A 144,179-nucleotide genomic window follows, 5' to 3' on the forward strand; every position below is an offset into this window, starting at 1 on the left:
CAATAAGTCTCAAATACTTTAAATTGGTATGTACTTTTAAATTTAAGGTTATAAATATCTATTTCAGGTTAACAAAAGCTAACATTCTCAAACATAAATCTAACCTAGAGATTTCCTATAAGCTGTTTTGCTTATAGGAAATTGTCAGTTTTTACTCTTAAGCTTCCATTGTTAAAAAAGAAAAAGAAACTTTACTTCTTTGTTCTTCGCAAACATAAATCTGACCTGTTACATTAAAACCGGTTACAATCAAGCTGGAAGACTCTGGGTAAAACATTCTTCCACAACCTCTCAGCTTGGATCCAGCTCTCCAGGCAGATTCTATACTGTAGACATAACTCAGATATACCTACTAGAAATTCATCAAATTCTCAGAGATCTAGAGAACATGTTAATTTTAATGTTTAATTATTATTTTTTGTGGATTTTCGAGACAGGGTTTCTCTGTAGTTTTTGGTGCCTGTCCTGGAACTAGCTCTTGTAGACCAGGCTGGCCTCAAACTCACAGAGATCCACCTGCCTCTGCCTTGGGATTAAAGATGTGCGCCACCACTGCCTGGTAAATGTTAAATTATTAAAAAAGGCTTTTCGTAACAGAAAAACAGGTTAGCTCCTGGCACCACCCCCATTCCCTCCAAAGAAGATGGATAGGCACCGTGGAAATTCCACCCAGAGTTTGCATCAGAAGTGGCAGCATGAGCCACAAACCAAAAACTGCCTTTCACCTCAACTACTGCAAAGACCTCTTCAAACCATTGATGACGGGACACTGGAATTGACTGCCTCATTGCCCAGGAAACGTAGACTGGTCTTCTTACAAACTCCTAATACGCAAGATCTTCCAAAGCCTATTTTGCCAGCCATAAGGCAGACGTTGCCCTAAGACCTGGCCTCAATAACCATGGAGGCCCCTAGGGTAGATGTCTAGGTAGCCAATCAAGTAAGTCTCTGTAATTTTTTTAAACTAATAACTCAGGTAAAATTTAACTCTTCTCAAAATCTCTGATACAGTTTAGTGACTGGTAGGTTTGACATCTGCCTTCTCAGTTGTCTGTGTAAAATTCAGGTCACAGGACTCACTCACCTAGAGCCAATGCTAAGTCTAGACACAATTTACCACATTACCAGGCTCAGATAATAAATAAACTCACAAAGCAGATTTCTCTTGATTGTTAAAGTGGTGTCATAATGATGGGAAAGGAACAGGTGACTTAAGTAAAGACATGAGAGCTTAAAATGTGAGAATCTAAGAATATTCCTGGGTATAAGAAAGCAGAAAGTGTTTTAAGGTGTACAAATAAAAATGATCAAATATCTCTCTCATTTTTCTACTGTTCATAGTCTTAGCATTAATCAATAAATTCCTAATAAGCTATTAATCCAACTCTGTCAGACTACTGACCACCATACTATACCACTATCATAACAGCCACAAGCTCAAGATTTTAAATTCCCTTTGGTGGTTTCCTAACTATAGATCTCAAAGATACTTTTCATTGTGCAAAAAATAATCTGTCACATCTGACATAAATATAATGCCGTTTATACAATGCAACTTTCAGTACAAATTATAAACAATGGAAATGCTAATGTGTTTAAAACTTATGTTTTGACAAACTCAAAGAATTCTTGTAAGCTCCAGGTAGTTGAGTTGGAGGATTCACCTCAAACAGGTCAGATGCAACCTCTCTCAATTAGGCCCTAAGAACCTAAGCTTCCCCACCTTTCCCTGGTCCTGATACCCTCCTTCTCTAGCACCAGGACCTAAAGAATTTACATTCTCACTGTTCAACGGCACATGCTCCTTTCTCTAATGGCACTTCAACTGTGTGAGCTGTCACTAGCTCCTGCATCATACCTGAACTAACAGCAAATTATCCTTTTTGGAGAAATGCTTTAGCCCAAGGCATATTTAAGTATCTCTGCAATGTCTCTGATCCTAAGCATACTTTCTCACTTTATAGATTATAAATTTTTGTGCAAAATGTTTATATAGATTTTACAAATAGCTCCTGCCAAAATTCTGAAGGAAATATTGTTAGTAAGAGCCTATAGTTCGTGATCCTAGAGAAGCTAATTAAGAAGGTGAACCCAAAGAATAACATATAGTTATCCTCCTGGATATTGGAAGTAGACAAGATCGTCAGGCAAAAGTTGGGAGCAGGGGATGAGGGTGGATTGGGGAGAAGAGGAGATTGGGAGAAAGAAGGGAGAAGGGGAGGATTGGGGGGATTTTGGGGGAATGGGATGTTTGAGATGGAGGAAGAGTCGATATGGGAGTAAGGAAGAAGATATCTTAACTAAGTGAGCCATTTTAGGGTTGGCAAGAGTCTTGGCTCGAGGGGTTCCTAGGTAGGTGTCCAAGGGGATTTCCCCAGCTAGGTCCGTGGGAAGCAGAGGAGAGGGTGCCTGAACTGGTCTTCTCCCATAGCCACACTGATGAATATCTTGCATATCACCAGAGAACCTTCATTTGGCGAGGGATGGAGGTAGAGAGAGACACCCACATTGGAGCACTGAACTGAGCTCCCAAAGCCCAGATGAAGAGCAGAAGGAGGGAGAACATGAGCAAGGAAGTCAGGACTGCGAGAGGTGCGTCCACCCACGGAGATGGTGTGACTGATTTAATGGGAGCTCACCAAGACCAGCTGGACTAGGTCTGAACGAGGTTGCGATCAAACCGGACTCTCTGAATGTGGCTGACAATAAGGACGGACTGAGAAGCCAATTATAATGACACTGGATTTTGATTCTACTGCATGTACTGGCTTTTTGGGAGCCTGGTCTGTTTGGATGCACACCTTCCTAGACCAGGATGGAAAGGGGGGCTTGGACTTCCCACAAGGCAGGGCACCCTGACTTCTCTTATGTCTGGAGAGCGAGGGGGAGGGGCATGGGGGAGGGGGAGGGAAATGGGAGGATGGGAGGAGGTGGAAATTTTAAATAAATAAAAAAATTAAAAAATAAATAAAAAATTAACATAGAAATGGTCAAAATCTAGAATAATTCTTTTTTTTTTTTTTTCGAGACAGGGTTTCTCCGTAGCTTTTGGTTCCTGCCCTGGAACTATCTCTTGTAGACCAGGCTGGCCTCGAACTCACAGAGATCCGCCTGCCTCTGCCTCCCGAGTGCTGGGATTAAAGGCGTGCGCCACCACTGCCCGTCCGAAATAATTCTTAAGACTTGAAAAAAAAAAAGAAAACGATACATGCTTAGGAAAATAAACAGTGTTTTCACAAATTACAAGTCATTTTCTGTCTATATAAAAGGATTCACATGTGTCTAATCTCCCTATGCATGGAAAGATGAAACCCAAGTGAATATTGGAGTACGTGGTCTCAGTTTTGTTTTCTACTAAGCAGAACAGTAGCATGAATCACTGGATCTTGCCAAATTTCTTTTAGTAAAGCTTAATTTTGTTTTACAGAATACCATAGATACTTCTTGGCCTTTAGCTCCAGTTTGAGCAAAATCATATAGTCTTATAGATTGCATTGTTCTTGTATCCTAATAATTTTGTAAATAATAGCTCAACTTTTCCTAAGCTATAAAGAATCTCTAAGTATTTTTTTTATTGTTTTGCAATTCCAGTTGTAGTATGACATCAGTGTTAGGAGACATCTCAGCGAACACTTCAGTCAGTGTGAGACGAAGTAATGATATAGGGTTGTAGAATATTAAACCTCTGTGTTTTCTAGTCTTTCATAAATGTGTCTATACAATTCATATTAAATACTGGCCATTGTTATGTACAGTATCTTTCTATTGCTGCCCTGAGTGTTCTCTTTGAACCCAATTTGCTATCTACTCACTATTTAAAAGTGCTATGGAATTAAAAAATTAACAGGGAATTTGCAGAAAACATTAACATTGACCAAAAACTGAAGAACAATGTTATAGATGATTGAGATGGTTTCTTACTCTATTTTAAACAAGTTCTTGGCAAATGCACAATCATTTAGTTTATGAATGTAACTTATGTTAATATTTTTCAGGTGTTTGCAAAGGTAACATGACTGATATCAAGCTAGTATAAAATACTTTTCTCTCTTGCCCTGTTTTCTAACACATACACTTAAGATAATTTATGAAATAAATTACTTGAAATTGAAATCAAATAGCTCCGTTGTTGGAAAGAAAGAAACCAGCATGGAGGTGGTATACATCTGGAATGCTTGCATTTGAGAGACAAGGGCAAGAAAATTTTCCATTGCGAGGTTCGGTTTCAAATGGGAGAGAGAAAAATAGAGAAAGAGAGAGAGAGAGAGAGAGAGAGAGAGAGAGAGAGAGAGAGAGAGTGTGTGTGTTTTAAGTATAGCTCAGTGTTACAGTTCCTGGGCTCCATCTCAAACATCTCAATCCCCATCTAAAGAATAAAAGCAATATAGTTCATAACGATTTTTGTAATGACTTAAAGAATGCCGTCTTCTACAAACACTCTTGTTCAAAGAATCTGACCTCATGTTACATGGGTTTAATTTAAAATATAAATAGATAAATACTTTGTTCAATTTTTAGGAGGCAGAGCACATAGATAGGCAGATAAACAAAAATTTCTTTTGTAATATAGAGAAGACACTGGGGACTAAATAGAGTCGATGCAACATTTTCACGTGTATCCACTTTTGTTCTCTCTTTGTGTTTTCTTAGAATTGGATTCTATTGTATTTTATCTAGACCAATGTTTTGGTAATATAAGAACAATTTTATTTTCTAGGCATATTAATTGTTGATGATTGTGTAATATAATCTTGTTATTATTTTATCTGAATATAGAAAACATGCTTTTAAATGTTTTATGTGAAATGAAGTCACCACAATAGAGGCAATGATTTCATGGTTATGTTTTCATTAACAATAATGTTTTCCTTACTAAGAATCAATTCAAGTGAAAAAGCACAAAAGTACCAGGGTGTAAACATGGAGATAGGGGATAGAGAAATATGACAAAGAGAAAAATGGCAAAGAGATGTGAATGACACTTCTGCTCAAAGAAATTTGGTACAGTGTCAATTACTTTTAAAAACCAATTTGACAGAAACTCAGCTTCTATGTGCTTGCTGAGTGAAGATTGGTTAACCATTGCCAGACAGTCTCTATGCTCCTCTAGTCAAATCCTCCAGTGGAATTTGGTCATGGCCACAAAAATGTCTCAGGTAGCAGAAAATCAGAAACCAATTTTACTTAATGATTGGATGATTGATAGAACCTGCTTGTAACAGAAACTTAATTCTATTGTCAAGTGTAGTATCTATGAGGAGCCTTGACTACTTCCACGGTAGAATAGTAGGAGATATCTTATTCTGCCTTCTTGTCTCACTGTAAGCTTCATAATTAAGTGTGGACACAGGTGGCTTTTGTGCTTTTAGATTAACGAATAATGAAAAATGACCATTTCTAGATGACAGAAATTGCTATTCAGACAAATTTCTTGTATCTTTGCATATATCATTAATACTTGACTTTCAATGAAAACAGATTAAAATTATCTGTGTCTTTATACACATTTATGACATTTGTTACAATAAACAGTTTATGGTTTTAAAACTTCATAAAGGATAATATTTAAGCTAGTTTCTTACTACATTGCATTCGTGTGTTTGTGAGGGTAATGGTGTGTAATAAGTGTGGTGTATGTACTGGTTCATGTTTGTTTGTGTGATTATATGTATGTCTTTGCTGTGTGTGTGTGTGTGTGTGTGTGTGTGTGTGTGTGTGTATGTACATTTGAAGGAGAGAAATAAATGTCAGGCATTTTCCTCAGTAACCCTACTCTCTATTTTCTGAGAGAGAAAAGATCTATGCATGAATTTGAAGTTCATTGATTTGGCTTGGCCAGCTGATAAATGATCTCTAAGGACCATCCTGTCTCTGTCTCCCTATTGTGGAAATTACAGATATCTACTTCCATGACTGGCATTTTACATAGGTTCAGGTTTGTGGATTAAGTACTTTATGAATTAAGCTATTCCTGCCAGCCATAAATATACATATACATACATATATATATATATATATATATATCCTACTTAAAAAACTAAAACCACATTATTGTATTTATGTTTTCATAGTACTATACTACTCTCTTAAGTTTGCTTACTATTCTTAAATACATAATATCACAATTACAGCTGTAAAGCCGACAACACATGACAATGACTGCTATTGTACGATATCCCCAAGGGTATAATAGTAACTGGTACTTTTATCTTGGGGGGAAACCACAACTGGCTAATTGTACTACGGCCCCCTATATAGGAGCGAATCTATGCCTTTTACTGTAAAGCTAGCACTATGGAATGTAGGAATCATGAGGTACCTGTACTCAGCCAGAAATCCTAGGGAAAACGGACATTAAACACTCAGTGTTGCCTCTTCAAAAAAAGAGAGAGAGATACATCCTGGTTTCTACCCAGCAGGCTGGAATGGATGTGATTGATAGCCTGGTGACCTAGTGTTATCTGTATGGTCATGTCACAACTAGTTCTAATAGATTCTTATGTTTATCTCAGTCATTCTCCACAATCACTTATCTTGAAGATTAGTATCAGTCAATCTTTAGAAACTATCTTTATGGGCGATGTTATATGTACTTTACAAAGTGTTTCAATGTAATTATGCTTTAAAGCTTTGTGGTATACACAAGACTGAGTTAATCACCACCAGAAAGATTTTTAAAAATTGTGATATACTTAAAACTACTTGATATCCGACCAGAAGCTCAGAAGCTTCTACCAACATTGATTACTGAGTTGTGTTGCGCTAGACTTTGTTGTTACCTTTCACAGATCAACTCTGCTGACTGTGCTGTTTACAAAGACCCCCCCCCCCCACACACACACAATGTGGAAGAGTGAGCTGAACAATTATATGAACCATACAATCAAAGCATCTGCTACAAAAGAATAACTTCTGGTTTGGGATATTATTTTTAGTTGTCTTACTTTTGTTTTTTTCTGGGAAACACTTGCTTAGTGATGTAAGATGTGTTGCTTTTGTTCATGTGGCTCTGTGAAGCTGTGATTCTTTGCGTACATAAAACACCTATTAGTCTAAAAAAAGAATGGAGCAGCCAAAGGAAAGGCATAAGAAAGAATAGACAGGGCTGACAGAGAGTATAAAGAGGGAGCCAGGTAGGACAAGGAACGAAGGGAGTCAGGGTCTAGCCATTCAGCCGCCCAGCCTTCTACCAAGAAAGAGCAAAAGTAAGTTATAGAGAAGTAAGGAAAGGATAAATCCAAGAGGCAAACAATAGATGGGATAATATAATTTAAGAAAAGATGACTAGAAACAAGTCGATCTAAGTATGGCTTTCTATAAGTAATAATAAGACTCTATGTGTGTGGTTTATTTGGGAGCTGGGTGGCAGGCCCCCTAAAAGAGAAAAAAGTAAACAACAGCGATACCAGCAACCACAGAGTTATAAATAACGCAGATAGTCTACACTCATGAAAGCTCAAAACTATCATTGCTTAAAGACCAACACAATGACACTGGTTGACATGCCAATGCAGATCAGGAAAATTAGCAAATTCTTATCCCTAGATGAAGTGCAACCTTTCAAATATCCACTGAGAATAGGATCATTATTATCTCCTAGGGTTGAGGCCTGCCTTAATTTGTGTTTCTATTGCTGTGAAGAGACACCATGACCATAGCAATTCTTTTTTTTTTTAATTTATTTATTTATTAAGGATTTCTGCCTCGTCCCCACAACCGCTTCCCATTTCCCTCCCCCTCCCCCGATTAAGTCCCCCCCCCCCCCTCATCTGCTCGAAGAGCAATCAGGGTTCCCTGACCTGTGGGAAGCCCAAGGACTGCCCACCTCTATCCAGGTCTCATAAGGTGAGCATTCAAACTGCCTAGGCTCCCACAAAGCCAATACGTGCAGTAGTATCAAAAACCCACTGCAATTGTTCTTGAATTCTCAGTATTCCTCATTGTCCGCTATGTTCAGCTAGTCCGGATTTATCCCATGCTTTTTCAGACCTAGGCCAGCTGGCCTTGGTGAGATCCCAATAGAACATCCCCATTGTCTTAGTGTGTGGGTACATCTCCTCGCCATATAATAATCAAAACATAGCAATTCTTATAAGGGAGAACATTTATGGGATTGACTTACAGTTTTAGAGACTAATCCATGCTTTCACAGCTGCAAACATGGCAGCATACACCCAAACTTAGTGCTGGGAAAGAAGTTGAGAGTTCCACATCTGGATTGGTAGACAGCAGGAAGTAAACTGTGAGTCACTATATGTGGTTTGAGATTCTTAGACCTCAAAGCCCAATCCCTAGAAACACATTTCTTCCAACAAAGCAACTCTACTCCAACAAGGCCACACTTGCTAATAGTGTCTCTTCCTGTGTCCGAAACATTCAAACTCATGAGTCTATGAGGTCCATTCCTATTCAAACCACCACAAGCCCCGTGACACATTATTAAATTCCAAATTGTCAGACATAAACACATGTTTTTAAATATAGCACTGAATCAACTTAGCAAGTTTTAAATATTCATATATGCGTGCAAAAGTAATAACTTTAAAAGTACTAATTAATTTAAGAGAGAGTAAGGTTGACGGGAGAGGACTTGCATAGCAAGGACGGATGCATGAAGATGTTAAACTGAGTCCTCTTGTGCAACTGATTTTGATAATTAGTTTCTCTTGGTCTATGGTTATCACATCTACTTAAAATCCTTAGTTTCCTTTTATCTTAAAGTATCATCTTCACAATTTAAAACAATACCTTGTGCTACCACACTGACAGTACTCTGCCAGTCTACCTGGCAGTGGAAAGGGTATGAACTTTAGAAAACCAATTTATGTTCTGAATTCAGTAATAGTAAATTGGGATTCTTGTGCATAAATAGAGGGTAGGTAGTGCAGGAACTGTTAAAATCAGGTGCTGCTTAATTTTGTAGCTTTCAATCTTACAGTCACTGAAAGTTACTACGATAACCAGAATTACTTCATTTAAGACATTAATAGTCTCATAATTGTTATCAGAAATGCACTGATTTTTTTTCATATACTCATTTACTTCTCCCAAATCAATATATAAATCATTCCTACAAATATGTATAAGAGTAGAGGAGATATGCCTACTAAAGTATAGAGAATAGAATCCTGAAAACAATGTTAAATTTAAAAATACGAACTGAATTTTGCTTAAATTTATTGGAGGAAGAAGTAGACATTTATATTTTTCTTGATTAAAGAGAATAGGATGAGAGCTAAATCTTAGTAGTTGAATATGTATTATTCCATGAGATGAATCTAGAGGGGAAATGTTACACAGAGAGAAATGCAAATGACTAGGAAAGTTTCTGGGTAAAGTGAACAAATTATAAGGTAAAACAGAAAGAGACATATTTAGTTACATGAAAGTTAGATCAAGTGACTCAGACTCAGCCATATGCAGAATCAAGGGAATTCTCTAGCATAACAAATCACAGAGGCTATCCATAAAGAATTGAAATAGTAGAATAATCAAGATTTGCAAATTTGAATGAAAATATCCTCTTAGGCTCACATTTGAATACCTAATCCCTAGTTGGTGAAACTGCATTCAGAATGATTGAGAGCTGTGCCTTTTTTATGTGTGTCACTGTGGCTGGGAATTGTGATTCAAAATACATGCTACACGCATACTCTTTCTGCCGCCATTTTGTGGATCATATATGTAAGATGTGTTTGCGTGTACATGGGGAGCTGTTGTGTATGGTTATGTGTGTACTTTTGTGTGTGTGTGTCTGTGTATGATTATGAATATGTTTGTGTTTATGTGTATGTACAAACTTAACTGTTCAGCTGGGGGCTTCACCCCAGCTCCTGGCATAAGCCCCCTCCCCTAGGAGTTGTCTTAGTCCAAACTCCACCTCCAAGAAAGCCCAGCAGTTGGTGACCCCTCCCCAGGGTCCAGACCACTTCCAGGCTATTTAAACTGCCCTCCAGAAAATAAAAATGTGTCCCAGTCCCAGTTTTCCATGGTCTTTCAGTTCTCTGTTCCCCTATCCATGTTTTCCTGGGGGCCATCCAGGATTGTTGCCATCCATTAAACCTGAACCTCTTCTAATTCAGTCTGATCTGGTTTCATTTGGATTATTGTGTCGGCAAAAAAGGTTTGTTGGTCAAAAAATACTTAACACCACCCATGTAATGTGATTATTATATTCTGGTTATTGGCACTGCAAATGGCTGTTTACCATACATTTAAAATTTAGGGATTAAAACTAAGCTCCACATGTTCTAATTTTTGCCTCTGTATCATTTGCTAAAAAAACATTTAAAAAAAACTCAATTTGCAGCATAGATGAAACACAATTTGGAACCCAAAACAATGGGGTATGCAGGTTGTAAATTCTAAACAGCAAAGTAGCATCTCTGAGGAAGAAAATACTTACATTTCCTGTTAAATAGCATGAGTTTTTTAAAGGCAAAATTTGTGGTAACTAAGAGCAGAGATTCAGGCATGAAGTTGACAGTTACGTGTTCTAGGGTGCATGGCATAGAACATTTTTTGTTGTATGTACCCAGATATATCTGATAACATACACTCACAATGAAAATACAGCAAAAATTTTAATTGTTCACTGAGCTTTGGAAAGTCAGTAGAAAGAGAACAAAAATACGTGATCTGCCCTCAAGACCTTAAAACCAAGTATCCACAAAGTCAAGAAGTAAGTGCAAACAAACAAGACACATATCAGCACTATTTATAAATAGTCTAAATTGAGAAAAAATGCTCTTCACATATCTAGTATATAAATAGTATGAAATGAAATTATTTGGGCATGTTGAGAAATAAACCTCAAAGATGACAAGCTGAAGGTAATACTGTCAAAATCAAAACAATGTATATATTACTATATCATATATTTATATTAATATATGTATATATTTAATATCTATTTATACTATGTAAAGTTTATATATTTACTATATTATATAATACATGTTATTCTATGTGTAGTAATTTTACTAAGTGAAGTTTAAAAGAATAGATGGATATAAATCATATATTACATATATTTAACAAACATCAAAATTTTTAAAAATTAAAATCAAATTATTTAGTAAACTATATGTATATGCTATATAGGGTCAATGTATAAGATGTATGAGATAGAGGTGAAAGTATAATGTATAATTTTACATATATTACAACATTTTGGTCTTGTTTTATATTATAAATTCTAAATTGCATGTAATATAGCACAAGTGTATATTCTTTCTCAAAATATACTGAAGTTTATGTTCATTCTCTCTGCAAATGATCAGAAATCTTGTATAGAAACCACAACTAAAACAAATCTAAGTGAGGAAATGAAATAATGAAAACAGAAAACAAAGGATGGCAGGAAAAAGGGAAAAAAAGAGAAAATGGCATAGAAAACTAAAGAGTGAGAAAGAAGATTTAAAACCAGCTAGATCAGCGATTAGGTTAAAACTAAATGGTCTAATTATTGCAATTCAACACAATCATTCTTAGATAGTGGTGGCTTGGTGACCTATTTATAGCTGACACTTCATATCTATTTTTTGTAGTGCTTTGAGGAATCCTGAGTCTCAGCATAGACCACTCACTACTTACTGAAAGAAGAATCACCTCTGATGGAGGCAGAGAGCAACACAAGTCTGCTGATTTCAATGTAAATATTTAGGATGTAGACGCTAAGAGTATGACTTCTTAGCAAAAATGCAGTAGCTTCTCCTCTAATGCCTATTGCCCCTCCAGCCATAAGATCTTGCCCAGGTAATGGAAACATGAACAGCATCTTATCTAACTAAAACCCCCATAAACCTCACACCGGCAGTATACCTGCACCATTCAAATCTCAGAGAACTTGGTACTTTAGGGATCAGAAAGCATAAAAGAAATATGGCGTGAAAAGTTCATCTGTGAAATGTTGGCTTCTGGAACTGGTGTGGTTATTGCACGCATCAGCTCACAACAGCTGCCATTAATCTGAACAAGTCCTGCATGAAATCAAACCAGTTAAGAAAATCCCAGCACAGATTAGAGACTGAGGCCACACTGCTTTGAAGAGAGCTATTGCAGTTGTGGGCTTCTGAGGGAGGGCAAGTCACTCTCCTTTGAGGTTGCAGCAGCTGGCAACTTGATCATATTCCAGTGAATGACTACACAGCCATATGTACACTGGTAGTACTAATTGGACTCAGGTGATTGTTCTTGATAGAAAACAAACAAAGAGGACATGAATATGGGGAACAAATGGGGCCAGAGGTGCTAAGGGAAGTTTGAGGGTAAGGTTTTTGGGTATGATAAGTATATAATATATATTAGATAAATATATGGGAATTTTAAAGACTTAAAGCTATTATTTAACTTTTTAGATTAATTTCCACAGTGATTCTTGGAATAAGATTGATAGTCTCAGTTATTCTAAATATAGACACAATAGATAAAGTGAACATAACCATGTTTAAAGTCGAAAGCACCAAGAATTACATTCCATTGTAAAACTACATAACATATAACGGTCTTGAATGATTAATACAGTTTAAGATAAAATAATATGAATGAAATAAAATGCAAAACTAATGCTGATAGATGACATTGCTGTTAGGTTTTCTTTCTGAATCTTAATTCTATACAAGCAAGACATAATGCTTTCATGTTGTTCTGTTCAGAGTCTGAGCAAATGAAATCTGAATTACTTCTCTTGGTTTCTCGGAAAACAATTTTCTAAGAACCTGTTCCCTCAATGCAGACTAATGATTTTCTGAATTATACATACCTTCATTCATATTATGTTATTGAATTCATATATCATGCAAAGTATTAACTAACATTGCCTTTTGTCCTGGTTAATTTTATTGTTGAATTGATACAACCAAGAGTCACATTGCCTATAGAAGAATGGCCTACGATCAGATCCATTGGATATTTCTTTGTTTGTTAACTGATGTAAGAGGGATTTGTCAGGTGCATCTTGTCTATATAAGATAGCTAGCTAGCACGAGCTGGAAAGAGCAAGCTCGGGAGAAGCATTTCTCTATAGTTTCTGTTTCAATTCATGCCAGACTTCCCTTAGTGATGGATTGTGACTTAGGTATGTTCAAGCTAAAATAAACCCTCTCCTCCCTCAGTTTGCTTTTAGACGGGATATTTATCACAGCAAAAGAAAAAAAAAACAGTACACTGTTTTATGCAATCCCAAATTTAAATGAACTATAACATGGTATTTTAATTTGGTGTGAGCAGCCCCTAATCCTTGTGAGGGGACAAACCATAACTATACATAATAAAATATAGAATGGCATAAACAGATTAATGGAACTAAATTAAATTTTGATGTAGTTTGAGACTTTGTCCTTTTTCGAGGTACATCTATTTGTTTAAAAGAATTTTCCTGCATTAATCATTATTTAATGCAGCACAGTGTATCAAATAAATACATGTAAATATGTATGTCAACCAAAGCAAACAGATACTGAAAATAATAAAATGTAAGTATTTTAAATTTGTATCTAGTTACTTACATCCAGATGCTCAACTGAACTCGGTAGTACACACCATACATCCCCTAAACTCTGGAGTCAGAAGCAGGTGGATCTCTGGGAGTTATAGGTCAGTATGTTCTGTATAGTTTGACCTTGCAGTGTGGTAGAGATCTGGGGGTTGATAAGAGAAAAGTTGGGAGAATAAGTCTGGAGGGAATTCAATAAAAATACATTACTCGACATTCTCAGTGCACTTAAGAAACGATATTACTATAATAGCAATTAAGTAGAAAACATTAAAAGAACAGATTTTCTGTAAGAACAATGGCATTTCCTCATCATGATTGAAAGAAACAAGGTGTAATCTTAGTGTTGTGCACACATATAAAACACACAGGAATAAAGTGAAAGTCATTCAGCTAGAAAATTCTTTCGCAAGGATGGTATTCCAAACTAGGTGAGGGAGCACACAGGGGAGAAAAGCTCAGAGGCTTTTATTCTAATTCAGGTTGACTATGTCTTTCCCCCCTTTAGCTATGGGCTGACCTCAGTCTTTCATGATTAGCTAATTCTAGTGGAAAAATCAGGGAAAAGAAAATGAAGTAAAGTAGAAAGCTGTTGGCCACTTAAATCATTCAAGTTTCAGAACGTGAAAGAACTATTGTTTAAACATGTTTTACTGGGTTTGTACAGGGGAATTAAAGCACTGGCCTAAAAGTTTTATTGAATGGGAGAAATAAAAAGATTTTCAGAAAAGCTATAAAAGTTGGAGGAGATAAGAACAATTGAATACTTTGTTCTAAACAGACATTTTGAAAAAAAGTGATATTTGATGTTTCTGACATTTTTCCTTCTCTGTTGTGTGAAACTACAGGTTGTGAAACATTAGTTAACAGCCTGGGACAACACAGCTTATAAGTAATGTAATTTGAAATTACTTAAGTTATTAGTTGTAATTCTTCTCCAGTTTACAATTCAGTAGCAAAATCAAATATGTGAGCCTGGAAGATGAAATGTGATAGTCTGTATGTAACATACAGATACATAGAAATAATACATAGAAATAATACATTGCTAGGCTTAATCACTTTTGTGTTATAGCAATAATAATTTAGACCATGTATAAATTGCCATTCAAAATCTAATTCTTGACCTGTAGGGCCAGAAAATTTGTCTATAACATTATGTTTATTGTGGGTCTAATCAACGTTAAATTTATATATAATGTAGTTAATATCATATTTGGGTATTAAAAGTTGATAGGGTCGTATGTGTGTCTATATGTGTGTGTGTGTTTATTATAAGATACAGATGTATATGAATGTATTTCTCTGTGTATGCACATGCATGTCTATAGGTCCTCCTTACACTAGCATTACAGGTGGGCCAAACATGTTCCCAGTTTTTAGATGGGTGATGTTACCTGAACTTTAATTCTAATATGGATTCTTTTTCCTAGTATGCAAAATTACTATTATCTTACTTAAAAAGAGTACATAAATTGTATTTAAAATATTACAACATAAGTCTGTTTGAATTTCTTTCTGCATTTTTAGGATCTGAAATTAATATGCACATATTAGCATTTTGATGTAATATACACATACCTGAATCTGTGAAACAAAGTTTTGACCAGTAATATATTTCCTTGTTAAATGTGTTGGTGATATTTGTTAGATTAACTTTCCTGCTAATCTTTGATATTGCACAGATACAGTTAGTTTTTAATTAACAGATAATTAGATAGTTATAAATAGCCGATCTTTTAGAATGAAACAGCTTGCAACAATTTTTATAAACCGCAGGACTTATTGAAAATTAGAAGTCTCTGTGTCTGAGCCCTGGTGTATAACGTGTATGTAATTTTTGTGCTGCTAATATTGTAATGAGTGCCGTGGACCATTCAACAACAAAGACACAAAAGATAGAATGTTCAGCATGCCCATTTGAGTAGCCTGAAAAAAAAAAAAAAAAAAAAAAAAAGCAAAGTTGGCTCTTGGGAGGAAAAGATGATAGAGACAATGAGCTTGTCCTGAAGAATGAAAATGCAAAACAAAACAAAATCAAATAAACAAAAAAGTAGTGAACTGAAATTTTTGACCAAAAAAAGTTTGTAAAATGTATGATGCCAGAAAAAGTAACAATAATCACAAAATTATGAAAACTGTGAAAAATACATGTAAAGAGTGGAACTATGGAATGCCTAGATCACATGGTTCCTCTCTCCTGACCCAAGAAGAGCTGAAATTGTGACCCATTAGATTAAGCCTATCACCTACCTGCGGTTGTTATTTGTGTAAATTAATTTTAATCTCCTTGTTTGCTGGTTACAGATATGTTATAAATACTTTGAAAGACACAATTTCCCACAATCTGTGACTTACCATAAAAATCAGGTTTAGAGCTTCTGAATAACTAGACTCAGGCAACATTTTAATGTGTCATCAAGACTAGGAGGCCAAGAACCACTGACCTTGTCATTTGCAGAATGGCTTGTTTTGATATGTGAACTAGACAGGCAACATGATCCAATAGTTTGTTCTGTTAGTTAGTTTGAAATAAAATCCTCAGGGTCACTTTTACTTACAGTCTAAGGCTACAAATTACACTTTTAGTGTCTTAAAGAAACACACTCAACCTATCTAGTCCTCTCTGTCAGTGATTTTCACTGTGTTCTGTATGCATAAAGCTAATATTTGTGTGTCCTATAATATTAGCCAATATTTAAGTCAAAACTCAGATATGTTTACCTCCCATAAATATCTAGCTGTGTGTCTATTCAACTTTTAAAATATATTTGTCATAGCTATGTACAATATCTTAATATATTTCACATATTTAACAAATTAAAATAAAGTTAAAATATGAAAACTTTTTAAAATCAATAATGTGGCTCTTGTTTCTTATCCCAGAAATTTAAGATTGAGGCAGGAAGATTAATATAAACTTGAGATCAGTTTGGACTATGTATTGTGCCTCTATCTAAAACAAAACAAAACAAAACACATTTATTTAAACTCAGAGAGTAAAAGTAATGGACAAATAAGACAAATTTCATCTTTAAAAGACACGGAAAGCTAAACTCAAAGAGGATCTTTGGCTGAAATCTTTGCCATGTGAGGATCAAACAAATGTAATGTACTACTTCAGTGTGTTATACTATCCAGTGCCATTGAATAAATCAAATCACCACACTAACACAAAAGTAAATGCTAACTTATTTGAAGGGCATCAATTCTCATTTTTCTACCTGTGTTCCTAGTGGGCATGGGAGGCTCCTATGGAGGCTGTGAGTTAATGTCCCTACCTATTTTAAGAACTTAATCGTTAAATTTACAAACTTACTCTTGAAATGCAACCAATAAATGCAACATGAATCAATCAGTAGATTAAATCAAAACATTAGATTTTCTCATTCTTTACAACTAAATTTTCCTACCAGAAAAAAAAAATAAATAAACAGCAAAAGCAAATTAGAAAGTGTTGTATCAAGGAAAATGGATACTGAATTTGAGTTAGAGGAGATAATAATGAATTGCTATTTCTTTAACAAATGACTTTTAAATAACCAAGAAGCTATATATTATGAGCAACACTTAATCATTGATGGTAATGCTCAACTTAATTTGAACACAGATAGTCATTATATTAATAATATTCTAAATTATTGTTCATTGTATTGTTGTTAAGATATTGAAGAAAGACACTAGAGCCTCCTGCTACCTGAACTGTTTCTTAGCCTTCATTCTCACAGTCAGTTGTCATTTAAAAATGCTAACCTTATAGCTATACTATGTACACAGAGGACCTATTCAGACCTATGTAGGCCCTGTACTTGCTACTTCAGTCTCTGTGAACTCTTATGTGCCTTGCTTAGTTGAGCAGAGGGCCTTGTCCTCATAGTATCTTCGAGTCATAGACTCTTTCTGCCCCATATTCCATCAAATTCCCTGAGCTCTGAGGGAAGGAATTTGATGGAGTGCTCTAATTTAGACTCTCTCTCTCTGAATAGTGTTCTCTGTCCCTTACTGTTTCCAGATGAAGCTTCTCTGACGATGACAGGATAAAGCCCTAATTTATATTTTGTTATGTTTGGTTGTTGTCCCTTAGATGCCTGTTCTTTTCTAATGAAAGACAGAAAGCAAATAGATCTGGAGGGGAGGGCAAGTGGAGAGAAACTGGGAGTAGAGGGAGGGGAAACTAGAACCAGGATATACTGTGTGAGAAAAGAATCTATTTTCAATAAAGGAAAAAAGAATAAAATTTCTATTGATTTATCAAGTTGACCTTAAGTAAACAATTGACTAGCTAACAAAAGAAAACATATACAATTATCATCTTGATACCATTAAGTGTAGACTTTCTGCTGCATTGTCACAAACCTGACTTTAACAAAAGTTCATTTACGAAATTTTCACTTTAGCTTGTAGTTTCAAGAGTGTGAAAGAGTGTGAAGGAAAAGGAAACAGAGACAGGATATGAAGGAGAAAATGCGAAGGGTGTTGTGTGCCATTGGTACCAATGGTGGTTTCATCTGTGGAATTTTCTTCAGAGAAGTCAGAAGTCCTGTAATGACTGCCCAATAAGCATCCAATTAATGCTGGTCTTGAAGAGTAAAAGTGAATAAATAAATAAATAAATAAATAAAATCAAAAAGAAAGAAAGCTCAACCCAGAGTTAAGTATTTTGCATTTCTACTAATGAATTTTGAATTGTAAATACCCAGAAGAAATATAATTTCTGCAGACACAAATTGTGGTGAAAATAATACCTCTGTGCATACCTGATTCATATTTATGTTAATTTCTCCAAGCATTAAAAGTAGGTCTGAGGCCGAGCGGTGGTGGTGCACGCCTTTAATCCCAGCACTCGGGAGGCAGAGGCAGGTGGATCTCTGGGAGTTCGAGGCCAACCTGGTCTATAAGAGCTAGTTTCCGGACGGGCACCAAAGCTACAGAGAAACCCTGTCTCGAAAAACCAAAAAAAAAAAAGTAGGTTTGACAGGGCATGGTGGCACAAGTCTTTGGGAGGCAGATCTATGAGTTGGAGACCAGCCTAATCTACAGAGTTTAGGACAACTAGAGCTAAACAGAAATCCTGTCTTGAAAAAATAAAATGAAAAAAAAAAGGCAATCTAGAAGTGTGTTGTAGCTTAGATGCTAAGTATATCCTTAACAATGATAAGGCCCAAGATTTATTTGATTCTCAGTAACCTAAAATGAGAAAAACAACCAGAAAAGTTTAGTATGTGCTATACAAGATGCTTTGTGATGTTATTCTCTGTTGCAGGTGTGGCCATTAGTCTCTGAACTGTTTACAATGATGATTACCAAAAGAAGGATTGCACAAGCCTGGGCCAGTCAAAGTAACAATCTTAGGCACTGGCAAAGGGCTCACTAACCACTACCCCTTTTTAAGTACTAATGGACAGTTAGTTACCAGAAGAGAATAAGGATAGGACTTTGCCCCATCCCAAGATTTATAAAAAGTTTAAAGGTGTTAGGGGAGTGGCTTAAGATTTCACATCTCCTTAAGCGTAAACAGACGTTTAACCATTTCTAAGAGGTTTTTCATTTGTTTTGTTGTTTGTTTTCCTTCAGTGGTGAAGTTACCCACAGGTTGCCCATAGCCCTATAAGCAACTTCATTAAAATATACTGGCTTTCTGAACTAGACTTGCTAAGAACCATTTCTTTGTTCTTTGCCATGTTTGGGAAATGTAGGCGTTTGCTCACATCTCCTTAATATGAAATAGATTACTAATAATATTAGAAGAGACATAAAGAGTTATACATTTGAAACATATTTCCTAAGTGTTTGGATAATTTTAAGCTATACTCTCTTTCCAGGGTATTCCCACTAAGGAGTAAAAGCCAGAAACCTCCTGAGGCAGTTGCCAATTTTTTTTTAACCTGGTAACACATTCTTTCTATATTTTTTTGGATTAGTAAAAATAGCTTCAAATTAGGTTATAGAACACTCTGCTGGGTTGTACATTTCTCACAGAACAGTTTTTTCCTTACAGCAATGTTTCAGTAGGGAATTAAATGTGTACAACATAAGGGATTTAAAGCTTTTACCTGTGAATATTTAGTTTAAACTATGATGAAATATTTTGTTTAATGTATTTTCCTTTACACACAGTAGTTAATTTTTGTATTAGAAAACTGTTTTCTGTAAACTGATTTTATTTAAAGTAGCATGTAGATTGGTTGAAATAATTCTGAAGAAACTTCTGAGTTTTAAATCTTTTTTTTTTTTTTTCTCCAGAAGGTAGGGGACATCCATGAAGAATTCGTTAAGCTGTCATAGACACGTAGATCCATCAAACTCTGGGAATCTGTATCATATTTACCTGCTTTCATTTACAGACAAAAGATGCTAAACCTTACTTTGTTCCATAACTTCGGCATATTTATTTGTTATCATCCACCACACACTTGCAGTAATTGGGGACTTGTAGAGTTACCCTTCTCCAAGAATTAGTGTTGGTCTTTGAGACATACATTTTCATGTGGTACAAGTCATGGAAAGGCAGCTTCATCGTCGACACTCTACTGATGAGATGAGCTTCACTATTGGAAGAAAAATGTGGAAAGTTTTTGTTGCTGTTATCTGTTTCTCCGTGAAGCATCAAATGCGATATTGATATTTTTTGGCACTTAAGCTATTTACTTACTGTGGTTTAACGAGCTGTGAGAAAGGGAGACACGCTCCCACTGCGGACTTCATACAACTATTACCAGAACTTCTTTGTAGAAGGATTTATCGACTCGTCAATATTGTTCTCATTGTGCCATTTCCAGCAGCAGTAAAGGGACTTCCCTTCAGACACAGGTTTCCTCTGATGGCTTACCTTCTCTCAGAGGCCGGCAACATATCTCAAGGACTCCCACAGATAGCTCCTGCAGTTTTGTGAGGTGACTAGGGTTCAATTATTTTTTGAACATTCCCCAGGAAGTACAAACACTCTCAATTGTGTAATTAAGTAAAACAATGAGTATTCTAGAAATTTCAAACGATGTGAAATTGTTCCTTTTAAAGAAAAAGAACATGCCAAGTCGGCAATTATTAGGCAATTTAAAATTACCATTTTTGAGAGCAGATTTTATATAATAAGCTCAAGAGTCTGATGAAATTTCATGATTATCAACGTTGAATAAATTCCACATTCTTTCTCTTTCGTTTCTCAGACCGGATTTTGGCATTGCCTTGAAGTAGGGAGCAGGGCATTGTGCAGAGTACTCGCAGAATCCTTCTTGAACAGCAGTAAGCTCCACGTGATGTACATATTCGGCAGATGATTTACGGGTTACAGACATGCTGTGACCTTTCTTTCCCTACTGCAAACAGATTAAACAGAGCTGATTAACCGAGACTAAAAACACTGGGTTGTGTTCTCTTATGAGGGTCTTTGACAAATCCTCCCTCAGCCCTCCCACTTTTTTTCACTTGCAAATCGCCCTGCTCAGAGGGGTCTGCCACAGCCCAATCCTCAAACCTGGAGCCCTGCAGCGCCATCAGCTGCAATATCTTCTTATATGAGCGACGTTTCTTATTAATCAGAAACGCGGAATGGAAGCCAATCAGAGAGTTCCTTTGGTTTCAGATTCCTGCCTGTCTGAGTTAAAAGTGGTGCTGGAAGAGAGGCACAGTGAGACGCAGGAAGATTCGTCTGGGAAGACAGTATGAAAAGGGGAGGAATGAGACAGAAGCCAGGGCAGAATTGAATCGCCTGCTGAGCGAGGCTAACTCCGTTCCATTGCTAAATAAGGTAAGCGTTATTTATTTGCCGGAAAACAGAAGCAAAGCAGTTTTTCCTTTCTTAGAATGTAGTATAGATACTGCTTCTCTCCTCGCAAGTATTTTATCTGGGCTCTTCTGCTCTCTTCCAATATTTGGCAGCAGGTAATACGGTTTATATAATTAAAAAAAAATACATATTCAAATGAAAACATTTAGTGCTTTATTCTCATTTTACTTTTTAAAATTCCTGATACCCATCAAGTTATTTTTTATAGTCCTTAAATTTGCTTCTGGATTATTACTGTAAAAATAAAAGCAAAGTTCAAACTATATTGATTCACTGTACTGGCTTGGAATTTTCTTTTTATTTGGTTTTGTTTGCTTTTTGTTTCTGTTTTAATGTGGTCATTAATACTTTCATGTCTATGAACCTGAAATGGTTCTCTAGTTTTCTCATAACTTTTGTTAACTACTTTGAGTCAGAATTAGGAAAATGTAAAGGCACCAGCATTCATAATTTAATGTGAATTTCTTTTTACAGTTATAAAAAATGTGATAGTAGACCTGAAATATGTCTCACTTGTCAATTGGTTTCATGCGTTAGGATTAATATAATAATTTTTTGCCTGATAACAGACATTCCTGTAAACACATATGGTTCTCACTAATAGAAACATCCTATATGTATACATACCTGTTGGCTGTAATTGGACAACATAAAATAATGTTGAAACCTAATGAAAATGAGAAAGTCTGCCAAGAGCAGCATCTGACATTTTTGAGTTTGAAATCATAAGAAAATGCATTGACTTACTAGAACAATTTTTGTTTTGCCTTTCATTGCAGAATCAATATCACAATTTAGATTAAGCAATTTCTTATAAGCACCATGATATTAAAAATAAGCTTGTTTTTTTATAATGTTGTGTATAATGTCTCTAGAGTGATGTAAAATTTAGCCACTATAGATTGAGTGAACTCAGAGATTGTTATACATTAAAATAGTATAACGAAAGGCACACACTGTATCAAAAAAGTTGATAATAATTTGTCTGATGAATGTTTTGATGAAAATGTAATGAATAATAGATTTGTAAAACTTGGTTATTTTTCTGGAGATTTCTTGTCATTTCTTATGCTGTGTTATAAACACAAGAAGTTTCTAAGCATATTTTTCATGATACATCCAAATCATGTAGTCTGAAAAATATATGAATTTTATGATATCAAGAAAAAGAGGTAACTTTTATGAAGTAGGAGAGAATCTTCATTTGCTTTCTTTTCATGATTTCTATGAAGTCACAAGAATTAGCTAGCTTCCATGTTCTTAATATGATTAAAACACTCTCCTGCCTTTGGTAAAAGATGATTTATAGTCTCAGATTCTCAAAGTGATCTATTGCCTAGGCAGTGCTGTGTCAGGTGAGGAAGGAATAGGTGTAACTATGAGAATAGCGAGTGCCAGTTTCAGCAGATATTATGAAAGATACGGAAGATCAAATAGCAGGCTGCTCCGTCGCATGTCAGGAAAGAACCTGGACAGAAATGAGCAGCTAGTATTAACATTTTGTCATCAAATTTATCACCAGATCAACTGAAGTTTTCTGCATGTACATAAAATACCATATGTATTTAATAGAAAATATTCGAAATGCTAAAACGGTATCTCATATGATTACACACTTTCAAAAGTGAGAAGATTGAAGGTATAAATGATAAGCAAACTCCAGCCAGCAATAATGAATGAAGTAATGATTTAGAAAAAGCAGATGGTAATACCAACTTGAAAGTAATAGACCAGACTTCAAGGTAAAGAGAACTAGCAATACTAATAAGGAATTAATTAGTTCTATAAGGTGACAAAATTTTCTGAGGTAGAAATGCTGTTTTCTTGTATCACACCATGTAAGTACCCGGAACAGTATTTCAACTGGTTTATGTAACTGGATCACCATTATTAGGCTTATGTGCATAATTGCAATAAAAACCTATTGTGATAGCTGTGTGTAGCCAGATACTAACTCAAGTTAATAAGAAATTATGTTTCTAAACAGTGTGCAGCTTTGACTTGATAAATTTAAAATGGATCAGAACCTCTTCTGAATATCACCTTTCATGGGGTGGGTTAACCTTTGCATTTTATTTTCTTCTGTTCTTTTACATATACAGCCTATTCAATACAACATGCTTTCAAGCACCATGCGAGAGAGATTCACTGATGCTTTTTGCTGTATATCAGCCTTTTCTCTGGTAGCCTATGGGACATACATTGCTTTCTTCAATGGTTCTAGATGCATGAAAGAAGTCAGCCTCTATGTTTTAGATAATGCTAAAAGTTACATAATACAAGTTATATGAGTAACATGACAGTTTAGTGCTTGTAAGAAGAAAGAATAAATTGAAATCAAAGTTAATTTGAAGAATACATTCAAGTGTGTCATCAGCAATGGTGTCTGAGACTTGTTCTCTCTGGAAATATTCCTAGATTGTTATTGGATTTCAAGTAGATGCTTCAGTGTAACTGGCTGTTGGTTTGATCCTTTTTTGGTTCACACAAACACACATTTAAATATATTTTAGATTTAAATTTGCACTTGAAGAAATGCTGATTTTTTAATAGATGTAGAATATTTTGGATGTTTACACAACAAAGTTTATGTTTATGCTTTTAATTCTTAATTTCCTGATGTTTCTAAACAGGACCATTCTTAATTGTAGAACATGAGATAATTGCTTAGGATTAAACATGTTTCTCCTCTGTGTGTGCAAATTTGTTGAAAAGGTGTTTCTTCTTTTAAATACATCCCAAATTTCTTACAAATAACAGTGCTGCCTCAGTAGAAGTTTATATAAAACTTTAGAGCTTTAGATATAGAGCTGATATTTTAGTTGTATCCAGGAGAAAAAACAAAACTTTATGAGTATTGGTTTACATATAGAAAGGGGTTTGATTACCTACAAAAGCTGGTCAGCTATCTGTAAAAAATGTTAATGATGAAAATTTGGTTAGCAAGCTAGATAGCTATAGATATGTAGATAGGTAAGTAGGTAAGTTGAGGGTAGGTAGCAGTTGACTGATGACAGATAAGTAGATTCATGATAGATATTGCTGGACCAGGTAATGGTATGTAGGTGGGTGTTACTAGAAGTATGATAAGCAGATGTGTAATAGACGACAGATCAGAGACAGAGAACAAATGGAATGCAGTAACTCTTTTGTGGTTTTGAACATCCTGACAGAGATTTGACTTTCACAGTTACTTTAGTTCTCTTCCCGGAACCCCTATTACGCTCATCACTAAAGCATGGCAAGGGCAGTGAGGGGAGTCTCCTTTCACTCTTAAGCATTTCTATTGCAGCTCTAACAGGCTAATGTGCTTCTCCCTAAATTTAGCACTCACAGAGCAGGTCCGCTAGCCACAATACAAATGCAAAGTGGTGGACTCCATTGATTCTCTGGAGCTTTTCTATAGGAGGACTGTCATAAAACGCCTACGCCTGTGGCAATGTCACAGTCTGGATTCTTCCTATAATCTTGTTTATTCTTCAGAATATACATAAAGAAATATGATTGTATCTTCACTCATTTCTGCCTCCATTTCCATCCTCCAACACTCCCCATATCCTCCCATCTTACTCAATTCTCAACTTCATGTCTTTTTCCCCCCATGAAATTTCCCTATGCTGCATATACATAATGTATGGAAATTGTGTAGAAGATTAAAGTGCTTGTTTTGTGAAAATTTATGTATTGGGTGAGAATCAACAATGGAAGTCTCATGGTTCTTCTGTTTAGTGGGGGGGGATGTTATGGGTGTGTTTATTTTTATTTTATTTCACATTTAGAACAGCCAATGTGAAATAGTAGAAGTGCCCAATATTTGAATAATATTCACAGTTTGTACCTCTATCTTATTAATTCAGCAATTTACAAAACAGTCATACATGAATGAGTGCTCTCGTATCTTCTATTTGTCTCAATCAGAAATTTCTTGGTCCTTTTTGTTACAGAGCTTGAAGCTTGAAGCTATTCCATAAATATGGTTAAAAATCCTTCCTCATACAATTTAGGGACTGGTTCTACACTTATGAAAAGCATGGGTGACTTAATCTTGTCTTATTTTCTGTTTTACTTCAAACATGTATAACTTGTAATGGAAATATAAGTAACTAAGCACTGTTATTTGATTCACTTATTTGATTCATATGTCTTTAGCTACACTTAAAGAAAGAACTATGTCCCACAGAATTTATATTAAAATGTGAAGCCCCTACAGGTTCTCTATATGATTGTTATAACTTCTAATGCAGTTGGAACCTTTCTTCCCATTTTTGACAGTACCTCAGGAAAGTCATAGTAACCAAAAAACAAGTTTCTTGGGAAGGTGTTCTAAGCAAAGAGAGAGCCATTGCATGTTACATAATGTTCTCACAGCAAATGAACACCAGTAATTCACTCCTTGGTCTAATGTAAATGTGGAGCTACTTCAGCCTGTACAGTTCTTTCTGGAACTTGGCACTCATTACCCATATATTGGAGGTAAAGGTGCTATTCATGCATCTTGCCCTCTGTCCGACACACACACACACACACACACACACACACACACACACACACACTGTGACAAACATACGTTCACCTCTTCTGCTGTCAAATAAAAAATAATCATCAATTTTACAAAGTAATGACCATTTATACTGCTTTTGTAGAAGTGCAGTATTTAGGGTCATTCTTTAAGGGGTGTTTTTTTCTAGACTCCATTGTCAGGCATGTGTCTATCCTCCACATTCAGGATGTGGTAGAATTTCATGTAAGTTCCAGAAGTGGGTCACCAAATATTCACATTCATGTGTTTTATTATAACAGTCTTTAAGACATCAAATCATATTTTAAAAGGGAGATAAGCCATCTAGTTCAAATTACAAAGTAAAACCTTTATGGCTTCAAATGCTCATCTACATATACAGCTCTGTTTTTAATGGGAGAGTATAGATTTGCACATATTGCTACCTGTTATACGAGCATGTTTGTACAAACTCAATGTGTTTACTAAGTTAGAAAGAAATAAAAGAATTATTTTTATGAGTACATAAAAGTTAATCTGTAATAATTATTATATGATGACATATAAGGTAACTTAACTTTGTATCCAGTGTTTATAGGTAATATATCGTGTAAAATAAGAAAGCTAACATAAGAGTTTTTTATTTCTCAAAAAGTTAAACTGTGAGTTGTCATAGTTTTAGGTAATTTAGTGAAAAGGGTGAATTAGGCTCTTTGAAAAGCTGTGCCTAGAAATAATTGTTTCCACTTAATCTTCACAGTTTTGAGGACTGAACAAAATATAATCTCTTTGCCCACACAAATGGTGGGTGGAGAAGCTATTACATAAAATATGGATTATAATGAAATCAGAAATCCTATTTATATAATATTAGAGACTTAGCAAAAATACCTTAATAATTTTACATTTGTCAGTACAAAGCCTTCATATTACACTGTGGATTTCCAATTAATTATCTGACATCTTTATTTAATTCAGGGTCATCTCAAAAGACACTTGAGATTTTTTTTATTAGTAGAGGGAATTGATAATATTCTTAAGAACAGATTAGTTTTATAGTGAAAATGTTGTACAAACATTGAAAAAGCTTTGTTTTGTGTAAGCATGCATACACTAGTAGTAATAAAATTGCCAAGGATAATTATCTTAGTGGTATTATTTCTTGACAGTAACAGCTTATTTTCTTTTAAAAGTATATTGAATGAACATGTATTGGAAAACAAATATCTAATTGAAGGGATAGACGATAATTTTGTCTCTTTCAAATCTTGATCATTTGTTTCAAAATTGGTAAATTTAAATCATTTTTGTCCTCCTCTGCACCTGTATCTATGTCTCTCTATTCATATGTCTCTCTGTCTTTTTGTTTTAAAATAAATGTTTTGTGTTATTTTAACATGTATCCCTAACCCTGGAGGACTTTTTAAATAAGGCTTTGAACTTATTGCCTTTTCTTACACAAGAGTTCAAAACAGTTCAAAGACAGTTCAAAATATCCATATTTGAGTTTATATTTTTGATAGTAAGCCCCCATTTTAGGAATTAAATAAATAAATAACTCTCTAACATACTTATATAGATAATTATTTATAAAAGAGTATTCATCTATCTTGCATTATTTTATTCAGAAGTCACCTCTTTGATGTAATTTTTGACAATGAAGAGTTATTATATTTTCAAATCAGCATCACTTTGCTGTGTAATGGGCTATAGAAGATGCAAATAGTGAATCCCTGTAATGAAGTGTTGCTTATAAATATTCATGGGTTTTGTTAGTGTCAACCATTAAAGAAAAATTGCATTTGAGTGTCAGAGTAACATGTATACATTTATATATTTGTAGGTTAGAATATTTTTATTAGTAATACCTATGTCTATATTTATCCTATATCTAAAGATTAGACATATAAATATAAATGATACATTTTAAATTCACTATTCTGGTTTTACAGTATCTGTTGAACCTGATTTCTTATAGCAGCTATGTAATATAATTTTATTCAAATGAGAAATTTACAAGACTGGAAAAGTCTTATGATTATAGGAGATGAAGAATAAGGTAAAGCTTGATTATAATGTTATTCTCTTGAACTTTTTGCATGTCAGACAGCTACTTCAAGTTTACATACATTCATATTGAAGAATAAATATTGAGAGCTAGAGAGAAAAAGTGATTAGTAGCAATGAAGATGTATCTTTCCATAGTGGACTCAAAATAAGAATGATGCAAAGTTACAAATTTAACTGGGACTGACACAGACAAGTACACTTCTGCCCAATGTGAGGCAGCAATCTGAGATGTTCCATCATGAATGGACACCTTCGTGCTCTTTTTACACATGGATCTAGAAAAATGCCTTCATTGCCCAGCATTACATTCTTTCTACTCAGAACCATTCAGGGAGGGAAAAAAAATATGTCTTAGATATATGTTTTGGATGTTCTTTCATTGGCTCTACAAATTCATTTTCAAAAATTAGAAAAAATTTAAAGATAAAATAGTCAAAGAGAATCTGAGGAAACCCTATCCTAGGTTTAAAATTATTTTCAGGTAATAGTTTCAGAGAGACAGCTCTCCCTAATGTTGTATGAATAACATATTGCACCTTAATATACAGCTTAGAAAACTAACTTTGAGAAATAATACTGGTAAGTTGAAATTTTAACTATATATCTAAGTGCATATGTATGTATTATGTATGTATGTATCTATCTATCTATTATCTATCTATGTATATATCTATCATCTGTCATCTATCTACATATCTATCATCTATACCTATGTATCTAACTATTTCTGTCCTCTATCATTTACCTATGTATCAATCTACTATCTATTTATATTTATCTATCAGCTATTTGTCTATATCAATCATCTATCTCTATCATCTATCTATCCATCTATTCATCTATTCACCTATCTATTTATATCGATGCCCGATCTATCATCTGTCTCTATCTTTCTATTGCTACCATCTATATTTCTATTTATCAATCATCTATCTATCGATTTATCTATATCTATCTGTCATCTCTCTATGTCCGTATATCTATAGAATAGATTGCTTTCAACAAGTGTGGAATATTTGTGATGTCATTGTAATTAAATTTTAGTTTTTTGTTGTTTACCTTAAAACTTCTTTTGTCCATGTAAAAGTTTTTGTACTGTTTTTTAATAATAGGATTACCTAAGGCAGAATTCGTAAGAAAGAAGATCTTTACTTACTTATGAGGAAAAGAAAATCAATTTTACAAAAATTATTTTTAAGCAATTAAAACAAATAGTGTAGAAAACATGTAAAAATTACAACTTATTTTGTATGTTTTAACATTTGTTTCATAACACACACACACACACACACACCATTAAGATATATCAGTAACACATTAGTAAGTTCAGAGTTGCATACTGTTCTTTGAAATGCTCTTTGAGTTTCTCCTTTGATTGCTTGGGCTTTCCTTCCTCCACGTGTATGGGTATAGATGTTTTCTCTCCATATCAATTGTGTGGTATCTTTCCATTATCATTATTCCCACCCCTGACTTCCTTTACTTCAAAGACACAGACACGGTGCATTTAAGGGTAAGCATCTATGCTTTTTAACTTGGCTTTCCTTCTGGGAGATGATTCAATTGGTAACAGGAAGTGCCATTTCCAATATGAGAATTCATTACATGCCGGGAACTAATGTGATTTTGTCAATATGGTCCATCACCAATTTTAGAAACGCCTTTGCTCTCTCCACCTCCCTTGCTTTTACTGCCTGACTGGAAAAGGGCTTGGGAAGGAGGTGAGTTACCAAAGCCAGAGGATATGAGAAGACATTGCAGAACAAGTTTGCCACTTCGAGTGATAAGAACAAGTGCAGGCAAAAAGTCTAATACAAAAAACAGCAACCTATGGACTAAAAATTATAAAGCTAAATATAAAAAAATGTAAATCAAGGAATTAAAGTCACCCTTATAAACTTAATGCTCTTAAGGGAGATGGATTGGGAGAAATTAATTTTCAACATGTTCTTCTATTAGCTCTTTGCTCAAAATCACACTTCATAATTCCTGTTTAAAAAAAAAACCAATCTTTTCTTATTTTACATACCAACCCCAGTTTCCACTCCCTCCCCTCCTTCCTCTTTCCCCAACATCCCCCCACATCACTCTACCCACTCATCAGATGAGTGTAAGGCTTCCCATGGAGAGTCAACAAAATCTGACATATCAGTTTGGAGCAGGACCAAGACCTTATATCTAGGCTGAGCAAGGTATCCCTCCAAAGAGAATGGGCTTCAAAAAGTCAGTTCAAGCACTACGGAAAAGTCCTGGTTCTACTGCCTGGGCCCCACAGAACACTCCTGTCACACAATGTGTCACGCACATTGAGAAGGCCTAGTTTGGTCCTATACAGGTTCCACTGTTGCATGTGTACAAAACCTGGGCAGGAAGGGGCAAGACCTACAATTCATTGTTAATGTCCTTATATAGTTGGTATTTGTTATCCAAATTAATGGCCCTTAGTGGGAGGAGAAACTTACTACATTGTTCAGAGAAAGGTATGAATGAGGCACGTTGCAGGTGGGGTCTTAGGTTGCTGATGAGTTGCTAGGTGCACTGGCTAAGGTAAGGTCATCAAGTACATTCTTATATTAGGGGTGTATTCATATCTCAGATAAAGTATTCTGTCAGGTCGTTCAGTTTTTCTTTCTTGCTTTCATGTCAGCGTTTTCTCATTCTCTTATTGCCCCTAAAAGTGAAGTAAGTCATCTTCTTTTGAAATACAGACAAAAAATATTTAAATATCTGTTAAAAACTCCATTTCAACTTTTGTTGATACTCTACTGTATGATAATTCACAAATATTAAAAGAATTATAATAAAAATTATTATAGGTAGACATTTCTTATTGGCTAGATGTTGCAAATTAAAAGAAAAAACATGATATATATTTTTTCTGTACTTATTAATTCTTGGATCACTTTCTTATTTTGAAAATAAATGCATTGATTACTTGACTCTCATTTTATGTGCTCATATGGATAGTGATTCTTATTATCATTTTTTCTTTAAATTGCTGGTTTTAATATAATAGCATTCATTTCCCTTTATTTTTCCTCCCTCCAGAAGTTTCCTGTTTCACCCTTCGTTACTGTTTTTAAAATCTGTAGGCCATTTTCTCATTGTTTTATATATCTGCATATTTAAAACAATCCCAAGTCTGCTCAGTTTGTATACGCTTACTTGACTGCATGTTCCTAGGTTGACTGCTTAATATTGGATAACCAATTAGTGTGTTCTTCCCTTAGGAAGGCCATTTCTCTCATACTCAGCATTCCTTTGCTGCTTGTAGCTCTTTGTGTAGGGTTTAGGCCTCCAAAGCATTCCACCACCCACATTAGCATGTCTACTGTTGTTATCCTTGATGAGCTCACATTTAATCCGTCCTGTTAATGGGTGTAGCTTCTAACATTCCCAAAAGATCAATCTCACAACAATCTCTGATTCTCCAGCTCTTAGAATCTTTCTGCACCCTCTTCTGCAGTGATCCCAAGTCATGGGTGAGGGAGTTTTATTGTAGATGCAGTCACTGGAACTGAACTTCCCAACTCTGTATTCTGCCTTTAAGTGCTATACTGATATAATAAAATCGTGGTCATAGGTTCTCCAAAATCCATGACTACACTAATCTTGTGTAAATAATTAGGGTTTCCCTCTTGTTGAGCAGGTCTTATGTCCAATTAGAGTGATGTTGGTTGTAACTAAGATATGGATGCTAATACTGCCTTTTTAGGTTTATTTGCCATGTTAATCTTTGTTGTGTTTCATGAGTATTATTAGCTGGATAGGACTGTTGGTTTCTACTTTGTTTTTTTTTTTTGTTGTTGTTGTTTGTTTTATTTATTTGTTTGTTTGTGTTATTCATTTTGGTTACTTGCTTGGCACCTGAAATTAACCCTCAGAGAGGAGGCTTTCAAATCTTTTCTAGCAGGTCCCTGGGTAGTCTCCTGGACAACTCTGACCAAGAACTGAAAAGAGCATTTCTTATGACATTTTGGGTTTTAATAGATGTTTTTGGCCTTTGGAGGGAGAATTGTTGGCTCAGATGGAAAATTTATGTTTAAACTACATACATGTATTTTTATGCCAAATTACATTTATCATAGGTGGTTTTAGGTCATTAATTACCAGTATGGTTCCTTATGATTTTTGACACATACACATATGTAACAATAATGAACGAAAGGACCATGAATTTGAAAAACAGTAAGAAGGTTACATGGAAAGATTTGGGGGAAGTAGCAAGTGGAGAGAATGGCATAGGATTATGTTATAATCTGAGAAAAATAAACAAATTAGAAAACATTTTATAGTGCTTCTAATTTCCTTAGTTTGTGTTTCCTAATCTGCATTACTGTAGTAACAAAGTATTGGAGAACAATTTTAACTTACTGATAGTCTCGTAATGGTCTTGTAACTTTTGTTCCATTTTATTGGCAGGTGATTTTCCATTCTGACCACACGTTATTTCATTTGTAAAATAGAATAATCAAGAATTTATACTGGTAAGCACTATTTTCTTGTAGTAAGGACACAAAGAATATCAGAGTCAAAGGACAAAGTATGAAAATTTTGCTGTATATTTCAAGGATGAATTTTAGATAGCTTTTTAATATTTTGATGTTCCATGAAACTCCAGAGTGAAATTTCAAACATTACAATCACATTTTAGGACATCCTAAGAAGGAACAAGGTATCCAACACTGTCAACATAGTGATAAGGAATGCTTTATTAAGTTTTAATAAGAACTGGATAACCTATATTGGAACATCCACAAATAAAATGAAGAGCCATAACTTATAGCTAGGAATAAACCTATGGTTCTTGAAACTCTGTTGAAGAGAGATTTTTATATTATTAATCTCAACATTTTCACATTTTATTATATCTTAGGATGACAATTGAAATGATGAAAACATTTGCTTTCAATTTCAGTAGTATTTGTTTTGTAAGTTCCTGCAACTTGGAAACTAATTAAAAATATTTTAGACTACAGTGTATTAAGTTAATTGTTTAAACAAGTGCATCCAGAGATGATGCATACAGGTGAGCTAAGAAAGCCATTGAAGTTAATGGTGGAAAATATCCATGTTTCATATCATAAGCTTCAATGTCAGAATATTTACTCTTTTTTTCATCATTTTTATGATTTTAACCTTTTGTTCATTGAGTTTTGTTTTGACTAAAATAAATTGTATTCTTGACCTGAAGTTTTCTATTAATGGGGGTTTGTTTAATGAATATTTTGCTGGTCTTTTAAGCAAAAGATTAAATCATAGTTATACACATATAATCTTCAATAAAATTGGCTTAAATATATTTGCTAGTATGGTTATCTCTAAATTTTGTAAACTGTATATTGACATATATTTTAAATGAAGTGTTCAAATTATATTACAAATTAAATTTATAAAGAAGGATTAGTTCCTAATACTTATTCAATCTGACTGTGTGGTTGTGTACTATCCATTTTATAGACATGATTTATTAATACTTTTAATATCCTTTCCTCAAATAAGTGGCTCACCTGAAAGGATCATCCTTTGTGAATAGAATGTTAGATTTTTTTACTAAATATTTTTTCATTCAGAAATGGGCATTCCACAGATAGCAGAATATGTGAATGTACTAACAATTGTACAATTAGGTTTCCATTTCTTCCTTTAATCAAAGGCTCATTTCAGCTAAGAGAAGGAGAGACAGTTACCTAAGGACTAATATGTGTGCCTGGATCTGTGTCTATATCCAGATCTTTACGTATAATGCTAACATACAGGAAACTCGCCTTTCTCTAAAATACAGAAGTTGGTAAGAGATTAGTCCTCTCAAAGTTGAACTCTGGATAAGGTGTGACTTTCTTCAAAGCACAATGGAATGACGGATTTTTTTTTTTTCTAGAAGTCTCTCAAATGTCTCTTACTGAAAATTATCTTTCAAATAGATACAATTTTCACTTCGAATATCAGTTTAATATTTCTTGTCGTTCCCATAAGGAAAATTGAGATACGTAATCACGACTATTCCCTACTTCACAGAATAGGCTCTGAAAATGTCCACTCCTTTCACAGCCTCTGACACATATTCTCCTTAATTGTTTACCTTTTTCTACCCCACTTGGCTTTTCAAACTTTTCACTAGCTTTTCCTTGTTTGCAGAGTTTTGCTGTTTCAGCAGCCTCTTCCCAAATAACAATGAAAAGCCAATGTTGATTATAAATGTTCATCATAGCTGAGGTTTAATACTAATTAGTTCTTATATATTAAGTTAACCCATTTCCCTTATTTATGCTCTGCCACATGGTGGTGCCTTTATTACCAATTTCATCTTCTGCTTCCTCTGCTTCTAGCTGGTGACTCAAGACTTTGCCCTTCTTTCTCCCAGTATTCTCCTAGTCAGGCTCTCCTCCTTAACATAGTCTGTTGGCCAGTCAGCTTTTTTATTAAACCAGTCACAGTGACGAATTTTCATAGTGTACAAAGGAATTATTCTGCAGCATTTCCTTTTGATATCTTCTGTTAGTTTGAAGTATAAATGTAAATAATGTTGTAGTTAGGGATCGCCTCCACACGTGGAATTGTATTTAAGGGTTTCAGTGTTAGGAAGGTTGAGAACCACTGGTCTAGACTGTTAAATGAAGGAAGAAAATTAAATGTGATTCCTTCTCTAAACAACTGAGTTTATGCTTAGACTTTGTTTTTTAGGATAGTGTGTGTTCTAAAATGATTCAGGCTACTAAATACTGCAGCATCAATAACGGATGCTTAGAATGGGAGAAATCATGACAGCACACTTGAAAATTTGACAAAATTTTGCACAAAATTGTTTTCAAAGACAAAACATCATCCCCTATTATATTGTGAAACATAACTGAAGACTCATAAAGATAACTTTCTGAATTCAAGAAAATAGGTTCACATTATAGTTTTATAATGATACGTGCAATTTTAAAATAAAAAAAAGAAGTCAGCCCTATAACACCAGATTTTTTTTTTTATTAGAAGAATAGTTTTAAGCAGGAAGAATGATTCAATAAGTCAGGATTATTAGAGCAAGAAAAACCTGGCATTAAATTTAATTGCCTTATCTTAAAACCATGACAAATAGCTTGAAATGATCCTCATTCTAAAACATCAAGAGTGAATAAAAGTTTCTTTAGACTAGATCATGTGATTAATTATACCGTATCAATATGACTCTGTATATTCATATGGAATTATTTTAATTCATAACTATAAGTGCATGCAATGCAGGAAAATATTAATCATGAATAATTCAATTGAACAAATTCCTTCCATTTTAATCACTACTGCTATTAGACAGACTTTCTTTGAAAACACTGAGATAATAGGATGGCTAACACCCTTCCATTTGTAACAGGAGGGCCTGATTAGCTCAGAGCTTTCCTGTTGTTTGTTTGAATGTTTGTTAACTAACCGGTTCCTGAATTGAACAGAGAGAACTACAGCTCCAAGGTAGCTCATTAAAGAGAGTCGAAGGTGAGAGAATAAAATCCTAGCAGAAGCCGCTTCCTATCCCCACTCCATTGTTTAATTTCTTCATTGTAGAATGACCCAAAGAATAAATATTTCTCAAGAATTGCATAGTTTAAAATCCATTTCAGCGTTTGTAAAATGTATCCTAAATATTCCATTAGTTCTTAACGTAACATCTGTTTCCTAGGGGAAAAAAATGTTAAACAAGAAAAATAGATTCCAACAATGCTTGAAAACCCCTGATAGTCTGTACTAGAGGTGCACACCAAACCCCGAAAAGGCCTTACTGAGATGAAGGTTTCCGTATTGTAATTCACTGAAGTCCAGGTCCACTCTTTCGATTTGCTGACTCCTAGACAGCCGACGTTTCCACCATTGCTTTATAGAAAGCCAACATGACTTGGATTTCCATTACAGTAACACATGATCAAAAAATTATTAAATTATTCTTAATGAAAGTATCATACTGTCTTGAGTATTCTATCAGCAATTTTTTTATCTATTCTAACCTTTTTAAAAATTCGAATATCACTCATTTTAAAATGATACAGTTTTCAGAATTTATTTTAAATTGTGTTTTGATAATAACCACTTAAATGTGCATGATAAACTTATTTGATTGAGCTTTTTATAGGTTTCTGGAGCTATAAAATTTTCCTTGTTCCTATGATATAATCAAATTTACATAAGAATATCAGGATATTTAATGATACAATGAATTTATTAAAGGAAATGTTCATTTTTTCCTAAAATGTCAAAACTCATTTTAATGTTAAATGTTAATATTTACACAATTAAAACTAATCAATTCTAGTTTCCAGTGATTAAGTAATGATCCCACAGTTGATAACTGTAAAAATTTGCATGGAGTCTCTTATTTAAAGTATTGGCCTATTTTTATTTGACTGTTTGTTTTTGCATAAGTTTATGTCCTGAGTGAATGAAATAGACTCACAGGGTAAAACAGGATGTTGTTCTTGACCCTGTGTTACCTTGTGCATTTTGGGAAGAATGAAAACAAGAATATGGAAGATAAGTTTCTCCAAATCTCACAGTAGCCATATCCTTCTTCTTCAAGATTATCTTCAGGAAACAAAACAAAGTACCTGATAGTCAATTAAATATTTTGCCTCCATGGACTGTTTTTGTGAAAATTAATTATTTACAGGCAAATTATCTCCTGTCCTTGAGATTTCCTCCTGGAATTAAAGATATCTTTCTGATGGTCTAAAGAGGAAAATTAATCTATTCACTAATTATATTAATTCAATTGTATGATGTCATTTTGTAACAAAGCACTAAAATTCATTTTTATTATAAGTGGACTATTTTTTTTCTGAAAGTTTATATTGACTGAGTCTGTGGGGGAAAATCTTAGCACCCGTGTTAAGATCTCCTTTTAATTCATTTTTCTTTACTTATATGGTGTATTAATTATTTTTATCCCATGTTTTATATGTTTGGAAAATTTTGCATTTTTAAAACCACACATATCATAGAAATGACCTCACTGATATTACTTCTTGTAAATGTACAGAAATAATGTGATTGATTAAATTTACAAATTATGTTCTTACTCCTTACGTAAGACTTTGTTTTCTGAATAATTTTACTTCATATTCTTTCCAATGCTTGTAATTTGTTTACATTTTATGAGATTATGATTATTACTATTTCATGAGATGCCATTTCTTGCTAGTGGAGTAAAAATTTTTCGAACCTTAATTTAAGTACTGTCCATTAATATTTCAAGAGTAATAATTGGTTATTTGAGTCTCTAAATGTGAAGCTAAATACAATATTCATTCACTTATGAAGACATTTGAGCATCTGGATTTAAACAGCTAGGTTGCTTTAGCCCCTCTATTGGTTGGCTCAAAATACATTATGACAATAGAAGATGCTTTCTTGCACTTTTCTTTCTACACATATTACACAAAGTATAAAAAATGTTTCCTATTATCACAATTAACAAACATTGTTTTAGTGAAGCTTGAATCAGCCTAAACACTGGGCTTAAGTTTTACCTTCTGAATGTTATGTAAAATAAAAAAAACATTTTATTTTACAGCTGTCTATGCATGATTTATATATTTTAATATTTATTCTTTGAAATAAATTTATGTGTATTTGTGAATACTATTGCTTCAGATCAAGTATCTGAGCTTTCATATATACTTCTTTAATTACCACTTATCCTAAAAAATTCAATATAAAGAAAGTTATATATTTATGTTGTGAGATACTATACATTAGTATAATACACATTTTAAAATGCCAACTATTCTTATTTCTGTAATGACATAGAAGATAGCATATTTAAATGCAAAAACTCTAAATGAATTCTTAAGTATGTTCTTGTATATACTTTAAAAGTGAATTTTCTTCTCCTGTAGAACTACCACAATATAGTGGTATACTAGCAATGATATCATGCAATTCCCAAAAGATCATAATATCATTTTTGTTTTAAACATTTATAATTTTTTTTTGTAATTGAACTATTCTCACTAAACTGTTAATGTTTAATATTTAATGGCGATAAGTATACGTTGTGAAAAAATCATTGCAGTTGTGGGCATCATTATCAAAAAAATAAAATTTGGCTATTATTTTAAATTTCAAAAGTATGAATCAGAACCTTGGAGATGACTCTATGGGGAAAAAGCCTGCTGCATGAACACTTTCACAATCTGACAGCTGGTAGGCAGGAGGACCACCTGTCATCCAGTACACTGAAAGCAGAGGCACAAATCCCTGGAAGAAGCTAGCTACTCAGCCTACTAGTAAGGGTGAGCTCTAGGTTCAGGGGGAGACTCTGATCATATAGGGGGGATGTGATCAGGACCACATTCTGTGACATCCTGAGGCCTTCACATGCATGCACATATATACATTCACATGTACACACTCGCCCATATATCTGCAAACATATATTCATCTCTATATATGCAAACTCTTGCACACATATATTAACATAAATGTTTGTGTATGTGTGAAAGGCTAAATTTTATTGCCCTTTTCACACAAGTGAAGTTTTTGCCTTTCCTTTATTTGGTAAATAATTTTAAGATATAAATTATTTTAGATTGAATTGTAATGGTTACTTATATCTCAAAATAAAGTAAAAATTGAAAGAAAAAATTAAAAACAAGTCCCCAGTTCAAATTTTTTCTGACTTACATACTTAAGCACTAGACCAATTTCAAAATTGTATTAATAGTATTTAATGGCACTGTCAATATTACATGCTCAGCTTTGAATCATGCAGGATTCATTGTAGTTGTAAAATGTGTTAAAGGCCACATTATTTTTTTTTTATTGAGAAAAGGAAAAAAAAAAGTTTCCCCCTCCTCCCAGCCTCCCATTTCCCTCCCTCTCCTCCCACCCTTCTCCCCCTCCTCCCACTCCTCTTCCCCTCCCTCTCCAGTCCAAAGAGCAGTCAGGGTTCCCCCCCTGTGATAAGTCCTAGGTCCTCCCCCCTCTGTCTGTGTCTAGGAAGGTGAACATCCAAACTGGCTAGGCTCCCACAAAGCCAGAACTTGAAGTAGGATCAAAACCCCGTGCCATTGTCCTTGGCTTCTCATCAGCCCTCATTGTTCGCCATGTTCAGAGAGTCCGATTTTATCCCTTGCTTTTTCAGTCATAGTCCAGCTGGCCTTGGTGAGCTCCCAATAGATCAGCCCCACTGTCTCAGTGGGTGGGTGCACCCCTCGTGGTCCTGACATCTTCTCCCTCCTTCTGCTCCTCATTGGGACCTTGGGAGCTCAGTCCAGTGCTCCAGTGTGGGTCTCTGTCTCTATCTCCATCCATCACCAGATGAAGGTTCTATGGTGATATGCAAGATATTCGTCAGTATTGCTATAGGCCACATTATTTTTAATGTGAAAAGAAAATGTGTATGATTAACTGAAAACTTTAGACAACTAAGGAATCTAGTATTCTTACAAAGTGAAGACCCAGGGGTGAGGATAGAGAACCCATGAGTATATACATCACAGATTTCTGTTTCATCTCTGAAATTATCCATCTTCATATCTCTGGTCTCATTTATAATAACAGGTATAAGACTACACTTTGCAGGTTAGTTTTCCTTTCTCACACTTATGGAACCTGAATCCAGTGACCCAATCAATTATTACTTTAAAATTTCCAGAAATATTCCTAAAATTCTTAATTTTACCTGTTACATTTTCACAGGATCTCAGTGGCCCTCCAGGCTTAACACAAATTAATTTCCTTCTGTTTCACTTATTACTACTAATACTGGGAATGAATAATAGATCAATATTAAAATTTTCATAAGATAGTAATTTGATATTTACCTACTAGGCATAGGGTAAACTCTCAATCACATTTATAGTAAGAGATAACTATTTATTTGAATATTAACTTTCTTAAATCCTAAAAATTAACATTGTTAATTCATTAAAATAACCGTGAATTCATCCCCCAAATCCCTCAGTCTATCTTTCACAGTTGTTTTAGAAAGCAATCTTTATTCATAGGAGTTACTTAGTGATATATGTGTTCTGTTACAGATAGTTTTTTTGTGGTAGTGGTTGTTTTGCGACATCAAAGTATTCATCTCTGAGGAGGCTTATAATAAAAAAAAACCTATAATTCAAAATCATTGTTGTTGCCCATATTAAAGTCTGTGGAAGTCTTAAATTGCAAGTTATATTACTAAATTTTTCTTTGGAAGTCAGAACACACTCAAAAGTGTTTCATGTACTCAGTCATTTCTCCTACCTTCTTCAGCTGTGATGAGGGTGTTGATGATGAAGTCTTATTGGATTACGTTGACAAAATCATTAGCTAGAAATTGTTTTGCACTGATGTTATTACCAGTAGATCAGAGGATAATGGCAAGTGAGTGTTCTGGGTAGCACTGTTAACACATTAACTGTGTGTGCTTAGTAAGCATACTCTAAAAAGATTGCTGTACAAGGTTATGACTCATTTGCAAAAGCTTTTGTGTCAAGTGCTTGGCTGAATATGTGCTTAGAATACTACAATGGAGAAGAATGCTGAAATAATCCTGGAAATCCTTATTAATACTCACGATTCTGCAGCTTATATTGTAGAATTTGTATTTGCTAATAGACAACTTCCTAAGAGGAAAATATTTCAAACTGTCATTTATTTTATCCCCATGTATTTCATCATTTGGCTCTAATGCCTAATGAAGTTTCTTTAGCAGCATAAACTGTTGTTTGTGTAAATACGCACTATTCATGTCAGGTGGCTTCCCACATGGAAAGATACAGATGGAGCAAGAGAGGTAAGGGGTTTCTGAGAGGCATGGTTTTAGATTAGGTTTGCTGTGTTTCCACTACTTAGATTCCCTCTAACAGAGGAATCACTCTCACTATAAATCAAAGAAAACTTATAACAAAATAATGGCAGTTCTTTTAAAATACCTTTGGGTTTTGTAGTAGCTCTAATTATAGATTTTAAAATATCCTTTAAATAAAATCCATTTATGTTTAGTATATAAAAATGAAAGATAACGTGTTTAAATTGTTGAAAAGCTCCATGATAACTGTGTTCCATGGCTCCTCATTGAGTATTCACAAAGTCAACATACTAAGTCTTTCTGAATTTTGGTCCATTATCCCTATTACAAAACACATCATTTTTCTACCTTAATAACTCAAAATATTTTAATTATAACTATATATATTATAAATATTTTAGATTCACAGATTCCTATTAATTAAAAAATCCTCAGGGGTGTTTGAAGTCAGAAAGGAATAAAACTAAAACAGTGAAGCAAGAGAAGGTTTTCGTACGAGACAACACTATTAATAATCTATGAAATTAGTTTGAATTGGTATAGTCTCTGCAAAATGCATTACTGAGTAATCTTTCTTATAAAAATAAACCTCTTTATTTTATTATCTATATCTAAAATACATTTAAAAATATATACCTGTATATACATATATGTATACGTATTCAATTATATATGTGTGTATGTATATACATATATATATATATATCATATGTAGTCCCAATTCAGCTGATACTATCCTGCATTGAATATGTTGCTTTCATATTACTTATTTAGATAGTTTATTGTAAACAAACACATATACTCACATGCAAATGTACATGAAAGGAAATAGCTTATCAAAATAATATGATCACTCTCCAAACTAGCAATGCATTATTTCATTACAGCATGAATACCATTTCAGTGGTATTATTTTTAGGTACCTGAGTGTTTATAATTGGAAATGGAAGGGTTCCAATTTTCTTGTCTTATTTTTAAATTTCCTTTTACATTAAATTCAAGCCCCCCCCACACACACATCACCCTCTGTCCTCTGTCTCTGTTCAGCCCAACCATCATCCACTCCTCCCAAAAAGTAAGAGCTCCCAAGTGAAGTCAACAAAGTCTAACACGTTATGTTAGGTAGGACAAAGATTCCTTCTGCCCCCCTCCCTTGGCATAATTATAGTTCTTAGATTACAATAAACTAGCTTATGTATTAGGGTTAGATCCTGGGCCGAATGCCAGGGGTTCCTCAGATAGTCTATGCTTCACTATTGTCTCCATATATTGAGGGCCTAGTTCGGCTCCATGAAGAATCAATGGCTGTCAGTCTAGAAATCAAGAGTTTCCACAAGCTTGGTTCAGCTGTCTCTGTAGATTTCTCCATTATGATCTTGACCTCCTTTGCTCCTATATTCCCTCCTCCCTCTCGTTGATTGGATTCCCGGAGTTCAGCCTGGTGCCTGGTTGTGGATCTCTGCATCTGTTTCCATCAATTACTGGATAAAGGTTCTATGATAATAGCCGGGGTATTCAGCAATTTGATTACAGAGGGAGGCCATTTCGGGCTCCCTCTCCACTATTGCTATGAGTATTAGCTAGTGTCATCCATGTGGATTCTCAGGAATTTCCCTAGCACTGGGTTTCTCCCCAAACCTGGAGGGTTCTACTTTTCTTAAGATCACCAGAATCCTCAAATAAAGTGTGAACTAGAAGTTTCTGGCCATAGCAAGGCATCTGGATGTAGAAAGTCTGAAGTTTTTATTATGTGAAGTCCTAATGTCTGCATTATCTAGCTTGAGATTTCCCATTTGAGAAATACTTTAAAAATCAGGGCTTATCACTTGATTGAGAAGTAACAAAATGATTAAGGATTATTTGAAAACTAATTTCTAATATGAGTTTGGAGGAATAACATTTGAAAATGTTATTGCCAAGGATAACCAGCTAAAGGAAATAGCTGGTTTTCCTTTTGGTACACAGTGCACTTTATTTTGTCTTGTTCAACCACAACTGCTAAATAAGTTAATGTGTGCTACAAGCTGGAACATTTTACAGTAACTACTCAGCCATCATTTTGGGGGCAACTCATCAAAGTCTGGGGCTTGAATAGGATGATGGTGTTCTCCTATTTCCTTGATATTTGGGAAAAGAAGGCATAGCTTTCTTCATTAGGTCTACTAGTTTCTTTTAGCAAAACTACTGCCATTGTAATGAGGATAAGGGTGATAAAGTTATATTTTATTAGAATTAAAAAAATCATCAGCTATTTTTGTCCAGTAATTTATTTTCACATTCTCTTATTTATTAAAAATGCTTTGGGGAGATACTTTTTTTTTTGATCAGGTCAACTACCAGATATAGTTTATCAGACTGATTTTTCTGTCTTTCTTCAGGATGTGCTATTGTAATAGGAGGCTGCTTGTTCATTTCCCAGCCATCCATACTCCCATACAATATAAAGAAACTATATTAATCAAATCACTGCTTGGCCCATTAGCTCTAGCTTCTTATTTACTAACTCTTACATCTTAATTTTATCCATAATTATTAATCTGGGCATCACCACGAGGACACGGCCTATCAGTAAATCTTCAGCATGTCTGTGTTAGTAGCATTATGGCTTCACTCTGATTCTTCCTACTTTCTCCCAGCATTCAGTTTAGTTTTTACCACCTACCTAAATTCTCTGAAGAAAATCCCACTTCATGTTATCATGTCAGGATATTCAATTGCTGTGAACTTGTGGGTGCATGTGCACTCAGCTAAAAAAACAATGATTTATCAAGTAGCTTGGGAGAATAGCATGTGGTATAAGGTATGGTTCATTTTTAATGGAAATCTTAGTAATGTCAGTATAGATATTGGAATCTCAACCTCAAACAAATAAAAACTTGTGTCTTTGTATAATAATACCTGCTTCTCACGGGTGTGCTATTTGGGAGTTAGAGTGGGAAATGTTTTCTGGCAAAAGCATATTGAAAAAAATATGAGCCAGTTAAAAGCCTCTTTTGTAGAAATAATGTAACTCCCATGCAAATTTCATTGGTCACTAGCCTCTGCTTTGAAATCAATATGGCCTACAATCATGTATTTGTCGGTCTTTTACAGAGAAAATAATTATGTCATTATTGAGTGTGGTTCTCTTGTAGACTTCTGTTAGTACTCAAGTAAGGAAGGCTCATATAACACAAAACAAAACCAATAGAAAAACAAAAAAAATAGAGCAAAATAATAATCAAAAACAAGCAAGGAAAGATGCACAAATAGGACTATTGTATTTTTCTAGTATTGTCTAATTTTTCATGTGATTATTTTCTTGTGATGTCATGTTATTATTACATAAACTTTCATCTATTGTTCTCTATTGTTCTTATGCCATTGGTAGGCGTCCTTAAGAGGACAATTTACAGTCTAAAAATAGGAATAGATGTGATCTAGGGCTTGTGAGCTGCATCAGTCTTTTTTCATTGTAAATTCCCAACGTTAAGTATTTTGTTATGGCTGAAAGCCACATATTGAATCACAATTGTAATAGAGTTCAATCCTTGGAGGTAGGAAGAGATTTGCATAGGGTTGAAGTAAAAGAAATGATAAATGTTTGAGAAGCTAACTGTGTTTATACTGATTTGTGCGTTACAAAATCGATACAAATCAAATGAATACACTTAGATGTTCATTTACATGTACAGTGTTCGGTTACTAAAAGTCAGTTAAAATGAGCTTATGAAAAAAAGTGGTATAAAATATACTTCAGCATATTAAAATTTTTTAAAATGTTCATTTAATCAGACAGTGATTTATGTACTAGGCATCATCATACAGCAAGTATTTGTTTTCCAAATATGTACACGGAAGTAGAAGATACTTTTGACTATTTAAGAAAGAAAGATAGCACTTCCATTTGAAGTTACAGAGAAATTAAGGATAAGTTACTTATGTTTCACTTCTCTAGGATAAGACTGTTCAAGCTCAGTGCCACAGTTGCTACAACAATCATAAATTCTAGTCTACAATCAATTATATGAACAAAGAATGATGGTGACATTCCATGTGTTGCTTAGTAGATTAATGGCTATCAATGCTTAATTAATGTTAGTTATCGTCATAATAAACACTTTATTTACTACTATTGCCGATGATTTCCTCTTTTTCGCACTGGGATTTTAATAAGGACAGTCCCTATATCACCAGTGATTTGGTTCATTTTCAGAAAATCTTTCCAGCTGAAATAAACACTGTGTTTATATTTTTGTGTTGCTATTGAGACATTAAGAAGAAGAAATTTGGCTAACCTGTTTTCTAATAAAGGATTTGCTAAGAAATACGGGATATTTTGTTATTATTATTGTTTTGTTTTTACATAATTGCTTTCAAATTTATTTAGACTATTTTCAAGTCTAAGTTACTTTCTAATTTTTTCTACATGATTTAATGGTCGATTAAGAATGTACAATTAAATAATATGTACATCATTATGAAATTGCCAAATGGCATAGGAGATAATTATTATGCTGTGGAATGTGCAAACTATTTGAAAATATTTCCATGGCAATTGCTATAGTAACATTAAGATTGACTTTGAAGCCAAGAAATGTGTGTTATTGATCTACTAAGGCTTATCAAAAAATACAACTATAGAACACAAATGGAATTTTGTTGGTATTTTCATATGTGTGAGACTGAAGAAAAGGCAAATTATATCTTAATAGCTACATAATACATATGTGTATATAACTTAATACCATGAGACAAAATATTTGAAACCTATTTATAATTAATCCTGACAATTTTAGCAATATGAATTACCTCACATAGTACTTTTACATGTCACGTTATATTTTATTTTAAAATCATAATGCAATTATTAATATCATTATGTGTAAATCAATATACTGAATCCCTTTTTGATTGGATAAACCATTTGTCTCTTAAAATATATTTTAGAGAATGTGTTTTATGATTCTCAAGATGCCATCTATGGATCTGAAAATTTTCTGTACTGTTTGTGAAATTTGTCCTGGAAAAGAGCCACATTAACTTTCAAAATAGCTTTCTTTAACTGAGCAGTTTTCTCAATTTATGAGCGAATTAACTGTTAGCTCATGTATTTAAGATTAAGAATATTCTACTTTGTAAATGAGAGAGAATAAGAGACTGAGGCAACAGAGAAATTAATATTTAAATAAAAACATTGATTTACCAAATAACATAGTTATTTGTAACCACCACTAGTCCTACATATTAACAATACCAATGTGTTCTGTCAGCATATTGTGAACTCCGATACTGTCTCCTAGCTGAAGCATGTCTCCTCTTTCCTTAATGAAATTAAGGGGACATTCCAATGGACAATAAGTAAGGACACTTAATTAATAGTCTCTTGGCTTCCTGGAATGACCTTAGTAAAGCTTTATGAGCTATATGGTTTTAAACAATAAAACTATTATTCACTCATACAAGTGAACGCTAAAGTCTGTTTTCCAGGATTTTTTTGGATTTTCTGTCCTTATTGACAAAATGTAGATCTTTGCTATATTTAGTTTCTGGTTATTTGCCCCATGGTAGATTCTCTATCTTACTTTCACACAATTACTCCTTCTTTTGTGTGGGTCCACTTACAAAAAGACCAGTAACATTGCAGTACGTCTCATTTCAATGGAAAGTCACCTCACTTCAATAGGATTATGTTTATAAATATTTTACTTTCAAGTAAGTTCAGAAGCACAAGTATCAAAGTTGGCCTGAATTGTGATCTTTGGGTATACAATTCACATGTTTTTGGATCAGTTTTCAGAACTGTTGAGCAAATACTTTTGCTTACTTTAATCTTAAAAAGTTGAGACAGTGGTAACACAGCTCACACAGAAAGACTCGGTTAAAAAACCCAGCACTACATAAAAATGTTATCTGAAAATATTACAAGACAGGATTGTGAATACTCATGGTGTATTCTTTGTCCTCTGGGGTGAGCGCACGTGAGTATGTCTCTTCTGAGTCGAGTGTTAATGAGCCAGAAATTCTCCATGTTCCCAAGTCTTCCCTTGAAAATCATGAGATCTGGGTGACAAAACACTTTTTTTAAAAAAAACCTCAGATTCATTATAACAAAATTTCCCATAACCTCTAAGCAAGTCTAATATCGATTACCTGATTTAAACTTTTCTATACATTGGGTAAATAATATTAAAGAACAAAAAAGGATTTTGTTTTAAGCATTGCTCTTATGAACTGAAAAAAATTCTCTTTTAAAAGCACCATAATATGAAGGGACAGGGAGATGAGTGAGATTGGGATGGATGATGTGAAATCATCAAAAAAATCTGTATTTTTTAAAAAGAAAGAAACCCTTTCCTCACCTCCAAAGTAGAATAAAACAACCCCCACACCCACCCCAAGCCCACCACTGTTCAGTTAATATTTTTCTATGATCTCAACATTATTGATTGTCCTGAGAATGTCTCAGATGTAGGATACACTGTAAAAGAAATAATGAAAACAGAATATGGTCATATGGGTGGCTCAGCAAATGAATGGGCTTGCTGTCAAATGTGGTCTATGAAGCTGCACATCTCCATCACCCAAGTAAAGAAAGATGCAGACGCTCGAATGTGACATCCCAGAGTGCATACAACAGGATGGGACGTGTAGATGGGAGAACTGTCAGAAGCTCAAGGGGAACTACATTGTTTTATGTAGCAAAGAGCAACAGGAATCCAAGTCTTAAAGCAATTTGAAAAGCAAGAAACACCACTTGAGGCTGCGTTTTGACCTCTACACATGTGCTGTGACAAACATACACACACACACACATATCCATATCCATACATTGACATCCACAAACATGGACATGTGCAGTATACATACACATCACAGAGACACACATTAAAGATATGAAAAAAATAAATGCTTGGAATCAGTTACTTGCATGGCATTCTAGCTTTAAAAATATCCTGGACAGAGCATGAAGGACAAACATCTAAGTTTTGTAGGTCTCTCTATTTATAAAACTCTGGCTCAGAAGACAAATTTTGGGTGTAGTGAATATGGAAATGTATCGGAAAGCAGGTTGAGTTTTAAACTTTTTGATATTTTATAAGCATATAATTCATTAATTTAGATTTTAAAACCTTATTGTTGTCTTGATAAAAAGTAAAAGAATGATCAGGAATATGAAAGGGAATCTGAGAATGAGGCACTACTTTCTGACACTTTTATTGAAAGCTAGAAAGGAAAATAGCTTTGTGTGTAGTTGTTTAATTTCCCTTATCAGAAGGACAAATGATTTACTCATGGGCAGAATCTAGAGTGTCATGTTCATAAAACAATATTCTAATTGTGTTTCTGAAGGAAAAGTTGGAATGTGTTTGTGCAAAATTCTTTAAAGTCCTACAGTAAAGAACAGGAAGTTCTATTTCTCTATATATTATATAAATAGATTCATGTACATTAAATACTTTTAACTACAATTTTTTCTCATACTAAAATTATGGATATTCCAATAAAGTAAAGTAAGTTTCCAGAACACATAATTAAGCAGAACTATCAATGACTGAAGTCTGAGAGTATAAAAAAATATAGAAAACTTAAGTATGTGTTAACGGATCACATATCTGTGTTGCCTCCTGACACATAAAATTGACAGGTGACCAAAGGAGAATCTTTGGAGTTTTAAGAGAGTTCCCTTTCAAAATAAACCAGAATAGTGAATCTCCTTGAGGTTGAAAATATTATGGAACAACAACATTTGCAGTTAATGAGCTCTCAAAGGGAACATTTAAGCTCTCAAACGATGTGGGCTTTCCATCCTCTGCCTTCAGGTAAGTGCAATAGGTGAATGAATAGAGATTATTTGCAAAACTTCAAGAAACACAGACAACAAATAACAGGGAGTCCATCTCAGGAAACTCAATCCATGGGTTAAATGTTGTCTCCAGGTTCAGAAATACCTTTAATGGACTCACAAAAGTTCAAAATTACTGTAGCCATGGGAAAGTTAGGCATAGTTTGATCACTGGTTAGCAAATTATAGTTATTAATATGGGTAATGACTCACATAATAAAGAGCTTGAAATGCAACCACAAAGATTTGAGTTTGAGTCCCTAGAACCCATGAAAAATACAGTCAACGTAGCATGCAAGTAATATCCCTGCATTGTGGAAGTAGAGATATGAGGGTCCCTGGGACTTGGTGTACAGAAAGTCTGGATAAGTGTCTTTTCAGGTGTACTTAGAGACACTAGTTCATAAAATAGGCCATGAAGATTAAAAAAAATCTGATGTAAACGTGTGTACAAGTCATATACCCAAACATGTGTGTGAGCACACACAAACACACACACATATAAATAAACAAGTTATATCTAAATAGGAATAATCTCTTGTGCATTATTACACACAAATTGATTGGTAGTAATCACATTCTGCAAATTTTTACAAAGTATAAAAGTGCATATAGCATCTTTCACCATGAATATGTTTGTGTACAAAGAATTGTTTAACATAAAGAATATAACAAAATAATGGTACTTAAATTCATACAAACTCTACATTTTTATGTGTCATTGAAATAAGCTAACTTTTTTGACACTAAAATGTGAAGATATGGTTTCTCTTTTTGCACTTCCAGGTCCTCCCATAAATTGTTCCATGCTCTCCTAATGTGTGAGTCCCCTCTCTGTGCTACGATTACCATTAATGAATAAAGAAACTGCCTCGGCCTGTTGATAGGGCAGAACTGAGGTAGGCAGGGAAAAACAGGACTAAATGCTGAGAGAAAGAAGGGCAGAGTCAGGAAGATGCTATGGAGCTGCTACCAAAGTCAGACATCTCAAAACTGTGTTGATAGGCCACAGCCTTGTGGTGATATACAGATTAATAAAAATGGGTTAAACTAAGATGAAAGAGTTAGCCACTAAGAAGCTAGAGATAATGGGTCACGCAGTGATTTAATTAATACAGTTTCTGTGAGGTTATTTCTGGGCTAAGCTAGCAGGGCTGCTGAGACAAACAAGCAAGCCCTCCTGCTCCAGTCTCCAATTCACGACGGATATTTTTAATTAATTTGTTACATGCATGTATTTATGTGAATACACACATACTCACATTATATATGTATAATATATAACATGTATTATATAATATCTGTATATTATTTTATAAGTATATAGAGAAACAATTTATATCATGTAAATATAACACGCATAAATAAAACCTGATCAATCTGCATAATATAATTTGGATCTATTTTTTAAAATTATTTTATTTTTACTCTTTATTTTATTTTTTAAAAAAAAACAATCTTTTTTCATTTTACATGTCAAATCTATTTCCCGCTCCCTCCCCTTCTGCTCCTTCTACCGATCCCCTTCTTCTCCCCCATCCCACCCCTTCTCCACTTCTCAGAGAGGGTGAGGCTTCCCACGGGGTGTCAATAAAGTCTATCACATTGCTTTGAGACAGGACCAAGCCCCCCTATGTAGGCTAGCAAGGTATCCCTCCATAGAGAATTGGTTCCAAAAGTCCAGAACAAGAATTTCCATCATGGCTTAGAATGTTGAACATTTCCTTAAGTATTTTTTAGCCTTTTACTCTTTGAAAAAAGAAATTGAAGGAGATATCAGAAAATAGAAAGATCTCCCATGTTCTTGGATAGGTAAAAACAACATAATTAAAATAGCAACTCTACCAAAAGCAATCTACAGATTCAATGCAATCCCCATAAAAATCTCAACACAATTCTTCAAGACCTCAAAAGAAAAATATTCAGCTTCATATGGAAAAACAAAAATCGCAGGATAGCCAAAACAATTCTATATAATAAGGAACCTTCTGAAAATATCACCATCAATGACATCAACCTCCGTTATAGAGCTACAATAATGAAAACAGCTTGGTATTGGCATAAAAACAGATAGGCTGACCTATGGAATCGAATCAAAAACCAGATATTAATCCACACAACTATGAACACCTGATTTTTGACAAAAAGCTAAAATTATACAATGGAATAAAGAAAGCATCTTCAACCAATGGTGTTGGCATAAATGGATGTCATCATGTAGAAGAATGCCATACACTGAGAGAATGGGCATGTTCTATCGGGAACTCACCAAGGCCAGCTGGCCTAGGTCTGAAAAAGCATGGGATAAATCCGGACTAGCTGAACATAGCGGACAATGAGGAATACTGAGAATTCAAGAACAATCGCAGTGGCTTTTCGATCCTACTGCACGTACTGGCTTTGTGGGAGCCTAGGCAGTTTGGATGCTCACCTTATGAGACCTGGATAGAGGTGGGCAGTCCTTGGGCTTCCCACAGGTCAGGGAACCCTGATGTTCTTCGAGCAGATGAGGGAGGGGGACTTGATCGGGGGGGGGGGAGGGAAATGGGAAGCGGCTGCAGGGAGGAGGCAGAAATCCTAAATAAATAAATAAATAAATAAATAAATAGATAAATAAAAAAGAATGCCATAGATCCATATCTATCCCCATACACAAAACTCAAGTCCAAATGGATTAAAGACCTCAATATAAATCCAACCACACAGAGCATGGATGTTTATAAGTTGTTTATTCAAAAGCAAATACACTTAATTTTGGGGAAAAATGACAGTGTGGACAGAGGCAACTGGAGCAGTCAGTACACATGACATACAATATTAAACTATTTTGTTTATTTTAAGGTAATGATTTAATTACATTTCTCTCTTAACATTTCCTCTCTCTAAAATTCCTCATATATATTCTTCAATTCTGCTAATACCTATTTACTTATTTTTTAATTAATTATTATTGCAAGCATGTGTGTATAAACATGGATATTCCTAAATATAACATGTTGAGTCCATGTAATATTGCTTCTACTTATGTTTTCAGAACTGGCCATTTGGCAAAGTATAAACTACCTTTTTTCCTTTCATCTTAATTCAGTTGCCTATAGTTTTTTGTTTGAGGTTGAGTACTCATGGGTTTTCCCCCATCAAAGTTGTCGTGTTTATTGATGTTAAATAGAAAAAGAAGAGAAAAGAAAAGCATGGGTTCTCGTGGTTATGCTGTGTTTCGCTTCCCTTTTGGAGGACAAAGTATTTATCATGATTACTAGACCCCTGAGATTCTGCTGTTTATTGTGTGTGGAAAGAGCAATTCTCGTTTAAAATTTCAAGCCCTTTTTAATGTCAAATATAAGTGTGTGTGTGTGCACATACACATATGGAATTTAGTATCAACAAATGAGATAAAATAGGAAATATGTTTCTTTCTATGTCTAATAGGACAACCTTCAATTGTATCCATTCCCTTTTTTCTTTCTTTCTTTCTTTCTTTCTTGGCAAAGCAACATAACTTCATTCTTCTCATAAAAAAAAAACAGCTATGTGCATGTGGTTAATTACTGTTTTACTTTCCTTTCATTAGCAGCATTTAAGCTACTCATAGCCTGGCTGCCAAGACAATAGCCTGGGGGGATTCTGTTCCCCCAGACAATGGTTTCTTCCACTAATGTTAGTTCTAACCAAATCTCTCTCTTTCTACCAAGACTAGAGATTCACAGGCTAGGGTGAAAGGGCTAGGGTATAAACCTGTGAGCAGAGAGAGTAGAGAGTACTGGCTCACTATCTCTAATTGCTGGCATCCTGGAACCACTTCCTTTCACACTGCCTGCAACTCAAAACAAACAAACAAACAAAAAAATGAAGCCCTTCTAAGCTCTTCCCTTTTACTTCCTGTCAATTAGTTGCTAGGCAAATTAATTTTACTTAATTAAATGAATGCAACACATCTTTACATAGTTAACAAATACAACACAAACAAATGCAACATATTTACATCCTAAATAAAGGTAGTAGAAACACATGTAACACACCTTCAGACAGTTAAAGTAATATTCCACAGCATAAACAAATGTAACACATCTTTACCCAGTTAAAATAATATTCTACAACACCAGATTTTATTTATCTGTCCTTCTGTTGATTTTACCTAGGCTAATCCTTAATGTGAACATTGTGAATTGTGGTCTAGTAAACATGGACATGTTGCATTCTACATTGTTTAGGTAGACTATTTTGCAGAAAGTATTTAGCCACTCAATCCACAGTGTATTTTATATCTAAAGATTCTTTGTTGGCATCTATTTAATCTACATGTAGGCGAGAATGCAATATTGAAATCACCCATCGCTATTGTTTTGAAGTCGATCTGTATTTCTATTTCAAATAGTTCTGGCTTTTGGAAATTGGTCTTATTATGAGGATACGGTTAGAATTTTGCTGGTTGGCTTATTTTCTTATCAGTGTTAAGTGACAGTTGAAATCTACTTGATCAGAAACTCATAGACATGCCTGCTATACTTCTAGTTGTATTTGTATGATAATCTTTTTTCTTCCAGCTTTTCTTTTCAGTTATGAAAATGATTGTCTTTGGAAGTGAGAGGTATTTGTTGGAGGTAAAATATAATGATCCTCTTTCGTAATTAAATGGTCTTCTCTGTATCCTTTGATTGGAGAACAAATACCATTAACATTCAGTATTATTATTGAATGGTGCCTATTGATTCTATAGTATTTTGAATTTTATTGTGTTTTTTACTTTCTGAACCCTAAATAGATAAAATGTTTCTCTGGGATTCTGTAACATCATACATGTTATGTATATTTCTTTTCTTTAACATTATCTTGTAATACTGGATTAGTTGTTCTTGAATTCTTTAACTTCCGTTCATCTCACAAATTTACTTCTTCAGTGTGAAGGATAGCTTGCTGACTATTGTAACATTGTGTTAGAACTCTCTGTCTTTAAGAGCTTGAAATACAGAGTTTCACTTCACACTGGTTTTGAGAGTTTTTGTTGAGATATAAACTATTGATTGGGAGTCCCTCTGTGTGCTGTGATTACCATTAATGAATAAAGAAACTGCCTTGGCCTGTTGATGGGGCAGAACTTAGGTAGACGGGGCAGACTGGACTGAATGCTGGTAGAAAAAAGGGCAACCTTCATCAGGCGATGAAAGGAGACAGAGACAGAGACCCACATGGGAGCACCGGACAGAAATCTCAAGGTCCAAATCAGGAGCAGAAGGAGACGGAGCACGAGCAAGGAACTCAGGACCACGAGGGGTGCACCCACACACTAAGACAATGGGGATGTTCTATTGGGAACTCACCAAGGCCAGCTGGTCTAGGTCTGAAAAAGCATGGGATAAATCCGGACTAGCTGAACATAGCGGACAATGAGGAATACTGAGAATTCAAGAACAATTGCAGTGGGTTGGCTTTGTGGGAGCCTAGGCAGTTTGGATGCTCACCTTATGAGACCTGGATAGAGGTGGGCAGTCCTTGGGCTTCCCACAGGTCAGGGAACCCTGATTGCTCTTCGAGCAGATGAGGGAGGGGGACTTGATCGGGGGAGGGGGAGGGAAATGGGAAGTGGTTGTGGGGACGAGGCAGAAATCCTTAATAAATAAATAAATTAAAAAAAAAAAAGAAAAGAAAAAAGGGCAGAGTCAGGGGATGCCATGTGGCCTCTGCCAAAGGAGATAGGTGTGCTGAAACTTTGCCGGTAGGCCACGACCTTGTGGTGATATACAGATTAATAGAAATGGGTTAAATTAAGATGTAAAAGTTAGCCAATAAGAAGCTAGATCTAATGGGTCAAGCAGTAATTTAAATAATACATTTTTTGTGTGATTGTTTTGGTTCTGGGCAGTCGGGACGAACAAGCAGCTCCTTGCAACAAACTATTATTAAATTCATCCAGTCTTGCTTTCTTTCAGTTTTCAATATTTCTTATGTGTGTGTGCCTGTGAGAGTGTGGGCTCACACAGGTGTGAGTGGACTCTGTTTTACCCATATTCAGATTTGCAGAGATTCTTTGTCCCTTTTGCTTTGTCATTCTGCATGATTCCTGCATCAAAGTGACCACTATCTTTTCCCTAGATTTGTAAATGGTGTATACTTTGATTTCATTCGCATGTATGTTTTATACAGTTGACCATTTACTGTGTTTCAAAAGAGTCATATGCACAAAAAATAAGTAATAGCCAATTAACATAATTCTTAACTATTTTTTGTGAGAACAAAAGAACAATAACAGTGCTTTATGTATGAAAGTAATTTGAATAGCTTAAGGTGGTGTTACAGGTGATAAGTGTAGGAATGGAGATAAAATTAGATTATTAAGACAGTTAATTAGCATTAAAACAATAGAGAAGAAGTAGAAAAGGGAAATGATTAGAAGAGAGAAACAAAAGATGAGAGCAGACACAGTAGCTCCAGTGGAGGGAGAATGAAAAGAGAAATGAGAAAAAACAAGGGCTTTAGAAAACTTAACCCTATACCAACTCCACACTGTGCCATTTGTAAAATCTTTTCTGAAAATGGACAACTAAGGAAACAAGAGAATGTGAGGGATAGTACACTGTAGTCTAAAGAATCATTATCTGTGTGATCATTCTGAACATTAAGTGACAATCTGCCTCCATGCAAGTGCACACTGCATTTTCCGTGTGTCCCCTTAGCAGAGACGCTCACTCTTCATATCCCACCGCTTGCCAGAGTATTGAGAAGACTGTTTTTAAGCTACATTTCATTCCATTCTTTGGGAATCTCCCAATAAGAGCAGGACATTCGTGTTATTTAGTTTTCTGTGTTGTTCTTTGTGGTGGTTTTCTTGCAATTGTTGGGTGCTGTGGATGCCTAGACAGTGTATATGTGACTGGATATGATTTCAGTCTGAGTAGGCTGGAAAGGGTCATCAATAAGCAGTACATTGTTGTATCTTGGAACCCAACAATTTTCAGAAAATGCCACATTTCTCTCTTCTGAAGATCCAGTAAATCTTATTGTTTTCTATGGCACAGGCCAGTTTCCCATTATGTAAGGCACTGTCTGTGTGTCAATTTGTTTGTTTCTATTTTATCGTATTGTATTTTCTTTATTTTGTTATTATTTATTAGGTACGATTTTGTCTGCTAAGAAGAGATAGAAATGGAAAAAGGATGGAAGAGGAGGTGGGAAGATATAGGAAGAAGATTTTCAAACCATAACGAGACTATATTGTATTGAAAAAACATCCACTTTCAGCTAAAAAATAAATAATATTTCTTTAAAAACTAAAAATAAAAAGTTTCAAGGGCCACTGAATCAGATTTTATCTGCTCTACCAAGAGGTCTTCTGCAGGCCGAGACATAGAGAAAGGTGTTTAGGACTAGCCCTCTGTTGTCAGCCAGGTCTGAGTACAAAAGAAACTCCACAGTGTTAGCAAGAGAACTTTGAAAATGGCCTTTGCCTAAATTTAAGGCCAGTCTGATGCACATATTTAGTGCGTTCCAGACCAGACAGAGCTACACCGTGATGTAAACATACATACATACTTACACACATATATATTAAAAGTAAATAAAATAACCTCTTGCTGTTGCAATTGTCAGAATCAGAGGATAGATGACTTTAACTTCCCATGTCCAGTATCTGGACTGCATTTTGCCTTCCTAATTGGATTGTAAACCTGCTTGCTGACATATCCAGTATTGGGGGTCTTCCTGGAATCTCTGGATTTTTGTTGTTGCTCTTTGCTTTTTTTTTTCTTTTTTCCTCCATCTCCCTCTTTGAAAACCTGTAGTTGTGCTGGTCTTCTGACCCCCAGTTTTTTCTAACTATGGGTTATAACTTGTATGATGACTCTGACTCTTTTATGTCTAAAGCAATAGCCACAATCCTCCTTAGCTGCCCTTCCAGGGGGAAAGAATCCTTAATTGGGATTGAACTTTACTGGATACGAAGAAAAAAAAAAACGTTTCTTTTTCTAAAGGTTTCTTTCTTTCTTAGCTACTGAAATGAGTGGTTTTCCACCATCACCCCCCCTCCTAGCACAGCTCTTCTCCAACTACTCATGCTTTAGTCTCTGAAGATTCTTACTCTTGTCATGTGGCTGTCATCCCCCATCTTCTGTCTGGTGAGACTCAGTGAGAAGCAGATACGGGAGAATGACTCATATGGCACAGTCATTAACTTGCCTCTGACAGACTCTGATGTTCATTTCTGACACAGAAAGCTGACATGAAATCACAGACTGAAAATATATTTATAGCTTTTCTCTGCTGATTAAAACTTTGACACACAAATGCAAGTTCCGCTTACATTTGCCCAGCAGATGAAATACCATTGAGTAAATGACTTCTAATACTAGCCTTTTCTTCAGATATGATGCATAGATTGCCTCTGTATGGCTATACATGATTCTGTTAGAATTAATTTCCCATAGATGTCCAAAAATGCCTATAAAGCAAGCATCTCACTCTCATTTGTCAAAAGAATAACTATCCATAGTCCCTCACGGTTTTGTAAAATAATGTATTCCAAAGAGTTATCATAGGTCCTTCAACTTTCCACTTAGAAAGATTTAATCTACTTCCAATTCTTCTCCCTAGTGCCTCGCTGTCTTCAATTTTTAGGGACATTCATGTTCATTGTTAAATTACATTGAAAACAAAACAAGAACAAAACCCTCACAGACTCCATTCTTTTCTCTAAATCACTCAAATAATCAATTTGCTTATGGCTTTATGTCAAGCTATTCCCATTATGTTACTTCCCTGATAACACTGAGTATTTCCTTGAAAGTGATTTTTTAAAAACTAGACTGGCTGATGATTGTATCTGAAATAATTTCTCACTAATAATATACTGTAAACTCAAGTTGAATTTTAATATCTGTGTTTTCTCAACTTCCCTTGAACTGGACTTATTATTGAATGTATGATTTTAGTTATGCCCACTTGTTTAATGATGAATTATTCACCACATTGATGGAACAAAGCCTCTGCCTGATTTGGTTCACTATTGAGGTGGTTAGTGATAATTCTCAATGAGGAACGGTTGTAGAATAACACAGGAGATTGATTTGGAACGGGATAGGAGTAGGGGATTGCTGTGAGTTATTATGTAGGTAATAATGGCCTCTGGGTACATCTATTGGTATTGGTTTAGATAATGGATGTAAGAAGTCCATTCCACAGTTTGTAAATCTACTTATTGGATTAGGATACTGGACTGTGTAAAAGCAAGCAAGCCGAGCCCATTCATTCACTGCTTTCTGATTGTGGACACAATGTGGCCAGTTGCTTCAGGTTCCTGATGATTCTGTGTCCCTGCCATGGTGGGCTAGAACATTAACTGTGGATGAAACTAAGCCCTTCTTTTTCGAACTGCTTTTGCCAGGAAATTTATTTACAACAACAGAAAAGGAAACAGAAAATTATGAAGGTGAAAACTTACTGACTTCAAAAATTTCAAAATACTTTACCTGTTTGGCTTCACTGCCTTAGCCACGTTCACTTATCTTTAGCTGCAACTGTTTGTCTTCAAAGACTTTTTCCATAAGACACACTTCTACCCAGTTTCCTACCACAGAATTCTGTTTGCTTCATCTCTCTTGGGATGTTTTTAAACATTTAAACTTTGGTACCTTTCTCACTTCTTCTATGATTCTGTTAAAATGTCATCCTAATAGAGAATTTCTCTCTGTTAAAAATACATAAAAATAAAAAAACTTTCATTCACATGTAATTTAATATTATAAAATTTAATTTTCTTTATTTTCCTAGATCAGACTAATCAATAATATAGTTTCAATTTTACAAAAAAAATGAAAATTTAAGTCTAATTGTCTAAAACATTTCACCCATTTTCTTCTATATTACTAACTGCTGAAAAAAAACAGCAATTCCATGTATTTAAAATGATATTGAAAATTATTTTCAAGTCCCTAGTTTATTAGAACTTCTATAAATCATGTCTTGTATAATTTTCTCATCTAGCATTCTGTACAGGCTACCATATTTTACTTATTATTCATGTCTTATGAAGTTCCTCTTCGCAAGGAACGTACCTTTGACATTCTTTATTAATGGAGACGTTGGCTGTTTTGAAGAGCTGTACACCATTGATTAGTGGATACTCTGTCATACCAAGTTATGTGATGGTAGTTAAAGCAGGATTGTGCTTGCCAGATGGTAGAGGAACATCACAAAGGAAAGACTTGCATTATCTTCACATTATTTGAAGGGTACATGCTATACCTTCTTGATAATGATCTCACTCTCCTGCGGTGTTGTGACTTACCCAGTATAGTATTATGGATTTCACCAAATTATTATTTGGCTTGTTGTGCAAGGAAACTTGCTCTGTCCCGTTGTTAAGAAACTTGAATACTGCTTCTTCCTCATAATGGCAAAATATAAACATAAATTACTTGCTATACGTTTTTCCCTAAATTTCTTTACACAATTATTAAATCAATCACTCATGTTTATAACTATAAAGTTGATGATTCTTATGTTATTTATTAGACTATAATGCAACATTACCAATTATGCTGTAAAAGTTATTTTAGTGTGGGCAATTAGGAGTCCATTCATAACTTTTATACTCAGATTAATATAGTAGTTCTGCTTCACTTGCGTATGTGTTTTATAACACTGCTTTACTGTACAGCAATACAAGCTGTTTCAAACTCATCACATGTCTGTTTCTTCCTTTCGTCTGAGAACTGATCATTTGCCGTTTTATTTTGTTGGATCATGGTATTTATTTCAATCCATGTTTTGGGTTGCAAGTCAGTTTATTGGTGATTGTTGATATTATTTTAGGACTTCTCTTTGACATATCTAATAATTTGCATTTTGTCCATAGGATGTATACATCTCTACATTTTCTAATAGCTAGTCTTTTGATCTGTATTATAGTAAGCGAGTTTACACTGGTTTGACATTGCATTAACACTGGATTTCTTACCTCTGAATTTTATCAAATAATATTTAACCAACTTACTTCACTGTTTAATTGCAGGGTATAAAAACATCATGATAAATTTTGCCAACCGACCCCCAGGGGAAATGTCTTTATTCTCTGCAGCAGAGAGTGTCTGTGCAATTCTTTTTCCATTGCTGTCAGAAGCAGCACCCATTTTAAAGATGCATGAGTATCTTCTTTCTTACCACACTCATCACTAAAATTCTTTCATCATTTGGAGCAGAGACCAATTCTTTTGTTAGGCTGTGAGTCCCCTTGGAATTAGCCTTCTAGACCTCAGCTCTGAAAGATTTTCTTTTCTTTTAATTTGAATGTAATAAGGTACAGTCCTGAAACCCCTATTGTAAAATGTAATAGGTTTTGAAAATTGAAAGTTTTATGACCTACCATTGTATTATTATACAGGACAGTGTTCATAAGTAAACCTAATGTGACTTGCCTCTCTCTGCACCCCCCTTCTTTTCTCACATCTTCCCTTCTCAGCAGCCACTGGAAAGTTTTGATATTTTGGAGCTTCATAAATTTGCCTAGTTCCGAATGCCATATAACCTGAGTAATTACACACACACTTCTCGTAAGAGAGTCAATTATGTAGAAATTTGAATTTACATTTCTTTGAGCTTTTTGGTGTCTTAAAACCCCATTTAATTTTTATCATTAAGTTATAATCTGCTTCCTGAGTGTTCAGAAAATTATGTATGTGTTCCCTTTTCTAAAAGGCATTTGGGGGCCTGGAGAGATGACTCAGTATTTAAGGTTGTTCATTGCTCTTCAGAAGCCCCAAATTAAACTTCCAGAAGCCAAGTCAATTGATTCACAACTGCCTGTGTTTCTTGCTCTACAGAATTGAATACTCTATGCAGATCTCTGTGTGTTTACCTATGTATGTGATGCATACACATGGAATAAAAGTGAATAAATATCTAAAATTTGAACATGAATAAACAACATGTAAAATTGACTATGCATTTTCTTGGCAAAAATATTTTATAATACGATAAATAGAAACAATTGCTATGCCAGATTATAAAACTTTTATCCCTTTTAAATATTGCAAAGGACGTCTTTGTTGTCGGTGGTATAACAGTAATGAAGAATTCTTGTTGTTCTTTATCATCTTAGCAAAGAGTTTTATGGTTTTGTTTCAACCTTTCTACTGGGATGTGGTCAAACTTCATGCTGATATGAAATTTCTTAATTGCTAACACTTGCAGAATGTTTTATATCTGTATTTGTCTCCTATATTTTCTTTTTCCTTTTCTATTTATTCTTCTATCATATATTACACCACAACTGCAGTTTCCTCCTCTCCTTCCTGCCCTCCATACCCTTCACCCATACCTCCCTTCTTCGCCATGTCCACTTTTCCTTTCCTCTCAGAAAAGGGCAAGTCTCAGAAATATCAACCAGCCATAGCACAGCAAGTTAACGGTAAGACCAGGCACACCTCTCATAATAAGCCTCGACAGGGCAATTCAATAGGAGAAAAAGGAAACCAAAATCAGGCAAAAGATACGACACAGACCCTTGAGCCCACTGAAAGAACTCCCACAGGAACATCAAGATACACAACCATAACATATATTCAGAGAATTTAAGTCAGACTCATTCAGGTTTTCTGATTTTCATTTCAGTCTCTAAGAGCCCATATAAGCCATGGTTAGTTGATTCTGTGGGACATTTTGTATTGGCATCACCACTGCTAGTTCCTACAATCCTTTGTTCCCATCTTCAGCAGGATTCCCAAAACTCTGCCTATTGCTTGACTGTAGATCTCTGCATCTGCTCCCATCAGCAACTGGGTTAAGCATATCTGATGACCGTGATCCATTACACTAGGCTCCAGTACAGGAGTATAGCAGAATACTATTAGGAGTCATTTCATTGACTAATTTATATTTTGGGGGGAGGACAGGCCTGCTCGTCTTTGTTTCTATTCTAGGTTTGTGGGATATCCATACTTTATTCCTGGCCCTCCAGGAAATGTCAGCCATGGCATATGGGTCTCAGAATGGACCTGACCATGCAACAAACCCTGCACTAACTTTACCCAGCAAATCTTGCATGTAGAGTAAGTGGCAGGTCAAAGGTTTTGGGGATGGAATGGTGTTCGAATCCCTCTAAGCAAGCCTTGCTTGGTTAGAGAAGATGGCCAGTTCAAACTTCCTATTTCCCATTATTAGGAATTTTTGCTAGGGTGAGCTTGTGGATTCCAGGGAGTTTCCGTTGTACGAGGTTTATGCATTGCTCCAGAAATGGTTTGAATGAGAATGACCCACACAGGTAGATATATTTAAACATTGCAGATTCAGTTTGTAAAACTTTTAAGAAGGATTCGGAGGTCTGGTCTAATAAGAAGTGGTATGTTATTAGTGACAGGTTTGAGATTTAAAACAACAACAATTAACAAAACAAACAAACAAATAAACATAGTCATTTCCAGTTATCTCTCTCAGCTTTGTTATTGTGGACCAAGATATATGATCTAATGTACAGTTCTAATGCCATTCTCCTGACAATGTACACCATGGATTCTAATGCTCTCTAATGGAAAATAGCAAATTAAATCCTTTTATATGTTCTTTTGGCCATAGTGTTTTGTCATGCCAATAGAAATGTAATACATATGAGTAATGTGTAGCTTTCTTTCTCAAGAACTCAGATATGTCACTGAGAAAACTATAAATTATGAGTCAATTAAGACTACAACTGTAATATTTGGCAAAATTCTTTGCTGACTAGAAATTTCATAATGATAAAGTAGCAAACTTAACCACGAACACTTGTGTTATAAGTGCATTTCTTGTTAGAAACATTCATGACAAATAGTATTAAATGATCTCTCTGAAGAGACTGTATGGATGGTTTTGTAGTTGAGAACGTATATTGCTCTTGCATAAGATCATAGCACCCATATCATGTGATCATAACTGTTTTATAACTCCAGTGCCTGTGGTTCCAATTCCTTCTTCTGGACTCCAGGGGCAACAGAACTCAAATGGACGTATACTCACATGCAGCTGCACTCTCATATGCATGGTTAATAAATAAAGATTAGAAATATTCATTTTGATTATAATTATATGGGTATTTAGAGGCAGAAATATTCATTTTCAGTTAGGCATTTAACTGGTAAGCTTCTAACTTAAGTACAACAAAGTATATATTTTTCTTAATTCTAAAATAGAAATGAAATGGAATTGATATATAATTAAGTGAAGAAGGATATAATAATCAAATGATGTTCAATTTTTAAAACTAATAAGGTTCAAATGAATCGCTTGATTACAAAATCAATTTTAACCAAACTTTAAAATGCTGTAATCTGTAATACATTTGATGGTAGTTATTTATCAACAAAAGTGAGATTAACATGCAGAGCATTTAAGGCTGATAGACCTAATTAGGCATAGAAAATTTAGTAATCAGCTTGTTGCTATTGAATAAATAAAGGTTGTGAAGAATTTTTAATAAACCCCATGGGACATGAGATGCTAACTTTAAAACCAAATATAGCAGAAAACCTTTTAAAGTGTGCACTTTTATCTCAGAGCCAAAGAATGTGCAGGTGCTAAATTAGCCACAAGAGGTTTACAGTAATGTTTCCTAAATGTAAAACAAATCTACAAATAAAAGAGTTGACTAAAGTAAAGGTATTAAATCAGAGAGTGGCAAAGTTTATAAAAAAATCATTCTATAATTTATAGCAGACATGCTGTGTTGTTAACATGTAATCACACTTAATGCAAACTTCTGTGAACCTCAGTGAGAGCACCACAAATTTCATGATTGGTGTTAAGAAACAAAAATAATCTCTGACTCTGGTCAAAAGCAATAAACTTTCTACTTTCAATTTTTGCATCTGTCTCTGGTATTCTTTATACATTAGACTGACAGGCATTCAATAGGTGACCCAGGGTTGAAAATAAGCTGCAAAAGTATTAACCACTAATCCATTAGCCAGATAGTTTGACTCTAATAATAAGCGCCTGGTAGGTTGTGTGCAGGGCACAGAGAACTACAAATTTCTCACATCATGCATAGACACTGCACTATATCTAAATGAAGGTGGTCACTGTGCTGAATACTGAATGAATGAACATAAATGCTATGTTCATCATAAGAAGGTCATAAATCTACAATGAGAGATAAAACAGGGACATTTGAGGTGAGATGTGACACTTTAGAAACAATTACTTGGAAATTTATAAAAAGTATATAATAGAGACATGTCAAAAATGCAAATAATAGGCTTTTGAATGAACCAGATAAGATCTGTGCAGATCAGAGAAGGAATATAGGTAAAATTATTAATTGGGCAAATTTTAGATAAAGTCTTCAAATACACACACACACACACACACACACACACACACACGGTTTACACCCAATACAGCTTCAGCAGGAATTTGCATGAAACTCAGTGATATTTCATACTTCACTTTAAATATTTCTCAGAAATTTCATAGGGGCATTTGCAAAGTTATAGGAGTATAAGAAGTCACTTCCGTAGTCAAATTAAAGAAACGGGATATAGAAACTGAAGAGTGTGTGTTTGTGTGTGTGTGTTCCTATTAAGAATTATACACATTCTTATAAGAGAATTTTAGTAATCTGTATTCATTTCATTATATTTCTCGAAACATCATGATCCCTTACTGAAAAGACATGATAAATTTCATTGACACCCTCCCTACTCAATCTCTTTTCTGCCCTCCAACACTTTTCTAGTTAGCTAGATTGAGTTCTGAAGGGTATATTGGAAAATTTCCATGGATTCCATTGCACTGAAAAGGAGAGAAATTTTTTTTAGATTTTTAAGTTACACAGTTTCACAGTGTTTTTCATTCTCTAAAATCCGATATAGCCAGTAATATTAGATTTTCTAACTCAGATGTCTACATTCAAAAAAAGCAACAAACAAACAAGAAACAACAACAACAACAAACCCAGATGCACATCTACATTAAAACACTGTTTAGAAATGAACAGTATATCTCAAAATTCTCTGAAAGACTGATCAGCAAACTTAATGTCAAAATAAAATGCTCACAGTAGGAAAAAATCAGAGTAAAGAAAGTCTACTTTGTGTGTTTTTTTTTCTCTAATTAAATTTAGGACTTTTAACCTATTTTGCCTTTATGGAATCTAATTTTACTATTAGTGAAAAACTACTTTATTCCATACTCCCTTGCTTTAATTCAATTCATTTCTATAGTAGACCGTGGAGAGGGAGAACACATTCTGAAAAATGTTAGACAAGAGGAAATCGAATGCCATTTGCAGTGTATGTGTTCACTGACGTGTAGATATTTCTTCACTATTAATACTTACAACTTTAAAGAATTAATAATATAACTGTTGTATTAAGAGTTTAGTTTGCAGAATTATTAGTGGTTTGAATTTTTGTGCTTATTTTTTACTTCAATATTATCATCTTAAAAAGATGTTAAATAAGATTTTTGAAATATATATTTGCAATGTACTTATCCATATTTATGTAATCTTAGCAATTATTTGTATATTTCAATATTTATGATTTTAAAGACTGTTCTTTGATATATTTTTTAAAACTTACCTTTGTATATTTATAAACTTAAGTAGTATATAAAAGTATTTCAGTATAAAAGATACGCATCTTAATAAAATCATTTTTATTCTATAGGTCACACCTTAAAATTTTATCCTTCCGAAGTTGAAGATAATGAGGACTTACCACTGTCTTCCACTGATCATCTGGACTTGCATTCTCCATACAGTTGATAACAGCCCATTACAAGCAAAGGCTAACAGTCACTTACTTAGGAAGATGGCGAATTTGACAAAAGATGATGGAAAAATCCTCCATCGAACCAAGCGTGGCTGGATGTGGAATCAGTTCTTCTTGTTAGAAGAGTACACAGGTACAGACACTCAGTATGTAGGAAAGGTAAGATTTTTTTTTTCTAGAAAAACCAGAATTTGAATGTGATATGTATTATCCTTTACAATAACTCCGCATTACTAACAACTATCCTAAAATATTTGATGAGTTTTATTATCCTATGGTGTTATCATAAATTATTCCAAAGAGACTTGAATGAAATGTACCATTCACGTAATGATATAAATAAACATTTTTTATAGATATCAGAATGGGAAATCAGGTAGGTTGACCCACACCTCCCATTGCAACACTGGGAAAGATGAGTCAGGAGGATCACAAAATGAAGGTCAACTTGAACTATGTTGCTAGACCATCCATGAAAGAAAATAAGAAAAGGAAAGGAGAAAAAAAGAAAAGGGAAGGGAAGGAAAGGGAAGAAATGGAAAAGGAAAGGAAAGGAAAGGAATAAGCAGCAACAAGCAAAATAGTCATGACTTGTGGTCATGACTCATTATTTATTAGCTAGATATTATTCTATTTAGTATGCATATAAACAACACTAACATTGACATTTAAAAATCATGAATAAACTGGCTTTTGGGACCCTGCTCCTCTTACTGGGTTGCCTGGACCAGCCTTATACATAGGGGAGCGGGGGAGGTTTGAGTGCTTAGTCTTACTTCAACTTCATATGTCATATTTTGTTGAGATTCATGAGAGACTTGCTCATTCCTGAACGGAAATGAAGGAGGAGTGGATTGAGGGGTTGGAACAGAGGGGTAGTAGGGTGGGGTCCTGGAATGAGGAGAGATAGGAAACTGCTGCCAGGATGTAAAATAAGTATATATAGGTTTATAAATTTTTATTTACATATAAAAGATTTTCATCTGCTAAACAAATGACTGTCTTTGATTATTATTTAAAATCGTGAATGAATGCTTCATGCTTCATATGACTAAAAATAAAATGTAGTAATTATATATAATAAAATTTATCAATGTTTCTTAGTAACTAGTTCATGCAGTTTATAATAGAATGACTTGTATGAGAGATAACTTCTTAACATTCTGCTTCTTAAATCCAGCGAGCTGGGTGCCTGTGTGACTGCCATCTCGTAAACAATGGAGCAAAAACCTGAAGAAAGAGAAGATACTACCTTTAGGATGGTACACTGTAATGTCCATTTCAGCCTCCTTGACAGTTTCCCACCAGCCTTCAGGAAGGGGAATAGTAGAGTGATAATACAACTCATTCTTGGAGTCCTAGATTTGAGTTTGTCTCATTTTCTGTATCTTCGTTCTTTCCGTTTAACACTTTTATTGTTTTAGTTCACGGCCTCCTATAATTTTTATAATGACAACTTTTTACATTTATTACTGTTTATTTTCATAGCCAATTTCTTCTTATCCTTATAGCATTCTCCTGATCCCTCTTATTGTTCATAACATAGGCACAATTGTCAGGTGTGATGAGACCCTGATGTAACATCATGAATGATTTTACATTCTGACAATCAACCACTTGCCATACATTTATTTTTCTTTGTTCTTGACCTATTAGTATTAAAATTGAGAGACTGAGAATTGGTTCACTGAAAACAGAACATACATTAGAATAGGCAGAAAAGAATATAAAATATATAACTGATAGAAAAAACTATATCCATATCGTTCAAACCAGAAGGACATTTATCCTGAGAAATTGTCAAAATCTTGTTCTATTTCAATTTGTGTGGGCCAAGTACTTTTTCAAATACAGTCTCTGTTAACTGAAGCCTATTATTTCCTCTTTCTTGCGATCTCTCTTTCATGGCTACCTAGGTCATATACTTTAGCACAGTGCAGTTCACCTTCCATCCCATTTCTCTTGAGATTAGTCATATGGCATCCCTCTATATCCTTCATTTAACTTCACTTTCACAGTCTAGTTAATAGGTATCATCGGGACATTTCAAGTTCAACAAGCAAACATTTGTGTCTAAGGACTTGAAATTGCTTTGTGATTCTTTTTTTGTGGGGGGTCAATATATAAAGAATTCATTGTGGGTCACAGGCCACTGAAATGGTTCTGCCTGATAGTTTCACAGTTGCAGGAAAATGGTCACAGAGAAGGGAGATACTTATAATCCTATGACTGTTGAAGCCCCTTTTCCTATATTTGTGATTTAACTTAAAATTAAAATGTTTCCTAAGTACTGTTTATTAATTAATTTCTAAATGACATATCTTTTTCCAAATGTTGCAGTGAACATCTTAAAACATTAGCTGTGTCTACTCTCCTTTCCCTTTGCCTACTTATCTTAAACAGTAGGCTAAAAGGTGATATGGAAGATGATAATAATCATATTTTTGTCTAGGGAAGATTATAAATGCAAAACTGGTTTTCAATAATTTTCAGTTTTCTCCTGGAAATAATATGAAAATACAAGGAAACAATATAAAATACCTAATTTCCTTCTCAAAATATATGAGTTCTTTACTTTGTTAGTGCTCTTATCTTGCATGAGTAATTATTGTTCATATGTTTTAATATTAATGCTCCTTCCAACAGTTTTTAGAATTATTTATTTATCAAATCTCATTTATTATTACTTTAGCTGCTGTCTGGATGTTTATAAAACAACTATTAGCATATGCAAAGACCAATCATAACCTAAGCTTTAAGCCTTGTTATATGCTTAAACTCCATAAAAATTTATACTTTGAATGCAAAATGGACACAGATTTATGACTAAAGTACTATCATTTCCCCAATTAAATCTGCAATTTTTTTTTCCAGAGCCACTGCATTGGTAAATTAAACCTGGTGAATTAATCACTGGGCAACTTCCTCACACACTGAAATGGGAAAGGGGCCAGTGAGTTCTAAGAGAAAGAGATTTTCATAGTTTTATCTTAGTTTTGCAAAATAGATATTACAGGAAATAACAAAACATTATTTTACAGATAATATAAAATTATAAAGTTAGAAATGCATATGAACCTCAAAATAAAGTTAAGATTTCAATTAGACTTTGAAGAAATGGTTTTATGATGAACCAAATAAGAACAACTATAATTAGTACAATGCATATCCACACAATTAACCATGTGCTTTCTGGAACTGAATTCTATGTTCTTAAATAACTGCAAGACTCATGACTCATATGACAATTCTAATTCGGACATTTCTTCCATTTTAAATTATATTGTTGTTAACTTTGGTTAATTCTAAAACTGTTGGAATATTTTCTTACTTGATAATATGACCAGGAAGGACTAGTAAAACTTGTATGGGTAGACAGACATAATAATGACAATTTGTCGAAGAAGTCAAAAATGAAAGAGAGAGAGAGAGAGAGAGAGAGAGAGAGAGAGAGAGAGAGAGAGAATATGACTCACTCAACTCTTGGAAAAGAGCCTTTCAAATCTTGTACCTCTCAAACACTTCTGAAAACTCGTGTCCTCTTTTGTTTTGTTTTGTTTATATTTTCTATTTATTTGTTTTCATACATGGCACCTTCGTCCTCCTCTAGGAAGGAAAAATGTCAGAAGAAATTGTTAACTCAGTTCCTCTATGTTATCACTATTCAAACTTTGAGAAGATCTTTGTTCTAAAGTTAGCTGTTGAATTTTTATAATTTTCACACCTAGTTGTGTACCCTATTACTCATATCATCATGAGTATAGTCACAGTGTTCATAAGCAATATTTGACCTTCACTGTGCACTTTCTGATTGGTTACAGCAACATTTTGGATAACAGAGGGGATACAGTTGCAAATATAAAATTGATGAGAATTTTGTTTATATTTATTTTCAACTATGGAAATTTATCCTCTGCATATTTACAGAGGCTCATTTGTGGGCTGAAGAATATATAGGGTAATGGGCAATAGCTCACTTTCTGCTTATAGAAATTTTATATATAATTTGTGATATAGAAATAACAAGGAAAAGTGAGATTGGAAAGAGAAATGGACTCTGAAATTTACTGAAGTTTACCTGGTGCAGTCACTGTAAGTTACAGTGATTTTCAGAATCCAAATAAAATAGCTTTATAAATGTTTTAAATTGTCATTATTTTGTTCAGTGTATGCAGCAGCCATACTCTGATTTATGAATGCATTTATTCCAGAATTCTCTTCATAGCCCAGTCATTTAAAACTCAGAACATATACGAAAAATATTAAATATTATGACCAATTACTCACGACAGCTTACCCAGGCTAGTTTTACACCACAGCATAAAAAAATCACCTTCAGGGCTGGAGAGGTGGCTCAGCGGTTAAGAGAACTGACTGTTCTTCCCGAGGACCCGGGTTCAATTCCCCGCACCCACATGGCAGCTCACAACTGTCTGAAGATCCTGTTCCAGGGGATCTGACACCTTCACATCAATGCACATAAAATAAAGTTAAATAAACCATAAAAAAATAAAAATAAATCACCTTCAAAATAAAGCTCCATCTTCTATCATGAACTACCAACACTGTTACTGAACATTCATCTTTACTATTTCTGTTGTACAATGCCTCATAACATGGAATTAGACTTACTTACTTTCCAATGCAATCTCCATATCTTAAATGAAAAAATAATAAATTAATACTTATTTATAAGTAAATTATGCATCAAATAATACTGAATTAAGATTTGCAGCTATTGTTATATATCCTTAAGTTTAATTTTAAGGAAGTTTATTTATTTGCATGTTTATTAATTAATTTCTTTATGTAACATTCTGATGGCAGTTTCCCCTTTCTTTCTCTTCCCAGTCCCTCCCACCACTTCCTCTCTCCCTCACCCCATCTACCACCTCCTCCACTGCTTCTCTTCAGGAAAGGGCAGGCCTCCAAGAGATATGAACCAGTCATGCTATATCAGGTTGAAGTGATACTAGTCACATCTTTTTCTAGTAACCCTGGTCAAGGCAACCAGGAAGGAGGAAAAGTTCCTAAGAGCAGGCAACAGAGTCAGACACAACTCTTGCTCCAACTGTTAGGAGCAGCTCTACAAGAGGGCCAAGTTACAGAACTGTAACATATATGCAGAGTCTTAAGTCTGTCCCATGCAGGCTTCCTGGATGTCAGTTCAATCTCTGTGAGCCCCTATGAGCCCAATTCAGTTATTCTGTGGGTGGTCTTGTTAGGTTCTTGACCCCTATAGAAGAACTTTAATTTTTACAGATCCTTCCTCCTCTCCCTGCGTCCTGGGATTAATGTTATGTCACCACACTTGACAGAAATTCAAGCAATTTTTAAAAATCTAGTCTTTATCAATTAATGCTATAATTTTAATGCTTTATAAAATTAAAATGTAAGATTGATCATGACATGTCACATAAAATATTATATAGTCCTTCTTTGCTGTTCCTATACATGTTTCTGTGATGAAACTTTACATTTGGTATGCAGAGTTTAACAGCCAATATTATTTTGATGCTAGGGAGAATTCTCAATGTTAAGCAACAACAGTTTCTAGATTCTATGTGTGTATCGATCAACTACATTTCTGAAAATTTGTAACTTCTACAAAATAAACCAATCTTTTACTCACGTAGGAAATGGTTAAATATGGTAGATATCTATTTATAATTTTGTTACTAAGTTTTGGTATGAATTTTTGTACTTCATAGCATCTTATTCAATGAATGCTAAAAATTCCTTTGAACACAGTTAGCAGAACACTGTTAACTCTTGGCAAAAGGAGAGAATAGATGAAGTCATCTGTATCCTAAATGATATTTGTGACTACAATAAGCTCAATGGTATTTTCACTTCCAGGCTATGACAGCTACCTGCCAAAATGCTATTTCTGGGTTAAGGAGACATAAGAAACTGGGAGTTTAATTAGCCCTGCATTGCCCGATGAAACATTAGTGCTGTTCTATAAATGAATGATGTATGTCTGTTTGTTTAAGAACGATGGCACTTTGTATTTTCTGGAACAAAGGTATTTACTGGAGACAGCCACAAATATTTGATTTTCTCATGTGCACATATTTTGTAATCTGCACAGAGGAAAATGTACTGACCTGTATTAAGTATCACAGGTTTGCTGTGTTGGTGTCCATGGAAACGAAGCTAGGAAAAGGTTACAAAAACTCTCACCATGCTTTACATTGAGCTCATGAGGTAACTGAAGTCAGAGTAGATACACAATAGCTAAGTGCATAGTGAGATACATGTATTGAATGCTAAATTAAGTTCACAGCTAACATTTATGAGAATGTGATTATAATAAATTTTCACTCAGAGAAATATTTTTTCTCATTAAAAGTAGATACACAGATGCATATTTAAGAATGAATGAATGAATTAATAATGTATAAATTAGTGAATGAATAATAGTTGACCAAGTTAGCAAAAGATGAGAAATGCTTTCTTTTTCCTTAGTAGAGAAAATGCTAGCTTAATATTTTTTAAAATAATCTTTTTTCATTTTACATACTAATCCCAGTTCCTGCTCCCTCCACATCTACTCCCCACCTTCCATCCACCCACCCCCATCCACCCCTCAGAGACGTTAAGGCTTCCTATGGGGAGTCAACAAAGTCCGATACATCACTATATCACTATGAGGCAGGACCAAGCCCTCCCCCATATCAAGTCTGAGAAAGGTGGCCCTCCAAAGAGAATGAGCTCCAACAAAACGAGTTTAAATACTAGGGATAAATTCTGGTCCTATTGCCAGTAGTCCCACAGACTACCCCAGCCACACAATGTCACCCACATTCATCGGGCCTAGTTTGGTTTATGAAGATTCCCCTGATGTCAGTCAGTATTCAGTGAGTTCCCACTAGCTCAGGACAGCTGTTTCTGTGGCTTTGTATCCCCATTATGGCCATGATCCCTTTGATGATATTATTCCTCTTTCCTCTATTCATCTGAACTCTGGGAGCTTGGCACAGTGCTAGGTGTGGATCTCTGTATCTGCTTCCTTCAGTTGCTCGATGAGGTTTCTATGATGACAATTAACATAGTCATCAATACGATTACAGAACAAGGTTAGTACAAGCACCTTCCCCACTATTGCTTAGGGTCTCAGCTGGAGTCATCCTTGTGAAATCCTGGGTATTTCCCTAGTGTCAGATTTCTTGCTAGACCCATAATGGTGCCTTCAATCAAGATATCTCTTTTCTTGATCTCCCTTACTGTACCACACCCATTTCGGCCAACCTGTTCCCCCATGTTCTCTTCCCCCTTTTCTTTCCTCCTCCCCCTTCCCTTCCACCCTCCTTTTTCACTCCCCTTTTCAATTTTCTCAGATCTTTTCTAATTCTTTTCCCAGGGGAACATGTGTGTCTCTCTGAGAATTCTCTTTGTTACCTAGCTTCTCTGGGGCCATGGTTATCCCTCACTTTATATATAATATCCACTTTTGAGTTTGTGCATACTGTGTTTGTCATACTGAGTCTGGGTGCCTAATTCAGGATGTTTTTTTTTTCTACTTCTATCCACCTGCCTACAAATTTCAAGATGTCATTATTTTTACTGCAAATGTACAAATGTACATTTTTAAATGTACATTTCCATTTTGCAAATGTACCATGTTTTCTTTATCCTTTCTATGGCTGAGGGGCATCTAGGTTGTTTCCAGGTTCTGACTATTACAAATAATGCTATTATGAACACAGTTGAGACAGCTTTATAGTTTACAACACATTCATTTCTTTAAAATTATTCTTACAGGACTTTGATTTCATTGGTTTCATCCTATAACAACAATGCAGTACTAGTAGATGTACTAGTAATGTCAAAATAGACATCTAGTACATGTCAAAATTTGTTTCAGTATGTTTTTCATATACGCCTGAAAATAATTTGTGTGCCGTACTTGTTGGGTAGTACATAATGTTCTGCCATCTCAGAAAATGTATGTTATAGTAGTTAAAAATTCTATGGTTATACTTTCTGGATATACAATTTGATTCCATTTGTTAATGGAAATAAGACATTTGTAAGAATTATTTACTTATTTATCCTTTTTTTTTAGCTATTTGGAATTTACATCTATGTTTGCTGTTGTGTTTAAAAGTCTTTATCATTAATAAAATAAAAGTTAACATAATTTCTATGGAAGGTTGTGAATCCAATGTATGCAATATGAAGTAGCTGTCTATGTACTCACCCCAAAGTTGAAATATATACTACCTCAAGATTATTATTTCCACATCACATACTCTTTAGCAAACTGATTATTGCTATCTCGACCAGAGCAGGCTTAGTATCAAACATAGTTCATCTAGAAATATCTTACGTGAGTCACTTTGTCTCATTCTAATTTACATACATATGTCTGAAAATGATTCTTGTATGATTTATCTTTGTTATAATTTAGCATTCAGGATTTCAGTTTACTTATTTCTGAAATGTTGATACAATGTTTTAAATTTGCAGCTTATCCAATGTTATATTTTTAAATATTAATATGTTTTATTGATTTATGCCTTTTTTGAAGTCCATAAATCTTTGGCATATACTTGATACAATTTTTTCCATATACTCATGATGTTTATGATTTTGATTATCTGAAAACACTTTTATTTCACTATCATTTTAAGTAATATTTCAACATACCTTGACGTGATAGTTTTCTTTTCTCACTAGAGTTTTTAATTACCTCTGCATATTACTATTGACTCTATGCTAATAATAATAAGTTAACTCTGATGCTTATTGTTGCTGTCCATATTTCTATAGCTGCTCATAAGTACTGCCCAAAAGTGTTCTTTTGAACAATCTGACCTTGATATGCACATTGGTTTTGTATTCATTCTACTTGGAACCCAATAACCTGTTAATAGCATATTACCACTGGAGCAGAAGAGTTTTGTATTATGAGGAACATCACTGATGCAGTTTTTTCCTATTGAAATTTATTTTTTACAGCAAATGAGCATTGAATTACCCTGTGAATTCTTAAAATTATGTTTTATGGAGTGGAATTAGTGATATAAATATGCTTCAGAGAATACATATAATAATTATTCTCATATTTTTATAGAAAATTTTCCTTTCTGATATCAAGATTATAAGTAGAGGTCAACATAGCTAGAATGCAATTAGCATCATCACTTAGGTATAATTTTATTGAATATTTCATGTAAATTACTTTATATATTAAAAATGAATTTATATCTTCTATTTTTAATTCTTCACATCTTTTGTAAAGAACACTGAGAATAATACAGCATAAGTTTGAAACCTCTCCTGTAGATTTCCTTTTAAGATTACTTACTAATCATAATCTCCATAATTTAGGACTAATGTTTAAAACAAGCAAATATTCGAGGACAACATTTTCATTATTACATGATATTCCTCATATTATATGAGAAATAAGGTATGGAATAGACAAAATAAATATATATGGATTTAATTTTTCTTTATATCTACCTCTGTTCCAAGGGAATTTGGTTTTTTCCTAGCATCAATTTTTTGAAATAAGCAAATATTTTATTAATACTTATTTAAATTATACAAATAATACAAATATATAAATAATACATTTAATAAATAATACAGTGTTGTCATTACAAATTTAATCACAAGCATTTACTTATATAATGTTGTCCATTAATACTATCCCTTCCAGTTGTAAAGCTAATTTTGTATCCCATTTAATAAGGCGTTCATATACATTTGCAAGCAGAGAACATCAGAGAAAGGATGCAAAATGCTTCATTTTACAAGCAATGATTTAGGGTGCTTGCAAGTGTTCACAGGTCTTACAGTGTCTTGCTGCTCATGTGCTTTCCCACAGTGTTGCACTGTAGGTTCACTCACTAGTAGAAATGCGCTCAATATCCTTTTCATTTTTACATAGAGTAAATGTCAATGTACCATCTGTACTCTCTTCATCTATGCTTGCTCTTTGTGAAATACTCCCTCCTACACGAGGAAAAAATAAAACTGCAGATCACTTGTGACACAAAAGAATTAAAAGTGGTTTCAATAGTCAGTAGTTATATGAGTAAAGTCAATCACTGTCGAAAATGAAGAGGCAAACATCCTCCTAAAGGGTAAGATGATTTCTTGCATCTTTGCAATATAGGAGGAGGAGTGGGAACATAAAATGTGATCAAGTCTTGCTTATTTCCCAAAGTAGAAACTCATCACTGGGTTCCACTAAAGATGGAACTTTCTTCACATTCAGTTATGATCTTATCAAGGTGACAGAGAGAATGACAGAGAAAATGTTTTGAAAAGTATTGTGTAAGATATTCAGCTTAATGTCATCACAACGTATTGTGCCTCAGATTAAACCAGGGGAAGAGGTTGAGGTAGGAGGATAATGACTTTACCACTGCCTGAACTAAACTTAAAAATGAAACAAACAAAAAAGGAAGGAAGGAAGGAGGGAGGGAGGGAGGGAGGGAAGGAAGGAAGGAAGGAAAAACTAAAGCAAACAAAGGAATCATAGCACTTGGAGGCACATCCATGTAACTCCAGCATTCAGAATGAAGAAACATAAATTCTTGCACAGTCCCTTTCAGGCATGGTTACATAGTTAGCACTCGAGTAACTTTTGCTATGAAAACTGGTCTCCAAATTACAAAGAAACAAAACCTGAAGCATGTTAACTCCAATACTGCATTCTGATTGCTGGTATTTTAGCTTTGTTTAAACAGGCAAAAATTTATTGGAAACACTGTTTAAAACCCTCACATCCACTCACATATTAAAGCCAAAAACGAAGGATCAGCACAAAAGGAAAGAATCCATTCTAAGAAATAGTTGTTAACACATGCTCTCATAGAAACTTGAGGAGTAGTGTTCCTTCTGGCTGAAATAATTTGAAAGCTTTAAAACTGGAAAGGATATTATTAATGGATAGCATTATATAAGTAAATGCTTGTGATTAAATTCATAATGCCAGTTCTGTATTAGTTATTAATATGGCTTATTCTTCTAATGAAGAATATTTTATATAATAGTGTGTAAAAGAAAATATAACTGAGTATGGGAGCATAAAAAAGGCAAATCACTAAAGAAAATGATGGTACTTTGAACTCAAGTACTTTCAATATATTTACATGATTAAACTGTTTTTTAGATCAGTTATTCCAATTGTATCTATAATTGAAGTTCCGAGGCCAAGAACATTTGACAATTATTTTAAAACTCCTGAACACTGAAAGGAAATGCATTTCAAAGCCTTAGCAATAAATTTTAAAAGCCCATTAATAATTAGGGTTCAGTTATTACCTTAAAATTAGACAAAGATCTGATTTATCTGATACCATTGTCCAGGGATACATCTTAAAATTAAGAGTCTCACTGCAACTGCATTTAGTAACTGTGGCCCCCTTCTTCAAATAAAGTGGAAGAGCGGGATACTTTTCTTCAATGTTTAGCATTATCTTCTGAGTCCAGAGAAGCATTATTTTGCTGTCATCTTAAATGGTTACTGAACATCACCCAATAAAATACTATATAGAAATATGGCTAAGACACCATTTTTGATAATGTGATTTCCTTGTAACCATGAAGATATAAACTTCGTCCCCAAGAAACATTATTAAAGAGGCAGCTGCAATTGAATTTGCATGTAGTACTAGATAGTCATAGATAGGTGTGTCAACCGTCCTAACTAAATTACTTTTCTCCGGGTCATTTGAAAACTCTCCTAAACACCAACATGGACAGAAGCCAGTGAGCAATATCAGACTGATCTCCTGTGTGTATGAGTGCATGAACACACACACACACACACACACACACACACACACAAGAATGCACTCAAACATAAACGAAAATATAATTCCAGAGAAAATAAATTAATTATTGATGTCTCTCCATTTTTGTTTCTCCTGTGTTGTTGATCTTGATCTCCTTATTATATCCCTAAATTCTGTGTGGCTTGATATATGTTGTATCTCTAAGTATACATTATGTCTGGAGCTGTATGTCTGATTCCTAAAAGCTGCAGGTGACCTGGACTTTCTTCTCACCTTCTCTGATTGGCTTTCTGCTCTACTGCCTCATGACTTTCTTCTTTGGAAGGCATCATAGCTTTGTTCCCTTCTAACACCTTTGATGGGAAACTGCTTGGATACCCATCTCTTTCATTCTTCTCAAACTATAAAGAGGTTTTCACTATACTGCAACCATGTTTACCATTAAATTCTCACACATACAAAGTTCATATATATCTTCCATTTTGTTTCATAAGGGTAAAATATTGTTGATATTAAAAGTATCTCCATGCAATGTTGCAGTCTATGAGCACGTGGTGGTGCTTTCTCTATGTACTCACATTGTACATACACTACAATAGTGAATTAGTTTTTATCTTAGCACAGCTCGGAGTATAAGAAGTGCAGGCGCACATGTGTATGTGTGTTTGTTTGTTTATATCAAATGATATCTAATGGTACTTATATTCAGGGCATGAAAAGAAAAAAAATCTCCCTAGATTTCTTGTTTTGGTTTGTTTTTTGTTGTTTTTGTTTTTGTTTTGTTTTGTTTTTTACAGTGCTCATAGCAGAGTGAAAACATACACAATCAAACCAAACAAAAGAAAAAGACCAAAGAGTTGTTCATATCAATACCACAATATGCAATTTAAAGAAATAAACTTTAGATGTAAATATCTTGAAATAAATTCCATTGTAAATAATGTACTTCCTTTATAAGGTTTGATTTACCTGCATCCATAATATCACATCAGTAATTCATTATAAACATTGTGCTCTGGCTGCGACTAGTATGTTTAATGAATTATATGCATTGAGAACGCAACAGATATTACTAGGTCTATTTAACATATATTTCTTTAAAGTTGGAATGAAAGAGTGGGAGTGGAAATACATTGTTATAGATAACATGCTCTAGAGTGTAAAAATTGCCTCTTGAAATATGTTCAAGGCTGCAACCTTTGTCTGTATTCTAGGAGATATAATAAGAGCAATGAGTGATTCCTAATTTCCTCTCTTGTCATTTTCTCCTGGTAATGTATGCTTCATCTTGACCATGTTCACAGTGAGTAATGCTTGAATCAGAGAGAACACATATTCTTTTCTGACTTTCTGGTCAAGGATGGAAATAGAGGTGCCTATTTTAGCTTTGCGTAAGGCCAGAACAAGGTTGAAAGGAGCAGAGTTAGCATTTATGAACTCAGAAGGATGAAAGGAAGCTGAAATGTGTGAATTGTGATAAGAGTGGCCTCGAATATGTCAGGAGCTTTGCTAATGCTTTTGTTGCTAGCATTCTTTCCCCTTCCTTGGCTCACAAAAGTTAGAGGAAATGAAAATTTCTGTGGGCATTCAGTGTGAATTCTATGTGAGTATCGACAGCCATTCTTAATGTATTCTTTTGCAGAAATTTCAGTCACTGTCGGGCATGTAAGTGATGAGAGAAAAAAATAAATCATATACATTTATAGAGATGTACAGGACAAGGTCAATTTTTGAAATCGTGTTTTATAATTATTTTCATGTTAATTAGGTGGAATTTAGGTATGTGTTCCAAAGTCTAATTAAAGCAATGAAATGAAAGGTGTGGCTGCTAATTCACTGGACTCAGGGATAGCTAATAACTCCTCTGCTTTAGATGTTTGCATTATCAGTCTACTTGGGTGAATGCACCTGGAAAGTGGACATAACTGGAAGAATACAGATCTAACATGATGACATCAGTTCTAGACTATTGGAAGGTATGTGTCAGGTGGAATAATACTAATGTTGTGCATGAATGTGCAGATTCAGGAAAGTAAGTTAAATTGTAAGTTAAATTGGTAAGAGATAAACAGTCAATAAAATTACTAAGGTTATTTGTACTATAAAACAATATGTATTCCAATAATTTAATTATTTATGTGGAGAGAAGTTAAGCATTCAAAAAATTGAAATCAGTACCATATAATTTACAAGACTATATTAAAAGTGAATATTTAAATTAATAGCATTTTGAAAATAAAATAACAAATTAACACTTCACAAATTATCATTGTTCAATAATTTCTAGATGTATTTCATTCATTATAAAACCATATATATACATATATATATATATATGTATATATACATCATGTTAAATTATATGCACTTGAAATATCTCCTGATTTGCAGTTTTGAGAAAAATAATGACTATTTTAAAATTTTCCTATTAAAGAGTATATTTAAATGTAGATCCAGCCAATAAAATCAGAAAAAAGACACTGGAAAGTTCTCTGTTGTTGTTAAAACTGTTGAACTAACTCTCATCGTGCAGTTTCCCTCTGTGCTTCAGATAATCACATCAGTTGTTCAGTATTGGAATTAAAGCACTGCATTCTTGGCAACTAATGGATGAACATATTTTGGTTTCCTTTTCAATGGTATTAACAACAATAGTGTGTTGTAATTCTTTGTCAGTCTTTTCACAATCCTGAGTAATTTGATAATTGGCATGGAATTTTTAAGAGAGAAATCTGAAACCCATGGTGATAGGTAAACTAGGTTTTACTCTGTGCAGTGATTCTTCTAGTAGACTTTAATCAACAGAAAAGTTCATAGAACACCTCAAGATGATTGCACAAAATCTTTGATTATGCATAAAATATCATGATTACTGAGAAAAAATGGACAACTAAACACAAAATTGTTGTATTTTATAATAGTGAAGGTACTCACTGTTAAAATACTTTTCAGAATCTAAATGATATAAGAAATTATCAAAAACCATCTAATTAAAAAATAAAATTAAAAACGAAATGTGGAAAAACTTAATATTTAATACTGACATCTAAATGAATAATTCCTTAGTTGAAACTTTTTGTTATATTGGAATACATGCTTCATAAAAGCTGATTATGTTGTATTATTTTGCTTTATATATCAGAACTTTCTTAGTTCCTAAGCTTATGTATAGATTATTGTGATATTCTGATTAATGTACAACCATTGAAAAATCCCCAAACGAGAGAAGCATCTTAATTCTCTAATATGTTTTTATAGGAAAATAGAAAACTAATGTGGATACTTGTGTCTATTATTTAACAATTTTTGAGCAGGTCAAACAAAAATCACCTAATAAAAGTTAGGTTGTTCTCCATACTGATTTACATATTAATTCAAAGCTTTGTGTTATATTAAGGGTAAGATTGTGAAAATATATTAAAAAAAGTAACAGGTGACCAATACATGGTAAAATAAAGCATCTTACAATTTTTCAATTTCAGTGAATTTTTAAAACTAAAAGACTAACACATCACAGTAATTGGAAGTATTTCATAGAGTAAGTTTAATTATTTTACATAGAGCCAGACAACCATTTAAAACAGAATAGTGGAGGAAGTTTGTTTAGAGACGTTTTGTTTTCACTTACAGTAGATAATTGCTTATTATGTTGAGACCATAACAGTCCATTATAAATTATGCAGATTGTATTTTATGAAGACTTACATGACACAGTAGATATCTGACACTATGAAATTTTATCTGAATTACTATAATTATAAATTTTATTTAGCTTTCTTTCAAACAGAGTGATTTTACTCATTACGGTCACCACAGGAGGGCAGCGCAAAAAGTCCAAAGACTGATGGTCCAGTTTCAAGACAGGGAAAACAAAAATCAAAACACCAACAAGGAAGAGTCCTAGTATATTCTAAACTGAGTTAAAATTCTATAGTCAAATCATATTGTTATTTATAAGTAAAAGTAAGCATGTAACACAGTATTTGGGATTTTCAAATTTATAGAAATTAAGAAAATTTATATACAGTCAGAAAATCTTTCATCAATATAATTTGAACATGTTCATAGACAGTGTAACTCTTTGAGATTTAAATGAATGTTATTTCTTTTTTTATTTTTTATTTTTATTTATTTTTATCTTTTTAATTTATTTATTTATTAAAGATTTCTGTCTCTTCCTCGCCACCCGCCTCCCATTTCCCTTCTTTTTTAAAAATTCTATGGAATTAATTAGCAGGCAATGATTGGGACAAAAAGAATGGACTTTTGGAGATAAATGGACACAGATTCAGGAATGCTAATGTCCACCTGTTAGCAAGTGAAGTGTGTGAGAGGGTGGGGAGACAGGCAAATAAGAATCAGTGAGAGACCATGCTATAAAAAGTAAACATAGAGAATGACAGAATCGGACGTCGGAAGTCAACCTCTGAGATCTATTGACAGGTATCCATGAGCATGTGCACACACCAATACATAGACGTTCATACACTGTACAAGTACATACATCACAATATACACAACATTCTTGAGGAATAGAAGTTCGTGAAAACAATCAAAGTAGTGGGACATTCTTTTGGTTTGTGCATGTCTTTATATTTATTTAAGACAATCTAAAGCCATGACCATATATTAAGAATGTGATTTTAAGAATTCACTTATATATTGAAGATTGGTGAAGGCGTAAGTCACAAACAATGTCACACCAATTCGGGGTTATGATTATTAGGGTGGTATTTATTTAAAGGGGAAAAAACTTACAGATCACTGTCCCAGGCAACAGCCCTCTTTGCAACCAGGAAAGGAGTCTAGTCGCAGGCGGAGCAGGAAGTGAAGAGAGAGAGAGAAGAGGGAAGTGGCCGCTTTTTTAAAGGGAGAGAAACCACGCCCCAGTGGGCTGGTACCTCAGCGGTGATAGGCTGGAGGAGTGGGAGGACCTCCCGCAACACCTCCCCCTTTTGTTTAAATAAGAGAGTTCTAAACCTACTATGAAATTATATACAATAAGTACAAATATCCTATTCTAACTAGCTTAGGTCTTGTATAATAAATAACTTGGCCAAGTCATGAGAGAAAGTAACTACATTTATATAGTCTTCAACCCCATCGAAGATCTGAGAAGGGAAATAATGTTACCTGGGTAATTAGGAAGTTCAGTAGAACAACTTCCAAAACATGCAACAAATCACAGAGACAACTAGCTACCTGGGCAATCACCCAAATGACATTAGTAGCGTTGAAGCAACCAACTTTGGATAAGGCCTAACATAACTGACATACCATTTTCAAAGGCAAGCAACTTTTTCAAAACTATCTTACCCTGTCTTGGCAGGATATGACAGTCCTGTTTTATCCATTGATGCATGCTCTGTATCTTTGTCAGTTGTTGAGGTATGGGCATTTCTTTGCCCAAACGCCAGTTCTGCCAAAAAGAAAGGCTCCAGGTGGAGTGTCTTTGGTGCTCAACATTCTCTCGGGAATAGAGTGGTGTTGCCAGGAGCAATTGTGTTGCACTACCACAAAACTCTGAGTTAGATTAAAGGCCATTTTCTACAGCTCTTTGAAGAAGTTGAAGATTATCTATCTATACTGAGTATAATCTCTATATATCTAAAGAACCTGATTAGTCTATTATAAATGACAAACTTAGATGACTATTAGTCTATATAATTCTCAATATCTATCTAACTTAAAGACTAAGACAATAAACGACTGTGAAACAAATGAGGACAATGACCTCCAAATATAAACAATGTACAAATATACATTGCAGTAGGCAAATATATATCAATACACAATCATTATATAAGTATCTTAATCAGAGGTAGAAATGTACACTGCAATATGGTAAATATATACAATATATATATATATATATCAATACAATATATGTCAATACATAAAAAAATGTTTTAAACAGAGGTAGAAACATGCATGCGTACAATAGTCAATATAATTTAACTTTGTATCAATATACAAGAATCTATACCAATATATTTGTCTAAAAACAGTAACTAACAATTACAAATCTATTATCCCATCATCCCTCTTTTTTTTCAAAATGATCTAGCTATGATAGCATCAAACATAATATAATTACTGCAGCTCGCAATGTCCTATTTATGACTTCAGCTGCCAGCATTCTAAGCAAAATAAACCTCTTCCCTTGAAAATAATCCAGTCTCAGATATGTTCATACAGGAATGGTGTTATGCAATTGCAAAGTTTTCAGCAGTTGATTTGGCAAATATGTGTTAGTAAGGCACACACTGAAATATCATATCCAACAGTCAGTGATGGGGTAGGATGGAAGCTAGGTTGTGCCAACCTTAATATACAACTTAAAATTAGAGCCATTTGCATTAGATATGGATGTTTTAAAAATTAGAAAATAAGAATAAGAATGATTACTGATTGTTTTTCAAGAACAGTGTGTAATATTACAGATGATATTTAAGAATTCTTTTGAAATTATAATATAGTCAATCACTTTACCCTTACATTTAATACTATGTATTTCTCCATGTGTTCTTTCAAATTTATTGTCTGTTTTAATTTCCTACATGTAGATTTCAAAAAATATAAAAAATCTATACTTATACTTGTATGTATTGGAAAGAGGCCATTAATTAAGACAATATTCATGATAAGGTACAAAGAAAAGTATCATAAATTCAATGGAAAACAAGCCACATGTGTTGTATTTGATTTTTAAATATTGTTGAAGTATAGTAAAGAAATTTAATAATAGTCATATATTCAAATTTACTATGTAATAATTGATTTAAATTATATAATGCCGCTATAAAAGTCAAATTATTGCCTCGATAAGCTTTCTTATAAAGAGTACTTGATGCATTACTGAATATAAACTTTAATGTTTGCAATAAAAAATGAAAGAAATGCAGACTTATAAAACAAGCTTTAATAAATATTGCAGATACTGAAACTGCAGTAAAGAAAGCACAGCAGGGCTTATGTGTTATGTTGATACTGCATAGAATATCAAATATTTTGATTGAAATATCCCTAGTTATGTATTTATTTGATTGATGTTAGCTTTTTTGCAACTTTGTACCTTTCAAAATTCAACTTTGTTTACTCATTAAGTGATGTTTTTGTTTCTTAAGAAATAAGGTTTAATTCAGTGAGATTTACTTTAAAACAAAAAATTTATAGAGACTTAACTTTTAGTTTTTCAAAATATATGTAAGCATAATGAGAATATATGTAAGCATAATGAGAGAGACCCAGAGAGAGGGACAGAAAGACAGAGAAAGAGAGAGAGAGAGAGAGAGAGAGAGAGAGAGAGAGAGGAGACAGGGACAGAATTTGAAACAGCACTACTACATTACAATATCTAATTAAGAAAAGATAAAAGATTATAGACCAATGATAATTGGTAATAGTAATTTTTTTTTAAGAATTTGGTTCAAAGATACTCTTTAGGACTAGTTTTAAGTAATGGTTTCTAACACACAATCTGGAGAGCAATGTAAAACAGCTAGAAGTACACAATATCCATGAAACTATCAAGATAATTATGGAATGCATTTCTCAGTTCCTATCTGCTTTAGAAAATATGATTGAGCTATGTAACATCTCTATTCTTAATCATAATTTATAGGATTCCTTCAAGAACTGTGTGTGACATCAAAGTTGATATTTTATTTGATTTTAACATTTGAAATTATAATTTTAGCTTTTCACCCTTCTATTTTTCTTCCTACACATATTCTCATGTACACTTTCTTGTTCTCTTTCAATTTTAATTAAGAACATCTAAAACAATCTGTATACTGTTACTTGGATGTATATGGTTTCACGGCTGCCCATTCCATATATAACAAATTAGCGTGCCCTTTTTACCTGCTGAAAATTATTTTTCCTGCCGTCAGCATTGCTGAGCTGCCTGTATTTCTTCATGTAGGGTCTAGCCTCTTATGCCTTCTCCTGCCCATGTTAGATATGTATTGCTGACATTTTTTTTCAGGTCATATTCAACCAAACATTTTGACTAAGATTTGCAGCTAATGATTTTGACCGTTACAGGAGACACAAACAACAAGCTTCCTGTTCTCCTGGCTCTTAGAATTATCTGGTCCTTCTTTTCCCATATTCCCTGAGCCTTAGGTGCAAGAATTCTGTTATAGATGTGTTAATGAATATTGAGATAAACAGGTCTTCATTTTTTTAATTGAAAATAAATTTTCCACACAATTTATTATTATAGTCATGATTTCACATCCCTCATCTCCTAATCATTTCCTCTGCCACACACATTCAACTTGCCCCAACCTTTCTTTAAATTAAAAACAAAAGTAAAAAAGTACAGAATTAGAATACTTTACATTCTTTTTATTATGCAAAATTTACCTTACTGAGAGAAAAGATATTCTACCAGAATGTACAGACATGCAAACATTTCTCTTTCCATGGTGATAATGTCACTTTCATGATTACATAAATATCTCTTATCCACTTAAATTACCATTTCCTTAATTGCACAGCCTTAAATCCCCAAATGTTTATTTTGATGACCAAATATTAACATATTTTCCATCTGGGGTTCACATCAAAGATCAAGAAGTCCTTGAGGATCTAGGCCAGGCTAAAATGAGTTTGTGCCACAAAATGATAAAGCAAGAAATAATAAAATGGTTTACCTTAAGTTTTTGAAAACTGAAACAAGAAATAACCTGCCAATGAATATGTGTTTGACAGAAGACTCATTATGATGTCCTGAATACTGGTTTTTAGAATGGTAAATCATAGCCACCCTCCCTTTATTGCTTTCCCTCATTCAAGGTTTTCCCTTTCATTAGTCAAGGCACAATCTATACTGTCAGTATATATGAAATGCTATATGGTGATTAGAAATTTTACTAGTCTTAGCAATTGCCTTTTGAGTAATCTGTAATAAAAATAAATAAATAAAAAGCCTTTGATACCTGCAGGTAAAGAAGAATCCAGTGGTCCCTGCTAAGGCACAAAGATAGATTAGTGAAAAAGTTACAGTCTGTGTTGGCTTTTGTCATCGCTAATTCGGATGTCATCGAGCAGCTGGGTTGAGAGCTTTCTTGGACTGCTTACACCACCACCTCTTTAAATATTTTATTGGTCGTTCCTGCTCTATTTCACTCGAATTCATATTTCAGTCTGCTAATAGGAATTGGGTTTGCTGACTCAGAAGACTGTCTAAAAGGGAGCTAGTGGAAACAAATCTGCCACCGTTGTAATTTGTTTAAGCGTAGCTGTGATATACTACTTAATTCCCAGCATTCTGTAATTCATCGTCTTCTCCATCACACAGGACAAGCAGATTTCAAAACCTTGTTAAATATGTTTGAGTAGAAAATGTAACAAAATACCCCTGTGCAATGGGTAAATATCATACCCTGTTCATACATAATAATTATCTAAATTATGCATGATATAAAAGTCATATACTCAACAAATGATCATTAATCACATTTTTTTAAGTCAGAAAAAACCTCAACTTTCCCAATTATTAACTAAAGGCTGTATCCTAGCTGCTATTCCTTGGAATGTGTAAACTCATTAACCAAACACCTTAGGCTTCAGGAGACATTTGCTCCTGACTTTCAGTTACAATATGCATTTTCAGCCAAACAGCACACATTTTATTTATTTATTTATTTTTTATTGAGAAAAGGAAAAAAAGTTTCCACCTCCTCCCAGCCTCCCATTTCCCTCCCCCTCCTCCCACCCTTCTCCCCCTCCCCCCACTTCTCTCCCCCTCCCTCTCCAGTTCAAAGAGCAGCCAGGGTTCCCTGCACTGTGGAAAGTCCAAGGTCCTCCCCTCTCTGTCCATGTCTAGGAAGTTGAACATCCAACCTGGCTAGGCTCCCACAAAGCCAGAACATGAAGTAGGATCAAAACCCCATGCCATTGTCCTTGGCTTCTCATCAGCCCTCATTGTTCACCATGTTCAGAGAGTCCGGTTTTATCCCATGCTTTTTCAGTCACAGTCCAGCTGGCCTTGGTGAGCTCCCAATAATAGATCAGCCCCACTGTCTCCGTGGTGGGCGAACCCCTTGTGGTCCTGACTTCTTTGCTCATGTTCTCCCTCCTTCCTCTCCTCATTGGGACCTTGAGAGCTCAGTCCGGTGCTCCAGTGTGGGTCTCTGTCTCTATCTCCATCCATCACCAGATAAAGGTTCTACAAACAAATTACTTATTTATTTGATTGTTTGTTTATTTTCTGCCAAATAAGATTCTCCATATCAACACTCCTCAAAGAGGAGTTTATAGCAAAATTTCTCCTCATTCTCTAGCCTCATTAGAAAAAATGAGTTCCTTTGTACTCACAGAGCAGGTTGAGGATGGGAGGATGGGAGGTAGTGGAAACAGGGATAGGAATGCAAAATTTATAAAAGATAGGTTTTTAAAAATAAGGTAAAAAAGAAATAAGAAAAATAACAATTAGAAATGTGTGCTGTTTCCACTTCCTCTTTGAGGAGTGTTGATATGGAGAATCTTATTTGGCAGAAAATAAACAAACAATCAAATAAAAAAGCAATTTGTTGTCATCTCTAAGTGTCAGTTTTTAATATCCCAAAAATTTTTTTATTAAAAATTCAACATCTACAACCATTCCCAATAGTAATAAATTGAACTAATTGCATTCTTATAAAGAAGATATGAATTAATCTGACAGCTTATAAAGCATTAAGATCATGCTTAACTTTAGTTACTCAAACAATCCTGAATAAAGTGACTAAGAGAGGGGCTTGAAATTCAATGAAGGATTCCAGACATTCCTTGCTGTGCTGCGAATTCTCTCTGCAACAAGTATAAATAAAAGTCTTTGTATATATTTTTTTTAAATTGTTGTTAATCCTCTTCCATTATACCCTCTCCAATGGTCTTCATGCTCCCAAATTACTCAGTAGAACTTGTCTTTATCTCCTTCCCAAGTATATTACATCTATGTATGTCTTTCTTAGAGTCCTCTTAATTGAAATGTTCCTTCCCGAAGAAAGGGTTAGAGCACCTAATACTCAAAGGTAAAGGAAACTTAAAGCGTTGGAGAAGCTTCTGAAAAAAAGGAGTCACAACATCTCTACCCAAGATTACATTAACAGAAGCAGTGTACATGTAGCTCCAGAGATAAAATGTCACTCATGATGGCATAAGCTTTTGTAATGTAGGTGCTTGAATCACATGTGTTTCTTAAACAACCATCTTTTGTTGCTCCTGTGTGTAACCCCATTAAATATACTCATTTTTTGACTCTATATTTTTTCATTCTTAGTATATGACCAGTGTTTGATTAAGGACTGAAGTGCTTTATATGAAAATTCATTTTGAAGTATTAGAAATGGTGGTGAAATACATTTCCCTCAAAATACAAATGACTAAGGTCCATGTAGGAAAATAAAATAGAGGGGTGGGGCCAGTTCAGACTCCCATTATATTTGAAATGTGATCCTTTGCAACTTAAACAAACCATATTTAGATTTATTGTTCTCATTATATATAGCATATTACTGCTTATGCCTCTGACAAACTGAAATTGTACCCTGGGGTCAATATCATATAATCTCACATCCACTCTCTTCTCTATTTTTCACTGCAGAAAAATAAATTGTGAGAGATCAATTCATAAAATATTTTTATTTAATCATTCAACACCAAAAACTTGTTAAATCATGATGTTCTACCAATATAGAAAGATAAAATTATTTCCATTTAACATATTAGCCAAAATTGTTGCCTAAACTAAGGTTTCATTCAATTCAGAAAGGGTGTTATTATTTAGTCAATTTATTTTAAATTCTCAGAAGTTGATTGTCTATATATTCATAATTGTTATTTTTAATCTATCAACATTATTGTGGTATCTTGTATTCATCTGAGGTTAATTTAGACATTGTTTTACAGGTGAATTTCAACTTCGTCCATGAGATTGCTTTTACTAAGAAGTTATCTTTACCCAATAAACATTAGTTAGAACTAATCTTTTTTTTCTTTAAGATATGACTTAGCCAAAAAGATATCACTACTTGTTTTGTATTGCTTGAAGTTTATACAATTTAAAATGAAGATCTTTTCTCACGTATGAGAACGTGATAATGGAAAAGCACTTTTTAAAAGTCATACTGCAAATAATTGAACTTTTAAAGTTGTTCATCTTTCTGACTGAATTCCATAAACATAGAGACATACACAGGCTTATGCCACCAAAGGATAACACTAGCTAAGAAGTAAAGAATTAATTCTACAGTAATCATCAGAATAAATTATAAGTGCCTCATGGCATATTTTTGAGTTCATTTCCTTAAAATGTAACTGACATTGATATTTCAAGCACAAAATGGAGAAGAATATATTTTTCTCTCTTGTAGTAAATAGAGGTTTACATTTTTCTCAAAGTATATTTTAACTACTATGTTTTGAAAGAATTTAAGTACTATTTATAGTAGAAGTTCATCCAATCATGGTGACTATAATTGTGTTATATTTTAAGAATAACAAAATCTGAGATGTTTACTTTCCCTTTGATATGAGATACTTATTCAGATCATGATTGACATAATACAATATGGGGAGAAATTAGTGCATATCACATTGTTTTCACTGTAATGTCCACCCATATATTTATGGAATTTTTCTTTTCTACTCTTTGAAGCTTCACACCGACCAAGATAAAGGAGATGGAAATTTAAAATACATCTTGACAGGTGATGGGGCTGGCAATCTGTTTGTTATAGATGAAAATACAGGAGACATTCATGCTGCAAAGAAGTTAGACAGAGAAGAAAAATCCCTATACATTCTTCGTGCCAAGGCTATAGACAGAAAGACTGGGCGGCAAGTGGAGCCAGAATCTGAATTTATCATTAAAATCCATGATATCAATGACAATGAGCCAAAATTCACAAAAGATGTGTACACTGCCACTGTTCCTGAGATGTCTGGTGTAGGTAGGTATCTACTAACCCATGTTTGCTGTCATACATTTTTACTACGAAATTTACAGACACGTGGCTATTGTGTCCTTTCGAAATTAGAGCTACATCTTGAAACTTAGTCAAGCAACTCCTTTCCAATTGTTAATATAGCAATGTTTCCTTTGATTATAATTTACTGAGGGCAGATGTTTGAGTCCACAGGAAGGAATCAACACCTGCTCTGTTGTTTTGACTAGCTGTCCTGCAGAATGCCTTGCTGCCTGAAGGGGGACGATTATCTGTGTCACCAGTTCTTTGAGAACTGTTGCAATGACAAACTGCTTCCACATAACTGTCTCAGTGAATCACCAAAGCAGCCTCATTCTATAAATATGAGAAATAGAAATTTGTGATCCATCTGCTAATTAGGAATTCAGAATTCAGAAGAATTTAACAACTGATTGCAGATCAAATAACCTGTAGAAACATGTTAAGAGTCACAGATGTTTGCTGTCTGTGTGTATTTTCATCTATTTGCCTTTAAAAGCCAATTGGAGACAGTAATTCCCACAGTTCTATGATTGTCCCAATTTTAAACACCTCTCATTAGTATATCAAATTCTTACTCTTATATGTGTCAATACATTTAATTCTATCAATGGATAATAGCTACATTATATAAAAAGAGATGAATATTGTCTTGAAATATTGCTGAAGTAATACTGATTAAATATCTAAGAAATATTTTTTATATTTAGCATTAATCATTTGAGTATTTTCTTTACTTATATAATATTATAATAAAACACCCATTAGCAAAAATCAATCTTATTTACCTCTTTACTGAGAGTGTGCTTTTTAATGAGATAGTTAATGTATGCAGAGGAATCAAGAGTTTGGGAAGAAGTTTGATCTTGTGTAGCTCACCTATTTGAAGAAACTGATATTCTAACATCTCTCCTACTTTGCTTTCTTATAATGTTTAAGAGATTTATATAGAAAGACAGGAGTCTTTTGAATCATAAGGCACTTACATAATGTATGAGTACATGGATTTTCTTCAATATTGATAACTAGAAAATTTGATCAGAACTATATATAATTTGTGTACTTTAAATTCTTGTAGCATTACTTCTTTTTTATTCTTTTATCTTTTAAGATTATAGCATAATTACATAACTTTCTACTCTTGTTTCTTATTTAAAAAGTCTCATATAATGCCCTCTTTGATGTTTTTTGAATCCATGGTTCTCTTTTCCATTAATTGTTTTTAAACACACACACACACACAGAGAGAGAGAGAGAGAGAGAGAGAGAGAGAGAGAGAGAGAGAGAGAGTCCTAAATACATTAGTACCATGTGTTCTGTCTTTATTTCCATTTAAAACAAAGGGAGAATGGCTCATGGATAGAGGGCATGGACTCCTTTTGGGTCTGGGGAGGGGGACAGATTTGCTCCTCAGAACTCATACAGTGGCTTGTCACTGTCAGTCCAGTCCCAGGACTTCGAATGCTCTTTCCTGCCTTCCCAGGAAATCAGACAAATATAATTATTCATGCAAAACTCTCATACACATAAACATAAAAATAAAATAAAAAGAGAATACTCCTCTACCAAATATTTTAATGTTTAGTGTAAAAATTTGTACTTTTCCATTTATTCAAAATAGATTATTTTTTCAAATAATATATCTTTTATAAATCCTAGATATGGTCCAATTTATATTCTAAAAGACCTATCCAACCTAGCATTCCTTGGTAGTTAGTTTTGAAACTAACGCAAATTCTCATTCTTTGCTGAAATAATTTAGGCCATCTTTAAAATGGTCAGTGTCTATGAATTCAACAAGTTCCCCTAAGTAGCCTGTTGGGAAAATCACTTACAATTAGTAATCTTTATTTGGACTAGCTAGTTTTAATTTCCTTCTTGTCTCTTACTGGGTCTGTGATATATGGCCCAAAGGCATATGGCCTCCATTTGCCATGAGGATTAACTTTTAATACAAACGACTTGCTGGCAATCTGCTAAGTCTACTTTAATCATCCTATGGAAAGATTATGGCTTGTTTACAGACACTTTTCTTGGGATCCTGCCTTAATATTTGAACAGCATACTGAATTTTCAATCTCATTGGAATTCAAAGGAGAAAAAAAAAACAAAACTTAAGTCTAACATATGAAGACTTACTATTCCCACATCTAATTAAAAGACTGTTTTTGTTCACACTGCACTGTATGAAATCATCTTGCTCCCTTTTGATTCCCCCAAAATAAATGCTTAGAAAAAAGAGTATTAGTCCCATTGATTTGCAAGTTAATTATTGTGGAGGAGTATGCAAGAGAACAGGTGAGCATTCCTTGTTAAAGGGTCTATACAGGCATGTGTCATTTCAATAATCCACATATTTAAACAAACCTAAATACACTTGGTCTGTTTCCTATGGGCTCCAAAAGAAGAACAAAGGAAATAAAACAAATAATTTCACAAAAATTTTGAAATGTGTAAAAATTAGATTGGAGATTGTCTTTAGCTTTATAATGTAAAGGCTTAAATTATTTTCATTGTATTAGGAAATAAAATTGGTAACAAAAGAAATATAAAATTTATAAGGTAACTTTTGAGCAAGTTTAATAATATTACTCACTATTCATGGATTTTTTTTTTTTTTCGAGACAGGGTTTCTCCTTAGCTTTTTGTTCCTGTCCTGGAACTAACACTTGTAGACCAGGCTGGCCTCGAACTCACAGAGATCCGCCCTCATCCGCCTCCCGAGTGCTGGGATTAAAGGCCTGTGCCACCACCGCCCGGCTCTATTTATGGATTTACAAGTCCCAGTAAATATTTGATAATATGGACAGTAAATATTTGTTTAATAATTATCTTCTACAAAGAAAAATTACAGTTCACTTCGTTTTTCTTTTCTTTTCTTTTTTTCACTGATGTATGGGATTATTTCTGATGTTTGTTCTCAAGCTTTCTGTCCTGATACAGCTACATTTTGCAATACACCTTGTTTGTTTGCTTCCTTCTTCATAGCAAGACCTCTCTATATTTTGATATGTTTATAATCACAATTAACAAAGACAGGAGCTTTAAAAAAATCTCAAATTTTTCTTTGCGCCTTATCATTTAGCAATAAATATGCTAAGAGAAAATTAAATGTTCATTGTATTTAGTGAGAATTTTTCTCATCACAATATTCAATTAAACATTTGTTTCAATTCTTTAGAATTTATGAATCTCCGTGATAAAAATACAACATATATTTACAAAACTTTTGTGGTGAAGAGTAGATCCAGGATTTCTTTTTACTGAAGAAAATAGTGAGTAAGAAAATTGCTTATAAAATAGTATAAAATTTAGAAGAATTGACCTACCTCTGCTCGGGTTGGGGTTGGGTGCAGGTACATCTGTTATACAAGTGACTGCCACTGATGCGGACGATGCCAATTATGGGAACAGTGCTAAAGTGGTCTACAGCATACTGCAAGGGCAGCCATATTTTTCAGTGGACCCGGAGTCAGGTAAATACATTCAAGACTTAGTCAATTCCATCTTATATATAGAAACACAATTTCTTTGGGGGTATTTTCTGTATTGTTTTTGTGTTTTAATAAATAAAGCTTACCTGAAGATCAGAGAGTATAAAAGCCCTACTGGTCAGCCTTATAGATCAGGCAGTGCTAACACGTGCCTTTAATTCCAGTAGCCAGACTAACTAGATTGCCATAGAATCCAGGTGGTCATGGTGCACACCTTTAATCCCAGCCCTAGAGGTAAATAGAAGATGGGATGAGACAGTTCTCAGACACAGTCTCATTCTGAGATTCCTGGAGGCAGAATTGCTGTTTTGGACTGAAGTGGAGGTAAGAGCCAGGGCCTGACTGTTTAGCTTTTCTGATCTTCAGGTTGAACACCAGTATCTGTCTCTGGGTTTTTTTTAGTCGTACTTCAGTTTTCTCTTTTAAAACCTATCCAAACAGTTTTGTATAGCTGCTTCCTACAGTTATTTTATGGAAATGAAATAAAATATCCTTATATTAACACAACCTATTTTGATTGCTTAGCTCTTTATTTGATTGTTTAGCTCTTTTATCTATTATTCATTGGGTTCAAATGTATGAGACTACAAGATTTCACAGAGATTACTTTGTAGAATAAGGAAATACTCAAAACTTAAAGACTGTTATGATAAAAATGAAGCAAAGTAGACTATTTAAAATAGAAAACACACAAAATGGAATGTTTTCTGTTTTGTGAAGTACCTTAAATTAATTGTGGACACTCCCATTTTCTCTTTGGTAAAATGGATATTGAAAAGTATAACTTGATTTTAAAAGTCTATGTTTTAATTTTCCACTTTTTTTAAAGGCATAATAAAAACTGCTTTACCAGACATGAGCAGAGAAAACAGAGAGCAATATCAGGTGGTTATTCAGGCCAAGGACATGGGCGGCCAGATGGGAGGCCTTTCTGGAACAACCACAGTGAACATTACCCTCACGGACGTCAACAACAACCCTCCTCGGTTTCCACAGAGTAAGGCAGGCTGGGAATGTTCTTAAACACACCATCACAGCAGAACTAAATGTCCGCATTGCTTTTCCCTTTGGTGGGAGCAAATCAATGCATACCTCCTAAAAAGAAAAAAAAAAGTTAAAATTTCCAAAAACTAAAAGTGATGATATGTATCCCCAAGGTGGTATGGAAGAAAACATAACAAAACCAAGACTTCTTTCTTGTGCAGTTAATGTTTGTTAGCTTTTTAGGAGTGAGCTGACTTTGCAGGCTCATGTTCTCACAGTCACTATTGCTATCCCTCCCTTCTGAGGAGCCTGGGTACAAAGGTGGGCGTAAAAGTCTGCCTGTTTACATCCAAAGTATACACTGTTCACAACTCTTAGCTAATTTATAAACAAGCATTGTGAGCCTTTATTAAATGAATTTTAAAACACAGATTGGATGTTTCATCATCTCTAAAAACAGGATCTATATTTAAAGCAATGTATGTGGGCTAAATTGGCAGCATTTTGATATTCTTTTGGTTTACTTAAAAAGTCATGGAAACTAGGTTATGCTAACATCTTACTACTATTGAGATCATCTAGTATGAACTTGTTAAATTTTAGTGTTATTTAATTCACTGAAACTTAAAGAGCAGTAAATTCCTTTCCATTTGTCACAGAAACATTCCATTCTTAATTTTTAAATATAAACATAGTGTATAATTGGATAAGTTACCACGATGCGGTTTTGTCATCTGTTGGGATAATAACAGAAGGTCTGTGTCCACTATAATTATGATAAAATGGTGAGGGCTGGGTCATGAATTGAATGGACAGCAGACATAGTGACACAGTAGCACAAATTCTTCATGATAAATTTGTGAATTCATTGTCATCACACTTTTCCTTGTTTTACTCCCTTGGACTTGATATTAAGGTTTAGGGAAGTGAATATAGAATCCAACAGTGAGATTAAACCTTCCAATCCTAACCAGAAATCCCTAGAATGGTATTAGTCTTCAATGTCAGAGAGTCTGAATTCCATATTACCCTTTTCATAGCTCAGCAAGATAATTTCATTTGGCTGTCCACTGGAAATAATTTATCCAAGTTACTTCTTTGACAGTACTAAATAGTTTACAATATGTAACCTTTGAGTTTATAAAATACCTAGCACCCATATTTAAATATCTATCTTTAATTATTTTCAATTTCCATATTTACACATTTATAGACAGTCTGTAAAGAAGATACTTCCCAAAACAGAAGATCAAATGTGATGTGTAGTTGTGTTTGTAAACATTAAACATGTACTACTTAAAGACATTAAATTTAAATATATAAGCACAACAACCATAATAAAAAACGTTGCTGCTCAAAAATTACTGGGAAAATATGGACTATTCAAAAGATTGAACATTCATTTTTTTTATTCTGTGTGCATAAAATGTGAGGTGACAATATTTAGAATCATAATCACATAACAAACAATTGTTTTTCATGACTGTAAGTCAGATGTTCTAGGTAATTAAATCAAGAATTTGTGTACTGTTTAAGTAACTCTGAACATTGTTTTAATCATTCTGGATATTATATTTCTCACTTATAAGCCAAGAAAGTTTAGCTTCTACATGCTATTTTTGCACTCCACAAATCTTTAATGTTTGACAGATTTAAAATCAAACGAAGTCAAAAGATAGAAATGTCTCTCAATTTAAATCTCTTTACTTAGAGGGAAACAGAAAATTTGTGTCATCTGAAGGTGAAAGTCAAGGCAGCTGTGATTCAATTTACAGGTACTTATCAATTTAATTCTCTGGAGTCTGCACCCCTTGGAACTCATCTTGGAAGGATCAAAGCCAATGACCTGGACACTGGGGAGAATGCTGAGCTGGAATACAGTATTTCAGAAGGAGAAGGATCCGACATGTTTGACGTGATCACTGACAAAGATACACAGGAAGGGATCATAACTGTCAAACAGGTTTCTTTTGGCTGTCTTCCTATTTTCACTAAGTGCTTTTCAGTTTATTTTTGCTTTTCAGTACCAAGAAAACAACCATGGATCTACCATCATCTTTTATGTCTTGTCCATCATTTGTAGAAAGTAGGAAAACTGATTTTACTTCAAGTCAGAGACACGTCATTCCTGACAGTTGTGTTGCTACTCGTTATCAAATGGTTGTATTGTGTCAGACAAGAATCTGATGCAGAGTAAACACAGGGCATTTGCTTTGTATTTCTCTATGAGTTGAGTAATCATCACTGTTTCTTCATGCATTTCTTGTATCTTTTGTAAGTGTGATGGCTTATGTAAAATGAGTGAAACAAGAAGAAGAGCTGAGAGCTAGAATTGACCTTGAAGACCCCTTCCTACCTGAGAATTAGCAGTCAAAGTATCAGAGGGTACTATGAAAGATGTTCTGATTTATATTTATTTATTGAGTTTTGATGGGGTACTTGAGAATGACGTCAAACCATGTAAAGACTAATACAACCAATATTAATCATTTCTACTTTGCACTCTTTCTTTTATGTATTTCTTTCCACAAATATTCAAATTGACAAAATATAAAACTTATTCTACATTTAATTATAGTTAATCTTCTGATATTTAACTTTTGTAATGATGATATTTAATCAGGATTTAGTTAGATAATACTTTATTTAGCTATGCCTATGAAAATTAAAATGAATTACCCAATGACTGTCAATTATACTATTCATTCCATGATAGCTTTATTGTATAATCATAAAATAAATATGCTATTTGACTGGATAGAACTATTAAGATAAAATTGGGGTAGTTACTTAGCCATAGTGGACTTTAGTATGTTAAAATGTTATTAAACATTCATTTATTCAATGATTACTATGTCTTCCAATATATCCTAACATTTCTTACTCTTTTAAACTCAGAATTTAGATTTTGAAAAGAAAATGTTATACACTATAAGAGTGGATGCAAGTAATACCCACCCAGATCCTCGCTTCTTACACCTCGGACCCTTCAAAGACTCGGCAATGGTGAAGATATCTGTGGAAGATGTAGATGAACCCCCTGTATTCAGCAAGCTCTCTTACTTAATGGAAGTGGATGAAGACGTGAAGGAGGGAAGCATCATTGGACAAGTCACCGCCTATGATCCGGACTCTTTGAACAACATAATAAAGTAAGTACCTGAAAAACATGTATTTGTTAAACATGCAATCCACTTTGAGAGTTACATAAAAACTTGAGCTGTATAATTGTGTATGGGGAATCCCTGCAATACACACATGCCAAAGATCAAGTCTAACTTTTGCCCTCTTCTGCTTGCTCCAGGCAGGGGAAACAAATTGAGTCTTACAAGCCCAAGAGGTAGATGCCAATATATTAAGTACCTTACCAAGAGTAACAATGCTGAGTGTCTGAGCATTGTGAATAATTATACAATGGCAGAAAAACTAATTTTTAAAAATGGAGACAGGATGTCAATTTCAGACTAAACCACAGATTTTAATCTTTTAACTGATAATGTGATAAGCCCATTGCCTGTCTATATTAAATCAAATAACTGTATATATTTAAATTATTAAAATCATTTAAATTATAAGGGTTTAAAAAGTAGCTGAATATCTAACAATCTACTACATATATATGAATATATACACATAAATATATATACATATATATAAAATATAGAAGTAAATATCCAGAATAAAAGCCCTATAGTAACCTTTTGTAGATATTTCTATAAATATACTCTGTTTAAATAGACAATAAAACTTCTACATATTGAAATTTTGAAGGACAGCTTTATTAATTATGTTCACATATCCACATAAAATCTTCTTTAAAAAAGATAATTGTAAAGCAAGAGGAGAGATAAAAATATTAGCAATTAGTAAGTACAATATTTTCCAAACTTGACTAGTATTTTCACATCTTAAAGAGGAGTGTTATAAAATTTAAATAATTCTTATGAACTATCCACTAAGAAATATGTAAAGAGATTTATTTCGGTCTATGAGCTCATATGCATCTTGTTTAGTTGACTCTGAGGGCCTCTTTCTTTCGGTGTCCATCAGGCACCTACATTCTTTCTGCCTCCTTTCAACTGGGCTCCCTGAACTCTGAAAGGAAGGATCTGATGGAGACATCCCATTTACACTCTGTTTATGTGTGTAATGTTCTGGGTCTCTGCAGCTGTTTCCATTTGCTGTTGATGAGCCTTCTCTGATGATGACTGAATTATAAACCACTCTATCAGTGTAGCATAATATCAATGGGAGTCATTTTATTGATACTATATTTTAGATCAGTATTATTTGGTTTTATTCTAAGTTTCTGGGCTTTTTACTCTCTAATTATTTTCCTTAGCAATGTCATGTATTAGTTCCATCTAAAAGATAAGTAAAATAAGACATTGTTTGGCTACCTGCTTGAGCTCTGTTCTCATATCCCTAGCATGACTTTTAGGCAGGAGAGATTTTATTTCGAAGGTTGTTGTGACTATGTTGGTGTTGACATTTCTCTTGTGGTAGTGTGCAGAGAAAGTTCTTCTACTAAAGACACTAGAACAAAGGGGTTAAGTCTCCATGTAGGCTCCAGCTCTACTTTTTCTCCATGTACAATGAGTTGTGTGGTGATTATTCTTCATAGTAGAGCCCCACTATGCAGAGAGAAAAACACTGTCTTAGCAATATCCTAGTTGTTTGGGTATTTCCATAGGACCCCTATTTTCAACAACTTGATTGAATGAAATCCAGACCCATTTCTGGAAGCCTCATTTATTGACAAGGGATGGCCAGTTGAGACTCTGCCATCCAATATAAGAAATGTCATTAACATCGCCTTAGGATCGCCTTCATTTATTTTAGAAAGATTCTACTACACTGAGTTTTCATATCATCCCTCAAATGTCCTTCAGTTCCAGCCATTTCTCCCACATTCTCCCCCTAGATCCTATCTCTCTTCTCCCTCCCCACCTGATTCTCACTCCAAGTCCACCCAAGAAATTTATTCTATTTCCAACTCCCACAAAAGATGAGTAAATCCCCACTTGATCCTTCTTTTATATCTACCATCTCGGTTTATATATTGGTTATCAATTAGTTAATAGCTAATACACACTCATAAATGAAGACATACCATATATCTTTCTAGGTCAGGATTGCGTCACTCAATATGATTTTTTTTCTAGAGCAGTCATTTGCTTGCAAATTTCATGATGTCATTTTGACAGCTAAGTAATATTCCATTGCATAAATGTACTACATCTTTCTCCTATCAACACTTTACCCACTGTGTTTCCTCCCTAGTCCATTATGCAGGTATTTGGCTTAATGCCTTTTGTCCCTTTAGTACATATTTGTACAGTATGCTGTATAAGGTATCCTATATAATACATGCTTATGCATCAAAGTATTTTTAAATTTCTTTTAAAAGATTTGTGTGTGTGTGTGTGTGTGTGTGTGTGTGTGTGTAATCAAAATGTATATTGCGGCGCACCGCGTCCCTGTGACTGCACTCGGTGCGCTATTACCCACCAGTTTGCGAGCTTTGGGCAAGGGCCTGGGGGTTAAAATACACAGACACACACAAACAGAGAGACAGAGACACAGGTCATCCTTGAATTCCCCAAGAATTCCCCCTTTATTGTGTCCAGGGGCAGCTTATATAGGGATAGCCACGCCCCAGCCAAACCCACCAGAAACCACTCTCCTGCCATCAGGAACTCCTGAAGGTCTTGGTGCTCAGAGCAGCTGTAGGCACTCAGATCAGGGGAAAACAAGTTGCTTACAAGAAATTCAGGATCTGGGTTCTCACTGCTCCCAACAGTATATGATGTTTCAGAAATATTTACTATGATTGAAAGGCCTGATGATTGAGAAAATGTGTAAATATACTTGAATGTGAGTTAATGATTTATGCAGATGGGTAATAATGGCTGATATGTGTAGGATGATATAGAAGATATGATGATATGAGATACATATAAGTACCTTTCTAACAAGTTATTGAAATTCTTTATTCATGTATATTATTTTACTGTGTATGTGTTTATCTTCTATATTACTCAGGGTCATCAGAGAATGAGAATTAGCAGAATGAATGAATACATAGTTAGATAGATAGATAAATAGATTGAAAGAGATAGAGAGAGAGAGAAAGACAGACAGACAGACAGACAGATAGATAGATGGAGGGTCAATTTACTTATAGGCTGTGGATCAGCTAAGCCAACAATTACTTCAAATTAAAGAAAGGTCCAAGAATCCAATAGTTGCTCAGTCCACAAGGCTAGATGTCTCAGCTGTTCTTCTGTATACACGGAAATTCCGAAGAAGGAGACTCTAATTCTACTGAAGAAATTGACTTGGCAGTGAAGAGGGAGGGAAATCAGACAAAGAATCAAAGCTTTCTTTTTCCACCTCGTTTATTTAGGCCGCCACCAAAAAGTGTTGCCCAAATTAGAGGGGCAACTTTTCAATTCAAATGATCTAATTAAGAAAAATCCCTCATGGGTGTATGCAACTACTTTCAGCGTTAGTTAATATTGACAACCTATATTAGCCATCCCAATCCACCCCTTGTCTAATTGACACAAAATCATACTATCTTACTTCACACTTAATAAAAACCAGGTCATAGTTTATTCTTATATGATATAACTATGCCATGTACAACTTCAAAAACATTCTATATTTAACAGTCACAATTATTTCAAACATCATGTAACATGCATATACACCCACAAATGTATTATAAATTTATAATAGTTGGAAATGTCTCTTTTTTTTTTACTTTTTTTTTATTGAGAAAAGGAGAAAGAAAAAAAAACAAAAAACAAGTTTCCACCTCCTCCCAGCCTCCCATTTCCCTCCCCCTCCTCCCACCCTACGCCCCCTCCTCCCACCCTTCTCCCCCTCCCCCCACTACTTTCCCCCTCCCTCTCCAGTCCAAAGAGCAGTCAGGGTTTTCTGCCCTATGGTAAGACCTAGGACCTCCCCCCTCCGTCCATATCTAGGAAGGTGAACATCCAAACTGGCTAGGCTCCCACATTACATAGGATCAAACCCCCGTGCCATTGTCCTTTGTGTCTCATCAGCCCTCATTGTTCGCCATGCTCAGAGGGTCCAGTTTTATCCCATGCTTTTTCAGTCACAGTCCAGCTGGTCTTGGTGAGCGCTCAATAGATCAGCTCCACTGTCTCAGTGGGTGGGTGCATCCCTCGTGGTCCCGACTTCTTAAGTTGAGGATAGGGAACCTGAAATGACCCTATCCTAGAGCAATACTGACGAATATCTTGCATATCATCATAGAACCTTCATCTGGTGATGGATGGAGATAGAGACAGAGACCCACACTGGAGCACTGGACTGAGCTCCCAAGGTCCCAATGAGGAGCAGAAGGAGGGAGAACATGAGCAAAGAAGTTGGAAATGTCTCTTGAAGGACTCTCTTTTAGTGTCACAATGTCATGTGATAACCGCTTACATTTCTTTAAATTGATGCTACATTATAGAAAACAAAATATTGCTAAAAAAACTCCATTAACACATTCTTAATAAAATGTGACATAAACATGATGTCAATTGTAATCCTTGTTTCTGTAATTGGTCATGTAATCTTAGCTTGTACGTATTTCTCTCTCTCCCTACTACTCATTCTGTATTTCCTTTCTTCTCAACACCTCAGGAAGTCTTGAATCTATTTTGACAGGTGACCCATGACTTCAGTGCTGATGCATCTGTGCTCTTTGTGATTCTGATTGGATTAGATTGCTGTAGTTACCCATTGACTATAATTACAAGACATGGGATGATTAAGAGATACCCCAAATGATCTCCTTGCTCCAGGCAAAAATCTTTCTTTTTTAAAATTGATTTTTATTGAGCTCTACATTTTTCTCTGCTCCCATCCCTGCCTTTCCCCTCCCACTCAACCCTCCCCCAAGGTCCCCATGCTCCCAATTTACTCAGGAGATCTTGTCTTTTTCTACTACCCATGTAGATTAGATCTATGTAAATTTCTCTTAGTGTCCTCATTGTTGTCTAGGTTCTCTGGGATTGTGATTTGTAGGCTGGTTTTCTTTGCTTTATGTTTTTTTTTTTTTTTAAAAAAAACACCTATGAGTGAGTACATCCGATAATTGTATTTCTGTACCTGGGTTACCTCACTCAAAATGTTTTCTAGCTCCATCCATTTTCCTCAAAATTCAAGATGTTGTTATTTTTTCTGTTGTGTAGTACTCCATTGTATGAATAAGCCACATTTTCCTTATCCATTCTTCAATAAAGGGACATTTAGGCTGTTTCCATGTTCTGGCTATGACAAACAATGCTGCTATGAACATAGTTGAGCACATGTCCTTGTGGCACAATTGAGCATCCTTTGGGTATATATCCCAAAATGTTATTACTGGATCTTGAGGAAGACAAAATCTTTCTTTTTTTTTATTGAGAAAAGGAAAAAAAAAAACAAGTTTCCGCCTCCTCTCAGCCTCCCATTTCCCTCCATCTCCTCCCACCCTTTTCCCCCTCCTCCCACCCTTCTCCCCCTCCACCTACTCCTCTCCCCCTCCCTCTCCAGTCCAAAGAGCAGTCAGGGTTCCCTGCCCTCTGGTAAGTTCGAGGTCCTCCCCCCTCCGTCCATATCTAGGAAGGTGAACATCCAAACTGGCTAGGCTCCCACAAAACCAGAACATGAAGTAGGATCAAAACCCGTGCCATTGTCCTTGGCTTCTCATCAGCCCTCATTGTTCGCCATGTTCAGAAAGTCTGGTTTTATCCCATGCTTTTTCAGTCACAGTCCAGCTGGTCTTGGTGGGCTCCCAATAGATCAGCTCCACTATCTCAGTGGGTGGGTGCATCCCTCGTGGTCCCAAGGCGATGTCCCCAGTTAGTTCCTTGGGCAGCTGAGGATAGGGAACCTGAAATGACCCTATCCTATAGCAATACTGACGAATATCTTGCATATCATCATAGAACCTTCATCTCGTGATGGATGGAGACAGAGACAGAGACCCACACTGGAGCACTGGACTGAGCTCCCAAAGTCCCAATGAGGAGCAGAAGGAGGGAGAACATGAGCAAAGAAGTTGTGACAAAATCTTTCTTATCTCTATTGTGGAGAAGGAATATACTTTCGTGTTGCATGAGCTCCTTCCGCTCCTTCAGCCTACAGCTGCTGAGAGATCACACCCCAACGTGGTCTCCCGTGAATGAATTTTCAGACTGGAGCCACTTTACAGACACAGGATCCTTTTAATTAAGGGATGGCCAGGATCTCATGGGAAAGGATCTAGATAAAATACCTGGAGTTTTGCTGTTAGCCTTTCTCCAGTCCTTCCTTAGAGAGACCTTTCACAAAGATAATTGTGCACTGGATAAAAGGAAATAGTCAGATTTGCTGAGGGTTTTTGGATACTGTTTTTGAAGTAATGCTGATTCCTGGAGCCCCATAGAATAATTGCAAAGCCTCTTGGAGTTAAGGTAATTAATGGAGTTTCGTGTGACGTCTCATTCACAGTTGATCCAAAGAATATCTAAGCAAACACTGTAATTATTTCGCCAGTCCCATAAAGTATAATTGGGATGGGTGTATTTAGACGTTGGCAGATTTCCATATTTGATCCTGACCTATGAACTGAGAAATATTGTATTTCAGAAGACTAAATGGAAGCCTTTTGAAATGCCCATACCAGGAAAAATAGTGAATCAAATACAACCACATCCCTGGAGGAACAGCAGAAATCAGTGCCCAGGTCAGGGATTTGGAAGATGAAAGGTGCTTGTTCTTACCACATCTCCTTTTTCCTCTCCTGTCTGGCCACTGAATTAAACAGACTAATCTTGAAGAGTGACAGTTGACTATAAAAGTCTCAGTCAAGTAGTGACTTCAATTGTAGCTGCTGTACCAGAAGTGGTGTTATAACTTAAGCAGATTCACACATCTTCTGGTACATGATATACAACTATTGATTTAGCAAATGCTTTTCTCTGTTCCTGGCCATAAAGACCACTAGAAGCAATTGCTTTCCATTGGCAGGGCTCACTATATACCTTTATAGTTTTTCCTCAAGGATATATTAGCTATCTCCCTGTGTGTCGTAAGTTAGTTTGAAGAAATTCTGATAATCTGTCACTTCAATAAAATAGTACACTGATCCACTGTATAGCTGAAAAACCAAGTGAACAGAGAGTAGCAACCACTTTGGAGTTGGTAACACATATATCAGAGGCTGCTTAACTAACCAACCAAATTCAAATGATTTCTTTTGTTATAGAAAATAGATTCTTGTCACTTACCATACATTCTGGCCACTGTTTCCCTTGCTTCTACTTCTCCCAGCTCCTCCTCATACCTTCCCTCTTCCCAAGATCCATTCTTCCAAGAGACTACAGGTAAACACTATAATATAAGATATAATAAAGCAAGGCAAAAGCTCTAATATTGAGACTGAACAAGGTAATTCAATAGAGAAAGAGTCCACAGAGAAGACAAAAGAGTCAGAGATTCAGTCAGTCTTACTGTTGAGAGTCTCACAAAAACACCATGGTATCAGCCATAACATATGCTTAGAGAATCTTGTACAGTTTCAAGTAGGTCTCATGCTTGCCTTTTCAGAGCCTATGAGCCCACATGGGTCAGGCTTTGACACTGAAACTTTTGGAATCCAATGGTGTGGAATATACAGTAAATATTTCTTCTAAGGTGAAGGATAGGCTATAGTACCTAGCTTTTCCAACCATCAAGAAAGATGCACAATATTAAGGAGGCCTTTTCAAATTCTGTAGATAGCACATTCCTCACTTGAGTATGTTACTGTGTCCAACGTACCAAATAACCCAGAAAGCCACTAACGATCCTTAAGTAAGCTTGGAACAAGAAAAGGCTCTTCAACTTCTGTGAAGACTTCTGTGAAGGCTGCTCTATGACTTAGATCATATTATCCAGCATACTTGATGGAATTTGAAGTGTCATTTACAGATAAGGATGTTGTTTAGAGCCTTTGGCAGGCTCCTATACGTGAATCATAAATGAGACCATTGGAATTTTGAAATAAGGCTCCACCTTGATCTGTAAATGGCTGTTTTCCCTTTGAGAGAGAGCTCATGGCCTGATACAGGGCTTCACTGGACAGTACACATTTGACAATGGGTCACCAATTTACGATGCAATCTCAGCTTCCCATGGTGAGCTAGCTATTCTTGGGTCCACCAAGCTATGATGTAGTATGTACTCAGCTGCAATCCATTATCAAATGGAAATGATAAATACCTGAGCAGTTCCGAAAGGCAGAGGCAAGTTACATGGGGAAACTGTGCGAATGCCTTTGCTTTTTACTCCCATTACAATGGCGTCTGCTGCCAAGTATGCACCTAGAGCCTCATGGGATGTGGCCTATGATTGGTTGACCAAGGAAGTTTACTGATGCTTCTGCATGTTAAGCCTGTACGTGTACAGCTAGAGTTCTTTGCTGGAACAACTCTGAAAGACACTGGCAAAGGGAAATCTTACAGTACACAGAATTTCTGGGAGCAGACATGCTCATATATTTTGTTTGAATGAAGAAATAACCAGAAATGTGTGATTGTTCATGGGCTGTAGCCAATGAATAGGTTGGCTGGTCAGATACTTTGAAAACGCTTGATTGGAAAGTTGGTGAGGAAGACAACTGGGTAAAAAATATGAGGATAGATCTCTCCAAATGGGTGAAAGATGTGACGATCCTTGGGTCTATAAAAATGTTCATTAAAGGGCTACTTCAACAGATGAGGAGTTAAGTAATCTATTAGTTGGGATTACTTTTTTTTTTGAAAAGGAAGCATATTCGTGATCTCCTTTGCGACCTACAAAGATATAGGTATTTAACATCCCTTTTATACTTTATCTGAGCATAGCCAAATACTTAACCAAAATTTACTTCCCTTTGATTAGTGGATATAAATTGCAACTATTTCTTGGAAAATATATAGCTACTATGCATTCACTTAAAAAATGAATTCATTACAAAATAAATTTATATATATATATATATATATATATATATATATACAAAATTATGATGAGCTTGAACACTGTTCTCTTGGGGAAATATAGTAGAAACCTAAGAAAGTTTTCTGAGTGGAATTCCCAATTCAAAATATCACAATTTGCATATTTACTCATTTATGATTAGGCATCTTAAGATATTTTCATTCTTAAACATTAAAATATGTAAAACTTACCTTCACTTTCAATCAAAGTTTGTTGGTTTAGACATTGTTTGAATTGCATTCTTTTATTTATTTTGGTGGGTATTAACAATTAGAAAAGTACAGTAAATTGAAACCTTACATCTACCTGAGAGAAGCCAGGGAAAGTTATACTTGATTATATTCCTTACTTTCTGAGTTGAAAGATTTACTTTGATCAGAGATTCTCAACCTCTGGATTTGGACCATTCTTTCGCAGGACTCGCCTAAGATCACCCAAACACATTTTTACATCACAATACATAACAGAAGCAAAATTACATTTATGAAGTAGCAATGAAAATGATATATTAGTTGAAGTCAACACAACATAAAGTACTGCATTAAAGTGTTGCAGCATAAGGAAGTTAAGAAACATTTCTTTGGATTAAATAAGCTTTATAGTAAATAAAAATTTATTATACTCCACCTAGTAGTTATCAGTGTTGTTTTTACCTTTCTATTAAATTATGTTTTCAATAACATAACCTAGATTTCTGCTATATTCTAAAACAATTAGTTAATGATTAGTTCCTTTACATTGTTAATCATGATTTCTAATCTCTGAATACTTTCATAATTTTTCTGTATTAAAATATACTTTATGGAGGCATAGGCAGGTGGACCTCTATGAGTACAAGAACTACCTGGGCTACACAGAAAATAAGAAAAAAATTACTACAACATATGTAATGCATTATTCTTGAATATTTATAATTTTTGAATATATATATATATATATATTTCTAAATATGGTAACATCTTGAGGATTCAGTTTTAAGGGGATGTTTTTGGCTTAAAAGATTCACCCTTTCTTCATTGTATAGAATGATGCCTGGTATACTTTAAAGTTTCCAGTTCTTGTCACACTTCATGTTTGGGTATAGGGGATGAGCTGCAGTTTCACTTAATTCCTCAAGAATTATGATTCTATTAATTACATCACCAAACTTGCTAGCAAATAAAGCTGTACCTGGAAATAGGATGAGAATACAGCCAAATCCATTACAATACGAAATGTAATGAGATCATCTTTAGACACCTCTTGAAAGTGGGAAGAAAAATTAGGAATAAGTCAACAAGGATTAAAGAAGTATGGTTGAAGCACCAGAGAGAGGATGAAATTATCACTAGTTTTCATCTACCACCCAGGAAATCTGTTTATCAAACCTGTTGGCTTTAATATAAATGCTACTGGCCATATGAATTTACTGTCACAGTTACCAGCTGTTGCCCCCGCTGCTTCACCTCATCAGTTATTAGAAATCTCTCAAATTAAAAGGTTACTTATAATTTCACAATTTTAGGCATTTTGAAAGAACATCTTGCCTCAATTCACACCTATTTTATGTTCAGCATTTTTAAAGTTCAAAGATTTTTTTTAGAAGAAATTCTGTTGCCTTCAAATTAAAAGTAAGTAGCAAAACAAATTTATTGGCAAGAATTTGAATTAAAGTTTAGTAAAAGATACATAGTCCAAACTGAGGTGCAAAGAATCCATGGGAACACCAATACACAGAGGGCTTCTTTATTTTTCTGTTGTGAAAAAAAGATCTATCCAGATGTGGTGGTAGAGACTTTAATTCTGAGACATAGGTGGTTACAGCATGAGGATCACCACTATAAGATCATTTGGGGTCTACATAGCAATCATTAGGATAGACACTATCTATCCACACATAATAACACTGGTCTGGAATCAAAACTATTAATCTCTGTAAATTTCTTTTATTATTTTCTTCTGAAACTAGTAGTATCTTCATTATATAGTCAGCAACTATTCTAACAATTAAAATTTTCTCACTATATAGTTTTGAAAAACATATTTTTTGAAAGAATCACTAAGAAAGAAGAAAGTAAGTCTGTAGCTGGCTACACTGAGTTAATCAATGATAATATGACTAAGAACTTTACACATCAAACAACAACTAGTCTTCTTATGTATGACGGCAGTCTCTAAATAGCATGTCTTAGGGGAAAAACACAGGTAAATGTGTTTAATGCTTTATTATAAAAAATGAAATGAAAACCATATTTGAGCTCAGATTCTACAGGTGAGTTTTTGTGTAATGTTCCTGATTTTATGTCAGCCATCTAAGTGGTTCCTTTCTCTGAACTAAGGATTCCCAGAGAAAGTTTATGCCAGTGGTATGTTTCAGATAACTGTTCAAAATTCAATGAAGGAAAATCAATAAAACACTATTGATTTTATAAACCAATTTCAGGGACACAGAAATGATTTTGTGATAAGTGTTTAGCATATTTTTCCTTCTCATTAGCATTAATTCCTTCTATTTATTAATAATTGGTTACTCAAAATGTCCCAATTCTATGTTGAAAGTAGAATATAGATTGTATGCAAATGAATAATATCTCTGAATTTTAATAAATCATGAGACACCATTTTCACTGAGGGCAATGTTGAAATATAGACCAGAAAGACTGTACTGTTGATGATAAAAAGTGTGAGCATTCTTCTACATTGTCAAAGTGAGTCTCCATGAATTCATAACCTGTAAAGCATTGCCAATTAAGATTTAACTGAATTAGCAGTCTGGCGTGTGCTCAGACCTACTCAGATCTCCCATAAACTACAAGAGAGTCAATTAGTGACTTTTATAATATTAGAATTATTATTTATTATTTCTTTCACCAGAGAGTCTTTATATTAATATCTAGGAAAAAGCTATTGGGAACAAAAGAGCTGTTTTTTTTTTCTTTTGTGACCTTCATTACAGGCAGTGAAAAAAGTTATAAGACCTTTTGTAACATGATCAAATATTGATTAACTACCGAACTTTCCCAGCAAGGAAGAAACAAATTTGCAAGACAATGTTGTGGATTGCACTTTACTCAACATGAATATATTGTAATATATATGTCATTCTTCATAGAAATGTTTTTGCCTTGTTTTTATCTTTCAAGTAATTGTAACAACACTTAAGGGAGTCAGAGAAAATTTGAAAAAAAAAAGTAACAACCAGTTTTAGATAATGTTATCACGCATCCTTCAGGAGGTCATAATACTGGTGACTGAAATAATTAGTGTATTTATGAGAAGTGAGCATCTCCTAGGTCCAGAGGTATCCTTGTAATTCTAGAACTTGGAGATAAGAGTAAGGGGAATAGGAATTTCAAGGTTGTCCTTAGCTAAGCAGGGAGTTCAAAAGAAACCCAGGCTCAGTGAGACTGTCTCAAAACCACACTAAAACAAAACAAAATGAATAAAGTAAATAAACAATTAGGCCTCTTTTTTGTAACCTTTTCTCCTCTCAGGTGAAACTGTTCAACTTTCTAAGAGATGCAAAAACTATAATGAGACAATATCAAAAAACACTGAGATAATTGTAAGTTATTGTCAAAGTAAATTTAACAAGTACTTTAATACATTGAATTAAACAGGCAAAATTAAATTCAAGATTGAATTTACAATGTTAAAGAGATTTTTTAATGATTAAAAGCAGTGCTCCTCTAAAAAACCTGGGTTTCGTTCCCAGCATCAACGTTGTTCTCAATCTTCGGTAATCCTGTTCCAGAGCATCTAAACCCCACTTCTTGCCTCCACGATTGCTGAGCATGAGTGCAGCAGCACATTAGCATGTGCATGAAATAAAAACAAATAATCCTTAAAAACTGAGTTTTCTGTTTCTATAAAATTGTATACCTCCTATAACAATATTCATGGGCATATATGCATTACATATGACAAAAAAAGGAACTACTGCTGGGTAGTATTTCTGTGTCGTCAGTACCAGGGTTGCTAAGGATAAGGTAGGAGAACTCCAAATTGGACGTCAACCTGGGCTATATCAACAAACATGCCTCAAAAAATAATATCATTCATTTTAAGAGAAGGCGGGAAGACAAGTTGATAAAGACAGTCTGAGCTACTTGATGAGCGCCATTCCCAGCTACTTAAAACCCTGTCTGAAAACAAATACACAAACAAGAGAACAAAACTACAATGTGAAACCAACCAAACAAACAAAAAGTAACGACACTACAATATACAGCACTTGCAAAGCAGATCAAAAGTTCTTTTAAGTGCCTTTGAGGAGACACATAGAAAAGTGAGCAGTGCACCCAGTGATGGCTAGATAGTTCTTGCTTTGTTGCTCTTGTTTATTTGCCTGTCCTCACTACAATAATTTTTAATACTTGGTTATGATAAAAATAAATCAATCAAAAAACAATTAGTATTTTGTTTAATGTTTACACAACTACCCCGGAGAATAAGTAATGGCTCCAAACACACCAACAAGGTGGTCATAATGGAACAGTCAGAGCCTCAAACTGTTTTCATAGGGATGAAAGAGCCGAAAAGATGCCATCATTTTACAACTCATATTTTTGCTATATCATATGAGAATTTCCTCCTATAAATTGATGAAATAGAGAACGGTGTAAGTAATTTCAGATAGGCCTGAATTTACAAGTCTCTTTGCTGTCAGATAGGTCTGAATTTACAAGTCTCTTTTCCGTCAGATACTCTGTTGACCGACATACTGATATGGAACGGGTTTTCAGTATTCACTCAGAAAATGGCTCTATCTTCACTCTGAAGCCACTGGACAGGGAATCATCCCCTTGGCACAACATCACAATTACAGCCACAGAGATAAGTAAGTGGAAGGTATATCCTTCTAAACCTATTTCACCATAGTTGCAAATAAAAGACAGAAAATAGACTCTTTTGTGACATTATTTATAAAAGTGGTAATATCTATGAAAGAATTAATCAGACGGTGTTAGTACTTTATGTAAAATTTTATTAAAAGATAACAAATTATTTTAAATAAGTTTTATATTTATTTACAAGTAGTAATGGATTTCAATTGCATCTAGCCTCATGAAAATCATACATGAGCTTATAGACATTGTCAAATTTACCTTATTAAACGCAATTATAATTTCTTTTTTATTATGCTTTATTTGGGGACCAAGTAATAAAGATATTTGCTATCCATCCAAATGAGCTAAAGGGATTGATCAGTTACTTGATTACTGATGCTGATTGTGGTTTTAAAGCTTCCTTTATAAATGGCATTGAAAATTGACACGAAGTTTTTCTTGCAGATAACCCAAAACAAAGTAGCCAAATTCCTGTCTTCATCAGAATTCTTGATATAAATGATCATGCTCCGGAATTTGCCATGTACTATGAAACATTTGTTTGTGAAAATGCAAAGTCTGGGCAGGTAAATAAAGCTATTATTAACTTTATAAACATATCTTTGGCAAGACAGGAGTCAATGCTTTGCTTGTATGAAATTTTGTTATACTGATATTATATTTCTTTGATGTATACTTACTAAAGCACTCACAATGATACTTACAATATGACTTTCAAAAACTCTTTTTAACATGACTATAGAAAAATAAATACATTTATAGCATGTCCAAATGTTCTCACATAGGCTGATTGTGAGTTATATTTGCTAATGTCTTAAGCATACATTTTAAATAAACATTGATATATTTTAAATATTTATATTTTAATATTCAATTGTAAATTGTTTCCTTGTTTATGTTTTGCTGCATTAAGTAACTTAGAAAAGTATGGCTTAATCTAACATTTTGTGTAATTGTAAAATTTCAATTCTACTATATTTTAATACCTAATTTTGTTTTTTGAGGGGCTTGTTTTAAAATTTTTCTCATAATAAAATAATATCAAAATCATGAAAATTAAAAGTACAAGAGATTAGGACATTAGAAAAATGATAAGATGTTATAAATTGAATTAATCAATTTTCAATGTTCAAGTCACCAGGAAGGCAAACAATCCCTGAATAATACACTAACAAACTTTATTTCAGAGATAATTTTCATAATTGTTAAGTGCTATCTTAGATGAAAGCAATAGATCCATAAAAACAACACTTTTGGTGTGTTTTCCCAAAAACGATAATTATGTCAAATTTTTAATTATATAATAATAAGAACGTTGCCCTAGCAAATTATAGCAACTTAAAATATCTTGGATAAACTAAGCTCTGTTTATGTTTTTGCAGAACAAAACTAATGGTTATGTTTTGATTTCAGTTGATTCAGACAATAAGTGTCATGGACAAAGATGACCCTCCCAGAGGACACAAATTCTTCTTTGAGGCAGTGCCAGAATTTCCACTTAATCCAAACTTTACCATTGTAGACAATAAAGGTAAAAGATGTGTATAAAACTCTAAAGTGTCAACTATTAAGAGGAAGAATTGAAATTGAACATGAAGCAAGGTGTTGCATCCTCTTCTGTCATTCCAACACCTTGGAATTAATCTCAGGAACATCAAGTATCTCAAGGTCGTTTTCTAGATAGAGTAGTTGAGACTAGCCTAGGCTACACGAAAACACATCTCAAGACTACAGAGTGGAAGAATGTGGGGGAGGAACCAGAGAAGGAGGAAAAGATAGATGAATGGGAGAAAGAAATGAATACAATGATTTTTTTCTAACATTCTTTTTTTTTCTTTTTCAGATAATACAGCAGGAATCATAACTCAAAAAGATGGATACAGCCGCTCCAAAATGAACACCTATCTACTGCCAGTGTTAATCTTTGACAACGATTATCCTATTCAAAGCAGCACTGGCACACTCACTATCCGTGTGTGTGCCTGTGATAGCCAAGGAAACATGCAGTCCTGCAATGCAGAGGCCCTGATGCTTGCTGCTGGCCTGAGCACAGGAGCTCTCATTGCAATCTTGCTTTGTGTCGTCATCCTTCTCAGTAAGATACACATCTCTCAAACCTCCTCTCCCTAAGGTCTTCTTCTCCATTCCCCAGGCATTTTATATGAAATCATACATATTTAACATTATACAAAATTATTCTCAATGTAAAAAAGAATATTCCCCTCATTTGTTTTTGAGAGAAAAGACTAGTTGTCTAACTGTAAAACAAAGGTATAATAACAGAAGAGTTACATTATAGCATGAAGGTAATATGACCACAGTACTAAGGCCTTAATTTAATCCCATCACATCTGTTCAACTAGGCAATGACTAGAAAACAGGTGCATCCCTTTCCTTGTGTATCTGCATGGCTCTGTGTGCTTGTCCAGGTCACACCTAAACATAGTTATGTGTGGAGCCTTGACATCAGCATTGGGTGACTTTATCTATTGATTTCCACCTTGTTTTTGACACTCAATAGATTACAAGACCTGAAGCTCACTGATATACCGCATCACTGGTTAGAGATGCTCTGGGTCCCTCCTCAGACTCCTATAATTAGAATTCCAGGACTTTATCATCATGTTTGGCATTGCGCATGTCTGGTGGGAATTGGGACTATTAGTGTCATTCTTGTCAAGCAAGCTGGTTATTTATTGAGCTGTCTCCCCACCTCCAAATGACATTTCTAAAATGTATTTATTGATGCATTAATGCAAATTTTCTACCTTAAAACTCTCTATTCTAATCTTGAAAGTACGAGTTTTTCACCCTTAAAAATGTTTTTACTAACAATATAAAATATGTAGAAATATATCAGGCATTGATGAAAACACCTTAAGATATTTTTCTCAGAGAAATTTTATAAGATACATACATATATGTATATATATACACAATCACACACATACAACCTCAGCTTTTATTTATAATGTCATTATGAGAGGGTAATCACAAATGTCCCACTCAATATTTTTCAAATTAAATCATGTTTCTGAAAGAATATATTTTATCTAAGCATTCACCAATACAACATTTAATTGAATCAAATGGTTGTTTCACTGAAAACCACTCCAAAAATTATTTCTATAAAATATTCATCCAAAACTTTTGCACTAAGGGCAGGAGACTTTGCCAAGCTGACATTCTAATGCTCATGTGTGCTGGCTTATTTTCACCATAAATCTTTCCAAGCTCTGTGGATAAAATCCCTCTGGCCAGACATCTTTGTAGAACTTCACTAAGGCTTTGACAAAAGTGAATGGAACATTTATTTCATTTAGTATCATCCGGCTCTTTAGAAAAAAAAAATGAGAGTGGTTTTGCACTTAAGACACAAATTTTGTCCAGTCTAGGGATGCTTGAAACTTGATTGTGGAAATGAAACCTAAGGCAAGAATTTTGTAAATTTTGTTCTTAGAGACCCTCTGGCACTATGATGAATCTTAGAGATTTAATTACCGTACCATCTTAATTTAGAAGAATGTTGTGAGTATAGCTCAGAAGTAACACATTTTAGCATTGCAAGGCCCTAGGGTTAACATCAGTATATGTAAAACAAATCAAAAATAACTAATAAAATCTGTATGAATAAAATGCATAGTAGTAAAAGTTTGTTTAGAAAATTAATGAAATTGTTTAAAGTTTAAAAATACCCGTCAAAATGATAATGCTATAAAAAGGGTCTATGATTTCTTTTGATTTACTATTCACATAACCCTGTACTTAGGAATATAATATTCATAATATGAATCAATGCTACATTCTAGTTATACATTAGTGAAAATATTGATGCAATTTTTTATGTAATAGCCTGATTACATTAGTGTACATCAAATGTTTATTTCTATCCAGTAAATGAAGCAGACATTTTTTTTTACCTAGTAGAAAGGAAAATAGATATTAATGACTCAAAGAGCCATTCATGTAAGGTAAAATTCATTCATTTCTAGGGAAGATAAGATGTGTTTAGTGATCTATTTTCTATTTACAACATTTAGAAAACAAAAGTACATTTATTCAATTTTAAATTGCAAAATAACACTATTTCTAGTACATGACTTCATTCTTAGAGAATATTCAATTATTTAAGATTTTTCTTTAATAAGAAAGATTATAGTTTTATATGTTTTAAAACAGTAATGTTTTATTCATTTTTAATAGCTCTCAGAAAAACCTGAAGAAGGTTAAGTCCCCAATCTGTTTTTTCATTGGAATTTATCTGAGCTTTGCAATTGACCTGGAGATTTAAGACAATGGTACGCTGTATTCCCATCATGTTCAAGGCTGAACAATCAATGAAAAATAATTCAAGATAGCAAAATTAAATCAGAGTACAACAAAGGCAACAGAAAATTTGGAGCTAAATTGTTTTGTTATTTTTAAAGAAATATGCATGCTCTTACCTCCTTTTTCTTCTACCATTTGAGCCAAGATCTCAGTAGGCAGCCCAGGACAGATCCAAATATTCTTACTCCTTTCGGTTCTAAATTGCTGGAATTACAAACATGCATAATCAAGACTGGCTCAGAAATAATTTTGGCAAATATTGGACTTCTTAAAATAGGTGAAATGTAGTTTTCAATTTCCTGTTTAAATAAATTTGTGAGAAAATTTCCAGATTTGATTATTTTTCTTCATAATTTTTTCTTACAATATGTTTTTATTATATTCTGATTTAGTTTTTGATTTTTCTCTTGCATATATAAGATGATTGATTGAGTTTTAATATCAATTTCATAATTTAGAAATCATAAGATTTTTAATTTTCTTAAAGCGTTTTATAGGAGGCAAGGAGATGACTTTCTTGGTACAATGTTTTTTATGCAAATCTTGGAACATAAAAACCAGCACACAGGGAATATGTTGTGTTGTGTGAGCACATCTTTAACCTCTCCTGCCCTTTGCGCAATAGTTAGGAGGGAGACATAAAGGAAAACCAATCTAACCAAATAGTGATTTCTGAGTTCAGTGAGAGATACTAATTCACATCATAAAAAATGACAAGTGAAAACCTCAATATTAACTTGCAGACTCCACACACATAAATAAATGTTCATATATAGAGAATGAATCTTATTGTACAAGCAATAGGAAAAGAAGATTGTCAAATATATGCATTAAATTTATTTCAACTTCTCTGAGAAAAGCTGTGACTTGACTATATGAGGAAATGCTTAATTACATCCATGGAAACATACACAAATTTAAAAATAGAATAATATATTAATAAAACAAAATTATAATTTTAGTTTCAAAATCTGAATGTAAGTTTATTAATTATGAATGGTTTCAATAAGAAAAATCCAATTGTAGCTGCCCGATGCATGAGTGCAAATTTAAATTGGTTTGAAATTTGGATATTATAGTGAGGTCTCAAAACTTGCATTTCAGCCGGGCGGTGGTGGCGCACGCCTTTAATCCCAGCACTCGGGAGGCAGAGGCAGGCGGATCTCTGTGAGTTCGAGACCAGCCTGGTCTACAGAGCTAGTTCCAGGACAGGCTCCAAAGCCACAGAGAAACCCTGTCTCGAAAAACAAAAAACAAAACAAAAAAAAAACAAAAAACAAACAAAAAAAAAAACTTGCATTTCAGATTTTCCACAAATTTTGAAACCTTTCCACTAAAGCAACTTAAATAAATGTTGGCTCGATATTTAATAAAATAAAATCATTAGACACATTATATATATGTGCATATGTGTAAAATAAACATATGTATATATAAAGTGTCCATTAATATGATCAACTATTTACAAACATGCCCTTAATTTTTACTCATAGAAATGACTAAATACTTATTTTCTTAACGTTGAGATAAATGTATGTTCGGTAAGAAGAAGAATGCAGTTATTCTTAGTTGAACAAATGCAGTAATTCACAAATAATATCTTTAATACCCCAAATCAACAGGCTTTGAAAGGTAATTAATGTTTTAATTTATTTAATTATTACTTTAATTTAATTTTACTGTTTTTATTTTAAATGGTGCAGTGTTTCCCTTTATTGTTCTAATTGGACAGTTACCCATGTCTTCAGATGTTCATCTAAATTTCACATACACTAGAATTATGTATTTACTCTCTAATCATGAATCTTACTGATTGAATCACTTCATCTCTCATCAACAGCTCTAATCGTTCTGTTTGCTGCATTGAAGAGGCAACGAAAAAAGGAACCTCTGATCATTTCAAAGGATGACGTCCGGGATAATATTGTGACCTATAATGATGAAGGTGGTGGAGAGGAAGACACCCAGGCTTTTGACATCGGCACATTGAGGAACCCGGAAGCAAGAGAAGACAGCAAACTTAGAAGAGATGTCATGCCTGAAACTATTTTTCAAATAAGAAGGACTGTACCCCTGTGGGAAAATATTGATGTACAAGATTTCATCCACCGGAGATTAAAAGAAAACGACTCAGACCCAAGTGCACCTCCTTATGACTCCCTGGCCACTTACGCCTATGAAGGGAACAATTCTGTAGCCAATTCGCTCAGCTCTTTAGAATCTCTCACTGCTGATTGTAACCAGGATTATGATTACCTCAGCGACTGGGGGCCGCGGTTCAAAAAACTCGCAGACCTGTATGGGGGTGATGACAGTGACCGCGACTGAGTCCTGTGTGGCTTGAACACACTAACGAGTGGAAATACCCTTTGATACCAGAATGAGTGGCCTGTTTTATCCTTTTTTTGGAGGAAATTTTTAAAAATCAACTCCAAACAATACATAAGTGTTGTCTTGTAAGGCTTTGTTTAATCAGTAAGTTTCTGTGAATGAGTAAGAACGACATAGATTTTAAAACAGTAATAACAACATCTCACCCTCTTTGCCTATTGAGCTTGGAAAAATATATCACATTAATAACCAATAAAAAAATCTTCAAAGGCTTTTTGTGCCTTGTCTTAGTATAGGAAATTTATAAATGTTTTCTTAACTGATTGTCAGTCACATATACTATGAAATTATACATTGTGCAACGGCTTTGTAAATTAATTGAAAGAAATATACCTAATGATCTAGAAGTGACTCTTACTGCCATATTTATTTAGCTGAAAGACGTCTTTGTGTTAATTCACTCATATTTTTATAAGTGTATATTTATATTTTTGTATTTTTATGAAATAAACTGATATTTATAATAATGAATTTCATTTTACTTACTTCCTTGGAGCAGTAGATCTCACAGCAGAAGTGTTTTATCTCTCTGAGTGTAAAACACGATTTACTCAGGGAAAAGTGGTTCAGAAGGAACTGTAGAAGACACCGATGTAATCTGAGATAGCTCTAGGGATGAACTCTGCTATGAATTTTCTTCCTCTGTTTCGATTGTTTAAGTGTGGACAAATGTTTATTGAACTATTAATGTCTACTCATAGAATATGACATTGACTCGGGATATACAGTATTATATATATAGTTGTGGACAATAAACTAAGTTTTTGCAAGATTTATCAAACGATGCATTGTATTTGAATAAATGCAGTGTCTGTCAAAGATGCTGCAGAGATAAAGACGAGCCCCAAATCAATTGTTTCATAAATAATTGTTTTAAATGAGAAATGGTAATTATAAATGTGTATGTTTGTGTGTGTGAGAGAGAGTTTAACCTGAACTTCAATAAATACATTCTCAGTTTTTAATATCATATTAAAAATATATTTGAATTTCTACCATTTTAAACTGAAAAAAATACAAGTACTGAGAAGGAGGAACGAACACAAAGACAGCACAAGTATCTCAGGAGATGTTTGCTATTGATATCTGCTTGAAAAGGAAAAATTCTTTCTCGTCAATTGAGAGTCATTGAGTCTATCAACCACACTATAGGGTAGACCTCCTTCATCTTCAGGAGAGTAAATCAATGAAAAAGAATTCTGTGTAATTTTTATGCTTTTTATTTTGGTTTTGTTTTGCTTGGGTTTGGTGCTTTTCTTTCTACTTATTTCTTTGGAGGGTTCTTGTTTGTTTCTTTGCTTTGTTTTGAGTTTTGTTTTTATAGCAAATGGGAAAGAACCGGAAGCTGATTGAACAGGGATGTAGAAATGATCTGGAAGGATTTGGAGGAAGGGAAGGAGGGAGAGAGTACTGAAAAGAAATTGGGAGCTTTTGGGGGAGAGGTTAAAAACCTGTCACAAGGGAAAAATCCCAGGAATCTACAAAGATGACCCCAGCTAGGACTCCTAGAAACAGTGGGACATGTAGTCTGAATTAACCATCTGCAGTGACCAGAGGGAATGGGAAACCAAGCCAGCCACATAACCTTCTATCTACCATCTATCCTGCCTGTGGGATGTGCTCGTTTTTGTGCCTAGCCCAATTTTCATCAAATAGACTTCATAGAGCAATTGATGGGAACAAAGAGACCCACAGTCAAACATTATGAAGCGTTTGGGAAATCCTGCTGAAATGAGGGATACATGATTATAGAGGCCAGAAGGATCATGGACCCCACAAGAAAACTCAAAGAACCCACTAAACTGTGCTCACAGTGGCTTACAGGGACTGAACTTTTTAGGCCTAAAAGGAACTGACCTAGGAAATCTGCATATATGAAGCTTTGTCGCTTAATCCTTTTATGTTACCTCTACCAGTAAGAACAAGGTTTGTCTCCCACTCTTTTACTGGTTTTTGGGATCCTGCTTCTCATACAGGTTCTCCTTGCCCAGACTTAATACATAGGGAGGTGTTTAGTTTTTCTGCAACTTGATAAGCTGTGTTTTCTTGATACTCGTGGGAGACCTGAACTTTCCTAAACAGAAATGGAGGAGGAGAGGATTGAGGGGTGGCAACATAGGTCTTTGTTGGTGTGTTGCGGGAGGTCCTACTGCTCCTCCAGCCTATAGCCACTGAGATACTAGCCCATTGGGGCGTGGTCTCTCTCCCTTTAAAAAAGCGGCCACTTCCCTCTCCTCTCTCTCTTTACTTCCTGCTCTGCAGGCAACTAGACTCCCTTCCTGGTTGCGCAGAGGGCTGTTGTCTAGGACGGTGATCTGTAAGTTTTTTCCCCTTTAAATAAATACCACCCTATTAATCATAATTCCAAACTGGTGTGGCATTGTTTGTGACTTACGCCTTCATTGGTGGAGGAGCTGAAAGGAGAGGAGAGAGGGGAAACTGCAACTAGGATGTAAAACAAATTTAAAAATATATATACTAAATGAAAGAAAATACATTTATAAATAATTTAAAATGTATAATGAAAAGCAGCAACCTTTGTGTCTAGTAATAATTTTATCAAGAAGACTAAAGTGTATGGCTCTTGAGAAAAGATGATAGGGAGTATGATGATTTACTAATGAATAGAATTGTCTATAAACAGAAGATAGGTATTGTCTTCTGAAAAAGGAGAAAGGAGGTAAATCAGGATATTTCTTCAGGTAGGAAAAGCACGTAGACTGCTTGCTGTTGGTCTGCTTTCGATGGAGTAGCAAACCAAGACAACCATTCGCAGAAGATTGCAGGGTGACTATTTTCCGGGCCAAAAACTGCCCACCATTTTGAAATAGACACAATTTAACAAATGTCATGTTTCATAAAGAATAAATTTAAAGTTGGCTAGTCTGTGACTAAGCATTTTTATGTATCAAATACTCGTAATATTATAAACAAATACCTAAGGGTTATCATGATGCAATTTTTGGAAAGTTTTAAAGAATGACTCATTGCAAAAAGAAGAGATAATATTTATTAAATATTTAATGTAATACAAAGAAAACATTGTATTTGACCTCTTAAAAAGTATTGAAATTTTCACTTTAATTGAATGTATGTTTCCCCATTGTGAGAAATCTTCCAGAGTGGATCAGATGAAGACTAGAGAAGAATGATTCAATGACGTGACATAATAAGGAAATCACTTTATTTTTACTCTTGGACTAAAAGATGTGTAAACAGAATTAATATTACTGCCTTGGTGGTATGCCTTAACTACTTAAATGAAACTTCTCTGAGCAGGCAGAAACCAGTGATGAGGGGATGCAAATAGCTATACAAGTCTTGTATAGCTATTTGCATTTGGAGCAAGAATAAATGAAAAGACAATTATGAGTTTCTTATGCTCCTCAAGGGCATGTGAGTGTGGAGGCATCCCCTCACATGCATCTATTAGATCCACAGCATGCTGTGGACAAGGCAATAATTAGAGCACAGCAGCTACGCAGGGGTAACTCTGAGGAATAAAGGTGTATAACCGACACTTGTGTTTACAGATACCATACAGTCAAGTTCAATGGCAAACCCAGAGTCAGAAATGGAGACAGTGTGTGTGTGTGTGTGTGTGTGTGTGTGTGTGTGTGTGTGTGTTTGTGTGTGTGTGTTTGGGGAAGGAGCACTCTCACGCTCCATTCTAGGCACAGTAAACAACTCTGAATGATGCATAGTCGTCGTGCTGGCTAGGCTTTTGGGACATGTACAGAGCTTGTGAGATTTCCAACCCCTCAGTCCAAAATATTCCAGAGAACTTCTCAGACTCGGATGTTAGTTCAGCTTTCTTCCATTTCTACCATGAGACTATTGAATCTCAGGTAAGAAAATAAAATTGTCCTTTGCTCTTTTGGAAACCTCTCCCACTATTGAAATTTTTTAAAGCATGTTTTCTAAATTATCTGGTATTGTTAATATAACTGATTTTTACATTATGTACTCTAATGAGAACCTTCATATTTATTACACATGTATGTGTGCATATACATTAAATATATATGCAAATATTATATATGTGTATATGTCTATTAAATGTGTGTTCCCACATGTTTTATACACACACACACTTATACAGAGGAGAGAGACAGAGAGAGCATAATAGTAAAAGTTTGGTCATGTTATAACTGTATAAATGTGTATGATGCACAGCTATATGAAAGTTAAAGGCATATGAAAAGTACAAATATTCTATATCTTAGCTACTGTGAAGGTCGGTAGCTCACCTAAGTCACTGGGATGGTAAAAAATGGTGATGGAATTTAATAGAGACTGTATCCTCTCATTTTTGCTCATTAATTTAGTCATTTTCATTAAATAGCAATAAAAAAGTTAAAAAGTAAATCTTTAAAATCTATTTTAAAACATATAGTTAATTTCAAAGAAAATGGATAATAGAAGCAACTAAATATATTGGAATAAAGAATATGAAGATGAAAATTGTAAAACTTTTGACTTCACATGTTTTATAATTATATATTTAAAAAATCTGTCAAGTCAATAGGAATGACCTGGTTGAAGACAGGTTCTGTAAGACTTTTTTCTCTGTTTCTGTGATTTTATCGACCTGGATCAAAACAAGGAATGTTGAGAATTTCCGACTATTTTCCCAACAAATAGAGTGTTGTATAATAATTTTCCCAAAGACTGAAGCATCCCATCCTTCAGGGAATCTCTTTAAACAGGAATCAAATCAACGAAAATAGCTTCAGAGTCTCCCTGAAACTGATCTTATTCACTAAGCTCCTCAACACCACAGTATACAATAAAGCTGCTGAGAGTAGCTCTCAGACAAGCCAAGCTTCAAAAAAGGCCCTGAGACCGTACCAATTACCCGGAAGAAACGGGATACAGCTGAGCTGCCTGAAATAGATTTAGATCAACTAAGTCACGTGGAAAGGATGATCTCCAACTTACAGAGCCTCCTAAAAGCTGTGCAGTGTGCTCCAGGGTTCTAGCTCTGTGAGCTGTCACCCATGCTGGGATGGGGATTTTAGTGATGCATTTCTGCCCCTGAAAGTAATCCTCTACCCATATTCCTATAAGAACCCCCCCCCCCCCCGCCCACGCACACAAACTTGTTATTTCAGCAAGTTGGACTTTGGTAGTATCCATACTTTGGTCTGTAATGAGATCCCTATCTGGGATGAGTAGCTGTGTGCAGCGTATCTCTCCTTAGGGAAAGAAAAAAAAAATCTTGTCACACAATAGGAGTCCAAAGGGAATGGGTAATTTCAAGACTTAATAAAATATTTGCTTAGTTTATTGCAATGAGACAAGGCAAATTTCTGGAATTACATTATGGTGAAGGATAGGTGGGCAGTGCATATGTACCTGAAGATTTTGCTTCACATATGCAACACATATACTCTTACTACAGAGCACAGAGATAATCTTTAAGAAGTGACGGTCCATTTGACCATAAGGAAAACCTCCTCAGAATGAGACTTGGCTCTCCATCACGCAAGTTACCATGCTCACTTAACTTAAGAAGGTAGAACATAGGGTCTAAACAAATCATTCTACCAGTTTATCTTCCTGTCACCCCAAGTAATCTGTTTTTTTTGACAAGCTTCTAAGAATGAAATTCTGAAGCAACTCAGTTCATGGATCAGGATACACATTCAGAACATATTTAAAATGCCTTGTAAAATAACAAAATGGGCTGAATACATCTCCATAGAAAGCATTAAATAATCCAACAAATATTCTTTTAGTTATATTAGCTATGACATGATGCTAAGCAAGAGGATCAACAACATACTTAAAGAATGAAGTGAATATAAAGCCTGGTAAATTATCTCTTGAATGGAAAAATTCCTCTGTGCTGGGGGAAACTTATATAGAAATTTGTAACACATTATTTTGCCTCAGAATAATGCATGGGATTATGCAATTTCTTAAAAGTTAATGTCTGTGATTTTTTTTTTCTTTTTTTGTTTATTTTTTTTTTAGTTGTGGCAAAAAAATAAAAATTCTGCCTCCTCCCCGTTTCCCACTTCCCTCCCCCTCCTCGCACACATCGCCCCCTCCTCCACTCCCCTCCCTCTTCCCCCTCCCCCCTACCCCATTCCCTCTCCCTCTCAAGAATGAAGAGCAGTCCAGATTCCCTGCCCTGCAGGAAGTCCAAGGTCCTCCCATTTCTATCCAGGACCAGGAAGGTGAACATCCAAACAGACTAGGCTCCCACAAAGCCAGTTCATGTATTAGGATCGAAACCTAGTGCCATTGTTCTTGGCTTCTCATCAGCCTTCATTATCCACCACGTTCAGAGAGTCCGGTTTCATCCCATGCTTATCCAGTCCCAGTCCCGCTGGCCTTGCTGAGCTCCCAATAGATCAGTTCCACTGTCACAGTGGGTGGGTACACCCCTCGTGGTCCTGACTTCCTTGCTCATGTTCTCCCTCCTTCTGCTCCTCATAAGTTAATGAGGGCCTTTGCTTTGTCTTACTTATCTTGTTTTGTCAGTTTGATTGTTGTCCTTGGGAAGCCTGGTTCTTTGTGAAGAGAACCATGGAGTGGTTCCAGGGGGGAGGAGAGGTGGCAGAGAACTAGGGGGAGTGAAAAGAGGGAAAACTGTGGTGATGATGCATTGTATTTGTGAAGAATTTATTTTCAATAAAAAAGAAAGAAAATAAAAGGTTAAGCGCTTTGTGTTTTCTGAAAGAAAAAGAAGAAAGAATGAAGTTTGTATTCACACTATGAAAACAGACAAGAGTGGAAAATCTAGCCTGTTATCTTTCAGGAGCTAGGGCAAAGAATAACGTATAAGAAAAAAATGAAAGACCAGGAGACAGAAACAAATCACCTGTATAGAGATTATGTATAGTGTTTTTTTGAAATAATGAAATACTAAATTTGAGTTAATGTGTGGTCATAGGAAATAAGGCTAGAGCCTAATAGCTATTTTAGTTTCAAAAATGTCTATCATTATGTAACAATCACATAGACCATCAGACACCATCAGCTGCACTCATCACAAATAAACTTGCTCGGCATTTCATAAAGTTATTTTCACAGAAAGAGAAGAAAGAAAAATAAGCAAAGCCATCCGCTAAATCATCATTTTCTATAGATAGTGAATAAAATGTTATGTCTTTTTGTTTATTTCCTTTTTTCTCCCTTGTTTTCGAAAAATCAAAAAGTCCAGGCAGGGGAATCCAAGAACATATTGTAGCAACTCTATTTTGATTGTAAGTACTGATCACAAAGAATAATTTTTCTAATTGTTGCAATATTTTTCTTCCTAACAGATATAATGAAATATTGCAATATTTTAATTATATGTATGTGTATCTGTTTGAGTGTGACTGTCTCATTCTCTCTCTCTCTCTCTCTCTCTCTGTGTGTGTGTGTGTGTGTGTGTGTGTGTGTATGTGTGTGTGTGTATTGACCATCGCTGTAATTCTGCCTGATGTGGTGGTGATGGAGGAAGGTCATTAGTTAAAAAAATAAAGAAACTGCTTGGCTGGCCCTCATAGGTTAGAACACAGGTGGGTGGAGAAAACAGAACAGAATGCTGGGAGGAAGAGGAAGTGAGCTCAGACTCAACAGCTCTCTGCTCTGGAGCAGACGCCTCAGAAGAGACTCCATGCCCGCTCCCGGGCAGACACACGCGATGAAGCTCCAACCCAGGATGGACGTAGGCTAGAATCTTGCCGGTAAGACCAGAGCTACACAGTTTATATTAGAGATGGGTTGATCGGGATATCAGAATTAGCCAGTAAGGGCTAGAGCTAATGGGCCAAGCAGAATGGGCCAAGCAGTGTTTAAAGGAATACAGTGTCCATGTAATTATTTCGGGGCATAAGCTAGTGAGGCAGCCGGGGTGCTGGGGACGCAGCCCCGCCGTTCCATATTACTACAATGTGGGTGCTTAAAATAAACTCTGGTCCTCTGCAAAAACAGCAAATGATAGTTACCACTGTCAGGGTTCTTTTTTGTGCAAAGAGTCACTAGGGCCATGACAACTCTTATTTAAAAAAAGGTATTTACTTGGACTAGCTTATAGTATAATAGGCTTAGTTCATGATCCTTATGATGAGAAGCATATAGGCCCACAGGCAGTTATGGTTCTGGAAAGGTAGCTGGGAGTTCTGTATCTAATTCCACAGGTGGCAGAAAAATAGAGAGAAACTGAGCCTGGCTAGAGCATTTGAAACCAAAGAGCCCACACCTAGTAAACACACTTCCTTAAACTAAGCCACATCTCATAATCTCCATCAAGTAGTAGCACTCTTAAATGACCAAGCATTCAAATATATGAACCTTTGATGGCCATTCTTAATCAAAGCACAACAACCATTGAGCTATATCTTCAGCAACAGACTTCAGTAAATGACTTTTTGAATTTCTTTTATTTTTGAGATTAGAAATATAATTACAACATTTCCCTTTTCCCTTTCCTCCTTCAAAATTCTCTTATATACACACCTTGATCATTTTCAATCTGTGGCCGCTTTTCTTATAAGCTATTATTCATGCATATAAATATATAGTAATATCATATATATTACTAGATATAAACTGTTCAGTCTAGTAATTTCAGAAGCTATGCTCTTGAAATTTCATGAGCATGGTTGCCTAAATAAGAGCTGAATAAAGAAATTAATAATTGCAAAAGTGTACAGGGAAAGATGACAAAGCCTCAACTATATACAAAGTATTTCAGACAAGGTGTTCTGAGAGTGGGAATGATGTTCTTCTCCAATGAAGAGCACAACAGTAAGTTTTATTTATAAATCAAGTATTAAGCAATGAAAACATGCATAAAGTAGCATACGGATGAATCAAAATAACTCATATTAGTCAAAAAATAAATTTTAGAGTGTTAAGTCAACTCCTTCAAGTGTAAGTAGACGCCATGTGTACAGCTAGCACATATACAAATATATTCACTTCTTTTTTTAAGGTATGTACATCACTGTTTTCAGTTATAGAGTGAGACATATACTTTTTGGCTATACTCTGACCTTCTAATTTCAATTCTATGGAAGAAAACTTAAAATTTGCAACCCAAATCATTATTAATGGGAATGACTTTTATCTTTTTTTAAGGTTGACCATGTTGTAATATTTCTGTCTATTTCTCTGGTTAGAAAGATGGTTGGTGCGTAAAGGAACCTTCCTTAAAGTGTGAGAACCTGAGTTCTAGCTTCAAGACATGTATTAAGGACAGAGGGATCCTTGACATATATGCCTCCCTCACAAATAAACAATTAAATAAATAATAAAAGGTTTCCTGTCCCCAGTGGTACACTTTTGTGTTTTATTTATTTCTTGTATAATGGTGTTTAGATGGAGATTGAATCTGGGGCCTTATGCTTTACAGTGCTAGAAAACCTAACACTGAGCTACACCCGTGCTAATTATTTCCTTTAGTGATGGCAGCATCATTCTGCATAATTAGAAAAAAAATGTAAGCTACTAATATACACTTGTTTCAGTATCAAAAGTGTTGATGTTATTACTCTAATGAACTATGGTGGTTTATCAAGAAATAATCTTGTAATATGATCTAGCTTTTACTTTGCTGTTATTTATTGAATCATATTAACCTAATGAACTGATGGAAAGCTGATCTAACGCACTAAGTAATAGACACGATTCAGATGTGAGAGTTGATTAGATGACTCTAAATACTGGCTAATAAAATAGTGGGGAAGCTATTTCCATTTCATGGTCTGTAAAATTAATTCCTTAACCTTCCAGCAATAATGGAAGAGCAAATTCTGCATTTTTCATCATTAATCTACTCCCCATACTTATTATCGCAGAGTTATATTAAATATTCTCAACCTTTATTCATTAAAACTTCAATGCAATAACCATTAGTTTGGTTCAATGAATAACAAATAATTTAGAAAAAATGTTTAGAGGTATTTAAATGCAAATCTTTGTTAAATGTAGAAGTGCACAGAATATCTACAGAGGTGTGTTTAAAATATTTTAGTTCAGTTGGAACTAATAAATATAAAGTACTTTCTGTGAATGTACTTATTACAAATTAATTATGCTTTCTCTTTAATTTTGGCTGTTTTTCTTCTTTATTATTTATTCATCTTCAATTAAAAAGTAAATATACATATCATCAGACAACAAAAGCATACCAATAAATCACTATAAGTAAAATAAATGTATATTTAGTTTGGCGAACTTTTTTTGATAAATTCTTGCATGTTTTGTGGAGTAAACACTTTGTGAATTGCGAGCACATCGGCAAATATTAGATAATGTATGCATTCTGCTTACATTTGATAGAAAAATCACTTTTACAAATTTTTATGAGAAGACCAAGAGAAAATTTCAACAAAAAATAAATGATCAAAGAGAAATGCCTGGAGCTAAAAGAGATACTAAATTCCCAAAGGAACACTATATTTTCAAGTAGATGAAAGTCTTTTCTACAGAAAAAGGAGAAAAGTTTATCCTATCTCCCCAACTCTAGCTCCTGAGCAAAAAATATTCAGTTTTTAAAAAATTTACCTTAAAATAAAATCCACATAGAGGAAATTCAACCTCAAGAATAAACTAAAATAACCCACTATGAACAAAGTTGGCAATGGCTAAGGATGATATGCTCATATGAAGGTGCCATGTGCCTTCTAGGAATGCACTGTCCTTCTAATAATACATTCTGATAGTGTCTAAAAGGAATATCAAGGAAGACATTAAACAGTAAAAAATAATACTGGATGCTTTTCACTAATCTATCATGCCTGTCTCATTTAGGCTGTGTTTTTGAACATTTTCTTTTCTGAATCCTCAATTGTCCAAATATATTAGTTTTCAAAACATAGATAAAAGCAGAAATTTTCATTTCTGCACCTGTTTATAAGACCAACAGATAAAAGCGTACACGGAAATGGCTCTGTGAAACACAAGAGCAGGAACAATGCTACTAAATAAAATTCTAATAATGAAGGGTTCCTAGATGCATCCTTAGAGTAAGAGCTATAGTTCTTTTTCTCGTCTTTTTATTACTTAAAAAAAAAAAATTCCAATCCAAATTCTCACTCCCTTCGCTCCTCCCAGTCCCCTCCCTCTCCCTCCACAGACCCTCTTCCTCCCAATGTACTCACTCATAAGTGGATACTAGTTATAAACAAAGGGCAACGAACCTATAGCTCAGGATCCTAGAGAAACTAAGTAATAAGGTGAACCCAAAGAAAAACATATATAGACCCACCTGGAAATTGGAATCAGACAAAAATTTGGGAGCAGCGGGGAAGGGGGTTGAGCAGGGGCAGATGGGGGGTCGATGAGAACTTGAAGGAATGGGATAGTCGAGATGGAGGAAGGACTGATATGAGAGCAAGGAAAGAGATATCTTGATGGAGGAAGCCATTACAGAGTTAGCAAAAATCCTGGCTATAGAAAAATGCCCAAGAACCCACAGGGATGAACCCAGCTGAGACCCTAAGCAATAGAGGAGAGGGTGTCTGAACTGACCTTACCCTGTAGTCAGACTGATGATTATCATATATATTATCATAGAACCTCTGTCCCCCCTCCATTCAGGTGTAGGAAGGGGAACATCCAAACAGACTAGGCTCCCACAAAGCCAGTAGAATCAAAACCCAGTGCCATTGTCCTTCAGCCCTCATTGTCTGCCACGTTCAGAGAGTCTGGTTTTATCCCGTGCTTTTTCAGTCCCAGTCCAGCTGGCCTCGGTGAGCTCAGCCCCACCATCTCAGTGGGTGTGTGCACCCCTCACGGTCCTGACTTCCTTACTCATGTTTTCCCTCCTTCTGCTCCTCATTTGGACCTTGGTATCTCAGTCTGGTGCTCCAATGTGGGTCTCTGTCTCTATCTCCATCCATCGCCTGATGAAGGTTCTAAGGTAATATGCAAAATATTCATCAGTATGGCTATAGGCTAGGGCCATTTCAGCTATATTACCAGTGAAATATTCCAGGAGAGAATTGTAATTCAGTTCTACTAAAGATAGTAATATTCTGGTTAATCAGTTAATGTACACAAGTGAAAACCAGTTGTTAAAAACAATTTTGAAGACAAAACGATGTAGAAATTAATCCATAGCCCCAAATAAATAGTGCAGTACTAAAAAGCTGATCACTTTCAAAGTGCTACTCTAAATACTTTGGCAGTAATTTAAATTAACCTACAGAATTATAATGGTAACTACAGGCATACTTAAAGAAATATAAAGATTTCTAAAATTATACTTAACAAATGTTCAGGAAATTTGTCTTTTTAATGATCTAGTGTATTTGTGTCTCCTTGTTGACAGCACTTAATTAGAAAAATAAGAGAAAAAAGAGACTATGTGAATGAAATAAAAGAATGGGTTTATTTCATAATAGATCTGTCTTTTTAAATGCAGTAAAGACAATGGACTAGAGGACATTCATGAAGTGTGAATAACTGGAAAATTGACATGCTTTGTGATGAATACACATTTACCACTTCTCAGAAATGAATGCATTAGAAACCTCTAATATATACCTTATAAGTGCAACGACCTTGTACACATACACATGCGTACCCACACTCCCTATATATTCAAATCTACTGCTGTGTTACATCTAGAGATAATACTCTATTTAATTCTTAGTCTTTGTTGAGAGCACTTGTCTACACTCAGATTCAGCCAAAATATATCTGTATGGTAAACACTTGGAGAGCATTTTGGCTTAAAATTATAGCAATAAATATAAAAAAATCTTAAAATATTAAAATTGGAATGTGTTCAAAATAATGCTAGAGACAGAAAATGAATTGGGAAACCGACTTGACTTTTTCCAAAGAAATTATATCCACTAAATATAATTGTTGAGAAGTAACATTGTCAAAGCTCACTTGCTTGTTCTTTGTCAGTGAGAAAATGAAGAAAAGGACAATAGGTGTAAAGAAACTGTGAGGACACTTAGCAACTGTTCATCAAGCATCAAAGCAGCAATGCTCTGGTCATATTTTCCTCTGCAATATAAAGTAAAAAATAAATAGATGAAATCACCCAAATGAAGAAAATCTCTGAAGGAAATTGTGAATTTGAACTGTGCCTGTGAGACATCCCTCTTAAATAATATCTCCTGTGAGTAAAAAGAACATGAATAATGATCAAAGAAATTGCTTTGCTTCATTTTACATTTAAAGAACTTTATCTCTACATCACTTGAATGAATCACCAGTTGGCATTCATTGCAGTCATGTACGAGTGAGAACAGATGGATTATAAAAGGGTATGAAACATAGCTACTGAGAAAACAAGCATGTGAAAAGTTAATGAAAGTCAAAGGAATAGACTATACCTAGGAGATCATGTTGCAATTATAGCATAAAAGATGCCTCAGTTATAATGATTGGTCAAATAATAAACAATAATACTTACAATAACAATCAATAATAATACATTTGTCAGTTTCTAAGCATCATGCTAAGCATTTTTTGGCACATTTGTCATACTTGATTGAACAAATAATAAGCAAAGAGTATACATTATTAATTCTAAATTATGCTATATTGATGAAATAAGTAAGTTCAGTAAGATCCACTTGGTATGTTCTTTTACAAAGAATTGCTATATCATCACCTTGACCAACATTTTGAGAATTAGTTTATCTGTGTTAACACACAAATAATTATTGAAAATCATGCAAAGCCATAAAATACTCAAGCTTGAAAAGATTTTCAAACTTTATGAATGACAAATATTTGCAAGATGAAATTGAAAACCATATATACCTAACCTCCTTGCTTACTTTATCTCAAGGTGCTTATACTTTTATAGCAAAGTACTGACTATTGTTATTGAGCAGGTTCTAAGGTTTTGCTACTATTCTGAACCTTTTCATATTTAGTGCTATTATTTATGTTGTAGAGATGATATGAACAGACCCATTGAACAACTTGCTACATCTGAATAGTAAATGAACAGCAAGGTTGGTTATTCACTTTTGTATGTTTGTATTCATAATGGAACAGATGTAATCTGCGATAATAATGCAAAAATATTTTCGTAGATGTCTATTCTGGATTTTAATATGCTTATTTTAATGTAACTCCAAAACCTATTTCTCTAGGAAGTCTAAAGAAGGAAATAATAACTTCTTTAATGTTGCAAATATTAATTCATAACTAGAAGAAAAACCAATTACAAATATTAATAAGGATTACAAAGGTGTAGCTATGTTTTTAATAGTCATCCCATTGAAGTAATAACCTAAAAATAGTTCATGAAAAAATAAGCTTTAATAATTTTTATATTTTTAGAAACTTTTTATTTGTTTTCCATACCAACCAATTTTCCCTCCCTCCTTTTCCTTCCTTCCCCTCCATTCTACCCACCCCCATCCAATCCACTCTTCAGTAAGGCTAAGGCCTCCCATCGGAAGTCAACAAAGCCTGGGATATCAAGTTGAGGCAGGACCAAGCTCCTCTTCCCCTGCATCAAGGCTGAGCAAGGTATCCCACCATAATGAGTGAGTTCCAAAACCTAACTCATTATCTAGGGACATATCCTAGTTACATTGGTAGAGGCCCTACAAACAGATCAAGCTATCAAACTGCCACCCACATGGAGAGGGCCCATGTTGGCCCCATGCCGGCTCCCCAGCTGTCAGTCTAGAGTTCATGAGCTACCAGGAACTCAGTCAGCTGTCTCTGTGGGTTAGCCAGTCATAATTTTGAGCACCTTGCTCATATAATTCCTCCTCCTTCCCTTTGACTAGACTCCTTTTGATCTTTTTAAAAATATCTGGATTGTTTCTGGGTCTTTTTCTTGAAGCTTAGCTTTTCCACACTCTCCAACTTATTACAAAAAATTAACCAAGTCTATTAATTTAAATGTGTGTAATTAGTACTAAAAGAATTAGCAAATTTAATAGAAAAAAATGAATTCAGCTCACCTATTAATTATCCCACACATACAAAATAAGAGTATTTTTTATTTAGGAAAATATATTCAATTTGGTCCTACTGATGAAATTAACTATCCTTAGCAATTTCTATTTGGAAACATAACCTAGCTATCTTTTCTCGAAATTCTATAACTTCCTGCCTTGTGATATTTAAGCATAAATATTCATTTATTCTTCACTGACTGAATTTATATCCTGCTTTACGTTCAGTCAGTGATTATACACACACACACACACACACACAAACACACACACACACACACACACCACAAAGATGAAAAAGACTCATTATTTATTAAATTCTGGTTTTAATCTAAATTAAGACCATTCCAGAAGCCTTTCAGTTTGCCAGTGATCACACTCACTGCTATGGGTGTTTTCTGATCAAACTATAATTTCTATTTCTGTATGTAGGAGAGTATGTTATATGAACACATGGTGAGTTGGGTTTTGCAAATCTGAAATATTATATAGAAAGCCATTCATACAGTTAAAAGGTGACCATTTTTGCTCTAAGCTTATCATTGATCCACAAGGTTGAGTTGTAAAATGAGTAAAAGGCAAGGTTCCATATCACTCATTCAACTTAAGCTATCCCCACCATAGTAAAAGGTCATGGGTAAGCCCCACTGACACCTAATGATCATTAGACCAATGACTTCATTTATAAGAATTCCACTGTACAATCAGATCAGTATGTTGATCTGATTAGAATTTATCAGAATTCCAGTGGACAATCAGTTACAGCTGCCTCTTCTATTTTCTCCACCATAGATCTAAAAGGTAAAGACATGTGATGCTCCAAAAATAGTGTAGTGCATCTAACCTTCTAATGCAGTTGTACCTATGAATGGAGGTATATTCTTTCATAATCAGAAAGGTACATAGTTATGAACATTGCCTTATATTCAAATGAAATGTCAAATCCATATCAGTGAATAAATAAGCTTTAGAATAATCAGTTTATCATAATTATAATACTTCTGAGATTAATGTCATTTGTACCTAAGTAAGCCATAACTTCTTGTTGTTCATGTACTGTGGAGGTCCATACATTCTACTGCTACTTGTGACCTACCCAAATAGATTGCACAGACTTAGCATGGGGAGGCAATGTTTTCTTTGGCTTTGTTTGCATGTGTCAGATATTGTTCAGAAATTTTCCAGTGGTGGAGAGCTATATTTTAGTTCATGGATTCAGCAATTTAGTCCATAGTCAATTGGATTTATTATTTATAGGTTGTGGTAAAATAGAACAAGATGAAGAGGGTTGGGATGAAAAGAAGAAGTCCATTCATGGTGATCAGGAAACATAGAGGACTCACAACATTGGATCATTTCCAAGATCAACAATTCAAAAGCATGACCCAGCTACTCACTTCATCCAACTATGCCCCTAATACAATTTCCCCACCATACAATATTCTATACAGATTGAGAATTCATCAATGCACTTAAGCATTAATTAGTTCAGTGACCTTGTAATCTAATGACCTCTTAAAATTCATTCACATTTATATGAATGCTATAGCAATCCACAGAACAGTGTAATCAAACTTGTAAGATTAAACATAATGAGGAAAAAATAAAAAATACTGAAGCAAAATCAAATTACTACAACTCAGTTCTTCTTCTTAGTCCATATCTAATGCACAAGTTTAAACATAACAACTGGAAAATTTTGACCCCCAGAATGTAGGGAGATATAATATTGGGGTACTTTGAAAGAATTTCATTAGTAAATTTTTTTGTGATCTTCAAATATATCAGGCAAGTATGATCACCTATTAATGAATAAGTATAAGCAACCCTTAAATTCTAGTTATACAATGAAAATGGAAGCTTTTTCATGTTCATTGTATAGTTTAGAGTATCTTTTGGAGATAGAAATTCCATTTTGCCATTACACAAATCTTCATATCTGACTTACAGAGAGTAAAAGAGGAGGAGGAAGGGGAGGGAGAAGTATGTGTGTCAAGACTCAGCAGCAAATGAGCAGGAAGAATAGGAGGGGTAGGAGGGTTGGGCAGAATGATATGCAACTGTTAGAATGAACTTCTTTTCCATTGCAGTTGCTAAAATGCACCAAATTCTGTGAGGAAAATCCAAAACCCTCGTACAGCCAGGATCCCAGGAGGAAAGAGAAAATAAAGTGACGGATTGGTTGCTCAAATAACAGTTGTTTTTCTAATAAACCTCAGATAGTTGTCTCCTTAAATTTCAATGATATATGTCAGACTCACCCCCAAACCCCATGAAAGTCATTTTCTTTAAGGAAATTTGATGAGAACTCAAAAAGAACATCTCAGGTTATTCTCCAAAACAATCCCTTCAATTAGATAAGTGTTTGTGCTGTAGTTACTTCAATTATTCCTGGTGCTTGTAGAATGCAACTTTTTAAATAACACCAGCTTGAATACCATGCATGTTAGTATTTCAGACAAGCCTCTTAGATGCCCTATTGCTCTACGTTAAATCTATTCCAAGTGCTAGCAACTATACAGCATTATCAAAACATACCGAAAAGTAATTGGTTGAGTATTTCCATTCAACTTGGTTCTCTCTGCACACTTACAACTATCAGACACAAGTATTAGAACTATCCAGGAGAACAGTTATGTTCATGATTGCATGGCACTGACATTTTTTTCAGTTGTGCTGTGAAACCATGCTGATAGAAAGGGAAATAGAGGTTACAACAAGGGCAATCTTATTTTACACTAGCTAGGAGGTGTGTGTCTTTACTTTTGGTCCCTAAAAGCTAGTCAGATTTTCCTAGATGTGGATGAAATAAATTCAATCCCTTGCCACATGGTGAGTTTATCTGAGAATATCTGAAATGGCTCACCCATTGAATTTCATGAGGGAAATTAATGAAGACAGAATGGAGGAGCCCTTGAGGAATGCAGAACTTTATGGATATTTATGCAAGAAAAGATCCATAATATACAGACTCAAACTGTCAAAGAATGTCATCAAATCCAACTAAGAAAAAATTCCCTAAAAGCATGCATAAGTTTTGCACAGGTCATCATAAATTCTCATTACAAATTTTATCTCAATTCAATATTCCAAATGTGAGCAAACCTAGTAAATCTTTTTTTTTGGCATTCAAGAATATTTCAAAATTGTTACTGCTGAAATATCTAATGTTGCTCTTAATACCCAAAAATCTTATTAAGAATGCTTACAAACCCATGCTAGATTAGTATTTGAGTTATAATCATTTAGACTAAATTTGTAATGAAATTCTGCACTCTGAATCAGAAATAATTCTTCACAAATGATAACCCACATATTACAAGACAAACAGGAAATATTAATGGACACTTGTAAAGCAAAATAATGATGCAATGTAGAATTCAGTTGATACATATCAGAAAGAATTTATATCATGACACCTTGGGATAAAGAGTGCTAGCGTGTGTGATTGTCTAGAATATACTTGTAAGAATTGGTGTGCTCACACTCATATTTAAATTTAGTGATTCATTGTATTAAATACATCATGAAATGAATATATTTTAAACACACCATGGTATAAATGTTAAACTATAGCATTCAATTTTGTGATAATTATTAGGCATATCATAAAACTATTTCAGGATGGCCTTTTAGAAATCTCTTTGTAGTTGATCTTCACTCAAATTATTATTATTTTTCTTTATTGACTTAAGGCACTTTCTATGAGTTTGAAAGGATTTCATTGGCAATGCTTCTTTTTGAATAATTCAATATGTGAAAATGATTAATTTTTTAAACCTATATTGTGCTAATAAATTGTAGCCTTTCCTTATCCATTACTCTTTTTTCTCACTCTTTTATTTTGCTTAAATGATTTCATTTCTATTACAAATATTCTCTTTTTTTCTACTTACACCTCAGTTCTAGTAACACTAACACCAATTTAAAAAGAAACACCATTGTTTGATGTTATTTCTATGTAAAACCTTAGCGGAGGCATGGCTCTTTTACATAGCTATTTTACATAGAGTGAACTCGGGTGTTACATGAACCTATGAAAGTTTTTTTTTTTTTTTTTTTTTTTTTTTTTTTTTTTTTTTACACAGTATGAGCATTAGATATTTTGTAAGAACCAAGATAATATTTTTTAAAAGTTACTAAAAAAACCACACATTTGATTTGGAAGTATTACTTATTTATCAAATAACACTCATCTATAACTGCAAAGCCTCAATTGGAATTAACAGTAAGGACTGTTGTCCTGTTCAGAAAGACAATTCTGTACTTATGAGTTCAAGTTTATTTCTGAACATTCATGGTGCTGAAAGATACCTAAAATGTTACTGGAGTAAAGAAGTAATCATTTATATTATCCAGCTATAAATTCTCTTCTTACATCAGCAATCTGTCTGAAAGACATACTGATATATTAGTGGCAGAAACTTTACAGGACTAACTAACAATTTTTTATGGCATTTAAAACCCACTTCATGAGAGAAAGACCATATCTGACAGAGCTAAAGTAGTGAAGAATTTGAGACTAGGTAGTCATGGTTCCCAGGGGTGGGGAGATTTATGATGTGTGATTTCCCTTTGTATGTTGTGATTGCCATTAATGAATAAAGAAACTGCTTTGGACCTATTGCAGGGCAGAATTTAGGTTGGCAGGGAAGACATAACTGAATGCTGGGAGAAAGAAGGGTGGAGTCAGAGAGAAGTCATGGAGCCTCTGGAGATAGATGCTGGGAACTTTACCCAGTAAGCCACAGACACATTATGATATACAGATTAATAGAAATGGGTTAAATTAATATGAGAGTTAGCCAATAAGAAGCTAGAGCTAATGAGCCAAGCAGTGATTTAACTAATACAGTTTTCATGCAATTATTTCAGGCCTAAGCTAGCTGTGAGGCTGGGAAGCAACAAGCAGCCTACACCAATCGATTTACTATAATTATTATGCTATAGGATTATAGCAATAAAATGACTACTAATGATATATCTAGATGCGTGTATTGCTCAACTCTCACTAGAGAAGTTTTTCTCTGTAGTAGATGAAGATTGGCAACTGGACAATTTAAAGACTTTGGAGCACCCTCACATGGATGAGAAATCTTTACCAAATTCTTCCCTCCGGCATCAATGTGAGAAAGGTGACAGAATTATTAAAGCCAAAGATGGTGGATAACCCTAAGCTGTCTTCAAAATACAACAGTGCTGATTTACATAGGAAATACAAAAACTGTGATTGCATGAACAAGAGATTCATAAGTTAAAAACAAACCTTTTATTTTTACCATGTTCAGGGATTTTTTTTTTTTTTTTAAGATATGAAGTCCCATCTTATGTTGCTCCTCATACTTAAAGTATTTTGGCAAATAAACCAATGGATTCCTATATATTACTGAAATATATTACTAGATCATAAAAGATGTGTTATTTGAAATCTATTACTGGATCATAAAAAACGTGTTATTTGTCCCAAATTCCTTAAAGATGTTGTCTTCAACTTGCGAAACACAACTTGCTGTTCTTCCTCAAAGCCTTCTATTTTATTTACTTTCACTTTTAAATCTCATTTAAAAACAAATATTCATATCCATGATTTTTCTCAAAGGATCAAATCTGTTTGCATATTTCCAAAAGTCAGTATGCACTGCTTCATCATAGCTTTGATAATGCACAAGAATTTATATGTTCCGTGAGTATTTATTGATAGTTCTTTATCTCCATTCATTGAAACAAGTAGCTGGATTTAGAACCTGTCAAGGTTTTCTAACAAAAACATCAAATTGTCCAAGAAAGCCTGAAGATCTACTATTTCTTCTCTAAATACTTAATATAAAATTTTCAAGGCAGATAGACTCTGAGCTACAGGTCTGACTGCAATATAATTTCACTAAAACAAAGTAATTTAACTTATGAAATAATTTTGATTTTTAACTTTCTCCAGTGTTTTCTTCTTTCCTTTTTTGTTTCAGTGTTAATGTGCCAGAGGCAATTCTGGAACCACTTGTTCAGAATCAAACAAGCTAAAAGAGCATTCCAGAATTCTTTCCTTTGAACAGATGGCAGTTGCTCACATGAAAAATACATGCTATGTAAAAAAAAATCAATTAAAGTCAATAAAATACATTTAGTTGGATGATACAAACTTGGAGAAAACATTTATTTATCTAGTGATTATTTAAAAATAGCAATTTAGATTTCTGGGTTTAATTGTGATATTTTCAGTGTTACATTTTACAATGGTTTAGAATTACTTATTTTTCTTTTATGAAATATTAGTATGGTATTATAACTATCGACACACATTTAATAAGTATCAAATATTATTCATTAGAATTTATATAGTATAGTTACTTCTAATCAGTATTAATTGCAAAGTTTATATTGAGAGAGCAGATTTTAAGAGTTTTGAAATTTAATTCTCAAAAGAGCAGTTTAATAACTGTATTTACTGTATTATGTGAATAATTACCTCAGTTAATATCTATTATTTATTATATCTAAAATAATATAGCCACTGGCAAAGAATTATATATTATATATTATATATATATAATTATTATATATATTATATATATAATTATTATATATATTATATATATATTATATATCTCTGAAGGCTTTATGAATAAGTGTCTCTCTGCTCTGGCTACAACACATAGGTTTTAGGGTCTGGTTTTCCTCTTACATATAGTAAATAGATTATAATTAATTATGTAATCAAACAAAATCCAGGATTCTATGGTTGGCTTTCCAGTTCAAATAAATTAGAGTATATTTTTACCTCGATGGTTTTATCAAAGAAAAAATTAAAGCATCTTAAAACACAAATATCTCAGTAAAAATGGCAAGTAATCATGAGTGTTATTTCCCAATTTGCACGATTTTGTTGCTGAGATATTGTTTCCATGGTACCTATTCTTACAAAATCTATGAGAAAAAATGAGGTCTATGCTACTTTTATTTGCTCTGACGATATCAGTTGTTAACAGTTTTGTACTTCTTTTCAAAACAAAGATTGAAATAAGAACTGAGCTTGAACTAAAGTAAACTCATTCGTGTCCCTGCATTTAATTCATGCTCATTATCACTCAAAAGAATAATTTTCTTCTTTTTTAAGATGTGAGAGTCACTAAGGGATACTGCACCATTTTTCCCCACTGGAGACCATTAAAAATATTCTTTGCAAGGAAGTAAACGCCAACAAAAAATCAACACTTTGTCTACTTGAAAAGGCTATGTTTTATCTCCCTGCATAGCACCACTTTAAAAATGATCATCTATATCACAAGTCATACAAATTATATCACACAAATTATCTTACAATAATGTGTATATTTTATATTTAAAATACGTATCACTGAAAAGATTCGCTACTGACATGTAGTTCTTTGTGATATGGATGATACATATATATTCAATTAATTCAATCAAAATCTTACTTCTTAAACAGGCAATAATACTTATAGGAATACCTTGTTTTGTTTGGTTCTAAATTATGTTGCTAGACTTTTTATTAAATCTGATAATGTTGAATATATTTCTCCATGCCTCCATGAAACACACAATTGAGGGTATAGATGAGATTAATCAACAATTTAGAACACTTGTTCTTGCATAGAATTTGTGTGTGATTCCCAACATCCATAAAATAGCTCAATACCATCTGTAATCCAGGGGATTGGATGCCTACCTCTGGATTCCATGGGCACCTGGCATGCATATGCTGCATATACATTTAGTGCACAGGCAAAACTTCCAAAAACATGAAATACGATAAAAATCAACTGTTGACTCTTTCTCATCTGCTATTTTGATATAATTGGAAAAAATAGTGAATGTTGTGCTTTATTGATAACTGAGTATTTATTTTCTGGATTTATGCTTTTCACAAAAATTTCACAATTTTATAACTTTGGTACATTGACAGTAAACAGAAAAGAAAATAATTTGTTTTAATATAATAATCAGTCATTAAACAATATTTAAAATTATAATTTGTTTTAAAGTAATATTGTAAATTATTTAGGAAATTGAGATGTTGTAGTGTGTTGTTGGTTGTTTTATTACTCTTTATTCTTTTGACTCTTTCTTTTTCGGGGGCCCACTGCCCAACTCTAAAATAATCACACAGAATCTTATTATTGTAAAAGCTTGGCCTTAGCTTGACTTATATCTAGCCAGTTTTTCTTAAATTATCCCTTTTATCTTTTGTGTCTGAGCTTTTACCTTTCTGTATCACTTTCTTTATTTTTTCCTCTGTGGTTTGTGGTGTAGCTGGGTGTCTGGCCCTTGAGTCCTCCTCTCCTCGTTTTCTTGCTTCTTCCATTCTCTCTGTCTGCCAGCCCAACCTATCCTTTCTCCTGCCTTGCTCTTGGTCATGCAGCTCTTTATTAGGGCATTCAGGTGTTTAGGCAGGCAGAGAATTACAGCTTCAGATAGTTAAGCAAACACATCATAAAAAATGCAACACATCTTTGCATCATTAAAACAAATGTCCCACAGAATAAACAAATATAAGACATCATAAAAAAATATGCTACAACAATAGTTATCTTGTGAGTTTGGACTTACATTTCCTCTCTCCATAGACTCGCTTTGTGATGCACCAGGAGAGCTCCAGACTTCCCACACAATGGGAAGCACTGCAACAGTGACATCGGTGTGTATTTTAAAGTATTCAGTGTTCATTTGATGAAGGTATTTTACTTTATTTTATGCCTCCTTAAAGCTGGCTTTGGGGGAGCCTAGGCAGTTTGGATGCTCACCTTACTAGACCTGGATAGAGGTGGGTGGTCCTTGGGCTTCCCACAGGTCAGGGAACCCTGATTGCTCTTCGAGCAGATGAGGGAGGGGGACTGGATCGGGGGAGGGGGAGGGAAATGGGAGGCGGTGGCGGGGAGGAGACAGAAATCCTTAATAAATAAATAAATTTAAAAAAACGAAAATAAAATAATAAAATAAAATAAAAATACAAAAAAAAAAGCTAACAAATCACCCATGAATAACAAAATGACTTTGCTTTTATTTTGTTAGTTTATGCATCAAGCCACATATCCAGCCCTTAACAATGTGTTTTCGTCTTGCTGTTTAATGCATTAACCACCTCTCATAATTCCTTGTGTTTACATCGCAGTGCCTACACTTAGTATTTGTGTCTGTTTCTTCTACCATTCATATCACAAGGCACTGGTGTGTCTAGATGCTTCCAAGATGCTCACTTTTTGGCTTCATTGTTTAATTTGATCTCTAATTTTAACATAACTCTAATGTCCTATAAGTGAATGTCAATGCTTAAAGATTTGGAAGACTCTAAAAGCAATGGCAAATAAAAGCTCCAGATTTTTCTCAGACAGGGAAGCAATGTAAAAAAAAAAATACACCAAACAAATGTCTCTTGTCTATGTAATCACCTAATTGGCTGCAAAAAAGTCCTGGCTCTTCGAAGTCATTCACATGCCCTTGTAATGAATCCTATATTAAAATACTTCTCCAGTGAGGAACGGTCTCAATGTTCAGTTTAAAAATACACTCAGCAGACCTCAGACTTTTTCACCTGGGTGTGTTTTCCAGCTCCAGAGAGTGAGCTAGAGTAGCAAATTTCAATAAAGTTTCAGTACAGAATAGCTGTAGGCTTTACAAATATCCATGATTCTTGGATTGTGTTCAATAGAGTAAATGGATTTTCTTTAATCTGTTTTGTGAAACTGTGAGGAAATTTCTGTTCCAATAATGAATAAAACGTGTTTTCTCACAGCTTTACAAGTCTGTGAGATCCAAACCACTGTTACTTACTTTGGCACAGAGTGTCTTCCATATGTCCTGAGAATACAGGATTTGCTTTACAGTTTAATTTACAATTCAACACTGAAGAGTATACCTATCATAGTAAGGCCACCCACAAAGGGAATTTGCAATGCTTCTATCCTACAGACTAAAAACATCTAAATCTCTATCTGCAATCCAAAAATTGCTAGTTCTTAATCAAATTATAATAACAGAACCTTAGCTCACAGCTGAAATCCCACCATGCATAAGGCTGAAGTTAAAGAAACATTACCTATGAATTGGAGAGTCACCTGGGTTACATACTGAGTATCATGCAAGATAATAATGAATTGTCAGACTTTGTGGCACAAAGAATAAAAGAATTTACACTGAATTACAAGTTAAAGAACCCCCCCATACTCTCTTTCAGCAACACCAGGGTAAACATTATTTTTTTTTATTTTTTATTTTTTTTGTAGAGACACAATTTTTCTCCCTACACTTTACAATCTATTGTCCTTCCTACTGCAGGAAGGTAGGCATGCTCAGCTTACATGCAACCTTATGTAAATATGGAAGAATTCAAGATGAATGAGTTTAACATAGCTACTTGAGAAACATAAAAAAAGAGGAAAGGGGGTTGGCAAATATAGTAAAGAGAGATTGTGATTTATTGAGTGGCTTCCTGATATCACTTTAATTCTATTGTTACCCTCCGTTTGACACTGGAAGATGTTTTCTGAAGCCACAGGGTGATGTTATTAAGCTCCTCAGCTCTCTCACACCAGCACTTACTAGGAAACTAGAAGGATTTTATGCATTTGCTTTTGAGTTGTTAAGTACAAAAAATATAATACACTTGTTTAATTCTTTGTAGGGTAGAGATTTCAGTAAGGGTACACAGAAAAGCTTATCTAGAGTTTGGATACTACCAGACACTTGACAAAACAGAGAACAGATACTAATGTACAAAGGAAAAGTGTCCTGTCTCAGATCATTCTTCCAATAAGGAAACACAATGAATAAAAAAAAATCAGTAACTATCCTTGCTTAAAATCATATCTGATACCTTGCTATATGTGTTCTGTTCTGAGGATGGTTTCTGTGGAATACTGTTTGTATTTTCTTGCATTGGTGAAATGTATGTATTTAAATTTTAACACTATTTCTGTCATGTATTTGACTCAGGAGTCTGTTCCCTAAAACTTTAGAGCCATGTCTTTTAGTGTTGTTCCCTAGTTTCTGTGACAGCATAATAAAGGAACTTTTAAAGGCACTTAGTCCCAAGCTAGAATTCTGTCTTCTCTTTTAGGCTTTGATGAGTTTGTTTTTATTTTGAGTTAAAACAAATTAGCTGACAGAAGCGTGTATCCCAGTGAGCAGGGTCCTCTCTGGAGAGCTGGGACCACTGGAACTGTCAATTTCATTTACATAAAGACTAGTAAGTTTCCATCTTGAAAGCTTCTCTATACTTTGTTGTAAATGCTTGGCTAGATATAAAGGTAAGTTTCTTCCTTGTTTTTCTTTCTTGGCAGAGTGGTTGCACGAGCAACATATCCTGATTTAAGGCTCATTAAATTACCAAGTTTTTTT

General features: G+C 34.4%; 1 protein-coding gene across 3 annotated transcripts; it reads left to right on the top strand.

Moving 5' to 3' along the window:
* The first annotated feature begins 21,108 nt into the window (after positions 1-21,108).
* Cdh9 (cadherin 9) lies at positions 21,109-118,775 on the top strand. Of its 3 annotated transcripts, none has more exons than XM_041632228.1 (12): positions 21,109-21,242; positions 65,081-65,344; positions 89,597-89,891; positions 93,263-93,382; positions 94,230-94,397; positions 96,160-96,347; positions 97,283-97,536; positions 111,073-111,209; positions 111,664-111,785; positions 112,633-112,750; positions 113,063-113,314; positions 117,389-118,775. In XM_041632228.1, exons 2-12 carry the CDS (start codon positions 65,120-65,122, stop codon positions 117,874-117,876), a joined length of 2,367 nt encoding a protein of 788 aa, XP_041488162.1. In that variant the 5' UTR covers positions 21,109-21,242; positions 65,081-65,119; the 3' UTR covers positions 117,877-118,775. The 3 variants fall into 3 exon arrangements, with proteins under 3 accessions (XP_041488162.1, XP_041488163.1, XP_041488164.1); XM_041632229.1 differs by lacking the exon at positions 21,109-21,242 and adding an exon at positions 32,291-32,336; XM_041632230.1 differs by lacking the exon at positions 21,109-21,242 and adding an exon at positions 78,818-78,920 and having other exon boundaries at positions 65,316-65,344.
* Positions 118,776-144,179: the final 25,404 nt, after the last annotated feature.

This window comes from Microtus oregoni, unplaced genomic scaffold (genome assembly GCF_018167655.1).
Source record: "Microtus oregoni isolate MIOR12 unplaced genomic scaffold, Mior012 000040F_ref0000088, whole genome shotgun sequence".
NCBI classification, from domain to species: Eukaryota; Metazoa; Chordata; class Mammalia; order Rodentia; family Cricetidae; genus Microtus; species Microtus oregoni.

Excerpts from the sequence above, each read along its gene's own strand:
- Cdh9 (XM_041632228.1), top strand. The coding sequence starts at position 65,120 with ATGAGGACTTACCACTGTCTTCCACTGATCATCTGGACTTGCATTCTC. Across the intron at positions 96,348-97,282 it reads GGATCATAACTGTCAAACAG|AATTTAGATTTTGAAAAGAA; the intron begins GTTTCTTTTGGC and ends TTTTAAACTCAG. Across the intron at positions 97,537-111,072 it reads TCTTTGAACAACATAATAAA|ATACTCTGTTGACCGACATA; the intron begins GTAAGTACCTGA and ends CTTTTCCGTCAG.